Raw genomic sequence first — 144179 nt, forward strand, 5'->3', positions numbered from 1 at the left:
TACACACACACACAACACACACACACACACACACACATACACACACTCTCCAGATTTTTTAAAATATGAAATATGTGTCTTATTTACACCCCCTAAATTCATTCATGTTCATATATTTATTTAGTATATATATATAAACTCATATGTAATATATATATATATATATATATATATATATATATATATATATATACTCTCAATATTTTTCAAAATATGAAAAATGGGTCTTAGTATACACTCCCTAAATTCATTCATATTCATGTATGTGGATTTATTATCAACTTTTCGTAACATTATTCTCAGAAATATTCATCCAACTGAAATACATATTTGTTTCCTAGTACTGAAAACTAAATTCAATGAATTTTGCATACAAATCCTAATATTTCTACAGTACCTGACCCAGTTTAACATCAATGCAAGCAGATTACAATGGGACATGATGTGTATTTTGACATTCATTTTTATTCAACACTGGTATGTTACTATTTCTTCAGTTTATGCAAATCATATGATATATATTTCATCTACAAGTGAGCAAATATATAGGCATTTGTTTCACATTCAATCACTTCCTGCTTCAGAACACATGTATTCCTCCATGTTTCTTGACTGGTCTTTTCATGAGACTTCTTTCCAAACACATTATTTTCAATTTCCATAATCACTTTTGAAGCAAATCCCACACTACCCTTCATGATAAACCAAAATCCTAATATCCCCATTAGATGTATAACTGGTTGGAATGAGTGATTGTATATCAATATAAAATTTCTTATATATTTTCAGATATCAATTCAATCCATTATTTAAAGATGGAACCAGTTATATTTTTTATTCACAGTATAGTCTATTCATGCATTATCTCTATATTCATAGACATAGGGTACACCTCTTTGAACCCGCAATAGAAATTTATACGTCTTCAAAATATTGCACCCTGAAATGGTGAAAGAAATACTCATGATACCTGATCTACATATGCATTTTTTCAGAGTAATAATCTGGGCACCAAATGCGAATTTAACATGTATGATTGTACCAAAGCCTAAATGGAAAGTGAACATGGATTACTAAATTCATCCATATCCATGTTGCCTTATGGTCTCAAATGTCAATCCAATTGGTGACTACATATTTGTTTCTTCCTAAGATTATATATTCAACCTCAACCCTGTTGAAAATGTCTATTCCTATTACTCACTTTATACATTGCCTGATTTCTATATGTCTCTATTGATATCTGCTTTCCTACATTTATTCCCCAGTTCATTATTGTGACTGACCCTTCACATGTGCTGATATTGACATTCACTCTCTAACCAAAACCCTATTGCTAAAGAACTTTTTGTTCAAATCCTATACTCACTCTTCTTTCGAAGTCTACCAATTTTCTTGCTTATCCTACCCACCATCCCTTTTGGATTGGATGTTCTCTTAGACATTCCATCATCCTAAGTACAAGGTCCTATGCCATTGTATATCGATTTATCTGAGACAACTGTGCAGAATATAATTCAAAAGTAAGAATCCCAACTAAGGTCCCAATGCCCTTCTGGGCTTCAAATCTTACTTAGATTTCTGTTTCAATAGTTATATTTCACCTTTATATTTTTGTAAATATCCCAGGTTTTTAATACCATTATTCATCCTGCAGAATGATTCCTAACCTAAATTGAACCTGTTATTAACCCTAATCATACACTGTTACCTCAATCTAACTTTACAGAAGTACGGGGACAGAGTTGGTCTTACAATACAGGACCATAGAGGATCTTCAACCTGCTGAGAACCTCAAAGGTACATGCACAATAGATCTTGGAGAAGATGAAGGCAGCTATGAAGGACTTGAGAGAGCAAAAGTCAACTTCCATGGAAAAAAACCTGGTCAGGATGAAGGGATGTGTCTGAATCAGCCTCTCACTTCTTAATGTAGAAAAGATGGACCAAACCAGGCCTGTGTGGAGAGCTGATCCTGGTGCCAATGGTTGATATACCATTCTAACTTGTGAAAGTGTCAAAGAAAGTAGGGACAGCATCCATCTCATGGGACTTTTGGATGCAACTGTTAGGACGAAGTTGTTGCCAAGGCTGTGACCTCATTTAGTTCTTGAAGAAAGTGACCTACCTAATTTTTTTGGTGATGGAACTCTCTGAACTTTGGATCGAAGAAACCAGGCACCCAGAGCCAGTCCCAGTCCCACTCCAAGTGGGCTCACTTGTTTAGATTTATGAAGGACAGATTCAGTTTTTCTTGGTACTTACTGATGTAAGGATAGCCAAATGCCAGGAGAGGTCTTAAGAGGGGCCTTTCCTGAGAAAACAGGTAGTGGCTAACCGCTGGCTCCTGACAATTTCACAGATTTGGGCAATGAGTACAGATCTGAGACAGGACAGGCCTTTTCCTGGGAACATCCTATGGCCCACCAGTCAGAGGATACTCGGGATAGTCACAGACCTACTTGGGGGAAGGAGGTGCATTTGTGGGTGTGGGTTTGAGTTTTTGGTTTTGTCTCATGTTCTGAGAATAGGTAGGAATTGCGGTATGTTTGGTTTGGAGGGGACTGTTTTTAGAAAGTCGTTTGACAAGCCGTGTGTTTGTATTTCTGTGTATCCCACTGTGTCCGTGGTTGTAGACATTCGAATAGTGAATGCATCAGTGAATGTGTCCAGTCTAGTAGAAAGTTTCCTAGCATGCATCCTGCCCAATTGATGAATGGCAAATTGATGAGTAGCCTTATTGAAGGGCAACACCAGCTATCTTCCAAAGTTCCTGTTTTCTTCTTGAATTCTTGCAAAACTCCAAAATAAGCTCATGGTATTGTGTCCAAGATATGTACCACCTCCATGCTCTGTTACATAGCCATTACTGGATAGCTGAAGGGAATGGGAGCATCTCAGAAAACTCAGATATCAGTGTGACCAGTACAGTCTCAGTGGAGAAACCCTGCTTTGGGCCTTTTGCTTACCTATTGTTCAGTTGCCCTGAATATCAGGAAGGTCTTTGCCTCAGGCCACCTCTGTGTGAAGCCTGAAGAAAACAGTTTTAAAATGGAAATAAATGGGCATCACCTGTGGCTCTTTTTTTAATTGCTTTGGAAAGTGATGTGTCTGAATCAGCCTCCTGGCCCTGTGTGAGGCTATGGCTTAGATTCTCAGCACCTAATGGATCTAAAGAAATATCCCATTTGTGCATGCAAAACCAAAATAGCAATAAAATCAGTCATTGTGGAAGAAGTCTCTTGCCTTCCTCTGTTAGGTTCCTGACCTCCATAAGTGAGAATAGGGATCCTTTGGGTCAAATGAGTTTTTCAAAGCCCTTCAGAGGCTAGCCCATAGGAGCTTTTGTTTTTTCATGATTCCAAATCACATAAAGAATTTATCCCTGTCAGTCAGTAGGCCTCAAATTGGAGAAAAAGAGCAGTATTAAAGGCAGACCTATTTGATCATTCCAGGATAACAGTAAAGGTGTCCAGGCCACCCTGATTTTAGGCAAATGAGGGGCAAGGGAGCTTATTTTGGAGACTGTCTTGGGCTGTGGCCCTCATGTAAACCTCCAGGCAGAGGTAATGATGAGTGTCTATATGGAAGAAGATGAGGGCCATGTGGGAGTGTTTTGGTTTTAATTGTGGTAATTTGTGTGTTGCTTGGAAGTGAATACTGGCTCCACCTGGGCTTGAAGTCTGGTATGATTTCCCTTAGAGACTGGGTTCTGGAACTGACCTCAGTGAAGTATTGCCATGAATTCTGTTTGGATTTTAGGAGGCCATGAATGAGAGTCGCCCTTGAAAACTGAGATCTAGGCCAAGGGTGGCTTTCCACAGAGCACTGGGAATCTCAGCCAGGATATCACATGATTTTATTCTGAAAGACTTGGCAGCCACATTTGAGAGTCAAAACACACATGGACCTCACATTGTAGACCTCAATGGGCCTGGCTTCATGTGACCTTTTGTCCACTCTTTGGGGAGATTTGCCTGTGTGAGTTCTTTAGAGCTTTCATTGAAATGAGCTTCCTAACCATTTAATGGTTCCTGAATAAATTGAAATCCACAGTGTCTACAAATACAACCTTGATAAATGGCTAGATAAATACCATGAAATTTTTCACATTTCCATAACCAGGTGGCACTGGAGAACATTTTGGATCTCCTGTTGATGATCATGAGTGTATCAGACAGTGCCTTGATTGACTGGATTTCATAAAAATGGTGTATAACAGAGATGCCAGTATGTTGAAGCCTGCTGAGTAGTGACCCAGAGCTGTGGTGTGCAGGTGTGTGATAAAACATCTGTGGTGGGGCCATGTGGATCCGCCGTTGACTTCCAAATGGCTTGTGGCTTACATGGTGCAGCCAGGAATTTCTTATATGTCTGAAACCTCTCCATATAAAGGCATCTTGTTATATGGAGAAGTTTCAGGGCAAAAATGTTCAGAATCAGGTTGCTATCTTCAAAGGAGAAAGCTATGTGGGATAGAAGCCTGGTTGGTGAATTCTCATGCAGACCCTGACCATGACAGAACTCCCACCAGCACTGTGTCCCAGTTGAACTACTTGTATTTCATGAAGAAAATACGAAATTCCCAGTACAGCAGCAAGAAACACCATGAAATGTGGAGGATGACCATATGGCTTCACAGTCCACATGGGGAGACACTTAGCCTTCAATGGCCACAGTTTACCTACAAAGAGAGAATTCAGCACTGCTGCCTCATGTTCATTGGAAAATTAGAAACCATGTTCTCCAGGTCACATAGATGCAGACCCAGGATTGATGGTCTCACTACAAAAGAAGCTAAAGCTCCTGACAACAATATATATTTCAAGTGCTCAACCTCAGAGGCAGTTTCTCCAGAAGACTTTAGGCCGTCAGAGCTCCATGGTTGTGGAGTGTTTACCTGTTAGACCAGGATGCAAGAAAAGACAACTGACTCAAATTAAAATCAAATAAATTAAAGCTAATTATTTCCACTCCCTGGGCTACCTCTCTCTCACAGAACTATGGTAACAAGACAGCAAACCCACCTTTCCTACAGTCCAGCTTTATAGTCCAGAAAGTTACACAATTGGGGGGTTACAGATAACAGAACTTTGACAAGCATCACACTAATGGTAGTTTACATTTTTTTTCTGGCCCCAAAATCAGAATTTATGAGGACCATCAGAACCTCAAAGAGGGTCGTTGTCTGGCCGGGGAAGACAAATATTCATGAGGTGTCATTAAAGTTTCAGAGAGGGCTGCTATCTGGTCAGAGAGCCTGTCATGGGTGAGTTCAAGGCACAGGCAGGCATTCCAATCAGGTTCAGAATTTGCAGTAATTTATAGTTAATCCAAAATTATCTTTACATGGCTTTGAGGCAAGATGGCTCCCAATTTTAATGAGAGATCAGGTAGGGTCTATCATTCCTGCCTTTTCTAATGTGTGCCTTTCAAATCTTTTATAGGTTAGGGAAAGAGCACTGAGGGAATTATAATCCCTTAGGTAACAGTCTCCAAATTTTTAGAACTCTCCAAAAACAGGTCTCCCTGGTTTTACCTGACTTAATTAATTACTTATATTTATTGTCTATTTATTTTTGGATCCATTGTTGTAAGAAGAGAAGCGTCACTCATTTTGGCTTCTTCTAAGCTGGGAGAGGGTGATGTGAGGGGGCATTGCGTGAGGGACATGAGTTGCCTTTTAGAAGTCAGTTGAGGGACATAAGTTGCCTTTTAGAAGTCAGTTCGGTTTGAGTCTGGTTGGGGAAGAACAGGTTGTAAAGTCATCTGGGGATGGGTTCTTCTAGGAGAGAAACAAAAAGCATGAGTACTGAATAATGTCGCAGCAGCTGGAACATGTGACTGTATAGAAGTTTCCTCACCAGTCTTTAATATACCCAGTTATCTGGACTGTCAACTTAACATTTAAATTTTAGTGTTACAGTTGTCCCTCCCCATAAGATAGAGTTTAATAATTTAATGTCATCTGATCTTGCAAAATACTTTTAGTAGTATGACCTCTGGGTCTAATAGAAAAACCTTAATTCTGTTACTCAATGGCTGAATAATCTTACTAGAAAATACCAAGCCTACCTGTGTAGGTTAGGAATATCTGTAGGCCTTAAACTAAATACTTCTGCCTCTGGCAGCTCCTCTTGATAGTCTCTTTTTATAGTTATCAGGCATTCCTCTCTGAGAATTCTTCTTTGTAGCCTCCAGTCTTACTTATTTTGGGAGGCTAACATAAAGTGTATACCTTAAAATATTATTATTAGTAGTAGTAGTACTATAATTATTTTAAATACCCCAGAATGGCTGCATTTTGGTTTTAACTGTCTTTTCTAAGTGTTTAAGGTAAAGCAGTCAAACTATCTATTGTTAACAGTCAGCTGTTCTTTTATGGGAGACATTCCTGGGGAAACTTGAGAGCAGCTTCTCAGTTCTGCTCATGCCATTTGCGCTAGGTGGGTCCAGGTCTTGCTTGACCATGTGGGCTCCCTCGGAAGCATCAGGGATGTCTCCCTTCTCTGATGACTCTCCTCTTCGTAGCAAATGCACTAACTGGCTTTCTGTTCTCCAGTGGTCTCATTAATTTCTCTGATCTGGAGGTTATGTGGCCCAGAGTTGCAAAGCTCTTTAGAGAAGTCCCCTGTTCCCTGGATTCAGACTGACTCAGAGGGCAAGAGCCAAATATTGGTTTTCTTGGCCCTTTTCATTTAACTTTAATTTTAAATCCTAATCTTAAACATCCAGTAAATAAAATTTAACAGCCTTATATTAAGAGTACTGTTCTCTGCCCAAATCCACTCTCTGCCCAAATCCACTCTCTGCCCAAATCCACTACTCCTGGGCTTCTGTCTCCCAAATATACTGTCTTACCCTAAGAACTTAAGAGGAACTCAGAAGCAGGATACGCCCTATTCTAAAGGGGAACACCCTAATCTCTTATTATGCTAAACTGCCCTATTCTAAAGGGGGAACACCCTAATCTCCTATTATACTAAACTAGGAACACCCTAAACATGGATCCGCCCTGGTTCTTGAGCAAGGTCACGTTAAATGCAGTGTCCTGCAAAATGTCTTATTTCCATGAGTCCTTCCACTAAAGAAAAATGGGGGTACGCTGACAAGGAAATTGTCTTCTTCTAGTGTAGAGAAAGTATGTATGTCGTGTTTAGTTTTCTCTGCTAAATCATTGCCCAAACTAACGGCTCCAGGCAATTCTGTATGTGCTCTAATATGTCCTATAAAGAATGGTTCTTTTCTGTCCCAGATTAGACTTTGTATAGTGGAAAACAAAGAGAAAACAGTAGAAGAAGGATTCCTCCACTTTGAACTGCTTACAGAACTTGCCTAGACTATGTAACTATTGTTTGGTACAGCGAATTGTGGTAATGCTGGCATATCTTTGCTGATGGTGTCACCAGTGATTTTTGCTGATGGTGTCACCAATGATGCAATTTTTCCAAAGGAACTGTCAATTGGCTTGGTGTCGTGGCATTTCTGTATCCTCCTCCCTTCTGATAGTGATGGTCTAAATTTGGGGGCCAATGGCTATATGCTGGACCGGTAGTCAGTGACGGGTATGATCTAATTGCAGTGGTATCAACCTAAGACAGGAGGCTGATGCCTAAAGGTCAGTTGCCTAAAGGTCAGTTTTCCGATGATGGGTAAGAACCATATGTTGAATTGGACAACCCACCAGGCACGGTCCTTAAGCCACATTAACCTCACTCCCCCACTGGCACCAAGGCCAAATTTGGGGGCCAACAGAGGTGAGGCAAAGAACCTCACCCCCCACTGGTGCATAGACCTATCCACAAGTATGGCTGTATGCTGGACCGGTAGTCAGTGACGGGTATGATCCAGTTGCAGTGGTATCAACCTAAGACAGGAGGCTGACGCCTAAAGGTCAGTTTTCCAATGACGGGTAATAACCATATGTTGAACTGGACAACCTACCAGGCACGGTCCTTAAGCCACATTACTTGTTGTTTAATCAATCAGAAGGGGGGAGATTCTGGGAGCCATCAGCCAAGTAGGTATGACAATTTTCTTGCCAGCGTACCCTCATGTTTCTTTAGTAGAAGGACTCATAGAAATAGGACATTTTGCAGGACATTGCATGTAAGGAGACCTTGCTCAAGGACCAGGGCAGATCCATGTTTAGGGTGTCCCTGATTTAGCATAATAGGAGATTAGGGTGTTCCCCCTTTAGAATAGGGCAGTTTAGCATAATAAGAGATTAGGGTGTTCCCCTTTAGAATAGGGCGTATCCTGCTTCTGAGTTCCTCTTGAGTTCTTAGGGTCAGACAGTATATTTGGGAGACAGAAGCCCAGGAGTAGTGGATTTGGGCAGAGAGTGGATTTGGGCAGAGAGTGAATTTGGCTAGAGAACGTGGATTTCCCCAGAACGTGTTTGTAGACGGCTGGTGTGAGTTCGGGAATAAAGAATTGCTGTTTGAATCTAAAAGCTGTGTGGAGACTCGTGATTTGTGCCCAGCCAGAGACTGCGGCATCTGACCGCAATTAAAACCAAAACAGTCCCACATGACCCTCATCTTCTTCCATATAGACACTCATAATAACCTCTGACTAAAGTTTTCCAAGAGGGGTGCAGCCTTAGACATTGTCCAAAATAAGCACCATTGCCCCTTATTTGCCTAAAGTGAGGGTGGCCTGGACACCGTTCCTGTGAACCAAGAGTGATCAAATGTGCCGGCTATATAACTGCTCTGCTTCTCCTGAATGAGGCTTACTGACTGTCTGGTATAGATTCTTTATGTGAATTGGTGTCATGAGAAAACCTAAGCACATATTGGCTAGCCTCTGCAGGGTTTGAAGAACTGATTTGACCCAAAAGATCCATATTCTCACTTGATGGAGGTCAGGAAGCTAACAGAGGAAGGCGAGAACCTTCATCCACAATGACTGCACTTTTGGCCATTTGGTTTGGATGCACACTTGGAAACTTTCTTTAGATCCATCAGGTGCTGAGAATCTGAGCCACTGTCTCACACAGGGCCAAGAGGCTGATTCAGCCACATCCCTTTCCAAAGCAATTAAGCAAAGAGCCACAGGTGATGCCCATTCATTTCCATTTGAATACTGTTTTCTTCAGGCTTCACAAAGGGGTGGCCTGAGGCAAAGACCTTCCGTTCATTCAGGACAACAGAACAATAGGTAAGCAAAAGGCCCAAAGCAGTGTTTCTCCACTGAGACTTTACTGGTCACACTGATATCTGAGTTTTCTGAGATGCTCCCATTCCCTTCAGCTATCCATTACATGGCGATGTCACAGAGTTTGGAGGTGGTACATATCTTGGAACCAAAACCATGAGGCTATTCTGGAGAGTGGCCAGTATTCAGGAAGAAAAGAGGAACTTAGGAAGGTAGTAGGTGTTGCCCATCCATAAGGCAAGCCGCTCTCCATTCTTAAATTGGGTGGAATGAATGTTGGGTAGCTTTCTACTACACAGGACACAACCATTGATGCATTCGCTTTTAAAATGTCTACAACCATGGATACAGTGGGATACACAGACATAGAAACATTCGTGTTATCAAAAAACTTTCTAGAAACATTCCAGTTCAAACAAATAAACCGCCTTTCCTACCTATTCTCAGAACCTGAGACAAAATCACACACTAACACGGACACCCACAACGGCACCTCCTTCCCCCAAGTATGTCTGTGACTATCTTGAGTGTCCTCTGACTGGTGGGCCATACTATGTTCCCCCAAAATTGCGTGTCCTGTCTCAGATCTGGTCTTTTTGGCCAACTCTTTGAAGTTGTCAGGAGTCATGGTTTAGCCACTACCTGCTTTCCCAGAAAAGGCCCCTCTTCAAAGCTCTCCTGGCATTTGGCCATCATCACATAAGTAGGTACCAAGAAAGACTGACTCTGTCCTTGGTAAATCCAAACAATTGAGACCACAGGGACTGCGACTGGGCCTTGCTCTGGGTGCCTGGCTTCCCAGATCCCAAGTTCAGAGAGTTCCATCACCAAGAAAGTGTGGTAGGTCACTTCCTTCAGGAACTGAACGAGGTCACTGCCTTGGCAATCACTTTGTTCTAACAATTGCTTCCAAGGGTCCCATGAGATGGAGGCTGCACCTACTTCATGTGACACTTTCACAAGTTAGAATGGTATATCAACCATAGGCACCTGGGAACAGCTCTCCACACAGGCCTGGTTTGGTCCATTTAATCTACATTAAGAAGAGAGAGGCTGATTCAGACACATCCCTTCATTCTGACCAGGTTGTTTGATATGGAAGTTGACATGGAGTTGACTTTTGCTCTCTCAGGTCCTTGATAGGTGAAAAGGTCGGTCGAATGTTGGAGGAAAAGACCACCAAGAGACTGTCTTATGCTACAGCCAAGGGTTTTTTGGGGGTCCAGCATGCTGTGGCTCAGAGCTCACTTCAGAGGAGCAAAGAGCAAAGAGCTCCGAGAACAACTTGAGCAGTGTTTATATACATTCTTTAGAGAGGGCAGGGACTTTACATACATTCTAGCCTCCTTTTGCAAATCATCATATACCACAGGAAAATCAAATAACAACTCTAAAACATGATTAGCACATTCATTGGCGGTCACACGTCGGGCAAGGGTGATTGGTCAGCCCTGAGAATGGGTATACATTTAAACTGATTGGTTGAAGCCCTGAGATATATATGTGCTGAGCTTCACGGTTTCTGGGAAGGGGTTGTTAAGTAAATAGGTGGTCAGGGAAGATTTCGACACACATCTAATGGGCAGTTCCGGGAATTGTCTTAACTTCCACAGGAATTTCAGGTTCTGAGTGCAGCTTGTAAACTTTACAAAACCTGGTTCTTTACGTTTCAATTTCAATTTCTTTTATTATTTAATTTCCCACTACGTTTTCTGACATCTTTTAATCTTAAAAATAATGAATCATAATTATTGCGGGGTCTCACATTCTATTTCTGCCAGTGGAGAGTCAGTCACAATGATGAACTGGGGAAAAAAGTAGGAAAGCAGATGTGAATAGAGATTAGGAAATCAGGCAAATTATAAAATGAGTGATAGGTTTAGACAGTTTCAACAGAGTGAGATTGAAAATGTAGTCTTAGGAAGAAACACATATGTAATCACCAATAGGATTGACATTTGAGAGCATTAGGCAACCTGGACATGGATGTTTTTAGTAATCCATGTTCACTTTCCATTTAGGCTTTTGGACAGTCATAAGTGTGACCTTTGCATTTTGTGTCCAGAATATTACTGTGATAAAATGTATATGTAGATCAGTTGACATGCATATTTCTTCCACCATTTCTGGGAGCAATATTTTGAAGATATACAAATTATTATTGGGAGTACACAGAGGTGTACCATGTGTCTATCAATATATAGACAATGCATGAATAGACCATACTGTGAATAAATGATATAACTGGTTTCACTTTGAATAATGGATTGAATTGATATCTGAAAGTATACAAGACATCTTATATTAATGTACAATCATTCATTTCAACCAGTTTTACATCTAATGGTAATATTAGTGTTATGTTTTATCATGACGGGTGTGTCAGTTTTGCTTCAAAGGGATAATGGAAATCGAAAATAATGTGTTTGGAAAGAAGTCTCATAAAAAGAGAAGTCAAGAAACATGGAGAAATACATGTGTTCTGAAGCAAGAAGTGATTGAAAGCAAAACAAATGTGTATATATTTGCTAAATTGTGGATGAAATATACATCCTATGATGTGCATTAATTGGAGAAATAGTAATGTACCGGTGTTGAATAAAAATGAACGTCAAAATACACATTATATCACATAGGAATCTTCTTGCATTGATGTTAAACTGGGTAGGTTACTGAATAAATATTAGAATTTTATTTTGGTGTTATAATGCGATTTATTTTAGCACTAGCATGCCACAGAATGTAGAGGAAAGAGCAATGGATTTTTAGTTATAGCACTAATAATCTAACATTTAATGATTATTTGGGGGAGTCTAGAAGTTACATAAGGCTATGCAACATAATTTTTTTTATTTAACATTCATAAAATCTTGGAATTTTGGTAATATTTCTCCTTTTTTAATTTTTTCAGTTGTTGATAGACCTTCATTTTATTTATTTGTATGTGGTGCTGAGAATATAACCCACTGCCTCACACATGCTAGACAAGCAAGTTAACACTGAGCCACAAACCCAGCCCCTCCACTTTTATCTTTTCATCAAACACTCTTCTCCCTCTTCTTTACTCACTTTCTTCCTCATTTTTCCCCCTCTCTCTCTTCCTTTTTCATTTTCCCTCCATATGTATTTTTCTCTCATAGCATTAAAAACAGTTCTATGCTATGAAATTTACATTTAAAAGAGTTTTTTATAGTCATTCTTTTTTTTGAGAAAATTTAAAAATTATAACCACCTGATAAATATATTACAATACATTTATTATGCATATGTATCTATATTCATGCATATGTGTTACATATATTATATATATACATATATATTTAAAAGTACTTTGATTAGCCTGTTAGAAATAATATAGACCAAGTCTTTCTTAATTCTCAAGTGTTCCAGAATTAACATTTTACAGTGAAAATCAAATAAACATATTTAAGTAAACAGGTATCATTCTTATTTATCAATACTGATAATTTAATGTTTTATATCACATTTAGCTGTAATATGGCATATTAACTCTTTTGAATTAGAGAAATTTTTTTTGAACAACCTATTATTTAAGGACCATATGCACTGACATTTTAAATGTCTTTCTTGTGATTTCACTTTCTATCAATTGTGTATTAATTGCCAAATACTTATTTTAGTAATTTTCATATTCATAATTGATATAAAGTCAATTGTTTAATTCTTTTTGTAAGTAGTTACTAATTACAGTAGGGACAGTATTAATAATTCTAAATCTTTATAAAAATGCTACAAAAATATTTTCATGCAAAATTATGTATAATTGCATGCTCTGAATGTTTGATTGTTGATACATATAATAAAGAGCTTTTGATGAGTCTCTTCCCCAGTAAAACATAAAATGCAAAGATATAGTTGGGTATGTATGTCCAAACAAAGATAAGGAAAAATACATATTATCATCTAGAAACTATTAAATAAAAGATGAAAAGAACAATCCAACACATTGTACCAACTTGTCAGATGAGGTAGTATTCTGGAAGAATAGCCTAAGTCTAGACCTGGTCCATGTCAAAATATTCACAAAAAAATAAAATATGAAAAATATAGGAAATGGTATGAGTTTTTCATGAAGGTAAGTGGATTATTCTTTAATCTCAATTATGTGCATTTTTAAAAGCCAGTTTTCTGGTAAAATAAATTTGTGATAGTTACAACTACACAAAACAAAGTTTCTGCTTAGCAAAATGAATGCATCTCAACTCTTTTTTAGCTGATTTTTTCCCACTCAATTTTAAACCTTTATTTATTTATTTTTTATTGGTTGTTCAAAACATTACAAAGCTCATCATATATCATCTTTCATACATTTGACTCAATTGGTTTATGAACTCCCAATTTTCCCCAAATACGAGTTGCAGAATCACATCGGTTACACATTCACATTTTTACATAATGTCATATTAGTGACTGTTGTATTCTGCTACATTTCCTATCCCCTACTATCCCCTACTATCCCCCCTCCCATCCCCTCCCATCTTCTTTCTCTACCTCATCTGCTGTTGTTCACTTCTCTCCCTTGCCCCCCCTTTCCCCAATTTTACCTACCCCATTGTTTGAAGATGCTATCTTTCTTCCATTGAATGCTTTTAGCCCCTTTTCCAAATATAAGAAAGTTGTAATTTTGTGGATTGGTTTCTGTGTCCTCTATTCTGTACCATTGGTCCACCTGCCTATTTTGTTACCAGTACCACGCTGTTTTTGTTACTATTGCTTTTAGTACAGTTTGAACTCTGGTATCACTATACCTCCAGATTCATATTTTCTGCTTAGAGTTGCTTTTGCTATTCTGGGTCTTTTGTTTTTCCATCTTCTAAGATCTTCTTCTCTCTCTCTCTTTAGGGTTCTGTAGTTTTCAGTATATAAAACTTTCACCTCTTTTGTTAGGTTGATTCCCAATTATCTTATTTTATTTGAGGATATTGTGAATGGAGTGATTTTCCTCACTTCCATTTCAGAAGTTGTGTTCCTGACATACAGGAATGCCTTTCATTTATGCGTGTTGATTTTATATTCTGCCACTTTGCTGAATTCATTTATTAACTCTAGCCGTTTCATTGTAAACCCTTTGGGGTCTGTTAAATATATTATCATGACATCTGCAAATAGCAATATTTTAAATACTTCTTTTCCTATTTTAATGCCTTTAATTTCTTTTGTCTGTCTAATTGTTCTGGCTAGTATTTCAAGAACTAAATTGAATAGAAGTGGTGATAGAGGGCATCCCTGTCTTGTTCCAGATTTTAGAGTGAATGCCTTCAGTTTTTCCACATTTAGGACGATGCTAGCCTGAGGTTTAGCATATATACCTTTTACAATGTTGAGGTAAGTTCCTGTTATCCCTAGTTTTTCTAGTGTTTTGAACATAAAGTGATGCTGAACTTTGTCAAATGCATTTTCTGCATCTATTGAGATGATCATATGGTTCTTGTCTTTAAGTCTATTGATGTGGTGAATGGCATTTATTGATTTTCGTATATTGAACAAGCCTTGCATCCCAGGGATGAATCTTACTTGATCATGGTGCACAATTTTTTTGATATGCTTTTGTATTCAATTCGCCAGGATTTTATTGAGAAGTTTTGCATCGAAGTTCATTAGAGATATTGGTCTGTAGTTTTCTTTCTTTGAAGTGTCTTTGTCTGGTTTCGGGATCAGGGTGATTTATCCTCATAGAATAAATTTGGAAGAGCTCCTTCTTTTTGTTTTTCTTGAAATAGCTTGAAATATATTGGTATTAATTCTTCTTTAAAGGTTTTGTAGACCTCCGCTGTATACCCATCCGGTCCAGGGCTTCTTTTGGTTGGTAGTTTTTGATGGTTTCTTTCATTTCTTCCTTTGTTATTGATCTGTTTAAATTGTGTGTGTCTTCCTGACTCAATCTGGGCAGACCGTATGACTTAAAAAATTCATCAATATATTCACTATCTTCTATTTTATTGGAATATAGTGTTTAAAAATACTTTCTAATTATCTTCTGTATTTCTGTAGTGTCTGTTGTGATATTGCCTGTTTCATCCCGTATGTTAGTAATTTGAGTTCTCTCTCTTCTTCTCTTCATTAGCATGGCTGTGGGCCTGTCAATCTTATTTATTTTTTCAAAGAACCAACTTTTTGTTTTATCAAATTTTTAAATTATTTTTGTTTCAATTTTTTTGATTTCTGCTCTAAATTTAATTATTTCTTGTCTTCTACTACATTTGCTGTTCTTTTGCTCTTCCTTTTCTAGGTTTTTGAGGTGTAGTGTGAGTTCATTTATTTGTTGATTTTTTTTCTGTTTTTGAGGAAAGAATTCCAAGAAATGAACTTCCCTCTTAAAACTGCTTTCATTGTGTCCCATCGATTCTGGTATGTTGTGTCTGTATTGTCATTTGTCTCTAAGAATTTTTTTTATCTCCTCCTTATTGTCTTCTGTAACCCATTGATCATTCAGTAGCATGTTGTTCATTTTCCATGTGATGTAGGATTTTTTCTTCCTTCTTTTATCATTGATTTCCAGTTTCATTCCATTATTATCAGATATAGTGCATGGTATAATCTCCATGCTTTTATATTTACTAAGAATTGCCCTATGGCATAATATATGGTCTATCTTTGAGTAGGATCCATGTGAAACTGAGAAGAACGTGTATCCACTTGATGATGGCTGATATATTCTATATATGTCATTTAAGTCTAGGTTACTCATTGTGCTGTTGAGTTTGATAGTTTCTTTATTCAGTTCTTGTCTAGAGAATCTGTCTAATGCCGAGAGTGGTGTGCTGAAGTCACCCATAATTATTGTGTTGTAGTCTATTTGACTATTGAACTTGAGGAGAGTTTGTTTTATGAACATTGCAGCTCCATTGCTTGGTGCATACAAATTCATAATTGTTATGTCTTGTTGGTGGATGGTTTCTTTTAACAGAATATAGTGTCCTTCTTTATCCCTTTTGATTAACTTAGGTTTGAAGTTGATTTTATTCCACATGAGTATGGCCACTCCATCTTGCTTCCGAGGGCCATGTGAGTGGTATGATTTTTCCCAACCTTTTATCTTCAGACTGTGTATGTCTTTTCCTATCATATGAGTCTCCTGAAGGCAGCATATTGTTGGATTTGTTTTTTTGATCCAGGTAACTAGCCCATTCTCTTGATTGGTGTATTTAGGCCATTAACATTTAAGGTTAAAATTGAAATATGATTTGTACTTCCAATCATGTTTATTTATTTATTATGTTTTAGTTTGGCTAGTTTTTACTTTTTTGGTTATTTTTCTCCCCCTTTAAAGAGATACCTCCCGCTATTAGTTTTCGGCACTATTTATCAATTCCTCTTCTTGTAGTATTTTGCTCAAAATGCTTTGCAGTGCTGGTTTTCTGGCTGCGAATTCTTTTAGCTTTTGTTTATTGTGAAAGACTTTAATTTCGTTTTCAAATCTGAAGCTTAATTTTGCTGGATACAGTATTCTTGGTTGGAATCCATTATTTTTCAGCATTTGAAATACATTGTTCAAGGATCTTCTCGCTTTCAAAGTCTGTGATGAAAAATCAGTCATTAACCTAATTGGTGTTCCCCTGAATGTAATCTGCCTCCTTTCTCTTATAGTGTTTAATATTCTCTCCTTGTTCTGTATGTTGGCTATCTTCATAATTATATGTCTTGGAGTTGGTCTATTATGGTTTTGAATGTTTGGGGTCCTGTAGGCATCCAGGATTTGATAATCGGTTCCATCTTTCATCTCTGAGATGTTTTCTAGAATTATTTTATTTAATATGTTCTCCATTCCTTTGGTTTGAATCTCTATGCTTTCTTCTATCCCGATGACTCTCATTTTTTTATGACATCCAATAGCTCGTGAATAGATTGCTAGTGGGATTTAAGCCTCTTTTCTGTGTTGATTATATTCTTTTCAAGTTGATAAACTTTGTCTTCATTATCTGATATTCTGACTTCTACTTGATCTAGTCTATTTGTAATATTCTCGTTTGAGTTTTTAATTTGGTTAATACTTTCCTGCATTTCTAGTATTACTGTTTGATTTCTTTTAAGATCTCTATCTCCTGGTAAAGCTCGTTGTTTGCCATTTGAGTTTGTTTGTTTAATTCATTTTCAAAATATACTTTTATTGCTTGGACTTGCTGCCTCATGTCTTCTCTAATATTCCTTTCCATCTGAGTTAGGTATGCCTTAAGTTCTTTCCCTATCCCTGTTTCTGATGCTTCTAGGTCCTCCTGTAGAATTAAGTTTTCCTGCATTGTTTGTACTCCTTTCTTTCCCTTGTTTTTTCATGATGTTCACGTTACTTTCCAGCTCTATTTAATTGCTGTGTTTCTGCTTTATTCCATAGATTTGTTTTGGTGTTGTGTATCTCTGTTGTCTCTCCTTTGTGTTGGTAGACTATGCCTGCTAAAGTAGATTCCACTTTGAAGTAATTCCGAAGGCCGAGCTCCAGTGATGTCACCTCTCTGCTTTGGCGGGCCCAGGCTCCTTGCCGAAATGTTCGAATACAGGGATGGAACTGGACTGTCTCCAGTTGGTTTCAGCTCTAGGTCACTGGCGGGTGGGCTATCACTAGCCATCCAGTGGCGCGGTTGGTCTCCTGCGGGCCGGTGTTCTCCAGACGCCCAGTCACGCGGACAGCAGGTGGACTGTCACCTGCGGGTCTGCGTTCTCCAGCTTCCCAGTCACAAGGGCCTGGCCTCTAGTCCCCTGGTTTCTCCTGCTAGTCCTGGTTTCTCCTGCTAGACTAGATTTCCCCTGAGTGATGCTTCTCTGCAGTTCAATCTGTATTCTGGGCCTGTCATTTTTTGCGTGTGGAGGGTGTCTATTTTGAATCCAGACACTCTATTGTTTTGAGGATCAGTGAGACCGGATCTCCGGTTGCACATTTGGCTCGTTTTTCAGACCCAATTACCGGATCTCAGAGCTAAAAATCTTTCTTGTAGGTTTTGGTGCACCCCCATTTTGCTGTAAGTTCTTAACAAGATAGTTTTTTGTGGTTCTAACTCGTTATTCACCTGTGCAGTGGCGCGTTACACTGGGTGTGATGCACTCTATTCGTGGCCATCTTGCAATGATGATATATTATGATTTGTATGCAGCATTTACTGAAGTTAGTTTTCAGTATTAGGAAACAAATATGTATTTCAGGTGAATGAATAATCTGAATTTCTGAGAATAATCTTGTGAAAAGTTGATTATAAATCCACATACATGAATATGAATGATTTTAGGGAGTGTATAATAAGACACATATATTTCATATTTTGAAAAATCTGGAGAGTGATATATATATATATATATATATATATATATATATATATATATATATACACACACACACACACACACACAGACATTAAAAAGTAGCAATATATATGCCAATCGAAATTCAAAATGAAATATATATAATTCACATATCCAAAAAAATACATTTTACTGAAAATGGATTTATGTATAATGTTGTTCAACTAGGAGGCTCACCCATAGGTTGAAATTTCAGTTCCAAAAGTGCTTAGGAGGAGTGATCTCTTCTCACAATTTGTATCTTCCAAGTCAGCCACCTCAAAAGAAAGTCTGTGTGATACCAGGTAGTATTCTATATGAGCATATAAAAATACATGTGCTGAATAGGCGACAGAGAAAGGGGACAGGAATTCACATATTTGTTAATGTTAAAAACACATGAAGAAATATTTCAATAAACATTGACTATATTTATAACTCCAACCCCATATAATGCAAAAGGGAAGTCCAAGTATACACCATGCGTTCTCTGAACTGTTTGTATCTCCATTCTGTTAGGGTTACTATTCTCCATCATATTAGGATTAGTAGTCAGAGTCTAGTAGGTTATGGATTAGTGTCAGAGATTCAGTATTTCGAATAGAAAATAGGAAAATAAACCCATTGTGTTTGCAAATATGTGCGATACAAAAATCTTTCCACTCTCATTCAGAACAATGCCTTGACATTACCTTCTCTCCTAATAAGACACAATTAGAGGAGAAGAGTTAGAAAATCTGTGAACACATATCTGGAATGGAATATTCTTGGTGTTCACAAGCTTGGAGGTGGTAGAGGAGTTTCCAAAAGTAAGGGACAGGGTAAACACTCCACAAACATGGAGCTCTGCAGGCCTAAAGACTTCTTGAGAAACTGCCTCTGAGGTTGGGCACTTGAAATTTATGTTGTGGTCCGAAGCTTTAGCTTCCTCTAGAGTGAGAGCATCAAAACTGGTCTGCATCTATGTGACCTGGGGGACATGGTATCTTATTTTCCAATGAACATGAGGCAGCAGTGCTGAATTCTCACTTTGTAGGTAAACTGTGGCAACTGGAGGCTAAGGGTCTCTCTGTGTGGACTGTGAAGCTAATTGATCATCCTCTACTTTTCCTAGTGTTTCTTGCTGCTGCACTGGGAGTTTGGTATTTGCTTCACAAATACAAGGAGTTCAACTTGGTCAGAGTGCTGGAGGGAGTTCTGTCACATGTAGTGTCTCAGGGTGTGCAGGAGAATGTACCAGTCAGTCTTCTATTTAACATAGTTTGCCCCCTTGACCATAGCATCCTGATTCTGAACATTGCCCTGAAACCTCTCCATATAACAAGATGCCTTTAAATATAAGGGTCTGCTTGCTGCACCATGTCAGTTACAAGCCATTTGGAAGCCAATGGCAGATCTACATGGCCCCAACACAGATGTTTTATCACACACCTGCCCACCACTGCTCTAGGCCCGCTACTCAGCAGGCTCCAACTTACTGGCATCTCTGTTCTACACCATTTTCATAAAACGCAGTCAATCAAGGCACTGTCTGGTATACTCATGATCAGCAACTGGACATCAAAAGGTTCTCCAGTGCCACCTGGTCATGAAAATTTCAAAAATTCCATGGTATTTCTCTAGCCATTTTTCAAGGATGAAGTTGGAGGCACTATGATTTTCAATTCATTCAGGAACCATTAAATGTTGAGGAAGCTCATTTCAATGAAAGCTCTGGAGAACACTCACAGGCAAGGCTTCCCAAAGGGTGGCCAAAAGGTCACATGAAGCCAGGCCCATTGAGGTCTGCAATGTGAGATCATGTGTGTTTTGCCTCTCAACTATGGCTGCCAAGTCTTTCAGAATAAAATCATGTGATATCCTGGCTGAGATTCCTCATGCCTTGTGGAAAGCCTTTCTGGGCACAGATCTCAGTTTCAAAGGGCGACTGTCATTCATGGCCTCCTAAAATCCCAACACAACTCATGGCAATACTTCTTTGAGGTCAGTTCCAGAACTCAGTCTCTAAGGGGAATCACACCAGAGTTCAAGACCAGGTGGAGAGAGTCATCTTTTTCAACCGCCATACAAACGACCAAAATTACAACCCAAACACTCCCACAAGGCCCTCATCTTCTTCCATATAGATACTCATTATAAACTCTGGCTGGAGGTTTCCATGAGGCATGCAGAACAAGACAGTGTACAAAGTTTGCTCCCTTGCCCCTCATTTGCCTAAAGTCGGGGTGGCCTGAACACCTTCCTGTGAACCTGGAGTGATAAAATAGTGTGCCGTTAATACTGCTCTGCTTCTCCAATTTGAGGACGACTGACTGTGGGGTTTAGATTCTTTATGTGGATTGGAATCATGAGAAAATGCAAGCACTTTTGGGCTTGCCTCTCCTTGGCTTTGACGAATGCATTTGACCCAAAGAATCCCTCTTCTCACTTGATGGAGGTCAGGAACCTTACAGAGGAAGGCGAGAGACTTCATCCGCAATGACTGCTCTTTTGACCATTTTGGTTTTGGATGAACACATGGGATCCATCAGGTGCTGAAAATCTAACCACAGCCTCACACAGGGCCAAGAGGCTGTTTCAGAAAAATCCATTTCCAAAGCAATTAAGCAAAGAGCTACAGGTGATGCCCATTCATTTCCATTTGAAAACTTTTTTCTTCAGGCTTCACAAAGAAGTGGCCTGAGGTAAAGACCTTCCTGATATTCAGGGCAACAGAACAATATGTAAGCAAAAGGCCCAAAGCAGGGTTTCTCCACTGAGACTTTCCTGGTCACACTAGCTACCCTCTACATGGCCATATAACAGAGCTTTTAGGTGGTACATATCTTGGACACAAAACCATGAAGCTATTCTGCAGAGTGTCCAGAATTCAGGAAGAAAACAGAAACTTATGAAGATATCAGGTGTTGCCCTTTGATAACAAAAGCCACAGTCCATTTATAAATTGGGCAAGATGAATGCTGGGAAGCTTTCTACTAGACAGGACACATCCTTTGATGCATTCTTATTTCTAATGTCTACAACCACGGACAGAGTGGGATACACAGACATAGAAGCACTCGCCTTGCAAAACGACTAACTAGAAACAGTCCACGCCAATCCAAACAAACAGTCTTTCCTACATATTCTCAGAACATGAGACAAGACCATGAACATACACCCACACTCACAAAGGCACCACCTTTGCCCAAGTAGGTCTGTGACTACCCGGAGTGTCCTCTGAATGGTGGGCCATACTATATTCCCCCAAAATGGCCTGTCCTGTCTCAAATCTGGTGTCCTTGGCCAATTCTGTAAAGTTGTCAGTACCCATGGGTGAGCCACTACCTGCTTTCTAAGGAAAGGCCCCTCATCAGAGTTTTTCTGGCATTTGAACATCCTCACATCTGTAGGCAATAAGAAAGACTGACTCTGTCCTTGGTAAATTGTACCAAGTGAGACCACTGGGCCTGGGACTGTGACTGGCTCTGGGTGCCATTCTTCCTGGATCCCAAGTTCAGAGAGTTCCATCACCAAGGAAGTGAGGTGAGGTCACTTCCTTCATGAACTAAATGAGGTCACTGCCTTGGAAACAACTTTGTCCAAATAGTTACTTCTAAGGGCCCATGAGATGGAGGCTGTTCCTACTTCCTGTAACACTTTCAAAAGTTAGAATGGTATATCAACCATAGGCACCTGGGAACACCTCTCCACACAGGCCTGGTTTGGTCTATCTTCTCTACATTAAGTTGATAGAGGCTGATACAGACACATCCCTTCATCCTCACCATGTTGTTTGCCATGGAAGATGTCTTTTGCTCTCTCGGGAACTTCATAGCTGCCTACATCTTCTCCAGGGATTATTTCTACATGGACCTTTGATGTTCTCAGCAGGTGGAAGATTCCCTACATTCCTGTATTTAAAGAGAAACTCTGTCCCTCCTCTTCTCTAAAGTTAGATTGAGGGAACAGTGTATATTTAGGGTTAATAACATGTTCGATTTGGGTTAGGAATCTCTCTGCTGGATGAATAATGATATTGGGAACCTGTGATATTTACAAGAATATATAGGTGAAATATAAGTATGAAAACAGAAATGTAGGTAAGATATGAAGCCAGAAGGGCATTGGGCACTTGCGTGGGATACTTAGGTTTGAATTATGTTCTGCACATGTGTCTCAGATGAATTGATATAAAATGGCATAGGACCTTATACCTTGGATGATTGATTGTCGAAGAGAACATCGAGTCAAAAAGTGATAGTCAGTAGGATTAGTAAGATAGTCAGTAGGTTTATAAAGAAGAGTGAGTATAGGATTTGGACCAAAAGTTCTTTAGCAATAGAGTTTCGGGTAGAGAGTGAATGTAAATGTCAGCATATGTGAAGTGTGAGTCACAAAGATGAACTAGGGAAAATATGTAGGATAGCAGATATCAATAGAGATATTAGGAAATCAGGCAAAGTGTAAAGTGAGTGATAGAATTAGACATGTCCAACAGGCTTGAGGTTGAATATATAATCTTAGGAAGAAACAAATATGTAGTCATCAATAGCATTGACATTTGAGAGCATTAGGCAACCAGGACATGGCTGTTTTTGGTAATCCATGCTCACTTTCCATTTAGGCTTTCATACAATCATGAGTTTGACCTTTGCTTTTTGAGTCCAGAATATTACTGTGATAAAATGTATATATAGATAAGGTGACATCAGTATTTCTTCCACCATTTCTGGTAGCAATATTTTGAAGAGGTACAAATTAGTAGTGGAGGGAAAAATAGGTGTACAGTGTGTTTATGAATATAGAGATAATGCACTAATAGACCATACTGTGAATATATAACATAACCGGTTCCAACTTTAAATAATGGATTGAATTGAAATGTGAAAATATACAGGAAATTTTATATTGATATGCATACATTCATTCCAACCAGTTTTACATCTAATGGTAATATTAATGTTATAGTTTATCATGAAGAGTGTGTGAGTTTAGCTTCAAAATTGATTATGGAAATCGAAAATAATGTGTTTGGAAAGAAGTCTCATGAAAAGACCAGTCAAGTAACATGGAAGAATTCATGTGTTCTGAAGCAGGAAGTGAAACAAATTCATATAAATTTGCTAACTTGTGGATGAAATATATGTCCTATGATGTGCAAAAACTGAAGAAATAGTAATGTACCAGTGTTGAATTAAAATAAAGGTCAAAATAGACATCAAGTCCCATAGGAATCTACTTGCATTGATGTTAAACTGGGTCTGTTACTGTAGAAATATTAGGATTTGTAAGCACCATTGATTGAAGTTAGTTTTCATACTGGGAAACAAATATGTATTTCAGGTGGATGAATATTTCTGAGAATAATCTTGTGAAAAGTTGATTATAAATCCACATACATGAACATGAATGAATTGATGGAGTGTATATAAGAGACATATGTTTCATATTTTATAAAATCAGGAGAGTGTATATATATATATGTATGTATTTATATATATATATATATATATATATATATATATATATATATATATATACAGAAAAACTCAAAAATACATTAAAATGTATCAATATATATGCCAATCGTAATTTATCAGTAATATATATCATCCACAGATGAAAATATATTTATTTTACTGAACATGGATTTATGTATAATATTGTTCTACTGGGAAGCTCACCCATAGTTTGAATTTTCAGTTTCAACAGCGTTTACAAGGACTGATGTCTTCTCACAACTTATTTCTCCCCAGTCAGCCAACTCATAAAAATGTACGTGTGAGACCAGTTAGGATTCTATATTTGCATATAAAAACACATGTGCTGAGTAGGCTACATAGAAAGAAAGACAGGAATTCACATATGTGTTAACTTTAAAAACACATGGAGGAATATTTCAATTAAAAATTGAGTAGATTTATAATACCTACCCTCTATCATGCAAAAAGGAAGTCCAACAATACACCATGCCTGCTCTAAACTGCTTGTATTTTCATTCTGTTTGGGTATTTTTCTCCATCATAGTAGGATTAGTAGTCAGAGTCTAGTAGGGTATGAGTTAGTGTCAAGAACTCAGTATTTCAAATGTAAAATTGTAAAATGGATCAATGTGTATGCAAATGTGTGCTACACAAAAATTTTCCCACTCTCATTCAGAACAATGCCTTGACATTACCTTCACCCCAAGTAAGACACAATTAGAGGAGAAGAGTTAGAAAATCTTTGAATACATATCTGAAATGGAAAATGTTCAAGAGTTCCCAACCTTGGAGTTGGTAGAGGAGTTTCCAAAAGTAAGGGACAGTGTAAAATCTCCACAAATATGGAGATTTACCAGCCTAAAGACTTCTGGAGAAACTGCCTCTAGGTTGGGCACTTGAAATATATGTTGTTGTCAGGAGCTTTAGCTTCCTTTCTAGTGAGACCATCAAGGCTTGGTCTGCACATCTGTGACCTGGAGGACATGGTTTATAATTCTCCAATGCAGATGAAGCAGCAGTGTTGAATTCTCTCTTTGTAGGTAAACTATGGCCATTGGGGGCTAAGTGTCTCCCCATGTAGACTGCTAAGCCATTTGGTCATCCTCCACTTTTCAAAACGTTTCTTGATACTGCACTCGGAGTTTGGTATTTGCTTCATGAAATACAAGGAGTTCAACTGGGACAAAGGGCTGAAGGAAGTTCTGTCACGTGTGGTGGGTCAGGGTCTGAAGGAGAATGAACCAACAGGGCTTGTATACCACATAGGTTGCTCCCTTGACCATAGAAACCTGATTTTGAACATTGCCCTGAAACCTCTCTATATAACCAGATGTCTTTACATACAGGATCTGCTGGCTGCACCATGTCAGTCACAAGCCATTTGGAAGCCAATGGCAGATCCACATGACCCCACCACAGATGTTTTATCACACACTTGCTCACCATCGCTCTAGGTCCATTACTCAACAGGCTTCAAATGACTGGCATCTCTTTTCTACACCATTTTCATGAAAACCAGTCAATCAACGCACTGTCTGGTACACTCATGATTAGTAACTGGACATCCAAATGTTCTCCAGTGACACCTGGTCAAGGGAATTTCAAAAATTTCATGGTATTTATCTAGCCAATTTTCAAGGATGAAGTTGGAGACACTGTGGGTTTCAATTCATTCAGGAATCATTTAATGGTGAGGAAGCTCATTTCAATGAAAGCTCTGGAGAACTCTCACAGGCAAGGCTTCCCAAAGAGTGGCCAAAAGGTCACATGAAGCCAGGCCAATTGAGGTCTACTATTGAGTTCCATGTGTGTTTTGACTATCAAATATGTCTGCCAAGTTTTTCAGAATAAAATTATGTGATATCCTCCTGAGATTCCCAGTGCTCTGTGGAAAGCGACACTGGGCCTAGATCTCAGTTTCCAAGGGTGACTCTCATGCGTGGCCTCCTAAATCCCAACACAATTCATGGCAATATTTCTCTGAGGTAAGTTCCAGAACTCAGTCTCTAATGGGAATGACACCATAGTTCAAGCCCAGTTGGATCCAGTCATCTCTTCCAACCACCACACGAATGACCACAATTAAAACCAAAACACTCCCACATGGCCCTCATCTTGTTAAATATAGACACTCATCATAAACTCTGGCTGGAGGTTTCCATGCGGGACGCATCCCAAGACAGTGTCCGAAATATTCTCCCTTGCCCCTCATTTGCCTAAAGTCAGGGTGGCCTGGACACCCTTTCTGTGAACCAGAAGTGATCAAATAGGCCTGCCGTTAATACTGCTCTGCTTCTCCAATTTGAGGCCTATTGACTCTCAGGTATAGATTCTTTATGTGATTTGGAGTCATGAGAAAACACAAGCACCTCTGCAGGACTTTGAAAAACTCATTTGACCCAAAGGATCCCTGTCTCACTTGATAGAGGTCAGGTACCTAACAGAGGAAGGCAAGAGACTCATCCACAATGACTGATTTTTTGCCATTATGGTTTTGATTGCACACATGGTATCTATCTTTAGATCCATCATGTGCTGAAAATTTAAGCCACAACCTCATACAGGGCTAAGAGGCTGATTCAAACACATCCCTTTCCAAAGCAAAGAACCACAAGTTATGCCCATTTATTTCCATTTGAAAACTGTTTTCTTTAGGCTTCACAAAGGGGTGGCCTGAGGCAAAGACCTTCCTGACATTCAGGGCAACAGAACAATAAGTAAGCAAATGAACCAAAACATGGTTTCTTCACTGAGAGTTTACTGGTCACAATGATGTCTGAGTTTTCTAAGATGTTCCCATTCCCTATAGCTATCAAGTACATGGCCATGTCACAAAGCTTGGGTGTGGTATGTATCTTGGACACAAAACTATGAGGCTATTCTGGAGAGTGGCCAGAATTCAGGAAGAAAACAGAAACTTAGGAAGTTAGTACGTGTTGCCCATCCATAAGGAAAGCCACAGTCCATTCATCAACTAGGCCTGATGAATGCTGGAAAGTTTTCTACTAGACAGGACACATACATTGATACATTCTCTTTTTGAATATCTACAACCATGGACAGAGTGGGATACACAGACATAGAAGCACTCGCCTAGTCAAACGACTTACTAGAAACAGTCCACTCCAATCCAAACAAGCAGCCTTTCCTACCTATTCTCAGAACATGAGAAAAAACCACAAACTCACACCCACATCCACAAAGGCACCTCCTTAACTCAAGTAGGTCTGTGACTATCCGGAGTGTCCTCTGAATGATGGGCCATACTATGTTCCCCTAAAATGGCCTGTCCTGTCTCAGATCTGGTCTCCTTGGCCAACTCTGTGAAGTTGTCAACAGCCAGTGGTGAACCACTACCTGCTTTCTCAGGAAAGGCCCCTCTTCAGAGCTCTTCAGGAATTTGGCAATCCTCATATCAGTAGGTACCAAGGAAGAGTAACTCTGTCCTTGGTAAATCCAAACAAGAGAGAATACTGGGATTGGGACTTGGACTGGCTCTCGGTGCCTGGCTTCCTGGATCCCAAATTCAGAGATTTCCATCACCAGGAAAGTGAGGTGAGGTCACTTCCTTCAGGAAATGAATGAGGTCACTGCCGTTGCAACCACTTTGTCCTACCAGATTCATCCAAGGTTCCCATGAGATGGAGGCTGCCACCACTTCCTGTGACACTTTCACAAGTTAGAATGGTATATCAATCATAGGCACCTGGGAACAGCTCTCCACACAGGCATGGTTTGATAAATCTTCTCTACATTAAGAAAGGAGAGGCTGATTCAGACACATCCCTTAATACTGACCAGGTTGTTTGTCATGGAAGATGACTTTTGCTCTATTAGGTCCTTCATAGCTGCCTGCAACTTCTCCAGGGTATCATTTCTGCTTGTACCTTTGATGTTCTCAGCAGGTGGAAGAGCCCCTACATTACTGTATTGTAAGACAAACTCTGTCCTGGCTCTTCTGTACAGTTAGTTTGAGGGTACACTGTATGGTTAGGGTAATAACAGGTTCAATTTAGGTTAGGAATCATACTGAGGAATGAACAATGGTATTGGGAACTCACGATATTTACGAGAATATATAGGTGAAATATAAGTATGAAAACAGAAATCTAGATAAGATTTGAATCCAAGAAGGGCATTGGGCTGTTGATTGGGATACTTAGCTTTGAATTATATTTTGCACAGATGTTTCAGATAAATTGATATACAATGCCATAGGACCTTGTACCTTGGATGATTGATTGTCAAAGAGAATTTCCAGTCAAAAAGGGATAGTCAGTAGGATTAGGAAGATAGTTGGCAGGTATAGAAAAAAGAGTGAGTATAGGATATCGAACAAAAGTTCTGTAGTAATAGGGTTTGGGATAGAGAGTGAATGTAAATGTCAGCACATGTGAAGAGTCAGTCACAATGATGAACTCAGGAAAATATGTATGAAAGCAGATATCAATGGAGACATTAGGAAATCAGGAAAAGCATAAAGTGAGGGTTAGTATTAGTCATTTTCAACAGGGTTGAGGTTGAATATATAATCTTAGGAAGAAAAAAAACATGTAGTCCCCAATAGGATTCATTTGAGAGCATTAAGCAACCTGGACATGGATGTTTTTAGAAATCCATGCTCACTTTTCATTTAGGATTTGGTGAAAGGTTAATAAGATAGGTACTTGTCACTTCCTGTTTTTCTGTATGCTTAACAAAACACTGTTGAAACCTTGAGGACTGTTTGCTAATCTTTTTCCCAGAATGTGCTGTCCCTGACTGCCAAACTGCAGAATGTGCACTCTCACCTGTTTGCACGCAAACCGCCCACTCGCCCTGACCCATCAATAAACTTCCCTCCCTGCCCTCTTCAAGGAAAGTATATAAGCTCTGCTTAAGCTGTTCTCATTGCTCTCTGCTCTATTCAAGTGAGCTCTGAGCCCCAGAATGCTAGACTCCCAATAAACCCAGGGTAACTTTTGATTTGGAGGGGACCCCAGTAAACTTTGAAGTGGATACAGGGGCATTATTCTTAGTCCTTAAGGCCCCACTGGGCCCTCTATCAAATAAAAGCTCTCTAGTTCAAAGTGCTAACACCAGTAAATATGGGAATTAGACAACTAAGAATACCATGGACATGAGGAAAGGAAAAATCCATCACTCCTTCCTAGTAATCCCAGAATGCCTGGCCCCATTGATGGGCAGAGATCTGCTCACCAAGCTCCGGGCCAAAACGGCTTTCAACCCCGAAGGCCCCAAAATGATATTTCTAAATCCTTCAGTATAAACTCCTATATTCACGGCTTTAAATATGTCAGTAGAAGATGAACAGCAACTCTTCACACCCCCCAAGACTGATCAAACAGGCAAGCTACCCCAGAAATGGATAACAGATTACCCAGATGCCTGGAAAAAAAACTGCTGGGTTAGGCCCATCCATGAAACAACCTCCAAAAAGAGTGGAGTTAAAAACCTCAGCCTCCCCAAACAATGTCAAACAATATCCTCTGAGCAAAAAAGCTAAAGATGGGATAAGGCCCCATATTCAGAAATATCTGGCCTTAGGGTCCTAAGGCCTTGTCAATCATCCTAAAACACTCCCTTGCTACCAGTATAAAAAGCCAGGAACTGGGGACTATCCCCCACTCAAGACATAAGAGAGACCTACAACAGAGTGTAGGACATTCACCCCAGTGTACCTAATCCGTACAATCTGCTTATCACTCTGAACCCTGAGAGGAAATGGTATACTGTTCTGGACTTACAAGATGCTTTCTTTTGCTTGCCTCTGCATAAATATAGTCAGTTCCTGTTTGCTTACTAGTGGGTATACCCAGAAACCGGAAGGTCTGGTCAACTAACTTGGACTAGACTCCCCAAAAGGGTTGAAAAACTCCCCCACTCTCTTTGATGAAGCCCTCCACAGAGATTTCAACAGCTTCAGAACTACGCACCCCGAAGTCACCCAGCTTCAATACGTGGATGACCTGCTATTGGCAGCCAACACCAAGGATATCTGTGAGTCTGGGACCCAAGCAGTATTATATGAGCTTCCTCAACTCGGGTATAGAGCTTCTGCCTAAAAGGCCCAAATTTGACAGCAAGAAGTAATCTTCCTGGGCTATTCCTTTAGGGGCAGTAAACGATGGCTCACTGAGCCCAGAAATCAAACGGTTGTGCAGATACCACCCCCATCTAACAGCAGACAACTCAGAGAGTTTCTTGGGACTGCTGGGTTTTGCAGGTTAAGGATTCCTGTGTTTGGGTCCTTAACTTCTCATTTATACCCGCTGTTAAAGGAAGATGCCCAATTCCAATGGACCCCTGAGCACCAGCAAGCTTTTGATAACATCTAAGGACACTGACACTGTACTCCTCAACTTCACTGAGCAAAGCCTGAAATTTCAGAAAGCCCTACACTACGTTAAAAATGTACATCAGTTCACTCACCTTGGTTCAAAGAAATTGCAGGCATTCCGGAAGGATCAAGAACAGAGTTTTCCACTAACCGACTCACAGTGAAAGAAAATAACTTAACAGGTAAAAAAAGCCTGTCAGGTCTGTCAATAGGTTAATGCTTACACTTCCAAGCTTCCTGCAGGAAAGCACCTACGAGGAACCAGACCAGGACATTTCTGGGAAGTGGACTTTACTGAAATTAAGCAAGCATGGTATGGACTTAAATATCTCCTACTCTTTGTAGATATATTTCAGGATGGATTGAAGCCTCCCCCCCCCAAAAAAAAAAGCACAAATGGTCGTCAAGAAGATCCTGAAAGATATTTTTCCAAGGTACGGCCTGCCTAAGGTAATAGGGTCTGATAATGGACCAGCGTTCATGGCCCAGGTAACTCAGGTGTTAGCCAGGATCCTGGGGATTAATTGGAAGTTACATTGTGCTTATAGACCCCAGAGTTCAGGACAGGTAAAAAAAATTAAATAGAACCATTAAAGAGACCTAAACGAAATTAAGCTTAAAGAGAAACATAAAAGATTGGACTATGCTCCTGCCTTATGCACTGTTTCATGCAAGAAATACTCCCTCTGTTTCTTTGTGTAACCTCACCCCCTATGAAATTCTCTATGGGGCCCCATCTTCAGTAAGGGACCTAACCCTAACTCAAAGATCTAACGATCCCTTCCACACCACCTTGCTTGACAGACTTAAAGTTCTGGAAGGAACTCAGCAATACCTGTGGAAACAGCTGGCCACTGCCTACCAACCTGCTGAAGAGGGTACTCCACATCTATATCAATTAAGAGACTTTGTCTACATAAGACGACATCAGGTGTCATCCCTGGAAGCCGGCTGGACAGGACCATACCAGGTGCTACTTATAACACCTACAGTGCTAAAGTTAGAGGGAATCACTTCCTGGTTCCTAATTCTCATCTCAAGCCTGCACCCTGTCCAGAATCTGGCTGGAAAATGGAAAAGACTGGTAACATTTTCAAATTGCATATTCGCCATGTGAATAAGACTATAGACTCTCCACTTGGCCACCAGTAGTCCTAACCCTCATCAGCCCGTTCAGCAGTGATGGCTGATCACAAATCCCACTAGACAAGAAGTATGGTCTATCGCACATACAGCCCACTTAGGGACCTGGTGGCCATCTCTCCACCAAGAAATTTGTCAGCTGGCTATACGTCTTTCCTATTGGGAAATCCCTGTTTAAGAGGATCCCCAAAAATTAAATTAAATACTTTCCGTACAATAGATAATGGAAACAAACATTATGGATGTAGGGACACGCGAGCCAGATGCAGGTTGGCTAGCCTAGATTACTATGTTTTCCCAGCGGACTACCAAAGCCAAAAACAGCCACGACTGTGTGGGGGAAAAGCCAACTTCTTCTGTAAATAATGGGGATGTGAGGATACAGGGGCTACCTGGTGGAAGCCAAACTCCTCATCAAATTTAGTACACAGCATTGGCCATATTACCAGTTAGAAAACAAAAACCGATGGCCCCCAGAGGGGTCTCTAGATCCTCAAATTTTGCGTGACCTTTTCAACTTTGACAAGTGCTCAAGAGGGTGGAAGGAAATTCCCCTACGTGTAGGCCTTTTCTCTCCTATGCTCAAATCCTGAACTATGATTCTCTAATAGATCCTCACCCGCAGCCTTCTACCCCAGACTCTCTGCTGTCACTCCCACATCAGCAACCTGATTTCTCAGCTCCAGTTAATAGATCAAAAACCCAAATCTCCGTCGGTTCTCAGACCATTGCCCCCTTGCTGAGCTTGCAGGTACTCAGGTACCCTTCCACCCACTCACTCCTCTCTCCTCCTGTCAGTGCCCCCACCGGGTCCCACCAGGTCCTCTTACCAGCTAACCCAAAGCTCAAACCAGCTAAGGAGTGCCCTCAGACGCCTATCCAAGATGTAATTAAAATGGCCTTTAAAGTTGCTTTGTCATCACTGAAAACAGGTTACTAAGAATTTAAAGTCCCTCACAGGCTTTTTGGGATACTCACTCCCGTCTTCCCCTCTGCTCTACCTGTTCTACTGCTCAAGTTTTGTTGCCAGGAAAATCCCAAACCCCTTTCCCATAATTCTTTTATATCTCTTTTTCCTCATTCTCAGATCCACGGAGCTGCTTTTATCCCCTGCCTTCCCCGTCTTCCCCTCTGTACCAGGCCCACAGAAAAGTCTTAAATGACCTTCTCCAGAAGTCTTCACCATGGCTGACTTTAAGCCTTTCAGCAACACAGTTCCTATAAAAGAGTTCAATGTAGATAAACTTCCTCTATTCGTGTTGCTCTGTTCTACTTGGCCACTGGCTGGAAAAATCATCACTCCTAAGCTAGACACCCCCTTACTAGTTTTTAACAAAATATATGAAGAAGGCCTCTGGCCTAGAGCTGGGGCTTCATAGAGATGGCTACATTTCTAAGATAAAGAAGTTACCAACTGGGCTCCATGGTAACAGCTGGCAGGGAGGAAAAGAAAAAAAAGAAGAAAAAAGCTCTCCCCCTCCCAGGTGTCCTTAAGAAGTTAACTTGCCAAGAACAGAGGGAAAAAAAAGCAGAAACAAAAACTGCTTTTGGTGAACTTCTGCAGACTGTGAACTTCTGAGCCCCTTCCCTTGCATGCTGGGTACAAAATTCTGAAACAACCTAAACTTGGGGTTCAGGGATTAATTGATTACAACAGAAGCAATGCCCTCTAAATCCGGATGCAACCAAATAAGACTGTTTCCCTGTCTTCTGTGCTATCTTAGGTGCCTTGCCTTGTCCGTCTCTACAGCAGTACAATTCTATATACTTAAACATTGTTTATGTTTTCAAAAAATGGTCAACAGATGTGATTAATTATGTAATGGTGCAGATGTTTTCCAGAGTGCTCTATCATGATGCAGGTACATTTAAATATCAAATAGGGGGGCAATCAACCCGGTTCTGCAAGGAACCTGTATCCCTCACTTTAGTCATCCTATTATGAATAGGAGTTGCTGCAGGGGTGGGCACAAGGAACCACTTCCCTGGTCCATGGGACACAACAAATGACCCAATTAGAAGCAGTAATAGACCAAAACTTAAAGATATTAAAAACCTCCTTCACAGCTTTACAAGAATCTTTAACCTCTCTCTCTGAAGTTATTTTACAGAACAGTCGAGGGTTGGACCTCCTCTTCATGAGAGAAGGGGCCTTCGTTCTGCATTGAGGGAAGAATGTTGTTTTTATGCCGACCATACTGGAGTTGTAAAAGAATCTATGATTAAATTAAGAAGATGCCTTGAAGAGCATCAACAAGAGAGAGAGGCCCAAAAAAGATGGTTTGAGTCTTGGTTCACAAAGCCCCCTCGTTAACTACGTTTTTATCAGCCCTGGACGGTCCATTAATAATCCTCATATTATTGGTAACTGTAGGACCCTGTTTGATCAACCGTGTAGTTTCCTTTCTCCATGCTCAAATTGGACAAGTTAAACTTATGGTAATCAGAAAACAATATACCACACTAGCAAACATAAAATGTGACACCCCCAATGATCATTTTTATGATTAAAAGTAACCAAAAGACAAAGTGGGGAATGAAAGGTTAATTAAATAGGTACTTGTCACTTCCAGTTTTTCGGTATGCTTAACAAAACACTGTTGATATCTTGAGAACTGTTTGCTAATCTAGTTCCCTGAAAGTGCTGTACCCAACTGCAAAACTGCAGAATGCACTTCCTCACCCGTTTGGACGCAAACAGTCCACTCGCCCTGACCCATCAATAAACTTTCCTCTCTGCCCTCTCCAAGGAAAGTATATAAGCTCTGCTTAAGCTGTTCTCAGGGCTCTGTGCTCTATTCAAGGGAGCTCTGACCCCAGCATGCTGGACCCCCATAAATCCTTGGCTGTTGCATGAGACAGTCTCTGGTAGTCTCTTCCTCCGACGCTCGCCTGACCTTTACATTGGTAAAATAATAAGTGTCGCCTTTGCTTTTTGTGTCCCGAATATTACTGTGATAAAATGTATATGTAGATAAGGTGACGTGAGTATTTCTTCCACCATTTCTGGGAGCAATATTATGAAGATGTATAAATTAGTATTGGGTGTACAAATAGGTACATTCTGTTACTCTAAATATAGAGATAATGCATGAATAGACCATACTGTGAATAAATAATATAATGGGTTCCAAATTTAAATAATGGATTCCATTGATATCTGAAAATATACAGGAAATCTTATATTGATATACATACATTCATTCCAACCACTAATACATCTAATGGTAATATTAGGATTATGGTTTATCATGAAGAGTGTGTGAGTTTTGCTTCAAAAGTGATCATGGAAATTGAAAATAATGTGTTTGGAAAGAAGTCTCATGAAAAGCCCAGTCAAGAAACCTAGAGGAATTCATGTGTTCTGAAGCAGGAAGTGATGAAAGTGAAACAACTGCCTATAAGTTTGCTAACTTGTGGATGGAATACATATCCTATCATGTGCATAAATTGAAGAAATAGTAATGTACCAGTGCTGAATAAAAATGACTGTCAAAATACACATCATGTCCCACTGGAATCTACTTGCATTGATGTTAAACTGGGTCAGTTACTGTAGAAATAATAGTATTTTTATGCAACATAAACTGAAGTTAGTTTTCAGTACTGGAAACAAATACGTATTTCAGGTGGATGAATATTTCTGAGAAAAATCTTGTGAAAAGTTGATGATAAATCCATATACATGAAATGAATGAATTTAGAGAGTGTATATAAGACACATATATTTCTGGAGAGTATATATATATATATATATATATATATATATATATATATATATATACCCACACATACACACACACACACACAATACACACACACACACACACACACACACACAGACATTAAATTAGCAATATATATGCCAATCGAAATTTATCATCATATATATATCATCCACAGATGCAAAAATATTTCCTTTACTGAACATGGATTTATGTATAATGTTGTTCAACTAGGAAGCTCACCTATAGGTTGAATTTTCAGTTCCAACAGCGTTTAAGAGGAGTGATCACTTCTCACAAATTGTATTTGCCAAATCAGCCACCCCACAAGAATGTACATGTGATACCAGGTATGATTCTATATGTGCCTTTAAAAGTACATGTGCTAAATAGGATACAGAGAAAGGGAGACAGGAATTCACATATTTGTTAACCTTTAAAACACATGGAGAACTATTTAAATTAAATATTGACTAGATTTATAACACCTACCATTAATCATGCAAAAGATAAGTACAACTATACACTATGATTCCTCCTAACTGCTTGTATTCCTATTCTGTTTGTGTTATTTTTCTCCATCATATTAGGAGTAGTAGTCAGAGTCTAGTAGGGTATGGGTTCGTGTCAGAGATTCAGTATTTTGAATGGAAAATTGTAAAATGAATGCAATGTGTATGTAAATATGTGCTACAAAAAAATGTTCACACTCTCATCCAGAACATTGCCTTGACATTGCCTTCGTTCCAAGTAAGACGCAATTAGAGGAGAAAAGTTAGAAAATCTGTGAATATATATCAGGAATGAAAAATGCTCAGGAGTTCACAACCTCCGAGGTGGTAGAGGAGTTTTCAAAAGTAAGGGACAGGGTAAACATTTCTCAAACATGGAGCTCTGCTGGTATAAAGACTTCTTGAGAAACTTCCTCCGAGGTTGGGCACTTAAAATATATGTTGTTGTTAGGAGCTTTAGCTTCCTTTGTTGGGAGACCATCAAATCTGGGTGTGCAACAATGTGACCTGGAGGATATTGTTTCTAATTTTCCAATGAACATGAGAGAACAGTGCTGAATACTCTCTTTGTAGTTTAACTATGGTCACTGGGTTGTAAGTGTCTCCACGTGTGGACTGTGAAGCCATTTGGTCATTCTCCAATTTTCGTGGTGTTTCTCACAGGTGCACTGGGAGTTTGGTATTTGCTTCATGAAATACAAGGTGATAAACTGGGACACAGTGCTGGAGAGAGTTCTGTCCCGTGTGGAGGGTCACGGTCATCATGAGAATGCACCAACCAGGATTCAATTCCACATAAGTTGCCCCCATTTCCATAGCAACCTGATTCTGAACATTGCCCTGAAACCTCTCTATATAAAAAATGCCTTTGCATAGAAGGGCCTGCTGGCTGTACCATGTCAGTCACAAGCCTTTGGGAAGCCAATGGCAGATCCACATGTCACCACCACACATGTTTTATCACACACCTTCACACCACTGCTCTAGGCCCACTAATGAGCAGGATCCAACTTACTGGCATCACTGTTCTACACAAATTTCATGAAACCCAGTCAATCAAGGCACTTTCTGGTACACTCATCATCAGCATTAGGACATCTAAAAGTTCTCCAGTGCCACCTGGTTATGGGAATTTCAAAAATTTCATGGTATTTATCAAGCCATTTGTCAAGGATGAAGTTGGAGGCTCTGGGGGTTTCAATTCATTCAGGAACGATTAAATGTTGAGAAATGAAAGCTCTAGAGAACACTCACAGGCAAGGCTTCCCAAAGAGTGGCCAAAAGGTCACATGAAGCCAGGCCCATTGAGGTCTACAATGTGAGGTCCATGCGTGTTTTGACTCAACTGTGGCTGCAAAATCTTTCAGAATAAAATCATGTGATATCCTGGCTGAGATTTCCAGTGCTCTGTGGAAAGCCACTCTGGGCCTAGATCTCAGGTTCCAAGGGCAACTCTCATGCATGGCCTAGTAAAATTCAAACACAATTCATGACAATGCTTCTCTGAGGTCAGTTCCAGAACTCAGACTCTAAGGGGAATCACACCAGAGTTAAAGCCCAGGTAAACCCAGGCATCTCTTCCAACTGCCACACAACTTACCACAATTCAAAACAAAATTCTTTCACATGGCCCTTATCTTCTTCCATGTAGACACTCATCATAACCTCTGGATGGAGTTTTCCATGAGGGGCACAGTCCAAGACAATGTCCAAAATAACCTACCTTTCCCCTCATTTGCCTAAAATCAGTGTGGCCTGGAAACCCTGACTGTGAACGAGGAGTGATCAAATTTGTCTGCCATTAATACTGCTTGGCTTCTCCAATTAGAGGCCTACTGACTGTGGGGTTTAGATTCTTTATGTGAATTGGAGTAATGAGAACACCTAAGCGCATATGGGCTAGACTCTGAAGGGCTTTGAATAACTCACTTGACCCAAAGGATCCCTATTCTCACTTGATGGATGTCAGGAACCTTAGAAAGGAAGGCGAGAGTCTTCATCCACAATGACAGCTCTTTTGGCTATGTTGGTTCTGTATGCATCCATGGGATCTTTCTTTAGATCCATCAGGTGCTGAGAATCTAAGCCACAGCCTCACACAGGGCCAAGAGGCTGATTCAGACACATCCCTTTCCAAAGCAATTAAGCAAAGAGCCCTAGGTGATGCCCATTCATTTCCATTTGAAAACTGTTTTCTTCAGGCTTCACAAATTGGTGGCCTGAGGCAAAGAACATCGTGACATTCATAGCAACAGAATAATAGGTGAGCAAAAGGCCCAAAGCAGGGTTTCTCCACTGAGATTTAGTGGTCACACATATATCTATTTTTCTGAGATGCTCACAATTCACTTGAGCTATCCAGTACATGGCCATGTCACAGAGCTTGGAGGTGGTACACACCTTAGAGACAAAACCATGAGACTATTCTGGAGAGGGGCCAGAATTCCGGAAGAAAACTGGAACTTAGGAAGAATGCAGGTGTTACCCATTGATACGGCAATCTGAACTCCATTCATAAATTGGGCAGGATGAATGCTGGGAAGCTTTCTACTAGACAGGACACATCCATTGATGCATTCTTTTTTCTAATGAGTACAACCACGGACACAGTGAGGTAAACAGACATAGAAACACTCGCCTTGTCAAATGACTTACAATAAACAGTTCATTCCATACCAAATAAAGCGTCTTGCCTACCTATTCTCAGAACATGAGACAAAACCACAAACCAACACCCACAAAGGCAGCTCCTTCCCCCAAGAAGGTCTGTGACTATCCGGAGTGTCCTCTGACTGGTGGGCCATATCATGTTTCCCCGAAATGGCCTGAAATGTCTCAGATCTGGTCTCCTTGGCCAACTCTTTGAAGGTGTCAGGACCCAGAGGTGAGCCACTACCTGCTTTCTCAGGAAAGGCCTCTCTTGAGAGATTTCCTGGCATTTTGCAATCCTCACATCAGTAGGTACCAAGAAAAACTTACTCTGTCCTTGGTAAATCCAAACAAGTGAGACCACTGGGACTGGGACTGGGACTAGCTCTGGGTGCCTGGCTTCATGAATCTCAAGTTCTGAGATTTCCTTCACTAAGGAAGTGATGTGAGGTCACTTCCTTCAGGAACTGAATTAGGTTACTGCCTTGGCAACCACTGAGTCCTACCAGTGGCTTCCAAGTCTCACATGAGAAAAAGGCTGCCCGTACTTCCTGTGACACTTTCACAAGTTAGAATGGTATATCAACCATAGGCACCCAGGAATAGCTACCCACACAGGCCTGGTTTGGTCCATCTTCTCTACATTAAGAAGAGAGAGGCTGATTCAGACAGAACCCTTCATCCTGACCAGGTTGTTTGCCATTGAACATGACTTTTGCTCTCTCAGGTCCTTCATAGCTGTGTATATATTCTCCAGTGATCATTTCTGCATGGAACTTTGAGGGTCTCAGTAGGTGGAAGACCCCCTACATTTCTTTACTGTAAGACCAACTCTGTCCCTTCCCTCTGTAAATTTAGATTGAGGGAACAGTGTATGGTTAGGGTTAACAAGATGTTTTATTTTTGTTAGGAATCATTCTGCTTGATGAATAATGGTATTGGGAACCTGAAATATTTATAAGAATATGTATTTGAAATATAAGTATGAAAAGAGAAATCTAGGTAAGATTTGAAGCCAGGAATGGCATTGGGCCCTTGATTATGATATTTAGCTTTGAATTACACTCTGCTTTGTGGTCGCAGGTAAATCTACATACAATGGAATAAAACCTAGTACCTCAGATGCCTGAATGTCGAAGAGAACATCCAGTCAAAAAGGATTAGGATTAGGAAGATAGTAGGTTTAGGTTGAAGAGTGAGTCTTTGAGTTGGAACAATAGTCCTTTAGCAATAGGGTTTCGTTTAGAGAGTGAATGAAAATGTCAGCACATATGAAGAGTCAGTCACAATGATGAACTGGGGAAAATATGTAGGAAAGCAGATATAAAATAGAGACATTAGGAAATCAGGCAAAGTATAATGTTATTAACAGGATTAGACATTTTCAACAGGGTTGAGGTTGAATATATGATAATAGGAGAAACAAATATGTAGTCACCAATAGGATTGAAATTTGAGAGCATTAGGCGACCTGGACATGGATGTTTTTAGTAATATATATTCACTTTCACTTTAGGCTTTGGTACAATCATAAGTGTTACCTTTACATTTGTGTCCAGAATATTACTGTGATAAAATGTATATGTAGATCAGGTGACATGAGTATTTCTTCCACCATTATGGGGAGCAATATTTTTAAAACCTATTAATTAGTATTGGGGAAAAAAATAGGTGTACCCTGTTTTGATGAATATAGAGATGATGAATGAATAGACCATACTGTGAATAAATAATATAAATGGACGCAACATTAGAAATTGGAATTGGAATAAATTTATATCTAAAAATATACAGGAAATCTTATATTGATATTGGCATACATACATTCATTTCAACCAGTTGTACATCTAATGGTAATATTAGTGTTACGGTTGATCATGAAGAGTGTGTGAGTTTTGCTTCAAAATTGATTATGCAAATCGAAAATAATGTGTTTGAAAAGAAGTCTCATAAAAGACCAGTCAAGAAACATGGAGGAATACATGTGTTCTGAAGCAGGAAGTAATTGAAAGTGAATCAAATGTTTTAAATTTTGAAATTTTGGATGAAATATTTATCGTATGATGTGCATAAACTGAAGAAATAGTACTGTACCAGTGTTGAATAAAAATGAATGTCAAAATACACATCATGTCCCATAGGAATCTACTTGCATTGATATTAACCTGGGTAAGTTACTGCAGAAATATTAGGATTTGTATGCACCTTTCATTGACGTTAGTTTTCAGTACTAGGAAACAAATATGTGTTTCAGGGGGATGAATATTTCTGAGAATAATCTTGTGAAAATTTGATTATAAATCCACATACATGAATATGAATGTATTTAGGGAGTATATAATAAGACACATATATTTCATATTTTAAAAAATCTGGAGATTGTATATATATATATATATATATATATATATATATATATATATATATATATACACACACACACAAAACACACACAGACATTAAAGAGTAGCAGTATATATGCCAATCGAAAGTCATGGTGAAATATATACCGTCCACTGATCCAAAAATATTAATTTTACTGAACATGGATTAATGAATAATGTTGTTCAACTAGGAAGATCACCCATAGGTTGAATTTTAAGATCCAACAGCATTTAGGAGGAGTTATCTCTTCTCATAATTTTTATCTGCCACGTCAGCCGCCAAACAAGTATGTACATGTGATACCAGCTAGGATTCTATATGTGCATATAAAAATGCATTTGCTGAGTAGGCTACAGAGAAAGGGAGAGAGAAATTCACATATTTGTTAACTTTAAAAACACATGGAGAACTATTTCAATTAAAAAGTATCTAGATTTATAACACCTACCATACATAATGCAAAAGGCAAGTCCAACTATACACCATGCCTTCTCTGTACTGCTTGTATTTCTATTCCTTTTGGGTTATTTTTCTCCATCATATTAGGATTAGTAGTCAGAGTCTAGTAGGGTATGGGTTCGTGTCAGGGATTCAGTATTTTGAATGGGAAATTGGAAAATGAATCCAATGTGTATGCAAATATGTGCTACAAAAAAATCTTCCCACTCTCATCCACAACAATGCCTTGACATTATCTTCACCCCAGGTAAGACACAATTAGAGGAGAATCGTTAGAAAATTTGTGAATGCAAATCTGGAATGGAATATGCTCAGGAGTTCACAACCTTGGAGGTGGTAGAGCAGTTTCCAAAAGTAAGGGACATGTTAAACACTCCACAAACATGGAACTCTGCTGGCCTAAAGACTTCTTGAGAAACTGCCTCTGAAGCTGGGCACTTGAAATATATTTGTATTAAGGAGTTTTAGCTTCTTTTTTAGTGAGACCATCAAAGCTGGGTCTGCATCTATATGACCTGGAGAACATGGATTCTTATTTTCCAATGAACCTGAGGCTGCAGTGCTGAATTCTCTCTTTGTAGGTAAAGTGTGGCCACTGGAGGCTAAGTTTCACCCCGTGTGGACTGTGAAGCCATTTGGTCCTCCTCAAATTTTTGTGGTGGTTCTTGCTGCTGCACTGGGGCTTTGGTATTTGCTTCACAGAATACAACAAGTTCAACTGGGACACAATGCTAGAGGGAGTTCTGTCACGTGTGGTGGGTTAGGGTCTGCAGGAGAATGAAACAACCAGGCTTCTTTCCCACATAGCTTGCACCCTTGACCATATCAACCTGATTCTGATCATTACCCTGAAAGCTCTCCAAATAAAAAGATGCCTTTACAAATAAGGGTCTGCTGGCTGCACCATGTCAGTCACAAGCTATTTGGAAGCAAATGGGCGAATCACATGGACCCACCACAGATGTTTTATCACACACGTGGCCACCACTGCTCTAGGCCCACTACTCAGCAGGCTCCAACTTACTAGCATCTCTGTTCTACATTATTTTTATAAATTCCAGTCAATCAAAGCACTCTCTGGTATACTCATGATCAGCAACAGGACATCCAAAGATTCTCCAGTGCCACCTGGTCATGGGAATTTCAAAAATTTCATGGTATTTATCTAGCCATTTTTCAAGGATGTAGTTGGGAGGCACTGTGGCTTTCAAGAACCATTAAATATTGAGGAAGCTCATCTCAGTGAAACTCTGGAGAACTCTCATAGGCAACGCTTCCCAAAGAGTGGTCAAAAGGTTACATGAAGCCAGGCCTATTGAGGTCTACAATGTGAGTTCCATGTGTGTTTTGACTCTCAAGTATGGCTGCCAAGTCTTTAAGAATAAAATCATGGGTTAATTTGGCTGAGATTCCAAGTGCTCTGTGGAAAGCCACCCTGGACCTTGATCTAAGTTTATAAGCGCGACTCTCATGCATGGCTTCCTAAATCCCAACTCAATTCATGGCAATACTTCTCTGAGGACACTTCCAGAACTCAGTCTCTAAGGGGATTCACACCAGAGTTCAAACCCTGGTGCACCCAGTCATCTCTTCCAACTGCCACACAAATGACCACAATTAAAACCAAAATACTCCCACATGGCTCTCATCTTCTTCCATATAGACACTCATCATAACCTCTAGCTGGAGGTTTCTATGAGGAGCGCAGGACAAGACAGTGTCCAAAATACGCACTCTTGCTCATCATTTCCGGAAAGTCAGAGTGGCCTGGACACCCCTCCTGTGAACCAGAAGTGATCAAAAAGGCCTACCATTAATACTGCCCAGCTTCTCCAACTTTAGGCCTACTGACTGTGGGGTTTAAATTCTTTATGTGCATTGGGGTCATGAGAAAAACCAAGCACCTATTGGCTAGCCTCCGCAGGGCTTTGAAGAAGTCATTTGACCCAAAAGATTCCTATTCTCACTTGATGGAGGTCAGGAACCTTACAGAGGAAGGCAAGAGATTTTTTCCACAATGACTGCTCCTTTGGCCATTTTGGTTTTGGATGCACACATGGCATCTTTCTTTAGATCCATCAGGTGCTGAGAATGCAAGCCACAGCCTCAAATATAGCCAACAGGCTGGCTCAGACACATCCCTTTCAAAAGCAATTACTCAAAGAGAGACAGGTGATGCTCATTCATTTCCATTAGAAAACTGTTTTATTCAGGTTTCACAAAGTGGTGCCTTAGGCAAAGACCTTCCTGACATTCAGTGCTACAGAACAATAGGTAAGCAAAAGCCCAAAGCAGGGATTCTCCACTGAGACTTTCATGGTCACACAGATATCTGAGTTTTCTGAGATTCTCGCCATTCCCTTCAGCTATCCAGTACACGGCCATGTCACAGAGCTTGGAGGTGCTACATATCTTGGTCACAAAACCATGAGTCTATTCTGGAGAGTGGCCAGAATTCAGGAAGAAAACAGAAACTTAGGAAGACAGCAGGTCTTGCCCATCAATAAGGCAAGCCTCTGTCCTTTCATATATTGGGCAGGATAAATGTGGGGAAGCTTTCTCCTAGACAGGACACATCCATTGATGCATTTTCTTTTGTAATGTCTACAACCACGGACACAGTTGGATACACAGACATAGAAACACTCGCTTTGTCAAATGACTTACTAGAAACAGTCCACTCTAAACCAAAGAAACCGCCTTTCCTACCTATCCTCAGAGCATGAGACAAAACCACATACACACACTCATTCCCACAAAGGCACCTTTTTCCCCCAAGAGGGTCTGTGACTATCCAGAGTGTCCTCTGCCTTGTGGGCCATACTATGTTCCCCCGAAATGGCTTCTCTAGTCTCAAATCTGGACTCCTTGGCCCACTCTGTGAAGTTGTCAGGAGCCAGCGGTGAGCCAAAACCTGCTTTCTCAGGAAAGACCCCAATTCAGATCTTTCCTGGGATTTGGCCAACCTCACAACTGTAGGTACCAAGAAAGATTGACTCTCTCCTTGATAAATCCAAACAAGTGAGACCTCTGTGACTGTTATTGGGCCTGACTCTGGGTGCCTGTTTTCAGGGATCCTAAGTTCAGAGAGTTCCATCACCAAGAATGTGAGGTAGGTCACTTCCTTCATGAAGTGAATGAGCTCACAGCCTTGGGAACCACTTTGTCCTAAAAGTTGCTTCCAAGGGTCCCATGAGATGGAGGCTGCCCCTACTTCCTGTGACACTTTCACAAGTTAGAATGGTATATCAACCATTGGTACCGGGGAAAAGATCTCCACACAGGCCTGGTTTGGTCCATTTGCTCTATATTAAAAAGAGAGAGGCTTATTCAGACACATCCCTTCATACTGACCAGGTTGTTTGCCATGGAAGCTGACTTTTGCTCTCTCAGGTTCTTCATAGCAGTCTACATCTTCTTCGGGGATCATTTCTGCATGGATCTTTGATATTCTCAGCAGGCGGAAGATCCCCTACATTCCTCTTTTCTAAGACCAACTCTGTCCCTGCACTGCTATAAAGTTAGATTGAGGGAACAGTGTATGGTTAGGGTTAATAATATGTTCGATTTTGGTTAGCAATCATTCTGCTGGATGAATAATGGTATTGGGAACCTGTGATATTTACAAGAATATATAGGTGAAATATAAGTATGGAAACAGAAATCTAGGGAAGATTTGAAGCCAAGTAGGGCGTTGGGCCCTTCAGTGGGATACTTAGCTTTGAATTATATTCTGCACAGATGTCTCAGATAAGTCAATATACAATGAAATTGGATCTTGTAGCTCGGATGATTGAATAACAAACAGAACATCTAGTCAAAAAGGGATAGTCCATAGGATTACCAAGATACTCAGCAGGTTTATAAAGAAGAGTGAGTATAGGATTTGGACCAAAAGTTATTTACAAATAGGGTTTCGGGTAGAGACTGAATGTAAATGTCAGCACATGTGAAGAGTCAGTCACAATGATGAACAGAGGAAAATATGTAGGGAAGCACAGATAAATAGAGACAATTGGAAATCAGCAAAAGTATAAAGTGTGTAATTGGTTTAGGCATTTTCAACAGGGTTGAGTTTGAATATATAATCTTAGGAAGAAACAAATATGTTGTCACAAATAGGATTGAATTCGAGAGCATTAGGTAACCAGGACTTGGATGTTTTTTTGTAATCCATGTTCACTTTCCATTTAGGCTTTTTTAAAATTATAAGTGTGACCATTGCACTTTGTGTCCAGAATATTATTGTGATAAAATGTATGTGTAGATCAGGTGACATGAGTATTTCTTCCACCGTTTCTGGAGCAATGTTTTGTAGACGTATAATTTAGTATTTGGGGTACAAATAGGTGTACCCTGTGTCTATGAATATGCAGATTATGCATGAATAGACCATACTGTGTATAAAAAATATAACTGGTTCCACTTTAAATAATGGATTGAATTGATATCTGAAAATATAAAAGAAATCTCATATTGATATGCAATCATTCATTTCAACTACTTATACATCTAATGGTAATATTAGGGTTATATTTAATCCTGAAAAGTGGCCTGGGGAGGCTCACATACACTCCTGTCCAGGACAGTAATGAGAATCATGATGTCCTCTGTTCTGTTCTGTAGGGAATTCCTCTGGAAGGGTAGAGAGGTGCCGATGGGCACACACGTGCTCCTACCCTGGAGCTTTAGCAAGATGTTGCATTGCTCCTGTGTTTTTCTGTTTCGCCACCAGGATTCTGTTTTTCTGTGTTTTGTTCTGTGGTCTATATTTTTTTTTGTTGTTTGTTTTTGTGCCTTTTTTTGTTTGATTTCTGTGGTAAAATCTTAAGGATATTGGACGTGAAAAAGGGTAACAAAGCAAGTAAGCCTGACACCCTTTGGACTGTGTTTTAAGGAACTGTGATGAACTTTACCCACCTTTGTTAAGCAGGATGAAAGAAGCCCCTAGCTGGCTGCCTGGAGCACACCCACTGCACAGGGCAATGCCTGCTGGAGAACGAAGAACTGAGTATATCCCAGGTTAACAAGTGAAACTGTTTAAAATCCCTTGTCCCTCCAGATCATGAGAGTCACAACCTTTTGGGAGAGTCCCCTTGTTTTTCCTTTGTTAGAAAAGCAATAAACCTCCATTTTCTTTTTCTCAAAACCCTGTCCTCATTATTAAATTGGCATTAATTTGCTTCAGGGTCAGAAACCGAACTTTAAGTTACAAATTTTGATACCCGACCCCGTCCCAGAACTTTTTGAGAGCTGACGACTGAAATGTTAGGAGATGGAGCATGCTTGGCTTGGAGTGGACCCGAAACAGAAGAGCTAATCCTGTAAGTAAAAGGAGGGACTGAGGGACCCCAGCAACTGCCAAAGCCCTGTTGCTTCAGGGAATTCCCTCCTTCCTTCCCTGCACTGTAAGCATTATGCCACCTCTGTCTTCTTTTAAAAGAGAAAAATAAAAAGGGGACACTAAATGCAGTAAAGTCACCATGGAGACCCTTGATTTTACATTTCAGGTATCTCCTCTGTGAAAACATCTGGTCCCCTTGTGGGGACATCTGTGGTGCCACTGGTGTAGGAGATTTTTCTCTTATCTGCTCTGTTTTAAAGGCTTCTGTCTGTCAGCCATATTCTGGAGTTCCTTTCTGTCTGTCTTGTGCCTTTGTTTCTGGCCCTTTAAGACATGTGCAATAATGTGTTGATATTATAAATTCTTTCTTGAGAATGATCTTAGCTGAATGTGTGTCTAAATGATGATGTTTTATTGTAACAATCTGGTATCTGAATGCATTTTTTGAAGCATTGCACAATCTTGCAGTTAAAAGTCGGGTTTAGGTAATTGTTTAGTTTATGATTTCAGATAATTCATGCCAGAGAACTTAAATACTTAGGATGGAAATCTAAAGAACTCTACTTCCTAGTTGGCAAGTATCTTCCCAATCATGCAGTCTTTTTTTCACCAATTTTGAATTGGGTAGCCTGGGAAAATGTCACTGTGTTTACCCTTGCATTAATTTGGACAAGGATAGTAAATCATAGTATGGTATCTGTTGACAAAACAAGATGTAAAGATATAAAATTTTGTGAATCGTATCTTAAACTTGTATCATAATTTTCAACATCCTAACCACAAAATTATGGTTAAAATGCCTTAGGCCTGAGGTGTCTGCTCAGAATAGCAGTTTTTTCCTGCTCCTTTCACACCTCAGCCAGGACTTCTGTTGAAATGCAAATGAAAGTATCCTGTAAGCTCAGTAGGAAACTGATCTGAGGCCTAAGGAAAAAAAATGGTAAATTGTATGGTATTTACTAATTACTGGCCAGTCATTTGTTCTAGGACTCATAATTTTTTCTTAGATTCTTTTTTTTTTGAGTTCATGATTTTGATCCTACAGACCTAGGTTAATGTTTTTCTTATCAGTTTTATCTCTGACAAACTGTGGAGTTTTTAAAACATTGCAATAGTGATTTCACGTGTGAAAAGTTACAAGGCTTTCACTATTATTATGTGTGCACAATTTTGCTATGTGTTGTATGTCTATATATATATATATATATATATATATATATATATATATATATATATATATATGTCCATATATCATCATATATCATTCATATGATACACAAATTAACATATATAAGGAGCACTCATATAAAAAAGCGCTCATAAAAACAAATTTTAAAAAGTGGACCACAGATCTTTAATTCACATGGTTTAAATATTTCAATTTAAATTGGATAAACAGATAAATATAAATGTCTTCAAATTTATGCCTATGAGTTTTTTCTAGGTGTTCAAAAATCTAATAAAATATTATTGTCTACCAAAGGTCTATATGGCTTTGTTCTAGGACTTTTTCTTCAACCAAAAAAATGGTTTACACTGTTGAATACATTTGTCTAATATTTTGATTAAAAAGTAAAGTAAATTTGATGTGGATTTACTCATTCATGAGTGCTTTTGTTTGATATCTGATTGATACACTAAGGTCTTTCAATTTTTATTACAAAGTCTGTATAAAATTTTTACAGTCTTATACAGACTTTCTACTAAAGTCTGTGTAAGATTGTAAAAATTAGTCATGTGTTAAAGAGACAAAAATTTCTAAAAACATAAGTTTACTCATAACATTGTGTTCATTAAGTTTTATTTTTTTCAGAGCAAGAAACCATAAAAATTAAACAACTGTTTAAAACAGAACTGTTATTTTAGAGCACTGTACTGCCATTTCTTTAAAAGCTAAACTTGGTTAATGTAGAAACATCAATGTAATTGTGATGCTATTAATGTGCTCATATCTTCCAGTTATACAACTCTATAAGGTAGAAACTTTAAAAGAGCATTATATCAAGCTGGTGTCCTGAAATTGTATGGAAAATAAAATATATATTGGGGATTTATTTACCTGTTATCAATAAGATATGTAAAGTTTTATGTTACATTTTACATTGTGGAACAATTTAAATGTATTTTTAAATTAATGAGAGCCTAATCTATTTAAATGTTAAAAACATTCAGCCATTCTTTAATTCATGTTTTAAAAGTGATATTATATGGTGTTAGCTAATGTTCATGTGACCTCAAACAATTTATGTAAACTTTGTAAAAGGATATTTAAAAAACAAAGATGAGCTTTAGAACTAAAACACTTAAGATTTATAAAGAGCCCTGTCTTACCTGAGATAAGGCTCTGTGTCCCATCTTACTACATGTGAGAATGACTACGAAAGCAGTAGGTCAGATTTTATTTCATTCAAAGTTATGTTCAAAAGATTTGTTTTTTCTTTTTTTTCTCTCTCAAGTTTACTAGGATCTCAAACAGGGAATATAAAGTATAACTCACCCAAAAAATTCAGGGTAGCATTACATTAACTAAGAATTTTTACTCTTGTTAAAAAATTTTATTAATTTGCTTATAAGTGATCTAAAGTTTCCCTGTTGGTGTTTTCAGATGTGTTGCTTTAAGAACACAACATGGGTTAATTTAAGATAATAAGTCATCATCTACAAGACAGACAGAATAATACAGACCCCAATTAATAAAAAGATAAATAATTATTAAGTTATAGAAATTAAAGCCCAGTACTCTTAATATAAGGCTGTTAAAATTTATTTGCTGGATGTTTTAGATTAGGATTTAAAAATTAAAGTCAAATTAAAAGGGCCAAGAAAACCAATATTTGGCTCTTGCCCTCTGAGTCAGTCTGAATGCAGGGAACAGGGGACTTCTCTAAGAGCTTTGCAACTCTGGGCCACATAACCTCCCCATCAGGGATATTAATGAGATCATTGCAGAACAGAAAGCATATCAGTGCATTTGCTACTAAGAGGAGAGTCATCAGAGAAGGAAGACATCCCTGATGCTTCGAGGGAAGCCACATGTTCAAGCAAGACCTGGACCCACCTAGCGCAAATGGCACTAGCAGAACTGAGAAGCTGCTCTCAAGTTTCCCCAGGAATGACTCCCATGAAAGCTCAGCTGACTTTTAACAATAGACAGAAACAAAAGTCAGTTTGACTGCTTTATCTCAAAAACTTAGCAAAGACAGTTGAAAGCAAATTACAGCCATTCAAGGTCATTTAAAAAAAAAATAAATAATAATAATAATAATAATAATAATAATAATAATATTTTAATGTATACACTTTATGTTAGCCTCCCAAAATAAGTAAGACTGGAGGCTACAAGTATTCTCAGACAGGAATGCCTGATAACTATAAAAAGAGGCTATCAAGAGGAGCTGCCAGAGGCAGAAGTTTTTAGCTTAAGGCCTACAGATATTTCTAACCCACACAGGTAGATTTGGTGTTTGCTAGTACGATTATCCAGCCCTGAGTAACAGAATTAAAGATTTCTCTATTAGACACAGAGGTCATACTAGTAAAAGGATTTTGCAAGATCAGATGACATTAAATTATTACACTGTATCTTATGGGTGAGACAACTGTAACACTAAAATTTAAATATTAAGTTGACAGTCCTGATAACTGGGGATATTAAAGACTGGTGAGGAAACATCTGTACAGTGACATGTTCTAGCTGCTGCATCATTTATTCAGTACTCATGTTTTTTGTTTCTCTCATAGAAGAACCCATCCCCAGATGACTTTACAACCTGCTCTTCCCCAATCAGACTTCAAAACGAACTGACATGTAAAAGGCAATTCATATCCCTCAACTGACTTCAAAAAGGCAACTCATGTCTCTCATGCCGTGCCCCCTCACGTCACCCTCTCTCAGCTCAGAAGAAGCCAAAATGAGAGACGCCTCTCTACTTACAACAATGGAGCCAAAAATAAATAGACTTTCAATATAAGTAATTAATTAAGTCAGGTAATATCAGGGAAACCAGTTTTCGGTGAGTTCTAAAAATTTCGAGACTGTTACCTGAGGGATTAAAATTTCCTCAGTGCTCTTGCCCTACCCTATCAAACATTTGAAAGGGACACATAAGAAAATGGGGAAATGATAGACCCAACCTTATCTTTTATTAAAATTGGGAGCCATCTTGCAACAAAGCCATGAAAAGATTATTTTGGCTTTACTATAAATTACTGCAAATTCTGAACCTGCTTGGAATGCCTGCCCATGCCTTGAACTCATCCATGCGTGGCTCTATGACTAGGTAGCAGCCCTCTCTGAAACTTTAGTCACACCTCATTAATATTGGCCTTCCATGGCCAGACAATGATCCTCTCTGAGTCTCTAATGGTCCTCATAAATTTTGAAGTTGGGGCTAGCAAAAAAAAATGTAAACTACCATTAGTGTGATCCTTGTCAGAGTTCTGTTATCTGTTACCCCCCTTTGGTGTAACTTTCTGGGCTATAAATCTGGGCTGTAGGAAAGGTGGGGTTGCTCTCTTGTTTGTACCATTTTGGGAGGGAGAGGCAGCCCAGCCAATGGAAATAATGAGCTTGATTTAATTTGATTTTAATTGACGTCAGTGTTCTTTTCTTACATTCTAGTCTAACAGGTAAACACTCCACAAACATAGAGCTCTGCTGACCTAAAGACTTCTTGAGAAACTGCCTCTGAGGTTGGGCACTTGAAACATATGTTGTTGTCAGGAGCTTTAGCTTCTTTTCTGGGTCTGCATCTATGTGACTGGAGAGCATGGTTTCCTATTTTCCAATGAACATGAGGCAGCAGTGCTGAATTCTCTCTTTGTAGGTAAACTGTGGCCTCTGGGGGCTAAGTCTCTCCCCGTGTGGACTGTGAAGCCATTTGGTCATCCTTAGTTTTCGTGGTGTTTCTTGGAGCTGAACTGGGAGGTTGGTATTTGCATCACGATATACAAGGAGTTCAAGTGGGACACAGTGCTTGAGGGAATTCTGTCACGTGTGGTGGGTCAGGGTCTGCAGGAGAATTCACCAACCAGGCTTCTATCCCACATAGCTTTCCCCTTGAGCATAGCAACCTGATTCTGAACATTGCCTTGAAACCTCTCCATATAACAAGATGCCTTTATATATAAGGGTCTGCTGGCTGAACCATGTCAGCCACAAGACATTTGGAAGTGAATTGGAGATCCCCACCTCAGATATTTTATCACACACCTGCACACCACAGCTCTGGGCCCACTACTCAGCAGTCTCAACTTACTGGCATCTTTGTTCTTCTCCGTTTTCATGAAACCCAATCAATCAAGGCACTGTCTTGTACCCTCATGATCAGCAACAGAAGATATAAATGTTCTCCAGTGCCACCTGGTCATGGGAGTTTCAAAATTTTCAGGGTATATATCTAGCCACTTTTCAAGAATGAAGTTGGAGGCACTGTGGGTTTCAATTCATTCAGGAACCATTAAAAGTTGAGGAACTTAATTTCAATGAATGCTCTGGAGAACTCCAAAGCCAAGGCTTCCCAAAGAGTAGCCAAAAGGTCACATGAAGCCAATTCCATTGAGGATTACAATGTGAGGTCCCTGTGTGTTTTGACTCTCAACTATGGCTGCCAAATCTTTCAGAATGAAATCATGTGATATCCTGGCTGAGATTCCCAGTGCTCAATGGAAAGCCACCCTAGGCCTTGATCTCAGTTTCCAAGGGTGAGTCTCATGTGGGGCCTCCTAAAATCCCAAAACAATTCATGGCAATACTTCTCTGAGATCAGTTCCAGAATTCAGTCTCTAAGGGGAATAACACCAAAGTTCAAGCCTTGGGGGACCCAGTCATTTCTTCCAACCACCACACAAATGAACACAATTTAAAACAAAACACTCCCACAAGGCCCTCACCTTCTTCCATATAGACACTCATCATTACCATTGGCTGGAGGTTTCCATGAGGGGCACAGTACAAGACAGTGTCCAAAATAAGCTCCCTTGCCCCTCATTTGCCTAAAGTCAGGGTGGCCTGGACACCCTTCCTGTGCACCAGGAGTGAGCAAATAATCCTGGCCATAGTACTGCACTGCTTCTCCAATTAGAGGCCTATTCATTGTCAGGTATAGATTCTTTATGTGATTTGGAGTCATGAGAAAACCAAAGCACATATGGGCTAGCCTCTCCAGGGCTTTGGAGAACTCATTTGACCCAAATAATCACTATTCTCACTTGATGGAGGCCAGGAACCTATCAGAGTAAGGCAAGACACTTCATACACAATGACTGATATTTTTGCCTTTTTAGTTTTGGATGCACACATGTGATCTTTCTTTATATCCATCAGGTGCTGAGAATCTAAGCCACTGCCTCACACAGTGCCAAGAGGTTGATTCAGACACATCCCTTTCCAAATCAATTAAGCAAAGAGCCACAGGTGATGCCCATTCATGTCCGTTTGAAAACTTTTTTCTTCAGTCTTCCCAAAGTGGTGGCCTGAGGCAAAGACATCCTGACATTCAGGGCAACAGAACAATAGGTAAGCAAAAGGCCCAAAGCAGGGTATCTCCACGGAGACTTTCTAGGTCACACTGATATGTGAGTTCTCGGAGATGCTGTCCATTCCCTTCAGGGAACTAGTACATGGCCATGTCACGGAGCTTGGAGGTGGTTCATATCTTGGACACAATACCAAGAGCCTATTCTGGACAGTGGCCAGAATTCTGGAAGAAAACAGGGACTTAGGAAGATAGTAGGTGTTGCCCATCCATATGGCAAGCCACACTCCATTCATAAATTGCGCAGGATGAATGCTGGGAAGCTTTCTACTAGAGAGGACACATCCATTGATGCACTCTCTTTTCTAAAGTATAAAACCATGGAAACAGTGGAATACACAGACATAGAAACACTCACCTTGTCAAAGGACTTACTAGAAACAGTCCACTCCAAACCAAACAATTCTCCTTTCCTACCTATTCTCAGAACAGAGACAAAACCACACACCCACACTCACAAAGGCACCTCCTTCCCCCAAGTAGGTCTGTGACTATGCAGAGTGTCTTCTAACTGGTGGGCCATACTATGTTACCTGGTAATGGTCTGTCCTGTCTCAGATCTGGTCTCCATGGCCAACTCTGTGCAGCAATAAGGACCCAGCAGTGAGCCACTACCTGCTTTGTCAGGATAGGCCCCTCTTCAGATCTTTACTGGTATTTGGCCACCCTCACATCAGTCGCTACCAAGAAGACTGACTCTGTCCTTGTTGATTCCAAACAAATGAGACCACTGGGACTGGGACTGGGACTGACTCTGGGTGCCTGGCTACCTGGATCCCAAGTTCACAGAGTTCTAACAACAAGGAAGTGCGGTAGGTCACTTCCTTCAAGAAATGAATGAGGTCACTGCCTTGGCAACCACTTTGTCCTAACAGATGCTTCCAAGGGTCCCAAGAAATGGAGGCTGCCCCTACTTCCTTTGACAGTTTCACAAGTTAGAATTGTATATCAACCTTAGGCACCCGGGAACAGCTCTCCACACAAGCCTGGTTTGGTCAATCTTCTCTATATTAAGAAGAGAGAGGCTGATTCCGACACCACCCTTCATACTGACCAGGTAGTTTGCCATGGAAGATGACTTTTGCTCTCTCAGGTCCTACATTGCTGCCTACATCTTTTCCAGGGATCATTTCGGAATGGACCTTTGAAGTTCTCAAGAGGTGGAGGATCCCCTACATTTCTGTATTGTAAGAACAAATCTGTCCCTGCTCTTCTGAAAAGTTAGATTGAGTGAACAGTGTATTGTTAGGGTTAATATCATGTTATATTTGGGTTAGGAATCATTCTAGTGGATGAATAATGATATTGGGAGCCTGCAATATTTACAAGAATATAGAGGTTAAATATATGTATGAAAACAGAAATTAAAGTAAGATTTGAATCCCAGAAGGGCATTGGGACCTTGATTGGGATATTTAGCTTTGAAATAGTGTCTGCAAAGATGTCTCATATAAATCAATATACAATGGCAGAGGAACTTGAACGTTGGATGATTGAATGTGGAAGAGAATATCCAGTCAAAAGGGAGAGTCAGTAGGATTAGGAAGATAGTCGTTAGGTTTAGCAAGTAGAGTTAGTATAGGATATTTAACAAAAGTTCTTTAGCAATATTTTTTCGGGTAAAGAGTGAATGTAAATGTCAGCACATATGAAGAGTAAGACACAATGATGAACTGGGGAAAATATATAGGAAAGCAGATATCAATAAAGACATTAGGAAATCAGGCAAAGTATAAATTGAGTGATAGGATTAGACATTTTCAACAGGGTTGAGATTGAATATATAATCATAGGAAGAAACAAATATGTAGTCACCAATAGGATTGACATTTGAGAGCATTAGGCAACTTGGACATTGATGTTGTTTGTAATCCATGTTCACTTTCAATTTAGGCTTTGGTGCAATCCTAAGTGGGACATTTGCATATTGTTTCCAGTATATTACTGTGATAAAATGTATATGTAGATCAGGTGACATGATAATTACTTCCACCATTTCTGGGAGCAATATTTTGAAGACATATAAATTAGTATTGGGGGTACAAAGAGGTGTACCCTGTTTCTATGAATATAGAGATAATGCATGAATAGACATTACTGTGAATAAATAATATAACTGGTTCCACTTTAAATAATGGATTGAATTGATATCTGAAAATATATAAGTAATCTTATATTGATATACAATCATTGATTCCAACCACTTATACACCTAATGTTAATATTAGGGTTATGGTTTATCATGAAGTTTGTTTGAGTTTTGCTTCAAAAGTGATTATGGAAATCGAAAATAATGTGTTTGGAAAGAAGTCTCATGAAAAGACCAGTCAAGGAACACCAAGGAATTCATGAGTTCTGACACAGGAAGTGATTGAAATTGAAAAAAAAGGCGATCAATTTGCTAACTTGTGAATGAAATATATATCCTATGATGTGAATAAACTGAAGAAATAATAATGTACCAGTGTTGAATAAAAATGAACATCAAAATACAAATCTTGTCCTATAGAAATCTACTTGCATTGATGTTAAACTGGGACTGTTACTGTAGAAATATTATGATGCGTGTGCACGATTCACAGAAGTTATTTTTCTGTTTTTTCAAATTTTTATTGTTGGTTGTTCAAAACATTACCTAGTTCTTGATATATCATATTTCACAATTTGATTCAAGTGGGTTATGAATTCCCATTTTTACCCCGTATACAGATTGCAGAATCACATCAGCTACACATCCATTGATTTACATATTGCCATACTAGTGTCTGTTGTATTCTGCTGCCTTTCCTAACTTCTAGTATCCCCCCTCCCCTCCCTTCCCCTCCCATCTTCTCTCTCTACCCCTCTACTGTAATTCATTTCTCCCCCTTGTATTATTTTTCCCTTTCCCCTAACTTCCTCTTCCTGAGGGTCTCCTTTTAATTTCATGCAATTTCCTTTCGCTCTTCCTTTCCCTCCCACGTCTCATCCATATTTAATGTTAATCTTCTTCTCATGCTCTTCATCCCTACTGTATTCTTAGTTACTCTCCTTATATCAAAAAAGACATTTGGCTTTTGTTATTTAGGGATTGGCTAGCTTCACTTAGCATAATCTGCTCTAATGCCATGCATTTTCCTGCAAATTCTTTGATTTTTGTCATTTTTTAATGCAGAGTAATACTCCATAATGTATAAATGCCACATTTTTTACGCATTCATCTTTTGAAGGGCATCTAGGTTGGTTTCACAGTCTTGCTATTGTGAAATGTGCTGCTATGAACTTCGATGTAGCAGTATCCCTGTAGCATGCTCATTTTAGGTCTTTGGGGAATAGACCGAGAAGGGAATTAGCTGGGTCAAATGGTGGTTCCATTCCCAGCTTTCCACGAAATCTCAATACTGCTTTCCAAATTGGCTGCACCAATTTGCAGTCCCACTAGCAATGTACAAGTGTACCATTTTACCCACATCCTCGCCAGCACTTGTTGTTTGACGTCATAATGGCTGCCAACCTTACTGGAGTGAGATGGTATCATAGGGTGGTATTTATTTGCATTTCTCTGACTGCTAGAGATGGTGAGAATTTTTTCATGTACTTGTTGATCGATTGTATGTCCTCCTATAAGAAGTGTCTGTTCAGGTCCTTGGCCCATTGGTTGATTGGGTTATTTGTTATCTTATTCTCTAATTTTTTGAATTCTTTGTATACTCTGGATATTAGGGCTCTATCTTAAGTGTGAGGAGTAAAGATTAGTTCCCAGGATGTAGGCTCCCTCTTTACATCTTTTATCGTTTCTTTTGCTGAGAAAAAACTTTTTAGTTTGAGTAAGTCCCATTTGTTGATTGTAGTTACTAACTATTGTGCTATGGGTGTCCTATTGAGTTATTTGGAGACAGACACCACAGTATGTAGATCATAGCCAACTTTTTATTCTATCAGATTCCGTGTCTCTGATTTGATATCTAGCTCTTTGATGCATTTTGAGTTAACTTTTGTGCATGGCGAGAGAAAGGTATTCAGTTTCATTTTGTTGCATATGAATTTCCAGTTTTCCCAGCACCATTTGTTTAAGATGCTATCCTTCCTCCATTGCATTCTAGCCTCTTTATCAAATATAAGATAGTTGTAGTTTTGTGGATTGGTTTCTGTGTCCTCTATTCTGTACCATTGGTCCACCCACCTGTTTTGCTACCAGTACCATGCTGTTTTTGTTACTATTTCTCTGTAGTATAGTTTGAAGTCTGGTATCGCTATACCACCTGATTCACACTTCCTGCTTAGCATTGTTTTTGCTATTCTGGGTCTTTTATTTTTCCATATGAATTTCATGATTGCTTTCTCTATTTCTACAAGAAATGCCATTGGGATTTTGATTGGCATTGCATTAAACCTTTAGAGAACTTTTGGTAATATCGCCATTTTGATGATGTTAGTTCTGCCTATCCATGAACAGGGTATATTTTTCCATCTTTTAAGATCTTCTATTTCTCTCTTTAGGGTTCTGTAGTTTTCTTTGTATAAGTCTTTCACTTCTTTTGTTAGGTTGATTCCCATGTATATTATGAGGATATTGAGAATGGAGTGGTTGTCTTCATTTCCATTTCAGAGGATTTGTCACTGATATACAGGAATGCCTTTGATTTATGCATGTTGATTTTATATCCTGCCACTTTCTTGAATTCATTTATTAGCTCTAATAAATTCTTTGTAGACCGTTTGGGTCTGCTAGGTATAGAATCATGTCTCCTGCAAATAGTGATAATTTAAGTTCTTCTTTTCCTATTTTTATGTCTTTAATTTCTTTCATCTGTCTAATTGCTCTGACCAGTGTTTTCAGAAGTATGTTGAACAGAAGTGGTGAGAGAGGGCATCCCTGTCTTCTTCCAGATTTTAGAGGGAATGCCTTCAGTTTTTCTCCATTCAGAATAATGCTAGCCTGAGGCTTAGAATAGATTGCTTTTACAATATTGACGGATGTTCCTGTTATCCCTAGTTTTTCTAGAGTTTTGAACATAAAGGGATGCTGTACTTTGTCAAATGCTTTTTCCGCATCTATTGAGATGATCATATGGTTCTTATTTTTAAGTCTACTGATGTGATGAATAACATTTATTGATTTCTGTATATTGAACCAGTCTCGCATCCCAGGGATGAATCCTACTTGATCATGGTGCACAATTTTCTTGATATATTTTTGTAACCAATTTATCAAAATTTTATTGAGGATTTTTGCATTTTTCCTAAAATAGCTTGAAAAGAATTGGTATTAATTCCTTTTTAAAGGTTTTGTAAAACTCTTCTCTATATCCATCCGGTCTTGGGCTTTTCTTAGTTGGTAGTCTTTTGATGGTTTATTCTATTTCCTCAGTTGATATTGGTCTGTTTAGGTTTTCTATATCCTCCTGACTCAATCTGGGAAGATCATATGACTTAAGAAATGTATTGATGCTTTCACTATTTTCTATTTTATTGGAGTATAAGAATTCAAGAAATGTATAATTATCTTCTGTATTTCTGAATTGTCTCTTGTGATATTGCCTTTTTCATCCCGTATGCTAGTAATTTGAGTTCTCTCTCTTCTTCTCTTTATTAGCATGGGTAAGGGTCTGTCGATTTTATTTATTTTTTCAAAGAACCAACTTTTAGTTTTATCAATTTTTTCAATTGGTTCTTTTGTTTCGATTTCTTTAATTTCAGCTCTGATTTCAATTATTTCTTGCCTTCTACTTCTTTTGCTGTTGTTTTTCTCTTCTTTTTCTAGGATTTTGAGATGAATTATGAGATCATTTATTTGTTTTTTTTTTTTTTTTTAAGGAATGAACTCCAAGTAATGAATTTTCCTCTTAGAACTGCTTACAATGTGTCCCATAGATTCCAATATGTTGTGTCTGTGTTTTCATTTATCTCTAAGAATTTTTTAATTTCCTTTTTGATGTCTTCTATAACCCATTGATCATTCAGTTACCTATTGTTCATTCTCCAAGTGATGAATGATTTTTCCTTCCTTCTTTATCGTTGATTTTTAGTTTCATTCCATTATGATCAGATAAGATGCATGGTATTATCTATACTCCTTTATATTGTCTAAGAGTTGCCCTGTGACATAATATATGATCTATTTTTTAAGAAGGATCCATGTGGTTCTGAGAAAAAAGTTTAACTGCTTGATGTTGGGTGGTATATTCTATATATGTCAATTAAGTCTAGGTTCTTATTTGTTCCCTTGAGCAGTATGTAGTGTCCCTCTTTATCCCTTTTGATTAACTTTGGCTTGAAATCTGTTTTATCTGATTTGAGAATGAACACTCCTGCTTGTTTCCGAAGTCCATATGAGTGATATGATATTTCCAACCTTTCACCATCAGTCTATGTATGTCTTTTCCTATAAAATGAGTCTCCTTTAGGCAGGATATTGTTGGTTCTTTTTTTGTGATCCATTCTACTAGCCTGTGTCTTTTAATTGGTGAGTTTAAGCCATTAACATTTAGGGTTATTATTGAGATATGTGTTGTTCTTACAGCCATATTTGTTTATTTATGTTACTAAATATGGTTCGTTTTCGTCATTGATTATTTTCCCCCCTTTACTGTCCTACCTCCTACTGTTGGTTTTCATTGATATTTTCCATTTCCTCTTCCTGTAATGTTTTTCTGAGGATGTTTAGAAGAGATGGTTTTCTAGCTGCAAATTCTTTTAACTTTTTTTTATCGTGGAAGTTTTTAATTTCATCTTCCATCCTGAAGCTTAATTTTGCTGGATACATGCTTCTTGATTGGAATTTCTTTTCAGTGTTTGAAATATGTTGTTCCAGGATCGTCTAGCCTTCAGAGTCTGTGTTGAATGATCAGCTGTTATCCTGATTGGTTTTCCCCTTAAGTGTATTCTACTTCCTTTCTCTTGTGGCTTTTAAAATTCTCTCCTTATTCTATATGTTGGGCATCTTCATTATAATGTGTCTAGGTGTGGATCTCTTATGATTTTGCACATTTGGCGTTCTGTTGGCTTCTAGGATTTGGGATTTTGTCTCATTCTTCAAGTCTTGGATGCTTTCTCATATTAATACATTGAATAGATTGCTCATTCCTTTGGTTTGGACCTCTATACCTTCCTGTATCCCAATGACTGTTAAGTTTGGTGTCTTTATGTTATCCCATATTTCTTGGATGTTCTGCTCATGGATTCTTAACAGTCTTGCTGAGCTGTCTATGTTCTTTATGAGTTGAAATACTTTGTCTTCATTGTCTGATGTTCTATCTTCTAAGTATTCTACTCTTCTGGTAGTATTCTCAATTGAGTTTTTAAGTTGGCTCATTGCTTCCTGCATTTCTAGGATTTCTGTTTGCTTTTATTAACCTCTATCTCCCTGTATAGTTGATCTTTTGCTACTTGGATTTTTATGTAATTCATTGTCGAAGTGATCATCCATTGTCTGATTTTGCTGTCTAATGTCTTCCTTGAGACTCCAGAAAATCTGAAGCATGTATATCCTGAATTCTTTATCTGACATTCCATCTGCTGCAGCTATTACCTCTCCTAAAGTTGAGTTGACCTGCATTGCTTGTGGTCCTTTCTTTCCTTGTCTTTTCATACTGCTCACGTTACTTTCTACTTGGTGAAACTTTTGGCTTTTTAAAATTTTCCCCCTATATATTTATATTGCTCTTGTATAGTGGAAAAGTCTCCATTGCAGGGGCGATCGGCGGCTGTACTGCTCCTCCAATTGGGGTTATCTGTCTACCATGCTGACCGTCCACTGGGCCTGTTGTGCCGGTCGGTCGCAGGTCTGCCTACCTTGCAGTCATGGTTGGCAGTGTGCTCTCCCCCTCCTCCAATTGGTGAGACGTATTTACCACACCCTCGAAACCCTGGGCTTCTTCTGCCAGTCTGTTGCAAGTCTGCCTACCTTGCAGTCATGGTCTGCGTCTCTTCTCTGCACTTACTAAAATTGGGGTGACGTGTCTACCACACCAGTGGGTCACTCTACCTGTCCTGGGCGCGTGTGGCAGCTCTGCTCTTCCCCTACTCCAATTGGGGTGATTTGACTACCATGCCGGTGGGCCTCTGAGCCTGTTCCGGACGTGGGCGGAAGCTCTGCTCTGCCCCTATTCCAATTGGGATGACGTGTCTACCATGCTGGCAGGCGGTTGGCCTTGTTCCCTCAGTCGGTCGCAGGTCTGCCTACCTTGCGGGCTCGGGCGGCAGCTCTGCTCTGCCCCTACTCCAAATGGGGTGACATGTCTGCCGTGCCAGCAGGCCGCTGGGCCTGTTCTGCCGGTTGGTCCCAGGTCTGCCTAACTTGCGGGCGTGGGTGGCAGCTCTGCTCTGCCCCTACTCCAATTGGGGTGTTATGACTACCACGGCGGCAGGTCTCAGGGCCTGTTCCGGGAGCAGGCAGTGGCTCTGCTCCGACCCTACTCCAATTAGGGTAATGCATCTACCATGCCGGCAGGCCGCTGGGCCTGATCCACCAGTCATTTGCAGGTCTGCCTACCTTGCAAGCACGGGTGGTGGAGCTGCTCTGCCTTTCCTCCAATTGATGTGACGTGGTTACCACGCCTGCGGACCACTGGGCCTCTTCTGTAGGTCGGTCGCAGGTCTGCCTACCTTGCGGGCTCGGGAGGCAGATCTGCACTGCCTCTACTCCAATTGGGGTGACGTGACTACCATGCCAGTGGGTCGTTGGGCTTATTCCAGATGCGGGCGGTGGCTCTGATTGGGCCCTACTCTAATTAGGGTGATGTGACTACAACGCCTGCAGTTTGCTTGTCCTGTTCCGGGCACAGGCAGCAGTTCTGCTCTGCCCTTAGTCCAATTGGGGTGATGTGACTACCACACCGCTGGGTCACTGGGCCTGTTCCAGGCACGGGCGGCGGCTTTGCTCTGCCCTTCTGGCTTGATGACAAAGTGAGAGAGACTCGGGTGTTTGTGACTCACTTTCTTTACCAGGAGACCAACTGTTTCTGTTGCCACTGGTATCGATGAAGTTACCTCCCCCGCCGCTTTCTGACATGAGATCTCTGCCATGTTGGTATCCCATGTGAATGGCAGCATTTCATTCCCATTGCCGGGTTACCAGAGCAACGGGTGAGTCCTGACCGGCCCTACAAGCCCTGTCTCAATCCTGTTGCCACTGCTTATGAAGGCTCGGTTGTTATTTAACTCCACAGTATTCAGCAGGACCCAGACTGAGAAGCAGTTTCTGCAGGTTCTTTAGCCCAGGGCCGGAGCAGTTCCAGGACCCGGAAATCAGCCGCTCCAGGTTAGGTGTATGTTCTTATAGCGGCAGGCTCCAAGAAGTAATTTCCTCGGGTTCTTTAGCACTGAGCCTTAGTAATTTGTCTGCAAGATGCAGGCGAATGGCAGCCAGAAATTACCTATTCTATATCTGAATGAGCTGCAATCAGTCGAAAACAGGGATGGTGATGTCAGCTCTCCAAGATGGTGGCCGCTGGCTTCCTCTGTGGTCTGACCGGTGTGCAGAACTGAATTGGACAGCTTCTTTCCCCCGTCTCAAACCCAGAATTCAGCACTGAGCACAGTGACTGCCCAGCTGGCAGGAGCCTGGAGAATCCACAGCACTGTATATTTGCGTTGCTATCTCGTCGTTTCCCAGTGTGCACTGCAGACTCTAGCCTCGGGGCAATTTGTTGAATTAGCAGCGTGACCCTCCGTGCAGAAAAATCGCTCGCATTTGATCCCCTGTAGCTGGTCCTCGTGCGATAGAAATCCTTCCTCTAGGTTCTGGAGGACCCCAATTTTGCTGGAAATTCCTAACAAGATAGCTTTTAACCGTTGTAACTCGTCATTCTTCCACAAAGTGACGCAGTACACGGGGGTGATGAATTCCCTTCGCCGCCATCATATGATCCCCTGAAGTTAGTTTTCTATACTAGGAAACAAATAGGTATTTCAGGTGGATGAATATTTCTGAGAATAATCTTGTGAAAATTGGATTATAAATCCACATACATGAATATTAATGAATTTATTGAGTGTATAATAAGACACATATATTTCATATTTTGAAAAATCAGGAGAGTGAATATATATATATATTTATATACATATATACACACACACACACACACACACAAACACACACACACAGACATTAAAAATTAGCATTATGTATGCCAATAAAATTCACCATGAAATAAATATTATCCACAGATCCAAAAATATTCCTTTTACTGAACATGGATTTATTTTGTTCAACTAGGAAGCTCACCCATAGGTTGAATTTTCAGTTCCAACAGAGTTTAGGAGTAGTGATCTCTTCTTACAAGTTGTATCTGCAAAATCAGGTACCTAACAAATATGTACGAGTGATACCATGTAGGATTCTATATGTGCATATAAAAATACATGTGCTGAATAGACTACAGAGAAAGGGAGACAGGAATTCACATTTTTGTTAACTTTAAAAACACATTGAGAACCATTTAAATTAAAAAAATGACTAAATTTATAACACCAACACTTTATCATGCAAAAGGCAAGTCCAACTATACACCATGCCTCCTCTGAACTGCTTGTATTTCTATTCTGTTTCAGTTATTTTTCTCCATTATATTAGGATTAGTAGTCAGAGATAAGTAGGGTATGGGTTATTATCAGGGATAAAGTATTTTGAATCAAAAATAGGAAAATGAATTCAATGTATATGAAAATATGTGCTACACAAAAATCTTCCAACTCTCATCCACAACAATGCCTTGACATTATTTCGTGAAAATGTAAGACACAATTAAAGGAGAAGAGTTAGAAAATCTGGAAAATACATATGTGGAATGGAAAATGCTCAGGAGTTCACAACCTTGGAGATGGTAGAGGAGTTTTCAAAAGTAAGGGACACGGTAAACACTCCACAAACATGGAGCTCTGCTGGCCTAAAGACTTTGGGAAACTGCCTCTGCAGTTGAAATATATGTTGTTTTCAGGGGATTTTGCTTCGTTTCTAGTAAGACCATCAAAGGTGGGTCTGCATCTATGTGACCTGGATGACATGGTTTCTTATTTCCCAATGAACATGAGGCAGCAGTGTGGAAATTTCTCTTTGTAGGTAAACTGTGGCCACTGGGGGCTAAGTGTCTCCTCGTGTGGACTGTAAAGCCATTTGGTTCTAATCCACTTTTCGTGGTGTTTTTTTATGCTGCACTGGGAGTTTGGTATTTGCTTCATGAAATACAAGGAGTTCCACAGGAACAAAGTGCTGGAGGGAGTTCTGTCACTTGTGGTGGGTCAGGTTCTGCAGGAGAATGCACCAACCAGGCTTCTAACCCACAGAGCTTGCACCATTCACCATAGCAACCTGATTCTGAACATTGCCCTAAAACCTCTCTGTATAACAAGATGCTTTTAAATACAAGGATCTGCTAGATGGAAAATGTCAGTCACAAGTCATTTGAAAGCCAATGGCAGATCCACATGAGCCCCACCACAGATGTTTTATCTCACACCTGCCCACCACTGCTGTAGGCCAACTACTCAGCAGGCTCCAACTTACTGGCATCTCTCTTCTACACCATTTTCATGAAACCAAGTAAGTCAAGGCACTGTCTGGAATACTCATGATCAGCAACAGGAATCCAATGTTTCTCCAGTGCCACCTAGTCATGGGAATTTCAAAAATTTCATGGTATTTATCTAGCCATTTTTCAAGGATGAATTTGGAGGCACTGTGCGTTTCAAATCATTCAGGAACCATTAAATGGAGAGGAAGCTCATTTCAGTGAATGATCTGGAGAACTATCACAGGCAAGGCTTCCCAAAGAGTGGCCAAAAGGTCACATGAGGCCAGGCCAATTGAGGTCTACAATGTGAGGTCCATGTGTGTTTTGACTCTCAACTATTGTTGCCAAGTCTTTCAGAATAAAATCTTGTGATATCCTGGCTGAGATTCCCTGTGCTCTGTGGAAAGCCACACTGGGCCTAGATCTCAGTTTCCAAGGGTGACTCTCATGCGTGGCCTCCTAAAATCCCAACACAATTCAGGGCAATACTTCTCTGAGGTCAGTTCCGGAACTCAGTCTCTAAGGGGAATCACACCAGAGTTCAAGCCCAGGTAGAACCAGAAATCTCTTCCAACCGCCACACAAATGACCACAATTAAAAACAAAACACTCCCACATGGCCCTCATCTTCTTCCATATAGACACTAATAATAACCTCTGGCTGGAGGTTTCCATGAGGGGCACAGTCCAACACAGTGTCTAAAATCAGCACCCTTGCACCTCATTTTTCACAACTCAGGGTTGCCTGGAAACCCTTCCTTTTAACCGGGAATGATCAAATACCCTGTCATTAATACTGCTCCACTTCTTCAATTTGAAGACTATTGACAATGGGATTTAGATTCTTTATGTGAACTGGAGTCATGAGAAATCCCAAGCACCTATGGGCTAGCCTTTGCGGGGTTTTGAAGAACTCATTTGATGCAAAGGATCCCTATCCTCACTTGATGGAGGTCAGGAACCTTAAAGAGAATGTCGAGAAACTTCATCCACAATGAATGCTTTTTGGAAATTTTGGATTTGGGTGCACACATGGAATCTTACATCAGGTGCTGAGAATCTAAGCCACAGTCTCACACAGGGTCAAAAAGCTGATTCATACACATCCCTTTCCAAAGCAATTAAGCAAAGAGCCACAGGTGATGCCCATTTATTTCCATTTGAAACCTGCTTTCTTCAGCCTTCACAAGGGGTGGCCTGAGGCAAAGACCTTCCTGACATTCAGGGCAGTAGAAGAATAGGTAAGCAAATGGCCCAAACACTGTTTCTCCACTGAGAATTTCCTGGTCACACTGATATCTGAGTATTAGGAGATGCTAGAAACTCCCATCAGCTATCCAGTACATGGCCATGTCACAGAGCTTGGAGGTGGTACATTGTTTGGACACAAAATTATGAGCCTATTCTGGAGAGTGGCCATAACTCAGGAAGAAAACAGAAACTTAGGAAGATAGTAGGTGTTGCCCATTGATAAGGGAAGTCACAGTCCATTCATCAATTGGGCTGGATGAATGATGGGAAGCTTTTTACTAGACAGGACACATCTATTGATGCATTCTCATTTCTAATGTTTACAGCCATGGACACAGTGGGATACACAGACAGAGAATCAATTGCCTTGTCATACTACTTACTAGAAACATTTTATTTCAAACCAAACAAACCGCCTTTCCTACCTATTCTCAAAACATCAGACAAAACCACAAACCCACACCCACACCCACAAAATCACCTTCTTCCCCCAAAAAGGTCTGTGACTATCCCGAGTGTCCTCTGACTGGTGGGCCATACTGTGTTCCCCCGAAATAGCCTGTCCTGTCTCAGATCTGGTCTCCTTGGTCAACATTGTTAAGTTGTCAGGAGCCAATGGTAAGCCACTTACCTGCTTTCTCAAGAAAGGCCACTCTTCAGAGCTTTCCTGGCATTTGGCCATCCTCACATCAGCAGGTACCAAGAAAGACTTACTCTGTCTTTGGTAAATCCAAACATTTGAGAGCACTAGGACTGGGTCTGGGACAGGATTTCGGTGCCTTGCCTCCTGGATCCCAAGTTCAGGGAGTTCCATCACCAAGGATGTGAGGTGAGGTCACTTCCTTCAGGAACTGAATGAGGTCACTGCCTTGGCAACCACGTTGTCCTAACAGTTGCTTCCAAGGGTCCCATGAAATGGAGGCTGCCCCTACTTACTGTGACACTTTCACATGTTAGAATGGTATATCAACCATAGGCACCCAGGAACAGCTCTCCACACAGGCCTGGTTTGGTCCTTCTTCTCTACATTAAGAAGAGAGTGGCTGATTCAGACGCATCCCTTCATCCTGACCAGGTTTTTTGCAATGGAAGATGACTTTTGCTCTCTAAGTTCTTTCATAGCTGCCTACAACTTCTCCAGGTATCTTTTCTGCATGGAACTTTGATGTTCTCAGCAGTTGGAATATTCCCTACATTCCTGTATTGTAAGACCAACTCTGTCCCTGCTCTTCTGTAAAGTTAGATTGAGGGAACAGTGTATGTTTAGTGTTAATAACAGGTTCGATATGGTTTAGGAATCATTCTGCTGCATGAATAATGGTATTGGGAACCTGTGATATTTACAAGAATATATAGGTGAAATATAAGTATGAAAACATAAATCTAGGTAAGATTAGAAGCCCAGAAGGGCATTGGGCCCTTGATTGCGATACTTAGCTTTGATTTATTTTGTACACAGATGTCTCAGATAAATCGATATACAATTGCAAAAGACCTTGTACCTTGGATGATTGATTGTCAAAGAGAACTTCCAGTCAAAAAGCGACAGTCGATAGGATTAGGAAGATATTTGGTAGGTTTAGAAAGGAGAGTGAGTATAGGATTTGGACCAAAATTTCTTTAGCTCTAGGGTTTCAGGTAGAGTGAATGTAAATGTCTGCACATGTGAAGAGTCAGTCACAATGATGAACTCTGGAAAATATGTAGGAAAGCACATATCAATAGAGACATTAGGAATTCTGCCAAATTATAGTCGGTAGTGAAAGGTTAATAAAATTAGTACTTGTCACTTCCTGTTTTTCTGTATGCTTAACAAAACACTGTTGAAATCTTGAGAACTGTTTGCTAATCTTATTTCCAGAATGTGCTGCCCCCAACTGCCAAACTGCAGAATGTACTCCCTCACCCTGTTGCACGCAAACTGCTCACGCGCCCGGACCCATCAATAAACTTCCCCCCCTGCCCTCTCCAAGGAAAGTATATAAGCTCTGCTTAAGCTGTTCTCAGGGCTCTCTGCTATATTCAAGTGAGCTCTGAGCCCCAGCATGCTGGACACCCAATAAACCCTTTGCTTTGGCATCAGAGAGTCTCTTGGTGGTCTCTTTTTCTGATTGTCACTGGACCTTTACATATGGAGGTTTCACTGAGATCCAGCAGCGGCGGATGAGAGACCCCAACAGACTCCTCTCGGGATAAGAAAGGCGCCTCTTTCTGGTTTCAGGTTTCAGGTCAGGGCTTGGCAAAATGGATGTCGATGAAGAGCGTGCACTCTCTCTGACGGTGGCTGACAGTCATGTCACAGAGCCACAGGCCACGTCCCTGGGGGACGCCACAGAGGACTTGGGAAATCGAGGAACAATAGTCTCCATGACTCTGTGATATTTTGTTTCAGATTCGGTATTGCCAGCCCATCGGGTATTTCCTACTACTCAGTCCTGGTCTCAGTGTTGGACGTCCATATCCTTTCTTTATTGTCTTGTCTTGTCTGTGTCATGTGTTGTTGCTTTTACTGTTTGTGTATCTTTCACTATGGGACAGAGCACTTGAATGCCTCTGTCCCTGACCATTGATCACTGCACCAAAGTTCGCTTAAGGGCTCAGAATCTTTCTTTTTCAGTAAAACTCTGGACATGGCAGACTCTCTGTTCCTCAGAATGGCTCACCATTGGATTTGGATTGCCCCTAGAAGGATCTTTCTACTTCCCACTAATTTAAAAAGTCAGAGATATTGTCTTTCATCCAGGGCCACATAGATACCTGTGAAGATGGCCACTGCCTAACAACCTGGGGACGAGGGGAATCAACATCGATATCAAGAAAGAGACTTTGTCTACATAAGAAGACATCAGGTGTCATCCCTGAAACCCCGCTGGAAAAGACCATAGCAGGTGCTAATTATAACACCTACAGCAGTAAGTTAGACAGAATCTCTTCCTGGATCCATACCTCTCATCTCAACCATGCGCCCTGTCCAGACTCTGGCTGGAAACTGTAAAAGACTGGTAACCCTTTCAAATTGTGTATTTGCCATGTGGATAAGGCTATAGACTCTACCCTTGACCACCAGTAGTCCTAACCCTCATCAGCCCGTTCAGCAGCGATGGCTAATCAAAAATCATACTGGACAAGAAGTATGGTCTATCTCGCATACAGCCTACTTAGGGACCTGGTGGCCATCTCTCCACACAGATATTTGTCAGGTGGCTATACGTCTTTCCTATTGGGATATCCCTGATGAAGGGGATCCCACTAAATTCCATTAAATCCCTTCCATACCATAGATAAAGGAAACAACATTATGGATGTAGGGACATGGGAGCCAGATGCAGGTTGGCTAGCCTAGATTACTATGCTTGCCCGGAGGACTATCAAAGCCACAAACAGTCATGGCTGTGTTGGGGGAAAGCCGACTTCTTCTGTAAGTCATAGGGATGTGAGCATACACGGACTGCCTGATGGAACCCAAACTCCTCATCAACTTCTGTACAGAGCAATGGCCATAATACCAATTAGATAACCAAAATCGAATGCCCCCAGAGGGGTCTCTAGATCCTCAAATTCTGTGTGACCTTTTAAACTTCTGCAAGTGCTCAAAAGTGTGAAAGGAGATTCCCCTACATGGAGGCCTTTTCTCTCCTTTGCTCACATCCTGAACTATGCTTCTCCAATAGATCCTCACCCTCAGCCTTCTTCTCCAGACTCTCTGCTCTCACTCTCACCTTAGCAACCTGATTTCTCCCCTCCAATTACTAGATCAAAAGCCCAAACCTCTGCCGGTTCCCAGACCATTGCCCCCTTGTTGAGGTAGTAGGTAATGAGGTACACCTCAACCCACTCACTCCTCTCTTCTCCTGTAATTGCCCTCACCTGGTTGCACCAGGTCCTCTTACCAGCTAACACAAAGCTCAAATCAGCTGAGGAGCGCCCTCAGACCCTTATCAAAGATGTAATGTAAATGGCCTTTAAAGTTGCTTTGTCATCACTGAATACAGGTTACTAAGTATTTAAGGTCCCTCTAAGGCTTTTTGGGATACTAACACCCATCTTCCCCTCTGCTCTACCTGTTCTACTTCTCAAGATTTAGTTGCTAGGAAAATCCCGAACCCCTTTCCCATTATTCTTTTACATCTCTCCTACCTCATTCTCAGATCCCTAGAGCTGCTCACAGCCACGCATTCCCCGTCTTCCTTCTCTGTACCAGGCCCACAGAAAAGTCTTAACTGACCTTCTCCAGAAATCTTCAACATAGCTGAATTTAGGACTTTCAGCAAAAGAGTCTCTATAAAAGATTTCTAAGTAGATAAACTTCCTCTTTTTGTGTTTCCTTGTTCTACTTGGCCACTGGCTAAAAATATCAGCACTCCTAAGCTAGACACTCCCTTACTAGTTTTTCACAAAATATGTGAACAAGGCCTCTGGCATTGAGCTGGGGCTTCACAGAGATGGGTACAATTGTAAGATAAAGAAGTTACCAACTGGGATCCATGGTAACAGTTGGCAGGGGGAAAAAATAAAGGGAATTAAAAGCTCTCCCTGACCCAGGTGTCCTTGAAAAGTTAACTTGCCCAGAACAGAGGAAAAAAACAGAAGAAAAACTGCTTTTTGTGAACTTCTGCAAACTGTGAACTTCTGAGCCCCTTCCCTTACATGTTGGGTACAAAATTCTGAAACTATCTTAACTTGCGGTTCCCGGGATTTAATTGATTAAAACAGAAGTAATGCCCTCTGAATCTGGTTGCAAACAAATTGGACTGTTTTCCTGTCTTTGGTACTATCTTAGGTGCCTTGCCTTGTCTGTCCCTACAACAGTATAATTCTATATACTTAAACATTGTTTATGTTTTCATGAAATGGTCAACAGATGTGATTAATTGTGTAATTGAGCAAATGTTTCCCAGAGTGCTCTATCATGACGCAGGTTCATTTGAAGATCAAATAGGGGGGCATAAAACCTGGTTCCAATGGGAACATATATCCCTCACTTTTGCCATCCTATTAGGAATACGTGTTGCTGCAGGTGTGGGCTGAAGAACCACTGCCTTGGTTCATGGTACACAACAAATGACCCAAATAGAAGCAGCAATAGATCAAAACTTAAAGATATTAGAAACCTCCATCACAGCATTTCAGGAATCTTTATCCTCTCTCTCTGAAGTTGTTTTACAGAACAGTCTAGGATTGGACCTCCTCTTCATGAGACAAGAGGGCCTTTGTTTTGCATTGATGGAAGAATGTTGTTTTTATGCCTACCATACTGGAGTTGTAAAAAAAAATCTATGAGTAAATTAAAAAGATGACTTGAAGAGCGTCAACGAGAGAAAAAGGCCCAAAAATGGTGGTTTGAATCTTGGTTCACAAAGTCCCCCTGGTTAACTACGCATTTATCAAACCTGGCCGGTCCAATAATAATCCTCATATTATTGCTAACTATAAAACCCTGTTTGCTCAACCATGTAATTTATTTTCTCCAAGCTCAAATTGGACAAGTTAAACTTATGGTAATACCCCACTAGCAGACATATAATGTGACACCCCCCAATAATCACTTTTATGATTAAAAGTAGCCAGAAGAAGAAGTGGGGAATGAAAGGTTAATAAAATATATACTTGTCACTTGCTGGTTTTCTGTACGCTTAACAAAACACTGTTGAAATCTTGAGAAATGTTTGCCAATCTTGTTCCCAGAATGTGCTGTCCCCAACTGAAAAACTGTACTCCCTCACCGGGTTGCATGCAAACTGCCCACTCGCCTTGACACATCAATAAACTTGCCTCCCTGCACTCGCAAAAACAAGTATATAAGCTCTGCTTAAGCTGTTCTCAGGGCTCTCTACTCGATTCAAGTGAGCTCTGAGCCCCAGCATGCTGGACACCCAATAAACCTTTTGCTGTTACATGAGATAGACTCTTGGTGGTATCTTCTTCCAACGCTCGCCCGACCGTTACTTGGATGATGGAATGTAGAAGAGAACATCCAGTCAAAAAGGGATAGTTGGTAGAATTAGCAATATAGTATGTAGGTTTAGGAAGAAGAGTAAGAATTGGATTTGGACCAAAAGTTCTTTAGCAATAGGGTTTCGGTTAGAGAGTGAATGTAAATGTCAGCACATGTGAAGAATGAGTCACAATGATGAACTGGGGAAAATATGTAGGAAAGCAGATATCAATTGAGACATTAGGAAATCAGGCAAAGTATAAAGTGAGTGATAGGATTAGACATTATCAACAGGGTTGTGTTTCAATATATAATCTTAGGAAGAAACAAATATGTAATCACCAATTAGATTGACATTTGAGAGCATTAGGCAACCTGGACTTGGATGTTTTTAGTAATCCAGGTTCACTTTCTATTTATCCTTTGGTACAGTCATAAGTGTGACTTTTGCATTTTGTGTTCAGAATATTACTGTGATAAAATGTATATGTAGATCAGGTGACATGAGTATTTCTTCCACCATTTCTGGGAGCAATATTTTGAAGACGTATAAATTAGTATTGGGGGTACAAAGAGGTGTACACTGTGTCTATGAATATAGAAGTAATGCATGAATTAACAATACTGTGAATAAATAATTTAACTGATTCCACTTTAAATAATGGATTGATAGAATTGATATCTGAAAATATATAAGAAATCTTATATTGATATAGAATCATTCATTACAACGCGTTATACATCTAATGGTAATATTAGGGTTATATTTTATCATGAAAGGTATGTGAGTTCTGCTTCAAAATTGAGTATGGAAATGGAAAATAATGTGTTTGGAAAGAAGTCTCATGAAAAGACCAGTCAAGAAACATAGAGGAATGCATGTGTTCTGAAGTAGGAAGTGACTGAAAGTGACACAAATGCAAATAATTTTGCTAACTTGTGGATGAAATACATATCCTATGATTTGCATAAACTGAAGAAATAGTAAAGTACCAGTGTTTAATGAAAATGAACGTCAAAATATACAACATGTCCCATAGTAATCTACTTGCATTGATGTTAAACTGGGTTAGTTACTGTAGAAATATTAGGATTTGTGTGCACCATTTACTGATGTTAGTTGTCCGTACTGGAAAACAAATATGTATTTCAGGTGGATGAATATTTCTGAGAATAATCTTGTGAAAAGTTGATTATAAATCCACATACATAAATATGAATGAATTTAGGATGTGTAAAAGAAGACACATGTATTTCGTATTTTGAAAAATCTGGAGAGTGTGTGTGTGTGTGTGTGTGTGTGTGTGTGTGTGTACACACACACACACACACACACACAAACAAACACACACACATAGACACACAGAGACATTAAAAAGTAGCAATATATATGCCAATCGAAATTCATGTTGAAATACATATCATCCACAGATCCAAAAATATTTAATATACTGAACATGGATTTGTGTATAATGTTGTTCAACTAGGAAGCTGCCCCATAGGTTAAATTTTCAGTTCCAACAGCATTTAGGAGGAGTGATCTTTTCTCAAAATTTGTATCTGCCAAGTCAGCCACATCACAAGAATGTACATGTGATACCAGCTAGGATTCTATATGTGAATATAAAAATACATGTGCTGAATAGGCTACAGACAAACGGAGACAGGAATTCACATATTTGTTAAATGTAAAAACACATGGAGATCTATGTCAACTAAAAATTGACTAGATTAATAACTCCTACCCTATATAATGCAAAAGGCAAATCCAACTATACACCATGCCTCCTCTGAACTGCTTGGATTTCTATTATGTTTGGGTTATTGTTCTCCATCATATTAGGATTAGTAGTCAGAGTCTAGTAGGGAATGGGTTAGTGTCAGGGATTCAGTATTTCAAATGGAAAATTGGAAAATGAATCCAATGTGTATGCAAATATGTGCTACAAAAAAATCGTCCAACTCTCATCCACAACAATGCCTTGACATTACCTTCACCCCAATTAAGACACAATTAGAGGAGAAGAGTTAGAAAATCTGTGAATATATATCAGTAGTGGAATATGCTCAGGAGTTCACAACTTTGGAGGTGGTAGAGAAGTTTCCAAAAGTAAGGGACAGGGTAAACACTCCACAAACATGGAGCTCTGTTGGCCTAAAGGCTTCTTGAGAAACTGCCTCTGAGGTTGGGCACTTGAAATATATGTTGTTGTCAGGAGCTTTAGCTTCCTTTGTAGTGAGACCATCAAAGCTGGGTCTGCATCAATATGACATAAAGGACTTGGTTTCTTATTTTCCAATGAAACTGAGGCAGCAGTGCTGATTTCTCTCTTTGTATGTAAACTGTGGCCACTGGGGGCTAAGTGTCACCCCATGTGTTTGGTTAGGGTTAATAACAGATTCGATTTGGATTAGGAATCATTCTGAGAGATGAATAATGGTATTGGGAAAGTGCGATATTTAAAAGAATATATAGGTGAAATATAAGTATAAAAACAGAAATCTAGGTAAGATTTGAAGCCCAGAAGGGCATTGGGCCCTTGATTTGGATACTTAGCTTTGACTTACTTTCTGCACGAATGTCTTAAATAAATCCATATACAATGTCATAGGAACTTGTAAATTGGATGATTGAATGTCATGAGAATATCCAGTCAAAAAGCTATAGTTGGTAAGATTAGGAAGCGTGTGGGTAGGTTTAGAAAGAATAGTGATTATAGGTTTTGGAGGAAATGTTTTTAGCAATAGGGTTTCTGTTAGAGAGTGAATTTAAATGTCAGCACATGTGAAGAGTCAGTCACAATGATAAACTGGAAAAATATTTAGGAAAGCAGATATCAATATTGACATTAGGAAATCAGGCAAAGTATAAAGTGAGTGATAGGATTAGACATTTTCAACAGGCTTGAGGTTGAATATATAATCTTAGGAGGAAACAAATATATAGTCACCAATAGGATTGACATTTGACAGCGGTAGCAACCTGGACAGGAATGTTTTTAGTAATCCATGCTCACTTTTCATTTAGGCTTTGGTACAATCATAAGTGTGACCTTTGCATTTTCTTTCCAGAATATTACTGTGATAACATGTATATGTAGATCAGGTCACATGAGTATTTATACCACCATTTCTGGGAGCAATATTGTGAAGACGTATAAGTTAGTACTGGGGGTACAAATACGTGTACCCTGTGTCAATGAATATAGAGATAATGCATGAATAGACCATACTGTGAATAAATAGTATAACTGGTTCCAAATTTAAATAATGGATTGAATTGATATCTGAAAATATACAGGAAATCTTATATTGATATATATATATATATATATATATATATATATATATATATATATATATATATATATATACACATTCATTAAAACCAAATATACATCTAATGGTAATAATAGGGTTATGGTTCATCATGAATGATGTGAGAGTTTTGCTTCAAAAGTGATTAGGGAAATCGAAAATAATGTGTTTGGAAAGAAATCTCATGAAAAGACCAGGCATGAAACATGGAGTTATACATGTGTTCTGAAGCAGGAAGTGATTGAAACTGAAAAAAAATGCCTATAAATTTTCGAATTTGTGGATGAAATATATATCCTATGATGTGCATAAACTGAAGAAATCGCAATGTACCAGTGTTGAATAAAAATGAATTTCAAAATACACATCATGTCCCATAGGAATCTATTTCTGTTGATGTTAAACTGGGTAAGTTCCTGTAGAAATACAAGAATTTGTATGCTCCATTCACTGAAGATAGTTCTCAGTACTAGGAAACAATGATGTATTTAAGGTGTGTGAATATTCCTGAGAATAATCTCGTGAAATTTGATTAAAAATACACATACATGAATATGAACTAATTTAGGGAGTGTATAATAAGACAAATATTTTATATTTTGAAAAATCAGGAGAGTATGTATACACACACACACAAACACACACAGACAGACTTTAAAAAGTAGAAATATATATGCCAAACGAAATTCACCATGAAATATTTATCATTCATCACAGATGAGAATAATTTATTTTACTGAACATGGATTTTTGTGTAAAGTTGTTCAACTAGGAAGCTCACCCATTGGTTGAATTTTCAGTTCCAGCAGCATTTAGGAAGAGTGAACTTTTCTAACAATTTGTATTTGCCAAGTGAGCCACCACACAAGAATGTACATGTGATTCCAGGTAGGATTCTATATGTGCATATAAAATTACATGTGCTGAATAGGCTGCAGAGAAAGGGAGTCAGGTATTCAAACATTTGTTAACTTTAGAAATACATGGAGAACTATTTCAACAGAAAATTGACTAGATTTATAACTCCTACTCTATAAAATGCAAAAGGCAAGTCCAACTATACAACATGCCTCCTCTAAACTGCTTATATTTCTATTCTGTTTTGGTTTTTATTCTCCATAATATTAGGATTAGTTGTCAGAGTCTAGTAATGTAGTGATTAGTGTCACGGATACAGTATTTCGAATAAAAATTTGGAAAATGAATCCAATGTGTATGTAAATATATGCTACACAAAAATCTTCCAACTCTCATCCAGAAAAATGCCTTGACATTACCTTCACCCTAAGCTAGACACAATTAGAGGAGAAGAATTAGAAAATCTGTGAATACATACATTCAATGGAAAATGCTCAGGAGTTCACAATCTTGGAGGTGGTAGAGGAGTTTCCAAAATAAGAGACAGGGTAAACACTCCACAAACATGGAGCTCCGCTGGCCTAAAAACTTCTTGAGAAACTGCCTCTGAGTTCGGGCACTTGAAATATATGTTGTTTCAGGAGCTTTAGCTTCTTTCTAGTGAGACCATCAAAGCTGGGTCTGCATCTATGTGACCTGGAGGACATGGCATCTTATTTTTCAATGAATATGAGACAGCAGTGCTGGTTTCTCTCTTTGCAGGTAAACTGTGGCCACTGGGGGCTAAGTGTCTCCCCGTGTGGACTGTGAAGCAATTTGGTCATGATCCACTTTTTGTGGTGTTTCTTGCTGCTGCACTGAGATTTTGGTATTTGCTTCATGAAATACAAGGAGTTCAACTGGGACACAGTGCTGGAAGGAGTTCTGTCACGTGTGGTGGGTCAGTGTCTGCAGGAGAATGCACCAACCAGGCTTCTATCCACATAGCTTGCCCCCTTGACCATAGCAAGCTGATTCTGAACATTGCCCTGAAACCTCTTCATCTAATAAGATGCCTTTATATAGAAGGGTCTGCTGGCTGCACCATGTCAGTCACAAGGCATTTGGAATCCAATGGTAGATTCTCATGGCCGTACCACTGATGTTTTATCACACACCTGCCCACCACTGCTCTATGACCACTACTCAACAGACTCCAACTTACTGGCATCTGTGTTCTACACCATGTTCAGGAAACCCAGTAAATCAAGGCACTGTCTGGTATACTCATGATAAGCTACAGGACATCCAAAGGTTCTCCAGTGCCACCTGGTCATGGTAATTTTAAAAATTTCATGATATTTATGTAACCATTCTCAAAGATGAAGTTGGAGGCATTGTGGGTTTCAATTGTTCAGAAATCATTAAATGGTGAGGAAGCTGTTTTCAATGAAAGCTCTGGAGAACTCTCACATGCAGGGCTTCCCAAATAGTTGCCAAAAGGTCACTTGAAGCCAGGCCCCATGAGGTCTACAATGGGAGGTACATGTGTGTTTTGACTCTCAATTGTGGCTGCCAAGTCTTTCAGAATAAAATCATGTGATTCTCTGACTGAGATTCCCAATGAACTGTGGAAAGCCACCCTGGGACTAGATCTCAGTTTCCAATGGTGACTCTCATGCATGGCCTCCTAAAATCTTAACACAATTCATGGCAATACTTCTCTGAGGTCAGTTCAAGAACTGAGCCTTTATGGGGAATCACACCAGAATTCAACCCAGGTGGCACCAGTCATCTCTCACAATTAAAACCTAAACACTCCCACATGACCCTGATCTTCTTCCATATAGACACTCATCATAACCTCTGGCAGGAGGTCTCCATGAGGGGCGCAGCCAAAGACAATGTCCAAAATAAGCTGCCTTGCCCCTCATTTGCCTAAAGTCATGTTGGCCTGGACAGCCTTCCTATGAACCAGGAGTGATCAAATAGGCCTGCCATTAATACTGCTCTGCTTCTAAAATTTGAGGCCTACTGACTGTGGGGTTAGATTCTTTTAGGGAATTGGAGGCATGAGAAAACACAAGCACTATGGGCAAGCCACGGCAGAGCTTTGAAGAAACCATTTGACTAAAAGAATCCCTATTCTTCCTTGAAAAAAGTCAATACCCTAACAGAGGAAGGCAAGAGAGTTCATCCAAAATGACTGCTCTTTTTGCCATTTTGGTTTTGGATGCACATATGGGATTTTTCTTCAGATCCATCAGGTGCTTAGAATCTAAGCCACAGCCTCACACAGGGCCAAGAGGCTGATTCAGACACATCCCTTTCCAAAGCAATTAAGCAAAGAGCCACAAGAGATGCACATTTATTTCCATTTGAAAACTCTTTTGTTCAGGCTTCCAAAAGTGTTGGCCTGAGGCAAACACCTTCCTGACATTCAGGGCAACAGAACAATATGTAAGCATAAGGCCCAAATCAGGGTTTCTCCACTGAGATATTCCTGGTCACAATGCTGTCTGAGTTTTCTGAGATGCTCGCTATTCCCTTCAGCTCTCCAGTACATGGCCATGTCACAGACCTTGGAGGTGGTACATATCTTTGACACAAAACGATGAGCCTATTCTTGAGAGTGACCAGAATTGAGGAAGAAATCAGGAATGTAGGAAGATTGCAGGTGTTGCCCATGGATAAGGCAAGCAGCACTCCATTCATAAATTGGGCAGGACGAATCCTGGGAAGCTTTCTACTAGACAGGATACATCCATTGATGCATTCTCTTTTCTAATGTCTACAACCACTAACACAGTGGGATACACAGACATAGAAACACTCGCCTTGTCCAATGACTTACTAGAAACAGTCCACTCCAAACCAAACAAACCACCTTTTTTATCTATTCTCAGAACATGAGAAAATACCACAAACCCCACCCTAACCCACAAATTCAACTCATTCCCCCAAGTAGGTCTGTTACTATCCGGAGTGTCCTCTGACTTGTGGACCATACTGTGTTCCCCCAAAATGGCCTGTCCTGCCTCAGATTTTGTCGCCTTGGCCAACTCTGTGAAGTTGTCAGGAGCCAGCGTTGAGCCACTACTTGCTTTCTCAGGAAAGGCCCCTCTTCAGAGCACTCCTGGAATTTGGCCATCCTCACATCAGTAGGTACCAAGAATGACAGACTCTGTCCTTGGTAAATCCAACAAGTGAGCCCACTGGAACTTTGACTGGGACTGGCTCTGGGTGCCTGGCTTCGTGGATCACAAGTTCAGAGAGTTCCATAACCAAGGAAGTTAGGAAGGTCATTCTTTCAGGAACTGAATGAGGTCACTGCCTTGGCAACCACTTTGTCCTAACAGTTGAGATGGAGGCTGCTCCTAATTCCTGAGACACTTTCTCAAGTTAGAAGGGTATACCAACCATTGGCACCTGGGAACAGCTCTCCACACAGGCCTGGTTTGGTCCATCTCCTCTACGTTAAGGAGAGAGAGTCTGATTCAGACTCAACCCTTCATCCTGACCAGGTTGTTTGCCATGGAAGATGTCTTTTGCTCTCTCCAGTCCTTCATAGCTGCCTACATCTTCTCCAGGGATTATTTCTGCATTGACCTTTGAGGTTTTCAGCAGGTTGAAGATCCCCTACATTCCTGTAGTGTAAGAACAAATCTGTCTCTGCTCTTCTGAATACTTAGATTGATGGAACAGTGTATGGTTAGGGTTAGTAACATGTTCAATTAAAACCAAAACACTCTCACATGGCCCTCATATTTTTCCATATAGACACTCATCAGTACCTCTGGCTAGAGGTTTCCAGAAGGGGTGGAGCCCAAGAGAGTGTCCACAATAAGCTCCCTTGCCCCTCATTTGCCTAATGTCAGGGTTTCCTGGACACCCTTCCTGTGAACCAAGATTGATCAAATAGGCCTGCAATTAATAATGCTCTGTTTCTCCATTTTGAGGCCTACTGACTGTGAGGAATAGATTCGTTATGTGATTTGGAGTCATGTAAAACCCAGGCACCTCGTCCGGTCTTTGAAGAACTCATTTGACCCTAAAAATCCCTATTCTTACATGATTGAGGTCAGGAACCTAATACAGGAAGCAAGTGACTTCATCCACAATTACTGATTTTTTTGCCATTTTGGTTTTGGATGCACACATGGGATCTTTCTCTAGATCCATCAGGTGCTGAAAATCTAAGCCACAGACTCACACAGAGCCAAGAGGATGATTCAGACACATCCCTTTCTAAAGCAGTTAAGCAAAGAGCCACAGGTGATGCTCATTCATTTCCATTTGAAAGTAGTTTTCTTCAGGCTTCACAAACTGGTGGTCTGAGGCAAAGACCTTCCTGACATGCAGGTCAACAAAACAGTAGGTAAGCAAAAGGCACAAAGCAGCATTTCTCTACTGAGACTTTACTGGTCACACTGATATCTGAGTTTTCTGAGATGCTCCCCATTCCCTTCAGCTATCCAGTACATGGCCATGTCACAAAGCTCGGAGGTGGTACATATCTTGGACAAAAAAATATGAGCCTATTCTGGAAAGTGGCCAGAATTCAGGAAGAATACAGGAACTAAGGAAAATAGTAGGTGTTGCCCATCGATAAGGCAAGCCACTGTCCATTCATAAATTGGGCAGGATGTGTGCTGGGATGCTTTCTTCTTGTCTGGACACATGCATTGATGCATTCACTTTTCTAATATCTACAACCACGGACAAAGTGGGATACACAGACATAGAAACACTCACCATGTCAAATGACTTATTAAAAACAGTCCACTCCAAACCAAACAAACTGCCTTTCCTACCTATTCTCAGAACATGAGCCAAAACCACAAACTCACATCCACACCCACAAAGGCACATCCTTTACCCAAGTAGGTCTGTGACTATCCAGAGTGTCCTCAGACTGATGGGCCATACTATGTTCCCCTGAAATGGCCTGTCTGTCTTAGATCTGGTCCCCTTTACCAACTCTGTAAAGTTATCAGGAGCCATCGGTGAGTCACTACCTGCTTTCTCAGGAAAGGCCCCTCTTCAGAGTTTTCCTGGCATTTAATCATCCACACATCAGTATGTACCAAGAAAGACTGACTCTGTCCTTGGTAAATCCAAACAAGTGAACCCACTGGGAAAGGGACTGGGACTCGCTCTGGGTGCCTGGCTTCCTGAATCCCAAGTTCAGAGAGTTCCATCACCAAGGAAGTGAGGTAGGTCACTTCCTTCAGGAACTGAATGAGGTCACTGCCTTGGAAACAACTTTGTCTTAACATTTGCTTCCAAGGATTCCGTGAGAGAGGCTGCCTCTACTTCCTGTGTCACATTCACAAGTTAGAATGGTATACCAACCATAGGCACTTGTGAACTGTCAGGGTCTAGTAGGGTATGGGTTAGTGTCAGAGATTCAGTATTTCAAATATAAAATAGGAAAATGAATCTAATGTGTATACAAATATTTGCTAGACAAAAATCTTCCCACTGTCCTCCAGAACAATGCCTTGATATTTCCTTCGCCCCAAGTAAGACACAATTAGTGGAGAAGAGTTTGAAAATCTGTGAATATATATCTGGAAAGGAAAATGCTAAGGAGTTCACAACCTTAGAGGTGGTAGAGTAATTTTCAAAAGTAAAGGACAGGGTAAACATTCCACAAATATTGAGCTCTGGTGGCCTAATGAATTTTTGAGAAACTGCCTCTTAGCTTGGGACCTTGAAATATTTGTTGTTGTCAGAAGATTTAGCTTCTTTTGTAGTGAGACCATCAAAACTGGGTCAGCATCTATGTTACCTGGAGGACATGGTTCCTAATTTTCTATTGAACATGAGGCAGCAGTTCTGAATTCTCTCTTTGTAGGTAAACTGAGGCCACTGGGGTCTAAGTGTCTAACCGTGTGCTGTGTGAAGCCATTTGGTCATACTCGAATTTTTCTGGTGTTATTTACTGCTGTACTCTGAGATTGGTATTGGCTTCACGAAGTACAAGGAGATAAACTGGGACACAGTGCTAGAGGGAGTACTCTCACGTGTGGTGAGTGAGGGTCTGCAGGAGAATGCACCAACCAAGCTTTTATCCCAAAAAGCTTGCACCCATGTGCATAGCAACCTGATTCTGAATATTGCCCTGAAACCTCTCCATATAACAAGATCTCTTTAATTGTAAGTGTCTTCTGGCTGCACCATGTCAGTCACAAGTCATTTGGAAGCCAATGGAAGATCCATGTGGCCCCACGACAGATGTTTTATCATACACCTGCCAACCACTGCTCTAGGCCCACTACTAAGCAGGCTCCAACTTTCTGGAATCTGTGTTCTACAACATTTTCATTAAACCCAGTCAATCAGGGCACTATCTGGTATACTCGTGATCAGTAACAGACATAAAAAGGTTCTCCAGTGCCACCTGTTCATAGGAATTTCAAAAATTTCATGGTATTTATCTAGCCAATTTTTAAGGACGAAGTTGGAGGCACTGTGGGTTTCAATTCATTCAGGAACCATTAAATAGTGAGGAAGCTAATTTCAGTGAAAGCTCGCGAGAACTCTCACAGGCAAGGCTTTCCAAAGAGTGGCCAAAAGGTCAAATGAAGCCAGGCCAATTGAGGTCTACAATTGAGGTCCATGTGTGTTTTGACTCTCAATTATGGCTGCCAAGTTTTTCTGAATAAAGTCATGTGATATCCTGGCTGAGATACCCAGTGCTCTTTGGAAAGCCATCCTGGGCCTAGATCTCAGTCTCCAAGGGAAACTCTCACGTGTGGCCTCCTAAATTCCCAACACAATTCATGCCAATACTTCTCTGAGATCTGTTCCAGAACTCAGTCTCTAAGGAGAATCACACAAGAGTTCAAGCCCTGGTTGACCCAAGAATCTTTTCCAACCATAACACAGATGACCACAATTAAACCAAAACACTCCAACATGGCCCTCATCTTCTTCCATAGAGACAGTCAGAATAACCTCAGGCTGGAGGTTTCCATGAGGGGCACAGCCTAAGACATTATCAAAAATAAGCTCCCTTGCCCCTCATTTGCCTAAATTCAGTGTGGCTTGGAAACCTTTCCTGTGAACTAGGAGTGATCAAATAGGCCTGTCATTAATACTGCTCTACTTCTCCAATTTGAGGCCTACTCTCTGTAGGTTATAGATTCTTTATGTGAAGTGGGGTCATGAGAAAACCCAAGCACCTATGGGCTTTGAAGGGCTTTGAAGAACCCATTTGAGTGAATCGAGGAGTTGGATTAAAAGTACTTTATATATAGGGTTTTGGTTAGAGAGTGAATGTAAATGTCAGCATATGTGAAGAGTCAGCAATAGTGATGAACTGGGGAAAATGTGTAGGAAATCAGATATCAATAGAGACATTAGGAAATCAGGCAAAGTACAAAGTGAGTGATAGAATGAGACATTTTTAACAGGGTTGAGTTTGAATATACAATCTTAGGAAGAAACAAATATGTAGTCACGAATAGGAATGATATTTGAGATCATTAGTGAATCAGGACATGGATGTTGTTAGTAATACATGCTAACTTTCAATATAGACTTTGGTACAATCATAAGTGTGACACTTGCATTTTGTGTCAGGAATATTACTGTGATGAAATGTATATGTATATCAGGTGACTAGAGTATTTCTTCCAAGATTTTCGAAAGCAATATTTTAAAGACTTATAAATTAGTATTGGGGATACAAATAGGAATACCCTGGGTCTATGAATATAGAGATGATTCCTTAATAGACCAAACTGTGAATAAATAATATAACTGGTTCAAACTTTAAATAATGGATTGAATTGATATCTGAAAATATACAAGAAATCTTATATTGATACACATACATCCATTCCAACCAGTTATACATCTAATGATAATATTAGCGTTACTGTTTATCATGAAGAGTGTGTGAGTTTTGCTTCATAAATTGATTATGGAAATCGAAAATAATGTGTTTGGAAAGAATCTCACAAAAAAAAAAAACAGTCAAGAAACATGGAGGAATACATGTGTTCTGAAGTAGGAAGTGATTGAAAGTGAACCAAATGCCTATAAATTTGTGAAATTGTGCATGAAATGATATTTCCTATAATGTCCATAAACTGAAGAAATAGTAATGTACCAGTGTTGAATAAAAATGAACTTCAAAACACACATCATGTCCCATAGGTGTCTACTTGCATTGATGTTAAACTGGGTCAGTTACTTTAGAAATATTAGGATTTGTAAGCACCATTCACTGAATTTAGTTTTCAGTACTATGAAATAAATATGTATTTCAGGTGGATGAATATTTTTGAGAATAATCTTGTGTAAAGTTGATTATAAATCCACATAAACACACATGAGTGAATTTAGGGAGTGTATAATAAGACACATATAATTCATATTTTGGAAAATCTTGAGAGTAGATATCTATATCTATATAGATAGATAGATAGATTGATAGATAATTACATAGATACACACATACATAGACATTAAAATGTAGCCATATATGTGCCATTCGAAATTCATCATGAAATATATATCATCCACATATCCAAAAATATTCATTTTACTGAATATTCATTTATGCATAATATTGTTCATCTAGGAAATTCACCCATAGGTTGAATTTCTAGTTCCATCAGGATTTAGAGGGAGTGATCTCTTCTCACAATTTGTATCTTCCAAAATAAACGAGCTCACAAGAATGTACGTGTGATACCAGGGAGAATTCTAAATATGCATAAAAAAATACATGTGATGAATAGGCTACAGAGAAAGGGAGACAGAAATTTGAATATGTGTTAACTTTAAAAACTAATGGAGAAGTATTACAATGAAAAGTTGACTAGATTTATAACACATATCCTTGATAAAGCAGAAGGTAAGTCCAAGTATACACCATGCCTCCTATGAAAGGCCTGTATTTTTTTCTGTTAGGATTCTTTTTCTCCATCATATTAGGATTAGTAGTCAGATTCTAGTATGGTATGGGTTAGTGTCAGGGATTCAGTATTTCAAATGGAAAATAGGAAAAAGAATCTAATGTGTATGCAAATATGTGCTACTCAAAAATCTCCCCACTCTCATCCAGAACAATGCTTTGACATTACCTTCGCCCCAAATAAGACACAATTAGTGGAGAAGAGTTAGAAAATTTGTGAATACATATGTGGAAAGGAAAATGCTCAGGAGTTCACAACCTTGTAGGAGGTAGAACAGTTTCCAAAAGTAAGGGAGAGGGTAAACACTCCACAAACATGGAGCTCTGCTGGACTAATGAGTTTTTTAGAAACTCCCTGTGAGGTTGTGAACTTGAAATATATGTTGTTGTCAGGAGCTTTAGCTTCCTTTGTAGTGAGACCATCAATGCTGTGTCTCCACCTATGTAACCTGGGTGACATGGTTCTTTATTTTCTAGTGAACATGAGGCAGCAGTGCTGAATTCTCTCTTTGTAGGTAAACTTTGGCCACTGTGGTCTAAGTATCTAACAGTGTGGTCTGTAAAGCCATTTGGTCATCCTCCACTTTTGTGGTGTTTCTTACTGCTGCACTGTGAGTTTGCTATTCACTTCATGAAATACAAAGAGTTCAACTGGGACACAGGGCTGGAGGGAGTACTCTCACGTGTGGTGGGTGAGGGTCTGCAAGAAAATGCACCAATGTGGCTTCAATCCTTCATAGCTTTTCAACTTGACAATAGCAAACTGATTCTGAACATTGGCAGGAATCCTCTCAATATAAAAAGTTGCTTTTACATAGAAGGGTCTGCTGGCTGTACCATGTCAGTCACAAGTCATTTGGAAGCCAAAAGCAGATCCCCGTGGCCCCACCACAGATGTTTTTTTTTTTTCCCACACCTACACTCCACTGCTCTAGGCCCACTAGTCCGCAGGCTCCAACTTTCTGGCATCTCTGTTCTACACCATTTTCATGAAACCCAGTCAATCAAGGCATGGTCCGGTAAAATCATGATCAGCAACAGGACATCCAAAGGTTCTCCAGTGCCACCTGGTCATGGGAATTTCAAAAAATTCATGGTATTTATCTAGATATTTTTCCATAATGAAGTTGGAGGAACTATGGGATTCAATTTATACAAGAACCATTAAATGGTGAGGAATCTCATTTCAATGAAAGCTCGGGAGAACTCTCACAGGCAAGGCTTCCCAAAGAGTGGCCAAAAGGTCACATGAAGCCAGGTGCAATGAGGTCTACAATGTGAGGTCCATGTGTGTGTTGACTCTCAACTATGCCTGCCAATCTTTCAGAATAAAATCATGTGATACCCTGGCTGAGATTCCCAGTGCTGTGTGGAAAGCCACGCTGGGCCTAGATCTCAGTTTAAAATGGTGAATCTCATGCATGGCCTCCTAAAATCCCAACACAATTCATGGCAATACTTCTCGAAGGTCAGTTCCACAACTCAGTCTCTAAGGGAAATCACAACAGTGTTCAAGTCCAGGTGGACCCAGGCATCTCTTCCAACTGCCACACAAATGACGACAACTAAAACCAAAACACTCCCACACGGCCTTCTTCATGTTTTATATAGACATTAATCAAAATCTCTAGCTGGAGGTTTCCATGAAGGGCGCAGCCCAAGACAGTGTCAGAAATAATCTCCTTTGAACCTCATTTGCCTAAAGTCAGGGTGGCCTGGACAACCTTTCTGTGAACCAGAAGTGATCAAAAAGTCCTGCTGCTAATACTGCTCCACTTCTCAAATTTGAGGCCTCCTGACGGTCGGGTATAGATTCTTTGTGTGAATTGGAGTCATGGGAAAACCCAAGCACCTATTGTCTAGCCTCTGCAGGGCTTTGGAGAACTCATTTGACACAAATGATCCCTATTCTTACTTAATGGAGATCAGGAATCTTACAGAGGAAGGAGAGAGATTTCATCCACAATGATTGATCTTTTTTCCATTTTGGTTTTGAATGCACACATGGGATAATTCTTTAGATCCATCAGGTTCTGAAAATCTAAGCCACAGCCTCACAAAAGACCAAGAGGCTGATTCAGACACATCCTTTTCCAAAACAATAAAGCAAAGAGCCACAGGTGATGCCCATTCATTTCTCTTTGAAAACTGTTTTTTTCATGCTTCACAAAGGGGTGGCCTGAGGCAAAGACTTTCCTGACATTCATGGCAACACAACAATAGGTAATCAAAAGGCTCAAAGCAGGGTTTTTCCAATGAGATATTAGTGGTCACACTGATATCTGAGTTTTCTGAGATGATCGCCATTCCCTTAAGCTATCCAGTACATGACCATGTCACAGAGCTTGGAGGTGGTACATATTTTGGACAAAAAACCATGAGTCTATTCTGGAGAATAGCCAGAATTCAGGAAGAATCCAGGAACTTAGGAAGATAGTAGGTGTTGCCCATTGATAAGGCAAGCCGCAGTCCATTCATAAATTGAGCAGGATGAATGCTGTGAAGCTTTCCACTAGACAGGACACGCCCATTGAGGCATTCTGATTTCTAAAGTCTACAACCACTGAGACAGTGGAATACACAGACATAGAAACACTCACCTTGTCAAATGACTTACTAGAAACAGTCCACTCCAAACCAAACAAACCACCTTTTTTACCTATTCTCAGAACATGAGAAAATACCACAAACCCACACCCATACCCAAAAATGCACCTCCTTTCCCCAAGTAGGTCTGTGACTATCTGAAGTGTCCTCTGACTGGTAGGCCATACGATGTTCCCCAGAAATGGCCTTTTCTGTCTCAGATCTGCTCTCCTTGGTCAACTCTGTGAAGTTGTCAGGAGGCAGTTGTGAGTCAATTCCTGTCCTCTCAGGAAAGACCGCGCTTCAGAGATTTCTTGGTATTTGGCCACACTTACATCAGTAGGTACCAAGAAAGACTGACTTTGTCCTTGGTAAATCCAAAGAAGTGAGCCCTCTGGTACTGGGAATGGCTCTGGGTGCCTGGCTTCCTGGATCCCAAATTAAGAGAGTTCCATTACAGAGGAAATAGGTCAGGTCACTTCCTTCAGGAACTGAATGAGGTCACTGCCTTGGCCACCAGTTTGTCCTAACAGTTGGTTCCTACAGTCTCCTGACATGGAGGCTGCCTCTACTTCCTGTGATACTTTCACAAGTTAGAATGGTATAGAAACCATAGTCACCTGGGAACAGCTCTCCACACAGGTCTGGTTTGGTCCATCTTCCCTACATTAAGAAGAGAGAGGCTGACTCAGACACATCCTTTCATCCTGACCGTTTTGTTTGCCATGGAATATGACTTTTTCTCTCTCAGGTCCTTCATAGCTGCCTACATCTTCTTCAGAGGTCATTTCTGCAAGGACTTTTGAAATTCTCAGCAGGTGGAAGATCCCCTACCTTCCTTTATTGTTAGACAAACTCTGTCCCTGCTTTCTGTAAAGTGAGATTGAGGGAACAGTGTATGGTTAGGGTTAAAAGCATGTTCGATTAGGCTTAGGAATCATTCTGCTGGATGAATAATTGTATTGGGAACCTGCGATATTTATAAGAATATAGACATAAAATATAAGTATGAAAACAGAAATCTAGAAAAGATTTGAAGCCCAGAAGGGCATTGCACCCTCAATTGGGATACTTAGCTTGAATAATGTTCTGCACCGAGGACTCAGATAAATCGATATACAATGGCATAGGACCCAAAACCTCAGATGATTGAATGTAGAAGAGAACATCCAGTCAAAAATGGATAGTCCATAGGATTATGAAGATAATCAGTATGTTTAGGAAGAATAGTGAGTCTATAGTTGGACCAAAAGTTGCTTAGCTATAGGGTTTCAGTTAGAGAATGAATGTAAATGTCAGCACATGTGAAGAGTCAGTCACAACGATGAACTGGCGAAAATATAGGGAAGCAGATATCAATAGAGACATTACAAAATCAGGCAAAGAATATAGTGAGTGATAGGATTAGACATTTTCAACAGGGTTCAGTTTGAATATATAATATTAGGAAGAAACAAATATGTAGTCACCATTAGGATTAATATTTGAGAGCATTAGGCAATCTGGCGATGATATTTTTAGTATTCCATGCTCAAGTTCCATTTAGGCTTTGGTAAAACCATAAGTGTGACCTTTGCAATTTGTTTCCAGATTATTACTGTGATAAAATGTATGTGTATATCAGGTGACATGAGTATTTCTTCCACCATTACGGGGAGCAATATTTTGAAAACTTATAAATTAGTACTGGAGATATAAATAGGTTTACCCTGTGTTGATGAATATAGAGATGATGCATGAATAGACCATATTGTGAATAAATTATATAACTAGTTCCAACTTTAAATAATGGATCGAATTGATATCTGTAAATATACAGGAAATATTATATTGATATACATACATTCATTGCAACCAGTTATATATCTAATGGGAATATTAGGGTTATGGTTTATCATAAAGAGTGTGTGAGTTTTGCTTCAAACATGATTATGGAATAAAAAATAACGTGTTTTGAAAGAAGTCTAGTGAAAAGACCAGTAAAGAAACATGGAGGAATACTTGTGTTCTGCAAGGAGGAGGTGATTGAAAGTGAACCAAATGCATATATATATGAAAACTTGTTGATGAAATGATATATCCTATGATGTCCATAACCTGAAGAAATAGTAATGTACCATTGTTGAGTAAAAATGAATTTCAAAATACACATGATGTCCAATAGAAATCTACTTGCATTTATGTTAAACTGGGTCAGTTACTGTAGAAATATTAGGATTTGTAAGCACCATTCACTGAATTTAGTTTTCAGTACTCGGAAACAAATATGTATTTCAGGTGGTTGGATATTTCTGAGAATAATGTTGTGAAATGTTGATTATAATGCCACACACAGGAACATGAATGAATTTAGGGAGTGAATAATAAGACACATATATTTCATATTTTGGAAAATCTGGATATATATATATATATATATATATATATATATATATAGAGAGAGAGAGAGAGAGAGAGAGAGAGAGAGGAAGAGAGAGAGACAAACACGCACACACACACACATTAAAATGTAGCAATATATATTCCAATTGAAATTCATCATTTAAAATAATTCCTCCACATATCCAAGAATATTCATTTTACTGAACATGGATTAATGTATAATAATTTTTATTAGGAAGCTCACCCATTGGTTGAATTTTCAGTTCCATCAGTATTTAGGGGGAGTGATCTCTTCTCACAATTTCTATATTTGAATATCAGTGAGCTCACAAGAATGTACGTGTGATACCAGGTAGGATTCATTATATGCATAAAAAAACTACATGTGCTGATAGGCTACAGAGAAAGGAAGACAGGAATTAACATATGAGTTAACTTTAAAAACTCATGGAGAAGCATTACAATGAAAAGTTGACTAGATTTATAACACATACCCTTGATAAAGCATAAGGCATGTCCTGGTTTACACCATGCCTCCTATGAATGGCCTGAATTTCTATTCTCTTATGTTTCTATTTCTCCATCATATTAGGATAGGTAGTGAGAGTTTAGTAGTGTATGGATTAGTGTCAGGGATTCAGTATTTCAAATGGAAAATAGGAAAATCAATCAAATGTGAATGCAAATATGTGCTAGAAAAAAATCTTCTTACTCTCCTCCAGAACAATGCCTTGACATTAGCTTCGTCCCTATTAAGACACAATTAGAGAAGAAGAGTAAGAAAATCTGTGAATACATATCTGGAATGGAATATGCTCAGGAGTTCACAACCTGGGAGGAGGTACAGAAGTTTCCAAAAGTAAGGGACAAGGTAAAGACTCCAAAAACATGGAGCTGTGCCAGCCTAAATATTTGTTGAGAAACTGCCTCTGAGGTGGGGCACTTGAAATATATGTTGTTGTCAGAAGATTTAGCTTCCTTTGTAGTGAGACCATCAAAGCTGGGTCTGCATCTATGTGACCTGGAGAATATGGTTTCTGATTTTCCAATGAACTTGAGGCAGCAGTGCTAAATTCTCTCTTTGTAGGTAAACTGGGGCAACTGGTGTGTCTAGGATTTGGACCAAAAGTTCTTTAGCAATAGGGTTTCGGTTAGAGAGTGAATATAAATGAAACCACATGTGAAGAGTCAGGCACAATGATGAACTGGGAAAAATATGTAGAAAAGCAGACATCAATAGAGACATTAGGAAATCAGGCAAAGTATAAAGTGAGTGATTGGATTAGACATTTTCAACAGGCTTGAGGTTGAATATATAATCTTAAGAAGAAACAAATATGTAGTCACCAATAGGGTTGACATTTGAGAGCATTAGGCAACCTGGACATGGATGTTTTTAGTAATCCATGTTCAATTTCCATTGATGCTTTGGTACAATCATAAGTGTCACCTTTTCATTTTGTATCCAGAATATTACTTTGATAATATGTATATGTATATCAGGTGACATGAGTATTTCTTCCACCATTTCTGGGAGCAATATTTTGAAAGTTTATAAATTAGTACTAAGGATACTAATAGGTTTACCCTCTGTTGATGAATATAGAGATGATGCATTAATAGACCATACTGTGAATAAATTATATGACTGGTTCCATATTTAAATAATGGATTGTACTGATATCTGAAAATATATAGGAAATCTTATATTGCTATACATACATTCATTTCAACCAGTTATATATCTAATGGTAATATTAGGGTTTCCGTTTATCATGAATAGTGTGTGAATTTTGCGTCAAAAATGATTATGGAATCGAAAAAAATATGTTTAGAAAGAAGTCTAGTGAAAAGACCAGTCAAGAAATTTGGAGGAATATATGTGTTCCGAAGGAGGAAGTGATTGAAAGTGAACCAAATGTTTATAAATTTGTGAACTTGTGAATGAAAAGATATACCTTATGATGTCCATTAACTGAAGAAATAATAACGTACTAGGTTTCAATAAAAATGAACTTTAACAAAAACATCATATCCCATTGGAATCTACTTGCATTGATGGCAAACTGGGTGAGTTACTGTAGAAATATTAGGATTTGTTAGCACCATTCCCTGAAGTTAGTTTTCAGTACTAGGAAACAAATATGTATTTTAGTGGATGTATATTTCTGAGAATAATCTTGTGAAAAATTGATTATAAATCCCCATACAGGAACATGAATGAATTTAGGCAGTGTATAGAAAGACACATATATTTCATATTTTGAAAATCTGGAGTCTCTCTCTCTCTCTCTCTCTCTCTCTCTATATATATATATATATATATATATATATATATATATATACACACAAACACACACACATTATAATGTAGCAATATATATGCCAGTCGAAATTCATCATGAAAAATAACTCATCCGCATATCCAAAAATATTCATTTTACTGAACATGGATGTATGTATAATGTTGTTCATCTAAGAAGCTCACTCATGGGTTGAATTTTCAGTTCCAACAGCGTTTAGGAGGAGTGATCTCTTCTCACAATTTGTATCTGCCAAGTCAGCCACCTCAGAAGAATGTACGTGTGAAACCAGGTAGGATTCTATTTGTGCATATAAAAAGACGTGTGCTTAAAAGACTACAGATAAAGAAAGGCAGGAATTCACATATTTCTTAACTTTAAAAACACATGGAGAATTATTTCAACAAAAAATTGACTAGATTTATAACTCCTACCTTATATCATGCAAAAGGCAAGTACAACTATACACCATGACTCTTCTGAACTGCTTGTATTTCTATTCTGTTTGGGTTATTTTTCTCATCCTATTAGTATTAGTAGTAAGAGTCTAGTAGAGTATGGGTTAGTGTCAGGGATTCAGTATTTCAAATGAAAAATTGGAAAATGAATCCAATGTGTATGCAAATATGTGCTACAAAAAAATCTTCCCCCTCTCATCTAGAACAATGACTTGACATTACCTTTGCCCCAAGTAAGTCACAATTAGTGGAGAAGAGTTAGAAAATCTGTGAACACATATCTGGAATGGAAAATGCTCATGAGTTCACAACCTTGGAGTTGGTAGAGGAGTTTCCAAAAATAAGTGACATGGTAAACACTCCACAGACATGGAGCTCTGGTGGCCTAAACACTTCTTGAGAAACTGCCTTTGAGGTTGGGCACTTGAAATATACGTTGTTTTCAGGAGCTTTAGCTTCGTTTATAGTGAGACCATCAAAGCTGGGTCTGCAGCTATTTGACCTGGAGGACATGGTTTCTGATTTTCCAATGAACATGAGGCAGCAGTGCTGAATTTTCTCTTTGTAGGTAAACTGTTGCCACTGGGGGAGAAGTTTCTCCCCGTGTGGACTGTGAAGCCATTTGGTCATTTTCCAATTTTTGTTGTGTTTCTTGCTGCTGCACTGGTAGTTTGGTATTGGCTTCACGAAATACATGGAGTTCAACTGGGACACAGTGCTGGAGGGAGTTCTGTCACGTCTGGTAGGCCAGGGTCTGCAGTAGAATGTACCAACCAGGATTCTTTCCCACATAGATTGCCCCCTTGACAATAGCAACCTGATTTTAAACATTACCTTGAAACTTCTCCATATAACAAGATGCCTTTATATAGAATGGTCTGCTGGCTGCACCATGTCTGTCTCAAGCCATTTGAAAGACAATGGCAGATCCACATGGCGCCGCCACAGATATTTTATCACACACCTGCCCACCACTGTTCTAGGCCCACTACTCAGCAGGCTCCAAATTACTGGCATCTCTGTTCTACACATTTTCATGAAACCCGGTCAATCAAGGCACTGTCTGGTATACTCATGATCAGCAAAAGGACATCCAAAGGTTCTCCACTGCCATCTGGTCATGGGAATTTCTAAACATTCATGGTATTTATCTAGCCATTTTTCACAGATGAAGTTGTTGGCACTGTGGGTTTCAATTCATGCAGGAACCATTAAATGTTGAGGAAGCTCATTTCAATAAAAGATCTGGAGAATTCTCACAGGCAAGGCTTCCCAAAGAGTGGCCAAGAGGTCACAAGAAGCCAGGCCAATTGAGGTATACAATGTGAGGTCCATGTGTGTTTTGACTCTCAACTATGGCTGTCAAGTATTTCAGAATAAAATCACGTGATATCCTGGCTGAGATTCTCAGTACTCTTGAGAAAGCGACCCTGGGCCTAAATCTCAGTTTCCAAGGGTGAATCTCATGTGTGGCCTCCTGAAATCGCAACACAATTCATGGCAATACTTCTCTGAGGTCAGTTCCAGAACGCATTCTCCAAGGGGAATCACACCAGTGTTAAAGCCCAGTTGGACCCAGTCATCTCTTCCAACTGTCACACAAATGACCACAATTAAATCCAAAGCACTTTCACATGGCCCTCATCTTCTTCCACATAGACACTCCTCATAACCTCTGGCTAGAGTTTTCCATGAGGGGCGCAGCCCAAGACAGTGCCCAAAATAAGCTCCCTTGCCCCTCATTTGCCTAAATTCAGGGTGGCCTGGACACCCTTCCTGTGAACCAGGAGCGATTAAATCGGCCTGCCATTAATACTGCTCCACTTCTCCACTTTGAGGCCTTCTTACTGTGGGGTTTAGATCCTTCTTTTTTAAAAAAATATTTGAAATTTAATTGGAAAGTTAAAAAAAATGTATTGGAGAATATTAAATTTCTTATGGAAAAGCCTTCATCTTGTTTGTGAAGGAAACCTTGATGCCTTGCCAATCTGGTTATATGGAGACACTCAAAAAATTCTGTTACATACTACATGGATGAATGGCTACAGCACATAGTTTTTTCAAACTGAAAGGCAGATAACAGCAAGTAAGATAACAAATAAAAGACAATTTTATTTAAAAATACAGTTCTAAAATGTCTCAAATATTGGAAATTAAATTCCTTTTTTTTTCTTTTTTTTTGGATGTTCAAAACATTATAAAGCTCATGCTGTATCATCTTTCATACATTTGACTCAATTGGGTTATGAACTCCCCTTTTTACCCCAATACAAATCGCAGAATCACATAAGTTACACACTCACTCATTTTTACATAATGGCATATTAATGATTGTTGTATTCTGCTACCTTTCCTATCCCCTACTATCCCCTTTCCCTCTCCTTCCTTCTACCCTCTCTACCTCATCTGCTGTTGTTCAATTCTCTTCCTTGTTTTCCCCCCTTTCCCCTCACAACCTCTTATATGTAATTTTGTGTAACATTTAGTGTCTCCTACCATTTCCATATTCTTTCACTTCTCTCTCCCTTTCTCTCCCCCCTCTCATCTCCGTTTAGTGTTAATGTTTTCCTCATTCTCTTCTTCCCTGTTCTGTTCTTATTTGCTCTCTTTATATCAAAGAAAACATTTGGCATTTGTTTTTGAAGGATTGGCTAGCTTCGCTTAGCATAATCTGTTCTAATGCCATCCATTTCACTTCAAATTCTATGATTTTGTCATTTTTTAGTGCTGCATAATACTCCACTGTATATAGATGCCCCTTTTTTATCCATTCGTCTATTAAAGGTCATCTAGCTTGGTTCCACAGTGTAGCTATTGTGAATTGTGCCTCTATGATCATTTATGTGGCACTATCCCTATAGTACGCTCTTTTAAGATCATCAGGGAATAGTCCGAGAAGGGCAATAACTGGGTCAAATGGTGGATCCATTCCCAGATTTCCCAGGAATCTCCATACTGCTTTCCAAATTGGCCTCAACAATTTGCAGTCCCACCAGCAGTGTACAAGTGTACCCTTTTCCCCACATCCTTGCCAAAACTTATTGTTGTTTGATTTCATAATGGCTGCCAATCTTACTGAAGTGAGATGATATCTTAGGGGGGTTTTGACTTGCATTTCCCTGACTGCTAGAGGTGGTGGGCATTTTTTCATGTACTTGTTGATGGATTGTATGTCCTCCTCTGTGAAGTGTCTTTTCAGGTCCTTGGCCCATTTGTGGATTGGGTTATTTGTTATCTTATTGTTTAATTTTGTGAAATCTTTGTATATTCTAGACATTAGGGCTCTATCTGAAGTGTGAAGGGTAAAAATTTGTTCCCAGGATGTAGGCTGTCTATTTACCTCTCTTATTGTTTCTCTTGCTGAGAAAAAAACTTTTTAGTTTGAGTAAGTCCCATTTGTTGATTCTTGTTATTAACTCTTGTGCGATGGGTGTCCTATTTAGGAATTTGGAGCCCAACCCCATGGTATGTACATCGTAGCCAACATTTTCTTCTATCAGACGCAGTGTCTCTGATTTTATATCTAGCTCCTTGATCCATTTTGAGTTAACTTTTGTGCATGGCGAGAGAAAGGGATTCAGTTTCATTTTGTTGCATGTGGATTTCCAGTTTTCCCTGCGTCATTTGTTGAAGATGCTATCCTTCCTCCATTGCATGCTTTTAGCCCCTTTATCAAATATAAGAAAGTTGTAATTTTGTTGATTGGATTCTGTGTCCTCTATTCTGTACCATTGGTCCACCTGCCTGTTTTGGTACCAGTACCACGCTGCTTTTATTACTATTGCTTTGTAGTACAGTTTGAACCCTGGTATCTCTATAATTCCAGATTCACACTTCCTGCTTAGAGTTGCTTTTGCTATTCTGGGTCTTTTGTTTTCCCATTAGAATTTCATGATTGCTTTATCTTTTTCTACAAGAAATGCTGTTGGGATTTTGATTGGCATCGCTTTAAACCCGTAGAGAACTTTGGGTAATATCGCCATTTTGATGATGTTAGTTCTGCCTATCCATGAACAGGGTTCATTTTTACATCTTCTAAGATCTTCTTTTATCTCTCTCTTCAGGGTTCTGTAGTTTTCGTTATATAAATCTTTCACCTCTTTTGTTAGGTTGATTCCCAAATATCTTATTTTATTTGAGTATATTGTGAATGGAGAGGTCCCTCATTTATATTTCAGAAGTTTTGTTGCTGATATACAGGAATGACTTTGATTTATGCGTGTTGATTTTATATCCTGCCACTTTGCTGAATTCATTTTTTAACTCTAGCCGTTTCTTTGTAGACCCTTTTGGGTCTGTTAAATATATTATCATGTCATCTGCAAATAGCAATAATTTAAATTCTTCTTTTCCTATTTTTATGCCATTAATTTCTTGTGTCTGTCTAATTGCTCTGGCTAGTATTTCAAGAACTAAATTGAATAGAAGTGGTGATAGAGGGCATCCCTATCTTGTTCCAGATTTTAGAGGGAATGCCTTCAGTTTTTCTCCATTTAGGATGATGGTAGCCTGAGTTTTAGCATATATACCTTTTACAATGTTGAGATAAGTTTCTGTTATCCCTAGTTTTTTTAGTGTTTTGAGCATAAAGGGATGCTGAACGTTGTCAAATGCTTTTTCTGCATCTATCGAGATGATCATATCTTTCTTGTCTTTAAATCTATTGATGTGGTGAATGGCATTTATTGATTTCCGTATATTGAACTATCCTTGCATCCCAGGGATGAATCCTACTTGATCATGTTGCACAATTTTTTTGATATGCTTTTGTATTCGATTCGCCAGGATTTAATTGAGAAGTTTTGCATCGAAGTTCATTAGAGATATTGGTCTGTAGTTTTCTTTCTTTAAAGTGTCTTTGTCTGGTTTCAGGATCAGGGTGATGTTGGCCTCATAGAATGAATTTGAAAGAGCTCTTTCTTTTTGTATTTCTTGAAATAGCATGAAAAATATTGGTATTAATTCTTCTTTGAAGGTTTTGTAGAACTCTGCTGTATACCCATCCGGTCCAGGGCTTTTTTGGTTGGTAGTCCTTTGATGGCTTCTTCTATTTCTTCCTTTGTTATTGGTCTCTTTAAATTGTGTGTGTCTTCCTGACTCAATCTGGGCAGATCGTATGACTCAAGAAATTTATCGATATCTTCACTATCTTCTATTTTATTGGAATATAGCGTTTCAAAATACTTTCTAATTATCTTTTGTATTTCTGTAGTGTCTGTTGTGATATTGCCTTTTTCATCCCGTATGTTAGTAATTTGAGTTCTCTCTCTTCTTCTCTTCATTAGCATGGCTAAGGGCCTATCGATCTTATTTATTTTTTCAAAGAACCAACTTTTAGTTTTATCAATTTTTTCAATTTTTTTTGTTTCAATTTTGTTGATTTCTGCTCTAAATTTAATTATTTCTTGTCTTCTACTACATTTGCTGTTGTTTTGCTCTTCCTTTTCTAGGTTTTTGAGGTGTACTGTGAGTTCATTTATTTGTCGGTTTTTCTTTTTTTGAGGAAAGAACTCCAAGAAATGAATTTCCCTCTTAAAACTGCTTTCAATGTGTCCCATAGATTCTGGTACATTGTGTCTGTATTGTCATTTGTCTCCAAGAATTTTTTTTAACTTCTCCTTTATGTCTTCTGTCACCCATTGATCATTCAGTAACATGTTGTTCATTTTCCATGTGATGTAGGATTTTTCCTTCCTTCTTTTATCATTGATTTCCAGTTTCATTCCATTATGATCAGATATTGTTCATGGAATTATTTCCATACCTTTATATTTACTCAGAATTGCCCTATGGCATAATATATCTTTGAGTAGGATCCATGTGCTCCTACGGAGAAGAACGTGTATCCACTTGATGATGGTTGATATATTCTATATATGTCGGTTAAGTCTAGGTTATTGATTGTGCTTTTGAGTTCTATAGTTTCTTTATTCAGTTTCTGTCTAGAGGATCTGTCTAATGCCGAGAGTGGTGCGTTGAAGTCACCCATAATTATTGTGTTGTAGTCTATTTGACTCTTGAACTTGAGGAGAGTTTGTTTAATGAACGTTGCAGCTTTATTGCTTGGTGCACACAAATTGATAATTGTTATGTCTTTTTGGTGGATGGTACCTTTTAACAGAATATAGTGTCCTTCTTTATCCCTTTTGATTAACTTAGGTTTGAAGTTGATTTTATTCCATATGAGTATGGCCACTCCTTCTTGCTTCTGAGGGCCACGTGAGTAATATGATTTTTCCCAACCTTTTACCTTCACCCTGTGTATGTCTTTTCCTGTCATATGAGTCTCCTGAAGGCAACATATTGTTGGATTTGTTTTTCTGATCCACGTTACTAGCCCATGTATCTTGATTGGTGAGTTTAGGCCATTAACATTTAAGGTTACAATTGAAATATGATTTGTATTTACCGTCATGTTTATTTATTTATTATATTTTAGTTTGGCTAGTTTTTACTTTTATGGTTATTTTTCTGCCCCTTTAGTGAGGTACCTCCCACTGTTAGTTTTGAGCACTATTTTTCAATTCTTCTTCTTGTAGTATTTTGCTCAAAATGCTTTGCAGTGCTGGTTTTCTGGCTGGGAATTCTTTTAGCTTTGGTTTCTTGTGAAAGACTTTAATTTCATTTTCAAATCTGAAGCTTAATTTTGCTGGTTACAGTATTCTTGGTTGGAATCCATTATTTTTCAGCATTTGAAATACATTGTTCTAGGATCTTCTCGCTTTCAATGTCTGTGATGAAAAATCAGTCGTTAACCTAATTGGTTTACCCCTGAATGTAATCTGCCTCCTTTCTCTTATAGCGCTTAATATTCTCTCCTTGTTTTGTATGTTGGGTATCTTCATAATTATATGTCTTGGAGTTGGTCTATTATGGTTTTGAATGTTTGGGATCCTGTAGGCTTCCAGGATTTGGCAATCCAATCTATCTTTCATCTCTCGGATGTTTTCTAGAATTATTTCATATAATATGTTGTCCATTCCTTTGGTTTGAATCTCTATGCCTTCTTCTATCCTGGTGAAGTTTTTATTTATTAATTTTTTTAATGACATCCCATATCTCTTGAATAGATTGCTTGAGGGATTTAAGCATCTTTTCTGTGTTGACTATATTCTTTTCAAGTTGATAAACTTTGTCTTCATTTTCTGATGTTCTCACTTCTACTTGATCTAGTCTATTTGTAATATTCTCATTTGAGTTTTTAATTTGATTTATAGTTTCCTGCATTTCTAGAATTACTGTTTGAATTTTTTTAAGATCTCTATCTCCTGGTAAAGCTCGTTGTTTGCCATTTGAATTTGTTTGTTTAATTCATTTTCAAAATATACTTTTATTCCTTGGACTTTCTGCCTCATGTCTTCTCTAATATTCCTTTCCATCTGAGTTAGGTATGCCTTGAGTTCTTTTCCTATCCCTGTTTCTGATGCTTCTAGGTCCTCCTGTAGAATTAAGTTGTCCTGCATTGTTTGTACTCCTTTTTTTCGCTTGTTTTTTCATGATGTTCACGTTACTTTCCAGCTCTATTTGATTGCTGTGTTTCTGCTTTAATCTATAGATTTGTTTTGGTGTTGTGTATCTCTGTTGTCTATATTTTGTGTTGGTAGACTCTGCCTGCTAAAGTGGATTCCACTTTGAAGTAATTCTGAAGGCCGAGCTCCAGTGACGTCACCTCTCTGTTTTGGCGGGCCCCAGGCTCCTTTTCAAGGTGTGCAAATACGGGGGTGTGACTCGACTGTCTCTGGTTGGTTTCAGCTCTGGGTCTCTGGCGGGCAGGCGGTCTCCAGCTGCCCAGTCACGCGGGCAGCAGGTGGGCTGTCACTGGTGGGCGGGCGATCTCTAGCAACCCAGTGGTGCGGTCGGTCACTGGAGGGGGACGTTCGCCAGCCGCCTAGTCATGCGGACAGCCGGTGGACTGTCACCTGCGGGCCTGCAGTCTCCAGCCGCCCAGTCACATGGGCCTGGCCTTTAGTCCACTGGTTTCTCCTGCTAGTCCTTGTTTCTCCTGCTAGACCAGATTTCCCCTGAGTGATGCCTCTCAGCAGTTCAAACTATACTCTGGGCCTGCCGATTGTTGGGTGTGGAGGGTGTCTATTGGGAACTCAGACACTCTATTGTTTTGATTTTTTCCGCTTGCCCCTCCCCCAGCACTGGCTAGACACGTTTCGATTTTGCCACTGATGCGAGGGGAATTGAAAGTTAGGTGTCTCTAGTTTTACCCGCGTCTTTATGCAGGCTCGCTCTAATAATCCCTCCCCCAAAAAGCCTAGGAGAGATTTTATGCGAATCCCCCGCTGTATGGGAGATGAGCTGAGTATCATACACCTGTTTTATTGTTGCAATCTGTTGGAGAGTGGCGGTGGTTACTTCAGCTCTTCAAGATGGTGGCTGCTGGTTTTCTTGGTGGAGTTTCCTTTGTGGGGGATAGAACTTTACCACTTTCTTCCTCATCTGAAATCCTGAACTCAGCCCGGGACTCAGTGGGGGCTCTACCGGTATGATTCCACAGAATCTGCAGCAACATTTCTCCCTACTTCCAGGTCGCTTCTCAGTGGTGCCCCGCCATCTGTAACAGCGGGCCTGGCTGCACGATTCAATCAGCCCGGTTCTCCGGTCGCACAGTTGGCTATTAGGAACCCCGGCATTCTATTGTTTTGATTTTTTCCTCTTGCCCCTCCCCCAGCACTGGCTAGACAGGTTTCATTTTCACCGCTGATGGGAGGGGGAGTTAAAGGTCAGTTGCCTCTAGTTTTCCCCCATTTTTATGCAGGCTCGCTCTCATCATCTCTCCCCCGGAAAGCCTATAAGAGATTTTATGTGAAATCAACGATGTATGGGAGATGAGCTGAGTAACACACACCTGTTTTATTGTTGCAATCTGTAGGAGAGTGGCTGTGGTTACTTCAGCTCTCCAAGATGGTGGTCGTTGGTTTCCTTGGAGGAGTTTCCATTTTGGGAATTATAACTGTATCGCTTTCTTCCCCATCTGAAATCCTGAACTCAGCTAAGGCCTCAGTGGGGTCTCTACCGGCAGGATTCCACAGAATCCGCATCAACGTTTCTCCCTGCTTATTGGTCGCATCTCGGTGGTGCTGCGCCGTCTGTAGCCACTGGGCGAGCCGTGCGGATCAGTCAGATCGGATCTTGGATCGCATATTTGGCTCGTGTTTGAGACTCAATTACCGAACCATGGTGCTAGAAATCCTTCTTATAGGTTTTGGTGCACCCCCATTTTGCTGTAATTTTCTAACAAGATAGTTTTTTGTCGTTCTAACTCGTTATTCACTGGTGCAGTGGTGCGATACACTGGGTGTGATGCACTCTATTCACGGCCACCTTGCAATGACGAAATATTATGATTTGTATGCACCATTTACTGAAGTTTGTTTTCAGTATTAGAAAACAAATATGAATTTCAGGTGGATGAATATTTCTGAGAATAATCTTGTGAAAAGTTGATTATAAATCCACACACATGAATATGAATGATTTTAGGGAGTGTATTATAAGACGCATACATTTCATATTTTGAAAAATCTGGAGAGTATATATATATATACAAAAACACATTAAAAATTAGCAATATATGTGCCAATCGAAATTCATCATGAAATATATATCATCCACATATCCAAAAAAAATACATTTTACTAAAAATGGATTTATGTATAATGTTGTTCAACTAGGAAGCTCACCCATCGGTTGAATATTCAGTTCCAACAGCGTTTAGGAGGAGTGATCTCTTCTCACAGTTTGTATCTGCCAAGTCACCCACCTCAGAAGAAGGTACGCATGATACCAGGTAGGATTCTATATGTGCATATAAAAATACATGTGCTGAATAGGCTACAGAGAGACAGGAATTCACATATTTCTTAACTTCAAAACACATGGTGAACTATTTTAATAAACATTGACTATATTTATAACTTCTACTCTATATAATGCAAAAGGGAAGTCCAACTATACACCATGCCTCCTCTGAACTGCTTGTATTTCTATTCTGTTTGGGTTACTATTCTCCATCATATTAGGATTAGTAGTCAGAGTCTAGTAGGGAATGGGTTAGTGTCAGCGATTCAGTATTTCGAATGGAAAATAGAAAAACAAACCCAATGTGTTTTCAAATATGTGCTACACAAAAATCTTCCCACTCTCATCCAGAAAAATGCCTTGATATTACCCTCGCCTGAAGTAATGCACAATTAGAGGAGAAGAGTTAGAAAATCTGTGAACACATATCTGGAATAGAATATGCACAGGAGTTCACAAGCTTGGAGGTGGTAGAGGAGTTTCCAAAAGTAAGTGACATGGTCAACATTCCACAAATATGGAGCTCTGCAGGCCTAAAGACTTCTTGAGAAACTTCCTCTAAATTTGGGCATTTGAAATATATGTTTTTGTCAGGATCCTTTGCTTCCTATGTAGTGAGAGCATCAAAACTGGGTCTGCATCTATGTGACCTGGAGGACATGGTATCTTATTTTTCAATGAACATGAGGCAGCAGTGCTGAATTCTCACTTTGAAGGTAAACTGTGGCAACTGGGTTCTAAGTGTCTCTCCGTGTTGACTGTGAAGCCATTTGGTCATCCTCTAGTTTTCCTGGTGTGTCTTGCTGCTGCACTGGGAGTTTGGTATATGCTTCACGAAATACAAGGAGTTCAACTGGGACATAGTGCTGGATGGAGTTCTGTCACATGCGGTGGGTCAGGATCTGTAGGAGAATGCACGAATGAGGCTTCTATCCCACATAGCTTGCCCCCTTGACCATAGCAACCCGATTCTGAACATTGCCCTGAAACCTCTCCATATAACAAGATGCCTTAACATATAAGGGTCTGCTGGCTGAGCCATGTCAGTCACAAGCCATTTGGAAGCCAATGGCAGATTCACATGACCCCAGCACAGATGTTTTATCACACACCTGCCCACCACTGCTCTAGGCCTGCTACTAAGCAGGCTCCAGCTTACTGGCATCTCTGTTCAACATCATTTTCATGAAACCCAGTCAATCACGCATTGTCTGGTATACTCATAATCAGCAAACGGACATCAAAAGGTTCTCCAGTGCCACCTGGTCATGAAAATTTTAAAAATCCCATGGTATTTATCTAGCCATTTTTCCAGGATGAAGTTGGAGCACTATGATTTTCAATTCATCCAGGAACCATTAAATGTTCAGGAAACTCATTTCAATGAAAGCTCTGGAGAACACACACAGGCAAGTCTTCTAAAAAAGTGGCCAAAAGGTCACATGAAGCCAGGCCCATTGAGGTCTACAATGTGAGATCGACGTGTATTTTGATTCTCAACTATGGCTGCCAAGTCTGTCAGAATAAAATCATGTGATATCCTGGCTGAGATTCATCGTGCCTTGTGGAAAGCCTTCCTGGGCATACATCTCAATTCCAAGTGTTACTCTCAAGCATGGCCTCTTAAAATCCCAACACAACTCATGTCAATACTTCTTTGAGGTCAGTTCCAGAACTCAGTCTCTAAGGAGAATCACACCAGAGTTCAAGCCCAGGTGGAGCTTGTCATCATTTTCAACTGTCCAACTAATAACCACAATTAAAACCAAAACACTTCCACATGGCCCTCATCTTCTTCCATATAGACACTCAGTATAACCTCTGGCTGGAAGTTTCCATGAGGGGCGCAGCCCAAGAAAGTGTCCAAAATATGCTCCCTTGTACCCTCATTTGCTTAAAGTCGGGGTGGCCTGAACACCTTCCTGTGAACCAGGAGTGATCAAGTAGGCTTGCCATTAATACTGCTCTCTTTCTCCAATTTGAGGACTACTGACTGTGGTGTTTAGATTCTTCATGATAATTGGAAACATGAGTAAACCCAAGAACCTTTGAGCTTCCCTCTTCAGGGCTTTGAAGAAATCATTTGACCCAAAGGATCCCTATTCTCACTTGATGGAGGTAAGGAACCTTACAGAGGGAGGCGAGAGACTTCATCCACAATGACTGCTCTTTTGGCCATTTTGGGTTTGGATGAAAACATTGGATCCATCAGGTACTGAGAATCTAACTACAGCCTCACACAGGGCCAAGAGGCTAATTCAGACACATCCATTTCCAAAGCAAATAAGCAAAAAGCCACAGGTGATGCCCATTTATTTCCATTTGAAACTGTTTTCTTCAGGCTTCACAAAGGAGTGGCCTGAGGCAAGGACCTTCCTGAAATTCAGGGCAACAAACAATAGGTAAACAAATGGCAGAAAGCAGGGTTTCTCCACTGAGACTTTCCTGGTCACACTGATATCTGAGTTTTCTGAGATGCTCGCCATTCCCGTCAGCTATCCAGTACATGGCCATATCACAGAGCTTGTAGGTGGTACATATCTTGGACACAAAACCATGAGGCTATTCTGGAGAGTGGCCAGAATTCAGGAAAAAAAGAGAAACTTCGGAAGATAGCAGGTGTTGCCCTTCAAAAAGGCAAGCCGCAGTCCAATTATAATTTGGGCAGGATGAATGCTGGGAAACTTTCTACTAAACAGGACACATCCATTGATGCATTCTATTTTCTAATGTCTACAGTCACGGACAGAGTGGGATACACAGATATAGAAGCACTCGCCTTGTCAAACGACTTACTAGAAACAGTCAATGCCAATCCAAAAAAAACAGCCTTTCCTACCTATTCTCAGAACATGAGAGAAAACCAAAAACACACACCCACACCCACAAAGGCACCCTCTTTGCCCAAGTAGGTCTGTGACTATCCAGAGTGTCCTCTGAATGATGGGCCACATTATATTCCCCCAAAATGGCCTCTCCTGTCTCAAATCTGGTCTCCTTGGCCAACTCTGTGAAGTTGTCAGGAGTCATAGGTGAGCCACTACCTGCTTTCTCAGGTAAGGCCCCTCTTCAGAGTTTTCCTGGCATTTGGACATCCTCACATTTGTAGGCACTAAGAAAGACTGACTCTGTTCTTGGTAAATTGAAACAAGTGAATCCACTGGGACTGGGACTGCGACTGACTCTGGGTGCCTCTATTCCTGGATCACAAGTTCAGAGAGTTCCATCGCCAAGGAGGTGAGGTGAGGTCACTTCCTTCAGGAACTGAATGAGGTCACTGCCTTTGCAACCTCTTTGTCCTGACAGTTACTTCAAAGGGTCCCATGAGATGGAGGCTCTCCCTAACTCCTGTGACACTTTCACAAGTTAGAATGATATATCAAGGCTCTCCCTACCTCCTGTGACACTTTCAAAAGTTAGAATGATATATCAACCATAGGCACTTGGGAGCAGCTCTTCACACAGGCCTTGTTTGGTCCATCTTCTCTACATTTAGAAGATAGAGGTTGTTGGTTGATTCAGACACATCCCTTCATCCTGACTAGGTTGTTTGCCATGGAATTTGACTTTTGCTCTCTCAGGTCCTTCATAGCTGCCTACATCTTCTCCAGGGATGATTTGTGCATGGACCTTTGATGTTCTCAGCAGGTGGAAGATCCCCTACATTCCTGTATTGTAAGACCAACTCTGTCCCTCCTCTTCTGTAAAGTTAGATTGAGGGAACAGTGTATGTTTAGGGTTAATATCATGTTTGATTTGGGTTAGGAATCTCTCTGCCTGATAAATAATTGTATTTGGAACCTGTGATATTTACAAGAATATATAGGTGAAATACAAGTATGAAAACACAAATATAGGTAAGATTTGAAACCAGAAGGGCATTGGGCCATTGAGTGGGATACTTAGGTTTGAATTATGTTCTGCATACATGTCTCAGATAAATTGAAATACAATGGCTTAGGACCTTATACCTTGGATGATTGATTGTCGAAGAGTACATCGAGTCAAAAAGCGAGAGTCAGTAGGATTAGGAAGATAGTCAGTAGGTTTAGAAATAAGAGTGAATATAGGATTTGGACCAAAATTTCTTTAGCAATAGCGTCTAGGGTAGACAGTGAATGTATATGTCAGCATATGTAGTGTCAGACACAATGATGAACTGTGGAAAATATGTAGAAAAGCAGATATCAACAGAGATATTAGGAAATCAGGCAAAGTATAAAGTGAGTGTTAGGATTAGACATTTTCAACAGGCTTGAGGTTTAATATATAATCTGAGGAAGAAACAAATATGTAGTCACCAATAGGATTTACATTTGAGAGCATTAGGCAACCTGGACACTGTTGTTCTAGTAATCCATGCTCACTTTCCATTTAAGCTTTGATACAATCATGAGTGTGACCTTTGCTTTTTGTGTCCAGAATATTACTGTGAAAAAATCTATTAATTGATAAGGTGAAATTAATATTTCTTCCACCATTTCTGGTAGCAATATTTTGAAGAGGTATTAATTAGTATTGGGGGAACAAATAGGTGTACACTGTGTCTAAGAATATAGAGATAATGCATTAATAGACCATACTGTGAATAAATAGCATAACTGATTCCAACTTTAAATAATGGATTGAATTGAAATGTGAAAATATACAGGAGATCTTATAGTGATATACATACATTCATTCCAACCAGTTATACATCAAATGGTAATATTAATGTTATGGTTTATCTTGAAGAGTGTGTGAGTTTAGTTTCAAAATTGATTATGGAAATCAAAAATAATGTGTTTGGAAAGAAGTCTCATGAAAAGACGAGTCAAGTATCATGGAGGAATACATGTGTTCTGAAGAAGGAAGTGATTGAAAGTGAAACAAATTCCTATAAATTTCTGAACTTTTAGATGAAATATATATCCTATGATGTGCAAAAACTGAAGAAATAGTAATGTACCTGTGTTGAATTAAAATGAACGTCAAAATACAAATCATGTCCATAGGAATCTACTTGCATTGATGTTAAACTGGATCATTTACTGTAGAAATATTAGGATATGTAAGCACCGTTTATTGAAGTTAGTTTTCAGTATGGGAAACAAATATGTATTTCAGGTAGATGAGTATTTCTGAGAATAATCTTGTGAAAAGTTGATTATAAATCCACATACATGAATATGAATGAATTTACGGAGTGTATATAAGACACATATATTTCATATTTTATAAAATGTGGAGAGTGTATATATATATATATATATATATATATATATATATATATATATACAAAAAACCACAAAAATACATTAAAAATATCAATATGTATATGCCAATTGTAATTCTTCCTGTAATATAAATCATCCACAGATGCAAAAATATTTATTTTGCTAAACATGGATTTATGTATAATATTGTTTTACTAGGGAGCTCACGCATAGTTTGAATTTTCAGTTCCAACAACGTTTAGGACAAGTGATCTCTTTTCACAATTTGTTTCTGCCAAGTCAGCCAACTCATAAAAAAGTACGTGTGATACCAGGTAGAATTCTATATGTGCATTTAAAAAATACATGTGCTGAGGAGGCCACAGAGAAAGGGAGACAAGAATTCACATATTTGTTAACTTTAAAAACACATGGAGGACTATTTCAATTAAAAATTGAGTTGATTTATAAAACCTACCCTTTTTCATGCAAAGGGAAGTCCAACTATACACCATGCCTTCTCTGAAATCCTTGTATTTTCATTCTGTTTGGGTATCTTTCTCCATCATATTAGGATTAGTAGTCAGAGTCTAGTAAGATATGAGTTCGTGTCAGGGATACAGTATTTCAAATGAAAAATTGTAAAATGGATCAATGTGTATGCAAATGTGTGCTACAAAAAAAAATTTCCCACTCTCATTCAGAACAATGCCTTGAATTACCTTCCCTATAAGTAAGACACAATTAGAGGAGAAGAGTTAGAAAATCTTTGAATACATATCTGAAATGGAAAATTCTCAGGAATTTACAAACTTGGAGATGGTAGAGGAGTTTCCAAAAGTAAGGGACAGTGTAAAAACTACACAAACATGGAGAATTCCCTGCCTAAAGACGTCTGGAGAAATTGCCTGTAGGTTGGGCACTTGAAATACATGTTGTTGTCAGGAACTTTGAAATACATGTTGTTGTCAGGAGCTTTAGCTTCCTTTCTAATGAGACCATCAAAGTTGGGTCTGCATCTCTGTGATCTGGAGGACATGGTTTATAATTTTCCAATGAACATGAAGCAGCAGTGCTGAATTCTCTTTGTAGTGAGAGCATCAAACCTGGGTCTGCATCTATGTGACCTGGAGGAAATGGATTCTTATTTTACAATGAACATGAGGCAGCAGTGCTGAATTCTATCTTTGTAGGTAAACTGTGGCCACTGGGGGCTAAGTGTCTCCCCATGTGGACTGTGAAGTTATTTTATCATCCTCCACTTTTCATAGTGTTTTTTGCTGCTGCACTCGGAGTTTGGTACTTGCTTCACGAAATACAAGGAGTTCAACTGGGACACCATGCTGAAGGAAGTTCTGTCACGTGTGGTGAGTCAGGGTCTGCAGGAAAATGCACCTACAGGGCTTGTATACCACATAGGTTGCCCCCTTGACCATAGCAACCTAATTCTGAACATTGCCCTGAAACCTCTCTATATAACAAGATGCCTTTACATATAAGGGTCTGCTGACTGCACCATGTCAGACACAAGCCTTTTGGAAGCCAATGGCAGATCCACATGACCCCACAACAGATGTTATATCACACACTTGCTCACCACTGCTCTAGGCTCACTACTTAGCAGGCACCAACTTAATGGCATCTCTGTTCTCCAGCATTTTCATTAAACCCAGTAAATCAAGGCACTGTCTGGTACAGTCATGATCAGCAACAGGACATCCAAAGGTTCTTCAGTGCCACCTGGTTATTGGAATTTCAAAAATTTCATGGTATTTATCTAGCCAATTTTCAAGGATGAAGTTGGAGTCACTGTGGGTTTCAATTCATTCAGGAATCATTCAAAGCTGAGGAAGCTCATTTCAATTAAAGTTTTGGAGAACTCGCACAGCAAAGGCCTCCCAAAGAGTGGCCAAAAGGTCACATGAATCCAGGCCCATTGAGGTCTACAATTGAGGTCCATGTGTGTTTTGACTAGCAAATATGGCTTCCAAGTCATTCAGAATAAAATTATGTGATATCCTGGCTGAGATTCCCAGTGCTCTGTGAAAAGCCACCCTGGGCCTAGATCACCGATTCCAAGGGCGAATCTCATGCGTGGCCTCCTAAAATCCAAAAACAATTCATGGCAATACTTCTTTGATGTCTGATCCAGAACTCAGTCTTTAAGGGGAATGACACCAGAGTTCAAGCCCAGGTGGATCCAGTTATCTCTTCCAACTTCCACACAAATGACCACAATTAAAGCCAAAACACTCCCACATGGCCCTCATCTTCTTAAATATAGACACTCATCATAACCTCTGGCTGGAGGTTTCAATGTGGGACGCAACCCAAAAGAGTGTCCAAAATATTCTCCCTTACCCCTCATTTGCCTAAAGTCAGGGTGGCATGGACACCCTTCCTGTGAACCTAAAGTGATCCAATAGGCTTGCCGTTAATACTGCTCTGCTTCTCCAAATCGAGGCCTACTGACTCTCAGGGATACATTCTTTATGTTATTTGGAGTCATAAGAAAACACAAGCACCTCTGCAGGGCTTCGAAGAACTCATTTGACCCAAAGGATCCCTATTCTCACTTGATAGAGGTCAGGAACCTAACAGGGGAAGACAAGAGACTCTTAAACAATGAAAGATTTTTGGCCATTTTGCTTTTGATTGCACACATGGAATCTATCTTTAGATCTATCATCTGCTGAGAATCTAAGACACAACCTCATACAGAGCCAAGAGGCTGATTCAGACACATCCCTTTCCAAAGCAATTAAGCAAAGAGTCACAGATTATGCCCATTTATTTCCATTTGAAAACTGTTTTATTCAGGCTTCACAAAGGGGTGGCCTGAGGCAAAGACCTTCCTGACATTCAGGGCAACAGAACCATAGGTAAGCAAATGAACCAAAGCAGGGTTTCTACACTGAGAGTTTACTGGTAACACTAATATCTGAGTTTTCTAAGATGTTCCCATTCTCTACAGCTCTCAAGTATATGGACATGTCACAGACCTTGGAGGTGTTACATATCTTGGACACAAGACCATGAGCCTATTCTGGAGAGTGGCCAGAATTCAGGAAGAAAATAGGACCTTAGGAATTTACTAGGTGTTGCCCATCCATTAGGCACGCCACAGTCCATTCATAAATTAGACAGGATGAATTCTGGGAAGTTTTTTACTAGACAAGACAAATCCAATGATGCATTCTCTTTTCTAATATTTACAACCACGGACAGTGGGATACACAGACATAGAAACACTAGCATTGTCAAACGACTTACTAGAAACAGTCCACTCCAATCCAAACAAAGAGCCTTTTCTTCCTATTCTCAGAACTTGAGAGAAAACCACAAACTCACACCCAAACCCAAAAAGGCACCTCCTTAACCCAAGTAGGTCTGTGACTATCCAGAGTTTCCTCTAACTGGTGGGCCATAATATGTTCCCCTAAAATGGCCTGTCCGGTCCCAGATCTGGTCTCCTTGGCAAACGATGTGAAGTTGTCAGGAGCTGGCGGTGAACCAATAGCTGCTTTCTCAGGAAAGGTCCCTCTTCAGAGCTCTTCTGGCATTTGGCCATCCTCATATCAGTAGGTACCAAAAAAGACTGACTCTGTCCTTGGTAAATCCAAACAAGTGAGACCACTGGGACTGGGACTCGGACTGGCTCTGGGTGCCTGGCTTCCTGGATCTCAAGTTCAGAGATTTCCATCACCAAGGAAGTGAGGTGAGGTCACTTACTTCAGGAAATGAATGAGGTCACTGCCTTGGCCACCACTTTGTCCTAACAGTTGCTTCCAAGGGTCCCATGAGATGGAGGCTGCTCCTTCTTCCTGTGACACTTTCACAAGTTAGAATGGTATATCAACCATAGGTACCTGGGAACAGCTTTCCACACAGGCATGGTTTGATCAGTCTTCTCTACATTAGGAAAGGAGAGGCTGATTCAGACACATCCCTTCATACTGACCAGGTTGTTTGCCATGGAATGTGACTTTTGCTCTCTTAGTTCCTTAATAGCTGCCTGCAACTTCTCCAGGGTATCATTTCTGCATGCACCTTTGATGTTCTCAGCAGGTGGAAGATACCCTACATTATTGTATTGTAAGACAAACTCTTTCCTGGCTAATCTGTAAACTTAGTTTGAGGGAACAGTGTATGGTTAGGGTAGTACAGGTTCGAATTTGATTAGGAATCATACTGAGAAATGAACAATGGTATTGGGAACTTGCGATATTTACAAGAATATATTGGTGAAATATAAGTATAAAAACAGAAATTTAGATAAGATTTGAATCCAAGAAGGCCATTGGGCTCTTGATTGGGATACTTAGCTTTGAATTATATTCTGCACAGATGTCTCAGATAAATAAATATACAATGGCATAGGACCTTGTACCTTGGATGATTGATTGTCGAAGAGATCATCCAGTCAAAAAGGTATAGTCGGTAGGATTAGGAAGATAGTTGGTAGGTTTAGAAAAAAGAGTGAGTATAGAATTTGGACCAAAAGTTCTTTAGCAATAGGGTTTCAGATAGAGAGTGAATGTAAATGTCAGCACATGTGAAGAGTCAGTCACAATGATGAACTCTGGAAAATATGTAGGAAATCAGATATCAATAGAGACATTAGGAAATCAGGCAAAATACAAAGTGAGTGATAGGATTAGACATTTTCAACAGGGTTGAGTTTGAATATATAATCTTAGGAAGAAACAAATATGTAGTCACCAATAGGATTGATTTGAGAGCATTAGGCAGCCTGGACATGGATGTTTTTTGTAATCCATGCTCACTTTCCATTTAGACTTTGGTGAAAGGTTAATAAAATAGGTAATTGTCACTTCCTGGTTTTCTGTATGCTGAACAAAACACTTATGAAATCTTTAGGACTGTTTGCTAATCTTGTTTCCAGAATGTGCTGTCCCCAACTTCCAAACTGCAGAATGTACACCTTCACCCATTTGTACGCAAACCGCCCCCTTGCCCTCAACTATCAATAAACTTCCCTCCGTGCCGTCTCCAAGGAAAGTATATAAGCTCTGCTTAAGCTGTTCTCATTGCTCTCTGCTCTATTCAAGTGATCTGTGAGCTTCAGAAAGCTGGACTTCCAATAAATCCTTTACTGTTGCATGAGACATTCTCTTGGTCGTCTCTTCCTCCGACGCTCGCCCGAACTTTACATCTGGAGGCACCAGCGAGATCCAGCAGCGGTGGACGAAAGACCCCCAAGTGTCTCCTTTCAGGGTAAGTAAGGCGACTCTTTCTGGTTTCAGGTTTCAGGTTAGGGTTTGCCAAAATCGCTATCGGTGATGAGCGTGAGCTCTCTCTGACGGTGGCTGACAGATGTGTCACAGAGCCACAGGCCATGTCCCTGGGACACGCCCCAGAGGACTCAGGAAATCAAGGAACAATAGTCTCCTCAACTCAGTGATATTTTGTTTCAAATTTGGTATTGCCAGTCCATCAGGTTTTGCCGGGTACTCAGTCCTGGTCTCAGTATTGGATGTCCATTGCCTGTCTTTATTGTCTTGTCTTCTCTCTGTAGTGTGCCGTTGCTTTCACTGTTTGTGTATCTCTCATTTTGGGACAGAGCACTTCAATACCTCTCTCCCTGACCCTTGATCACTGGACCAAAGTTCGCTTAAGGGCCCAGAATCTTTCTTTTTCAGTAAAATGCTGGACCTGGCAGACTCTCTGTGCCTCAGAATGACACACCTTTAGAGTTGGATGGCCCCCAGAAGGATGTTTCTACTTCCCACAAATTTCAAAAATCAGAGATATTGTCTTTCAGCTGGGGCCACATAGCCATTCAGATCAACAGTCATATATCTTAAGTTGGCAGGACCTCTGCAAATCTCCTCCTCCATGGGAGAAGCCTTTTCTTGTCCCTGCCCCCGCTCCTACTCCTTCCACCATGATTCTATCTCTCAAACCCTCTGCTCCTCCTCCCCCACCCTCTGTTCTCCCTGAGTCTCAAGACTCTACTGGACTCTCCTCCCCCTTCTTATCCCCTGCCCTCGTCCCCAAAACCCAACAACCTCTAAGTGATTCCAATGCTGCTGACTCAGCCTCTCCGCCATTGGAGGAAGTTAGGCCAGCCCAGAGCCCTCCAGATGACTCCCCCTCGTCACACACAGCCCCTTCTTTCCTGGAGGAAGCTGGCCGGCTAAAAGAACTCAAAGAACTCCCTGGTGTTTTCACACCTGCCTACTTGGGATGACTGCCAACAAATCCTAGGGACTCTTTTCATGACAGAGGAATGAGAGAGAAACCTCCTGGAAGCTAGAAAAAAATATCCTCGGACCAGATGGGTGACCAACACAACTTCCCAACATAATCAAAGCCGGCTTCCCCTTGAACTGACCCAAGTGGGACCCTGACACCTTTGAAGGTAGGGAGCATCTGTCCACTTATTGCCGGGCCCTAATAGTTGGTTTCCAACCGGTCGGTAGGCATCCAAGTAATTTGGCCAGGTTAAGAGAGAATATTCAAGGGCCTGATGAATATCCCTCTATGTTTCTAGAGAGAATTATGGAGGCATATAGGAGATTTACTCCTTTTGTTCCTCAGGCAGAGGATCAAAATGCATCTGTCATGATGGCCTTCACTGGGCAAGCTGCCCTGGATATTAAAAAAAAGTTACAATACTTAGATGGATTACAAGATAAGACTTTGAGAGATTTAGTCTGAGAAGCTGAGAAAGTATAGTATAAGTGAGAAACAGAGAGAAAGAGAGGGAGCAAAGGGAAGATGAGAGATGCAAGAGACAGACTAAGGCATTGACTAAGGTCCTGGTGACAACAATAAATAGGCCAGAAATTAAGAAACAGGGAGACAGGAAGGAATACCTTGGTGCACGCCAGAGGCCACCCCTGGCCTCAGATCAATGTGCCTACTGTAAAGAAAAAGAACACTGCGCCAAAGAGTGCCCTAGAAAGAGACAGCCACGCCAGCCAGCCATTCTGACTCTGGAGGATGACTAAGAAAGTCGGGGCTCAGATCCCTTCCCTGAGCTCAGGGTAACTTTTGAAGTGGAGAGGATCCCAGTAAACTTTGAAGTGCATACAGGGGCAGTATACTCAGCCCTTAAGGCCCCACTGGGCCCACTATCAAATAAAAGGTCTCTAGTTCAAAGGGCTAACGGCAGTAAATATCAGACTTAGACAACTAAGAAGACCATGGACATGGGGAAAGGAAAAATCCATCACTCCTTCCTAGTAATCCCAGAATTTCTGTCCCCATTGATGGGCAGAGATCTACTCAGTAAGCTCTGGGCCAAAACAACTTTTAACCCCGAAGGCCCCAAAATAAAATTTCTAAATCCTTCAGTAAAAACTCCTATAGTCTTGGCTTTATAAATGTCAGTAGAAGATGAACAGCAACTCTTCACACCCCCCAAGACTGATCATACAGGCAAGCTACCACAGAAATGGATAACGGATTTCCCAGATGCTTGGGCAAAAACTGCGGGGTTAGGCCTAGCTGTGAAATAACCTCCAAGAACAGTGGAGTTAAAAACCTCAGCCTCCCCAATCAATGTCAAAAAATATCCTCTGACCAAAAATGGTAAAGATGGGATAAGGCCACATATTCAGAAATATCTGGCCTTAGGGTCCTAAGGCCCTGTCAATCGGCCTGGAACACTCCCCTGCTACCAGTAAAAAAAGCCAGGAACCGGGGACTATGCCCAGTTCAAGACCTAAGAGAGATCAACAACAGAGTGCAGGACATTCACCCTACAGTAGCTAATCCGTACAATCTGCTTATCACTCTGAACCCTGAGCAGAAATGGTATACTGTTCTGGACTTAAAAGGTGCTATCTTTTGCTTGCCTCTGCATAAAGTTAGTCAGTTGCTGTTTGCCTGCTAGTGGGTAGACCCAGAAACCGGAACGTCTGGTCAACTAACTTGGATTAGACTCCCACAGGGGTTCAAAAACTCTCCCACTTTCTTTGATGAAGCCCTCCACAGAGATCTCAACAACTTCAGAACTACTCACCCCGAAGTCACCCAGCTTCAATACGTGGATGACCTGCTACTGGCAGCCAACACCAAGGAAAACTGTGAGTCTGGGACCAAAGCACTATTATATGAGCTTCCTCAACTCCGGTATAGAGCTTCTGCGCAAAAGGCCCAAATTTGCCAGCAAGAAGTAATCTTCCTGGGCTATTCCCTTAGGGGCGGTAAACGATGGCTCACTGAGCCCAGAAATCAAACGGTTGTGCAGATACCACCCCCATCTAGCAGCAGACAACACAAGAGAGTTTCTTGGGACTACTGGGTTTTGCAGGTTATGGATTCCTGTGTTTGCGTCCTTAACTTCTCCATTATACCCGCTGTTAAAGGGAGATTTCCAATTCCAATGGACCCCGGAGAACCAGCAAGCTTTTGATAACATCTAACGACACTGGCACTGAACTACTCAACTTGACTGAGCCAAGCCTGCAATTTCAGAAAGCCCTACACTACGTTAAAAATGTACATCAAGTTACACATCTTGGTTCAAAGAAACTGCAGGCATTCCTGAAGGATCAAGAACAGAGTTTTCCACTAACCGACTCACAGCGAAAGGAAATAACTGAATGGGTAACAAAAGCCTGTCCGGTCTGTCAATAGGTTAATGCTTATTCTTCCAAGCTTCCTGCAGGAAAGCACCTATGAGGAACCAGACCAGGACAATTCTGGGAAGTGGACTTTACTGAAATTAAGCCAGCAACTTATGGACTTAAATATCTCCTAGTCTTTGTAGATACATTTTCAGGATGTATTGAAGCCGTCCCCACAAAAAAATGCACAAATGGTGGTCAAGAAGATCCTGAAAAATATTTTTCCAAGATACGGCCTGCCTAAGGTAATAGTGTCTGATTATGGCCCAGCATTCATGGCCCAAGTAAGTCAGGGGTTATCCAGGACCCTGGGGATAAATTGGAAGTTACATTGTGCTTATAGACCCCCAGCTCAGGACAGGTAAAAAAAATAAATAGAACCATTAAAGAGACCTTAACAAAATTAAGCTTAGAGAGCGGCATAAAAGATTGGACTATGCTCCTGCCTTATGCACTGTTTCATGCAAGAAATACTCCCTCTCTTTCTTTGTGTAACCTCACCCACTATGAAATTCTCTATGGGGCCCCTCCTCCACTAAGGGACCTAACCCCAACTCTAAGACCTAATGATCCATTCAACACTCTCTTGTTTGACAGACTTAAAACTCTTGAAAGAACTCAGCAATACCTCTTGAAACAGCTCTCCACTGCCTACCAACATGGTGAAGAGGGGACTCCACATCGATATCAAATAAGAGACTTCCTCTACATAAGGCAACATCAGGTGTCATCCCTGGAACCCCGCTGGACAGGACCATACCAGGTGCTACTTATAAAACCTACAGTGGTAAAGGTAGACGGAATCACTTCCTGTATCCTAATTCTCATCTCAAGCCTGAGCCCTGTCCAGAATCTGGCTGGTAACTGGAAAAGCCTGGTAACCGTTTTAAATTGCATACTCGCCATGTGGATAAGGCCATAGACTCTCCCCTTGGCCACCAGTAGTCCTAACCCTCATCAGCCTGTTCAGCAGCGATGGCTATTCAAAAATTCTACCTGACAAGAAGTATGGTCTATCTCGCATACAGCCCCCTTAGGGACCTGGTGGCCATCTCTCCACCAAGACATTTGTCAGCTGGCTATACGTCTTTCCTATTGGGATATCTCTGATGAAGAGGATCCCACTAAAATTCCATTAAATCCCTTCCGTACCATAGATAATGGAAACAAACATTATGGATGTAGGGACATGCGAGCCAGATGCAGGTTGGCTAGCCTAGACTACTATGTTTGCCCAGCAGACTATCAAAGCCACAAACAGCCATGGCTGTATGGGGGAAAAGCCGACTTCTTCAGTAAATAATGTGAGCATACCGGGACTGCCTGGTGGAACCCAAACTCCTCATCAAATTTAGTACACAGCATTGGCCATATTACCAATTAGACAACCAAACCGATGGCCCCCAGAGGGGTCTCTAGATCCACAAATTCTGTGTGACCGTTTCAACTTCGGCAAGTGTTCTAAAGAATCCATCCTTTTGGAATTTCCTTCCAAGGAAATTCCCCTATGTGTAGGCCTTTTCCCTACTATGCTCACATCCAGAACTATGCTTCTCCAATAGATCCTCACCCTCTGCCTTCTGCTCCAGAGTCTCTGCTGTCACTCCCACATTAGCAACCTGATTTCTCCATTCCAATTACTAGATCAAAACCCCAAACCTCCCCTGGTTCTCAGACAATTGCCCCCTTTCTGAGCTTGCAGGTACTGAGGTACCCTTCCACCCACTCACTCCACTCTTCTCCTGTCAGTGCCTGCACCAGGTCCCACCAGGTCCTCTTACCAGCTAACCCAAAGCTCAAACCAGCTGAGGAGTGCCCTCAGACGCCTATCCAAGATGTAATAAAAATGGCCTTTAAAGTTGCTTTGTCATCACTGAAAACAGGTTACAAAGAATTTAAAGTCCCTCACAGGCTTTATGGGATACTCACTCCCGTCTTCCCCTCTGCTCTACTGTTCTACTGATCAAGTTTTGTTGCCAGGAAAATCCCAAACCCCTTTCCCGTTATTCTTTTGTATCTCTTTTTCCTCATTCTCAGAATCACGGTGCTGCTCTCACCCCCCCCCCCCCGCCGCCTTCCCCATCTTCCCCCTCTGTACCAGGCCCACAGAAAAATCTTAAATGGCCTTCTCCAGAAGTCTTCATGATGGCTGACTTTAGTACATTCAGAAACAGAGTCCCTATAGAGGAGTTCAGTGTAGATAAACTTTCTCATTTTGTGTTGCTCTGTTCTACTTGGACACTGGCTGGAAAAATTAGCACTCCTAAGCTAGACACCCCCTTACTAGCTTTTAACAAAATATGTGAACATGGCCTGTGGCCTTGAGCTGGGGCTTCCAAAGATGGCTACATTTCTAAGATAAAGAAGTTTACAACTGGGCTCCATGGTACCAGCTGGCAGGAAGAAAAAAAAAAAAGAGAAGAAAAAAGCTCTCCGCCTCTCAGGTGTCCTTTAAAAGTTAACTTGCCCAGAGCAGAGGAAAAGAAAAAAGAAACAGAAACAAAAACTGTGTTTTGTGAACTTCTGCAGACTGTGAATTTCTGAGCCACTTACGTTACATGTTGGGTACAAAATTCTGAAACTACCTAAACTTGGGGTTCAGGGGATTAATTGATTACAACAGAAGCAATGCCCTCTAAATTCGGTTGCAAACAAATAGGACTGTTTCTCTGTCTTCTGTGCTATCTTAGGTGCCTTGCCTTGTCCGTCCCTACAACAGTATAATTCTACATACTTAAGCATTGTTTATGTTTTCATAAAATGATCAACAGATGGGATTAAGTATGTAATGGTGCATATGTTTCCCAGAGTGCTCTATCATGACGCAGGATCATTTAAAGTTTCAATAGGGGGGGCATACAAACTGGTTCCACCGGAAACCTGTATCCCTCACTTTCTCCATCCTATTAGGAATAGGAGTTGCTGCAGGGGTGGGCACAGGAACCACTGCCCTAGTCCATGGGACACAGCAAATGACCCAAATAGAAGCAGCAATAGACCAAAACTTAAAGGTATTAAAAACCTCCATCACAGCTTTACAGGAATCTTTAACCTCTCTCTCTGAAGTTGTTTTACAGAACAGTCGAGGGTTCGACCTCCTCTTCATGAGAGAAGCAGCCTTTGTCCTGCATTGAGGGAAGAATGTTGTTATTATGCCGACCACACTGGAGTTGCAAAAGAATCTATGATTAAATTAAGAAGACGCCTTGTAGAGCATCAACAAGAGAGAGAGGCCCAAAAAGGGTGGTTTGAGTCTTGGTTCACAGAGTCCCCCTGGTTAACTATGCTCTTATCAGCCCTGGCCGGTCCATTAATAATCCTCATATTATTGCTAACTGTTGGACCTTGTTTGCTCAACCATGTAGTTTCCTTTCTCCAAGCTCAATTGGACAAGTTAAACTTATGGTAATAAGAAAACAATATACCACACTAGCAGACATAAAATGTGACACCCCCAATGATCACTTTTATGATTAAAAGTAACCAAATGAAGAAGTGGGGAATGAAAGGTTAACAAAATAGGTATTTGTCACTTCCAGTTTTTCGGTATGTTTAACAAAACACTGTTGATATCTTGAGAATGGTTTGCTTATCTTGTTCCCTGAATGTGCTGTACGAACTGCAAAACTGTAGAATGTACTCCCTCACCTGTTTGCATGCAAACTGCCCACTCGCACTGAGCCATCAATAATCTTCCCTCCCTGCCCTCTCCAAGGAAAGTATATAAGCTCTACTTAAGCTGTTCTCAGGGCTCTCTGCTCTATTCAAGGGAGCTCTGAGCCCCAGCATGCTGGACGCCCATAAACCCTTGGCTGTTGCATGAGAAAGTCTCTTGTGGTCTCTTCCTCCGACGCTCGCCTGACCTTTACATTGGTAAAATAATAAGTGTGACCTTTGCTTTTTGTGTCCAGAATATTACTGTGATAAAATGTATATGTAGATAAGGTGACTTGAGTATATCTTCCGAAATTTCTGGGAGCAATATTTTGACGATGTACAAATTAGTATTGGGTGTACAAATAGGTGTACCCTATGACTATGAATATAGAGATAATGCATGAATAGACCATACTGTGAATAAATAATATAATGGGTTCCAAATTTAAATAATGCATTCAATTCATATCTGAAAATATACAGGAAATCTTATATTGATACACATACATTCATTCCAACCACTTATACATCTAAAGGTAATATTAGGTTTATGGTTTATCATGAAGAGTGTGTGAGTTTTGCTTCAAAAGTGGTCATGGAAAGTCTCAAAAGGGAATCACACCAGTGTTCAAGCCCAGGTGGATCCATTCACCTCTTCCAAGTGCCACACAAATTACCACAATTCAAAACAAAACACTCCCACATGGTCCTTATCTTCTTCCTTGTAGACACTCATCATAAACTCTGGATGGAGGTTTCCATGAGGGGCGAGGCCAAGACAGTTTCCAAAATAACCTCCCTTGCCCCTAATTTGCCTAAAGTCTGTGTGGCCTTCAAATCCAGACTGTGAATCAGGAGTGATCAAATAGGCCTGCAGTTAATACTGCTCGGCTTCTCCAATTTGAGGCCTACTGTCTGTGGGGTATAGATTCTTTATGTGAATTGGAGTCATGAGAAAACCCAAGAGCATATGGGCTAGCCTCTGCAGGGCTTTGAAGAACTCATTTGACCCAAAGGATCCCTATTCTCAATTGATGGATGTCAGGAACCCTAGAGAAGAAGGTGGCAGTCTTCATCCACAATGACTAATTTTTGGCCATTTTAGTTTTGGATGCACCCATGGGATCATTTTTTAGATCCATCAGGTTCTGAGAATCTAAGACACAGCCTCACACACGGCCAAGAGGCTGACTCAGACACATCCCTTTCCAAAGCAATTAAGCAAAGAGCCCCAGGTGATGCCCATTCATTTCCATTTTAAAACTGTTTTCTTCAGGCTTCACAAAGGGGTGGCCTGAGGCAAAGAACTTCCTGACATTCAGGGCAAGAGAACAATAGGTAAGCAAAAGGTGCAAACCAGGGTTTCTCCACTGAGATTTAATGGTCATTCTGATGTCTGATTTTTCTGAGATGCTCGCCATTCCCTTGAGCTATCCAGTACATGGCCATGCCACAGAGCTTGGAGGTGGTACATACCTTAGACACAAAACCATACGCCTATTCTGGAGAGGTGCCAGAATTCTGGAAGAAAACTGAAACTTAGGAAGATTCCAGTTGTTACCCACCGATAAGGCAATCTGAAGTCCATTCAAAAATTGGGCAGTGTGAATGCTGGGAAGCTTTCTACTAGACAGGACACATCCATTGATGCATTCTCTTTTCTAATGTCTACCACCACTGACACAGTGTGATAAACAGAAATAGAAACACTCGCTTTGTCAAATGACTTACTAGAAACAGTTCATTCCACACCAAAAAAAGCGCCTTGCCTACCTATTCTCCGAACATGAGACAAAACCACAAACCCACCCCCACATTCACAAAGGCACCTCCTTCCCCAAGAAGGTCTGTGACTATTTTTATTGTCCTCTGATTGGTGGGCAATACTATGTTCCCCTGAAATGGCCTTACCTGTCTCAGTTCTGGTCTCCTTGGCCAACTCTGTGAATGTGTGAGGACCCAGAGGTGAGCCACTACCTGCTTTCTCAGGAAAGGCCCCTCTTCAGAGCTTTGCTGGAATCTTGCCATTCTCACATCAGTAGGTACCAGGAAAGACTGACTCTGTCATTGGTAAACCCAAACAAGTGAGACCACTGGGACTGGGACTCAGACTGCCTCTGGGTGCCTGGCTTCATGAATCCCAAGTTCAGAGATTTCCATCACCAAAGAAATGAGGTGAGGTCACTTCCTTCAGGAACTGAATGAGGTCACTGCCTTGGCAACCACTTTGTCCTAACAGTTGCTTCCAAGGGTCCCATGAGACAGAATCTGCCCCTAATACCTGTGACAATTTCACAAGTTAGAATGGTATATCAACCATAGGCACCCAGGAAAATCTCTCCAGACAGGCCAGGTTTGGCTTCCAAGTGTCAGATGAGAAACAGGCTGGCCCTACTTCCTGTAACACTTTCACAAGTTAGAATGGTATATCAACCATAGGCACCCAGGAACTGCTACCCACACAGCCCTGGTTTGGTCCATCTTCTCTGTATTAAGAAGAGAGAGGCTGATTCAGACAGAACCCTTCATTCTGACCAGGTTGTTTGCCATTGAAAATGACTTTTGCTCTCTCAGGTCCTTCATAGCTGCGTATATATTCTCCAGTGATCATTTCTGCAAGGAACTTTGAGGTTCTCATTAGGGGGAAGTTCCCCTACATTCCTGTATTGTAAGACCAACTCTGTCCCTCCTCTCTGTAAGTTTGGATTTAGGGAACAGTGTATGCTTAGGGTTAATAACATGTTTTATTTGTGTTAGGAATCATTTTGCTGGATGAATAATGGTATTGGGCACCTGCAATATTTATAAGAATATATATTTGAAATGTAAGTATGAAAACAGAAATCTAGGTAAGATTTGAAGCCAGGAAGGGCATTAGGCCCTTGATTGGAATATTAAGCTTTTAATTACATTTTGCCCTGTGGTATCAGATAAACCTATACACAGTGGAATAAAAACTTGTACCTCAGATGCCTGAATGTCGAAGAGAACATCCAGTCAAAAAGGGATAGTCAGTAGGTTTAGAAAGATCCTAGGTTTCGGAAGAAGAGTGAGTCTTTGAGTTGGACCAATAGTTCTTTAGCAATAGGGTTTCCTTTAGAGAGTGAATGTAAATGTCAGCACATATGAAGAGTCAGTCACAATGATAAACTGGGAAACTTCTGTAGGAAAGCAGATATCAATAGAGACATTAGGAAATCAGGCAAAGTTTAAATTGAGTCATAGATTAGACATTTTCAACAGGCTTGAGGTTGAATATATAATCTTAGGAAGAAACAAATATGTAGTCACCAATAGTATTGACATTTGAGAGCATTAGGCAACCTGGAAATTGATGTTATTAGTAATATATACTCACTTTCAATTTAGGCTTTGGTACATTCATAAGTGTGACCTTTGCATTTGTGTCCAGAATATTACTGTGATAAAATGTACATGTAGATCAGGTGACATGAGTATTTCTTCCACCATTATGCGGAGCAAGATTTTTAAAACCTCTAAATTAGTATTGGGTATACAAATAGGTGTACCCTGTTTTGATGAATATAGAGATGATGCATGAATAGAGCATACTGTGAATAAATAATATAACTGTATCCAACTTTAGAAATTGGAATTGAAATAAATTGATATCTGAAAATATACAGGATATCTTATATTGATAATGGTATACATACATTCATTACAACCAGTTATACATCTAATCGTAATATTAGGTTTATGTTTTATTATGAAGAGTGTGTGAGGTTTGCTTCAAAAGTGATTATGGAAATCGAAAATAATGTGTTTGGAAAGAAGTCTCATGAAAGACCAGTCAAGAAACCTGGAGGAATACATGTGTTCTGGAGCAGGAAGTGATTGAAAGTGAAACAGATGTTTTAAATTTTGAAATTTTGGATGAAATATTTATCCAATGATGTGCATAAACTGAAGAAATAGTAGTGTACCATTGTTGAATAAAAATGAACGTCAAAATACACATCATGTCCCATAGTAATCTACTAGCCTTGATGTTAAACTGGGTAAGTGACTGTAGAAATATTAGAATTTGTATGCACCTTTCACTGAAGGTAGTTCTCAGTTCTAGGAAACAAATATGTATTTCAGTTGAGTGAATATTTCTGAGAATAATCTTGTGAAAAGTTGACTATAAATCCACATATATGAATATGAATGTATTTACGGAGTGTATAATAAGACATATATTTCATCTTTTGAAAAATCTGGAATATGTATATATATATATATATATATATATATATATATATATATATATATATATATACACACACACACACAAAACACACACAGACATTAAAAATTAGGAGTATATATGCCAATCGAAATTCATGGTGAAATATAAATCGTCCACAGGTCCAAAATTTTTAATTTTACTGAACATGGATTTATGAATAATGTTGTTCAACTACGAAGGTCACCCATAGGTTGAATTTTAATATCCAACAGGGTTTATGAGGAGTGATCTCTTCTTATAATTTGTATCTGCAAAGTCAGCCACCTCACAAGAATGTACATATGATACCAGGTAGGATTCTACATGTGCATATAAAAATACATGTTCTCAATAGGCAACAGAGAAAGGCAGACAGGAATTCACATATTTATTAACTTTAAAAACACATGGAGATCTATTTCAATTAAAAATTAACTAGATTATTAACACCTACCCTACATAATGCAAATAGCAACTACAACTATACACCATGCCTCCACTGAACTGCTTGAAATTTTATTCTGTTTGGTTTATTTTTCTCCATCATATTAGGATTAGTAGTCAGAGTCTAGTAGTTTATGAGTTAGTTTCAGGGATTCAGTATTTCGAATGGAAATTTGGAAAATGAATCCAATGTGTATGCAAACATGTGCTACACAAATATGTTCCCACTCTCATCCACAACAATGCCTTGACATTACCTTCGCCCCAAGTAAGACACAATTAGAGAAGAAGAGTTAGAAAATCTGTGAATGCATATCTGGAATGGAATACGCTCAGGAGTTCACAATCTTGGAGGTGGTAGAGCAGTTTCCAAAAGTAAGGGACATGGTAACCACTCCACAAACATGGAGCTCTGCTGGCCTAAAGACTTTTGAGAAACTGCCTCTGAGGTTGGGCACTTGAAATATATTTGTTGTCAGGAGCTTTAGCTTCCTTTCTAGTGAGATCATCAAAGCTGGGTCTGCATCTATGTGACCTGGAGGACATGGATTCTTATTTTACAATGAACATGAGGCAGCAGTGCTGAATTCTCTCTTTGTAGGTAAACTGTGGCCACTCGGGGCTAAGTGTTTCCCCGTGTGGACTGTGAAGCCATTTGGTCCTCCTCCACTTTTCGTGGTGGTTTTGGCTGCTGAACTGGAACTTTGGTATTTGCTTCACAAAATACAACAATTTCAACTGGGAAACAGTGCTGGAGAGAGTTCTGCCTCATGTGGTGGGTCAGGGTCTGCAGGAGAATGCACCATCCAGGCTTCTTTCCCACATTGCTTGCACCCTTGACAATATCAACCTGATTCTGATCATTGCCCTGAAACCTCTCCATATAACAAGATGTCTTTACAAATAAGGGTCTACTGGCTGCACCATGTCAGTCACAAGCTATTTGGAAACCAATGGCTGAACCACATGGTCCCACCACAGATATTTTATCACACACCTGCCCAACACTGCTCTAGGCCCACTACTCAGCAGGCTCCAACTTACTGACATCTCTGTTATACATTATTTTCATAAAACCCAGTCAATCAAGGCACTCTCTGGTATACTCATAATCAGCAACAGGACATCCAAAAATTCTCCAGTGCTGCCTGGTAATGGTAATTTCAAAAATTTCATGGTGTTTATCTTGCCATTTTCAAGGATGAAGTTGGAGGCACTCTGGGTTTCAAAGACCATTAAATGTTGAGGAAGCTCATTTGAGTGAAACTCTGGAGAAGTCTCATAAACAAGGCTTCGCAGGGAGTGGACAAAAAGCCTCATGAAGCCAGGCCAATTGAGGTCTACAATGTGAGCTCCATGTGTGTTTTGACTCTCAACTATGGCTGCCAAGTCTTTAAGAAAAAAATCATGGGATATCTTGGCTGAGATTCCAAGTGCTCTGTGGAAAGCCACCCTGGGCCTTGACCTCAGTTTATAAGGGCGACTCTCATGCGTGGCCTCCTAAAATCCCAACTCAACTCATGGCAATACTTGTCTGAAGTCAGCTCCAGAACTCAGTCTCTAAGGGGATTCACACCAGAGTTCAAGCCCAGGTGGACCCAGTCATCTCTTCCAGTCGCCACACAAATGAACACAATTTAAACCAAAACACTCCCACATGGCCCTCATCTTCTTCCATATAGACACTCATCATAACCTCTAGCTGGAGGTTTCTATGAGGGGCGATGGACAAGACAGTGTCCAAAATAAGTTCCCTTGCCTGTCATTTGCCTAAAGTCAGGGTGGCCTGGACACCCTTCCTATGACGAGGAGTGATCAAATAGGCCTACCATTAATACTGTTCTGCTTCTCCAACTTGAGGCCTACTGACTGTGGGGTTTAGATTCTTTATGTGTATTGGGGTCATGAGAAAACCAAAGCACCAATGGGCTGGACTCTACAGGGCTTTGAAGAACTAATTTGACCCAAAGGATTCCTATTCTCACTTGATGGAGTTCAGGAACTTTACAGAGGATGGCGAGAGACTTCATCAATAATGAATGCTCTTTTGGCCATTTTGGTTTTGGATGCCCACATGGCATCTTTCTTTAGAACCATCAGCTGCTGAGAATTTAAGCCACCACCTCACACAGGGCCAACAGGCTGATTCAGACACATCCCTTTCGAAATCAATTACTCAAAGAGGGACAGGTGATGCCCATTCATTTCCATTAGAGAACTGTTTTATTCAGGCTTCACAAAGGGGTGGCCTTAGGCAAAGACCTTCCTGACATTCAGTGCTATAGGACAACAGGTAAGCAAAAAGCCCAAAGCAGGGTTTCTCCACTGCAACTTTTCTGGTCACACTGATGTCTGAGTTTCCTGAGATTCTCGCCATTCCCTTCAGCTATCCAGTACATGGCCATGTCACAGAGCTTGGAGGGGGTACATATCTTGGTCACAAAACCATGAGACTATTCTGGAGAGTGGCCAGAATTCAGAAAGAAAACAGAAACTTAGGAAGGTAGCAGGTCTTGCCCATCAATAAGGCAAGCCTCCGTCCTTTCATAAATTGGGCAGGATGAGTGTTGGTAAGCTTTTTCCTAGACAGGACACATCCATTGATGCATTTTCTATTGTAATGTCTACAACCACGGACACAGTGGGATACACAGACATAGAAACACTCGCCTTGTCAAATGACTTACTAGAAACAGACCATTCCAAACAAAAGAAACCGCTTTTCCTACCTATTCTCAGAACATGAGACAAAACCACAAACCCACACTCATTTCCATAAAGGCACCTCCTTCCCTCAAGTAGGTCTGTGACTATCTGGAGTCTCCTCTGCCTGGTTGGCAATACTTTGTTCCCACGAAATGGCCTGTTTGTTCTCAAATCTGGACTCCTTGGCCCACTCTGTGAAGTTATCAGGAGCCAGTGGTAAGCCACTACCTGCTTTCTCAGGAAAGACCCCTCTTCAGAATTTTCCTGGCATTTGGCCATCCTCACATCTGTAGGTACCAAGAAAGACTGACTCTCTCCATGATAAATCCAAAACAAGTGAGACCTCTGTGACTGTTACTGCCCTGGCTCTGGGTGCCTGGTTTCTGGGATCCCAAGTTCAGAGAGTTCCATCATCAAAGAAGTGAAGTAGGTCACTTCCCTCATGAACTGAATGAGCTCACAGCCTTGGCAACCACTTTGTCCTAACAATTTCTTCCTTAGGTCCCATGAGATGGAGGCTGCCCCTACTTCCTCTGACACTTTCAAAAGTTTGAATGGTATATCAACCATAGGTACCAGGGGAAAGATCTCCACACAGGCCTGGTTTGGTCCATTTGCTCTACATTAAAAAGAGAGAGGCTGATTCAGACACATTCCTTCATTCTGACCAGGTTGTTTGCCATGGAAAATGACTTTTGCTCTCTCGGGTCCTTCATTGCAGTCTACATCTTCTTCAGGGATTATTTCTACATGCATCTTTGAGAATCTCAGCAAGTGGAAGATCTCCTATATTCCTGTATTGTAAGACCAAGTCTGTCCCTGCACTGCTGTAAAGTTAGATTGAGGGAACAGTGAATGGTTAATAACATGTTCGATTTGGGTTAGGAATCATTCTGCAAGATGAATAATGGTATAGGGAAACTGTGATATATAAAATATATAGGTGAAATATAAGTATGGAAACAGAAATATAGGGAAGATTTGAAGCCAAGTAGGGCATTGGGGCCTTGAGTGGGATACTTAGCTTTTAATTATATTCTGCACAGATGTCTCCGATAAATTGATATACAATGAAATAGGATCTTGTACCTTGGATGATGGAATAACAAGCAGAACATCCAGTCAAAATGGGATAGTCTGTAGGATTAGCAAGATAATCATTAGGTTTAGAAAGAAGAGTGAGTATAAAATTTATACCAAAAGTTCTTTTTTTTTTAAATTAATTTTTATTGTAGGTTGTTCAAAACATTACATAGTTTTTGATATATCATATTTCACACTTTGATTCAAGTGGGATATGAGCTCCCATTTTTACCCCATATACAGATTGCAGAATCACATCAGTTGCACAACCATTGATTTACATATTGCCATTCTGGTGTCTGTTGTATTCTGCTGCCTTTCCTATCCTCTACTATTCCCCCTCCCCCCTCCCCTCCCCTCTTCTCTCTCTACCCATCTCTACTGTAATTCATTTCTCCCCCTTATATTTTTCCTCCTTTCCCCTCACTTCCTCTTGTATGTAATTTTGTATACCCCTGAGGGTCTCCTTCCATTTACATGCAATTTCCCTTCTCTCTCCCTTTCCCTCCCACCTCTCATCCCTGTTTAAAGTTAATCTTCTTATCATGCTCTTCATCCCTACTCTGTTCTTAGTTACTCTCCTTATATCAAAGAAGACATTTGCCATTTGTTTTTAAAGGATTGGCTAGCTTCACTTAGCATAATCTGCTCTATTGCCATCCATTTCCCTCCAAATTCTATGATTTTGTCATTTCTTAATGCAGAGTAAAACTCCATTGTGTATAAATGCCACATTTTTTTTATCCATTCGTCTATTGAAGGGCATATAGGTTGGTTCCACAGTCTTGTTATTGTTAATTGTGCTGCAATTAACCTTGGTGTAGCAGTGTCCCTATAGTGTGCTATTTTTAGTCTTTAGGGAATAGACCGAGTAGGGGAATAGCTGGATCAAACGGTGGTTCCACTCCGAGCTTTCCAAGAAATCTCCATAATGCTTTCCAAATTGGCCGCAACAATTTGCAGTCCCACCAGCAGTGTACAAGAGTACCCTTTTCCCCAAATCCTCGCCAGCACTTGTTGTTGTTTGACTTCCTAATGGCTGCCAATCTTACTGGAGTGAGATGGTATCTTAGGGTGGTTTTGATTTGCATTTCTCTGACTGCTAGAGATGGTGAGCATTTTTTCATATACTTGTTCATTGATTGTATGTCCTCCTCTGAGAAATTTCTGTTCAGGTCTTGGCCCATTTGTTCATTGGGTTATTTGTTATCTCATTGTCTAATTTTTTTAGTTCTTTGTATATTCTGGATATTAGGGCTCTGTCTGAAGTGTGAGGAGCAAAGATTTGTTCCCAGGATGTAGGCTCCCTATTTACCTCTCTTACTGTTTCTCTTGCTGAGAAAAAAACTTTTTAGTTTGAGTAAGTCCCATTTGTTGATTCTAGTTATTAACTGTTGTGCTGTGGGTGTCCTATTGAGGAACTTGGAGCCCGACCCCAAAGTATGTAGATCATAGCCAACTTTTTCTTCTATCAGACGCCATGTCTCTGATTTGATATCAAGTTCCTTGATCCATTTTGAGTTAACTTTTGTGCATGGCGAGAGAAAGGGATTCAGTTTCATTTTGTTGCATATGGATTTCCAGTTTTCCCAACACCATTTGTTGAAGATGCTATCCTTCCTCCAATGCATGCTTTAGCCCCTTTATCGAATATAAGATAGTTGTAGTTTTGTGGATTGGTTTCTGTGTCCTCTATTCTGTACCATTGGTCCACCCGCCTGTTTTGGTACCAGTACCATGCTGTTTTTGTTACTATTGCTCTGTAGTATAGTTTGAAGTCTGGTGTAGCTATACCGCCTGATTCACACTTCCTGCTTAGCATTTTTTTTGCTATTCTGGGTATTTTATTTTTCCATATGAATTTCATGATTGCTTTCTCTATTTCTACAAGAAATGCCTTTGGGATTTTGATTGGCATTGCATTAAACCTTTAGAGAACTTTTGGTAATATCGCCATTTTGATGATGTTAGTTCTACCTATCCATGAACAGGGTATATTTTTCCATCTTCTAAGATCTTCTTCTATTTCTCTCTTTAGGGTTCTGTAGTTTTCATTGTATAAGTCTTTCACCTCTTTTGTTAGGTTGATTCCCAAGCATTTTATTTTTTTTGAGAATATTGTGAATGGGGTGGTTGTTCTCATTTCCATTTCAGAGGATTTGTCGCTGATATACAGGAATGCCTTTGATTTATGCGTGTTGATTTTATATCCTGCCACTTTGCTGAATTCATTTATTAGCTCTAATAGATTCTTTGTAGACCCTTTTGGGACTGCTAGGTATAGAATCATGTCATCTGCAAATAGTGAGATTTTGAGTTCTTCTTTTCCTATTTTTATGCCTTTAATTTCTTTCTTCTGTCTAATTGCTCTGGCCAGTGATTCGAGAACTATGTTGAACAGAAGTGGTGAGAGAGGGCATCCCTGTCTTGTTCCAGATTTTAGAGGGAATGCCTTCAGTTTTTCTCCATTCAGAATGATGCTAGCCTGAGGCTTAGCATAGATTGCTTTTACAATATTGAGGTATGTTCCTGTTATCCCTAGTTTTTCTAGAGTTTTGAACATAAAGGGATGCTGTACTTTGTCGAATGCTTTTTCTGCATCTATCGAGATGATCATATGGTTCTTATTTTAAGCCTATTGATGTGGTGAATAACATTTGTTGATTTCCGTATATTGAACCAACCTTGCATTCCAGGGATAAATCCTACCTGATCATGGTGCACAATTTTTTTGATATGTTTTTGTTTCCGGTTCGCCAGAAGTTTATTGAGGATTTTTGCATCTAGGTTCATTAGAGATATTGGTCTGTAGTTTCCTTTCTTTGAAGTGTCTTTGTCTGTTTTAGGAATCAGGGTGATTTTGGCCTCATTGAATGAATTTGGAAGTTCTCCGTCTTTTTCTATTTTCTGAAATAGCTTGAAAAGTATTGGTATTAGTTCCTCTTTAAAGGTTTTGTAAAACTCTGCTGTATACCCATCCGGTCCTGGGCTTTTCTTAGTTGGTAGTCTTTTGATCGTTTCTTCTATTTCCTCAATTGATATTGGTCTGTTTAGGTTGTCAATATCCTCCTGACTCAATCTGGGCAAATCATATGACTTAAGAAATTTATTGATGCCTTCACTATCTTCTATTTTATTGGAGTATAAGGATTCAAAATAATTTCTGATAATCTTCTGTATTTCTGAATTGTCTGTTGTGATATTGCATTTTTCATCCCGTATGCTAGTAATTTGAGTTCTCTCTCTTCTTCTCTTTGTTAGCGTGGCTAAGGGTCTGTCGATTTTATTTATTTTTTTGAAGAACCAACTTCTAGTTTTGTCAATTTTTTCAATTGTTTCTTTTGTTTCTATTTCATTAATTTCAGCTCTGATTTTAATTATTTCTTGTCTTCTACTTCTTTTGCTGTTGTTTTGCTCTTCTTTTTCTAGGATTTTGAGTTGAATATTAGATCATTTATTTGTTGGTTTTTTCTTTTTTTAAGGAATGAACTCCAAGCAATAAATTTTCCTCTTAGAACTGCTTTCAATGTGTCCCATAGATTCCGAAATGTTGTGTCTGTGTTTTCATTTATCTCTATGAATTTTTTAATTTACTCCTTGATGTATTCTATAACCTATTGATCATTCAGTAACCTATTGTTCATTCTTCAAGTGATGCATGATTTTTCCTTCCTTCTTTTATCGTTGATTTTCAATTTCATTCCATTATAATCAGATAAGATGCATGGTATTATCTCTACTCCTTTATATTGTCTAAGAGTTGCCCTGTGACATAATATATGATCTATTTTTGAGAAGGATCCATGTGCTTCTGAGAAAAAAGTGTAACTGCTTGATCTTGGGTGGTATATTCTATATATGTCAATTAACTCTAGGTTATTAATTATGTTATTGAGTTCTATAGTTTCCTTATTCAACTTTTGTTTGGAAGATCTGTCCAGTGGTGAGAAAGGTGTGTAGAAATATGCCTTTAACTTGTTTCTTTTTTAAATAAGACTTTTTTTTGGGGGGAAAAATCCAGTTTGAATTATAGCAACACTTTTTTGGCAAGGCAATAACCAAAATCTAAAACAGCATAAGCTACATGTCCAAATGTAAATGACATTGAATAAACCTCAATATTTTTTTTTCTTTTTTTGGGGGGTGCATGACATACTGAACACAAGATAGAATGTCTCAACATTTTGAAATTATAATTTAAACCTTAAGGGTAAAAGCTGAAAAACTACTGAGTTCTTGTTAGATATTAAATGCACCTTTCCCTGTTTCCCCCAAATAAAATCAGAATTTATTATTTAATCACACCTCAAAGTTTGAGTTTTCTCTTGGTACAAAACAACCACTACATACACACTAAAATACTTATTTGTTAATTTAATAATTTTTCCCTGGCTTATCCAACGTGCAATGCACATGACTCCAAAGACTAAAATTTGGGGCTAGTGTACATGAACTGAAAAATCACAACTCCAAACTTCAAAACTAGTTCTTAAAATTATTTATAGGACACTCGGATTATTTTTATTTCTCAACAAGATGTTGCACTGTCATTTGATTATCAGTCTACCTCAGCACAAAAAAATTACAGATGCCAATTTGAGGGACTAAAAAAATTCAAAAGTACTAGATTTAACAGCTCAGTAAGATCATTAGAAACAAGTTTGTTTACATTCTGCTGAAAACCCCTGAATGGTCTCAGCACCTAACAAAATCTACCAGGCTCCAAGGACCATATCAGGTTAAATGATGGCACCACTTTTTAAAAGGAGCCAATTACTTTAGCTAAGTCATTCAGAGCCAAAAATCTGAAGAATGACCAAACTCAAATCTTTATTTTTATAACTGTATAAATGTGATCCAAATGTGTCCACCACTAGTTTTTCCAAAAGAAACATGCTATAAATAAGCAAACTACATTTGCTCACTGATGTGTGTATGGACTTCCTAGATGTCTCATTGGGCTAATTACAGACCACTCACAGTAATATATTTTTAGTATTAAAGTGTAGCATGATGTTAAGCCATTTTAGCTTTTACACATACATGTTGCACTTATGGCTGATAATGGAGAAAAATTTGCAGCATTACACTGTTAAGCTAGATTGCATCCATTCTTTTAAATGGCGTCAATATCAATGTCATCATCCTTGTTTTCAGACTTCACAGTTTCAACTTTCGGTACACTGGCAGTCTTTGAGTACACCACCTCAATGTTCTCATCTTCATCTTCTTCTTCACCACCAGAAGATTCTTCCTCTGCTTCCTTCAACCACTTTATAAATGGTTCTGCTTTGACACGAATCTCTTTGGCAAGTTCTGTTGAAACATATTTCTTAGAGGACTTTTCCAACCAGCTGATGATGACCTCCTCTTCTAAAATGTCTGCGTCATACATTTCCTTCAAGATATGTGGAATCTTAGAGAGGAGCTGAGCTTGATGCATTGCCACCACACACTCCAAACCATGAAGAAGGTATCGTTGAGCTTTTTTGTTATTGTGACAAAATCATAAGAAATGGCACCTGTATTTCTTAATCTGTTCTCTAATTTTCTCATTAAAAAGAACTTCAGTTAGAACAAGAGGGCCCATGGCTTTTACATCCAGCCTTTCTGCTTCTGCGACAATTTCTTTGTCTGATGAGTCAATGATACCCTCTTCTTTTTTTTCTTAACAAAATCAAACAGAATCTTGACACGCTCTTCTACAGTTCTTTCCAAATCATCACTGAGTGTCAGAACTTTTGCGTGGTCACTAATTTCATCCATTCTACGCCTCTGAGCTTCTTCAGTTGAATCCTCTCCCCAATCATCATCCTCCTCTTCTTCCACAGCATGTGGAGGAGGACTGATTTTATTTGGTGATGGTTGTGGTGGTGTCTCACTGCTGGATACAGAACCATTTTCCTTGTCTTTGCCCTTTCTATTTTTCTTTTCCTTTTCTTTCTTTCCTGGACCACTGTCACTATTCTCAGGTGGGTTTTTGAGAATAAATGTGCAGAGATTATGATGTGTGTCAAGCATGCCTCGGTAGCCACAGGCTTTACAAGAATTACCTATTGTTTGCTTCTTTGGATTGACATGCAGTTCTGTTTCAGGTTTCTCACACTCAGGACAGAGAACAAATTTTTTAATGAATCCATCCAACATGTCTTGCAGCTTATTCGCCTCATGAGATCCATTGACAATGTAACGGACATTCTTAACATCAAACTGGGTCTGTGCTCCCAGCTCACAACCAAAATATTTGGTGGGATACGTTGGAGGCCGATTAAGCGCCTTTGCAACGTCAACCGTGTTGACTATAACTGTCTTGATTCCATTTTCTTTGCCCTCAACCTTGGCAATCAGATGGGGCATCTTGTAGCGATTGAACTAGTCTGACACGCTGCGGTTGACGTTGACAGACATTTTGGCTTATTAGTGGCTTTATCAATAAGATGAAGAGATCTGTGATTGCAACTTCTTGGTATCTTCTGTCTGGACAAGTAGGGATGACATAAACGACTGCAAGAGTTCTCGGTCTCTGACATGAAAAAATTTTCGCCTCTGAGGCTGTAAGCTCCTTGCTTGTACGCTATGTTTCCCCAATACAGGTACCAATGGCTGTGCAACAGCTCGTTTTCGTCAAATAAAGACATAAACCCAATGCGGCTCACCCGGGACTGGGAGGAAGAGGCGCTGGAAACCGGGTCCGGAGCGGCGGGGCGGGCGAGCGGAGGGCGGCCAGGCAGGTGCCGCCGCCGAGCAGCAGGAAGGGCTGTCCCAGCGACGTCCGTGTCCACACCGGCAGCACCGAGCCTGGCGACCTCTGGAATGTTCTCGCTCTGACTACCAAAAGTTCTTTACAAATAGGGTTTCGGGTAGAGACTGAATGTAAATGTCAGCACATGTGAAGAGTCAGTCACAATGATGAATTTTGGAAAATATGTAGGAAAGCAGATATAAATAGAGACATTGGAAAATCAGCAAAAGTATAAAGGGTGTAATTTGTTTGATATTTTCAAACGGGTTGAGTTTGAATGTATAATCTTAGGAAGAAACAAATATGTTGTCACAAATTGGATTGATCTTTGAGAGCATTAGGTAACCAGGACATGGATGTTTTCATTAATCCATGCTCACTTTCCATTTAGGCTTTGGTAAAATCATAAGTGTGACCTTTGCATTTTGTGTCCAGAATATTATTGTGAAAAAAATGTATATGTAGATAAGGTGACATGAGTATTTCTTTCACCATTTTTGTAGCAATATTTTGTAGACGTATAAATTAGTATTCAGGGTACAAATAGGTGTACCCTGTGTCTATGAATATGCAGATAATGCATGAATAGATCATACTTTGTGTAAATAATATAACTGATTCCACTTAAAATAATGCATTGAATTGATATCTGAAAACATAAAAGAAATCTCATATTGATATACAATCATTCATACCAACCAGTAATACATGTAATGGTAATATTAGGGTTATGTTTTATCCTGAAAGGTGTGTGTGTTTTGCTTCAAAAGTGATTATGCAAAGCAAAAATAATTTGTTTGGAAAGAAGTCTCAGGAAAAGAATAGTCAAGAAACCTGGAGGAATACATGTGTTCTGAAGCAGGAAGTGATTGAACGTGAAACACATGCCTATAAATTTGCGAAATATTGGATGAAATATATATTGTATGATGTGCATTAACTGCAGTAATAGTAATGTACCAGTGTTGAATAAAAATGAACATCAAAATACACATCATGTCCCATAGAAATCTACTTGCATTGATGTTAATCTGGGTCAGTTGCTTTAGAATTTTTAGGATATTTATGCACCATTCACTGAAGTTAGTTTTCAGTACTAGGAAAAAAAAATATGTATTTCAGGTGGATGAATATTTCTGAGAATAATCTTGTGAAAATTTGATTATAAATCCACATAAATCACAAAACATTTTAAACACAAAACACACACGGACATTAAATATAGCAATATATATGAAAATTTAAATTCATCTTGAAATATATATCATCCACTGATCCAAAACTATTTATTTAATGAACTTGGATTTATGTATAATGTTGTTCAGCTAGGAAGCTCCCCAAATAGATTGAATTTACTTTTCCAACAGTGTTTAGGAGGAGTGATCTTCTAAATGTGTATGCAAATATGTGCTACACAAAAATCTTCCCACTCTCATCCAGGACAATGCCTTGATATTACCTTCACCCCAAGTAAGACGCAATTGGAAGAGAAGAGTTCGAAAATCTGTGAATATATATCTGGAATATAAAATGCTCAGGAGTTCACAACCTTGCAGGTTGCAGAGGAGTTTCCAAAAGTAAGGGACAGGCTTGATAGACCCAACTTGATCTTTTATTAAAATTGGGAGCCATCTTGCCAGAAAGCCATGAAAATATAATTTTGGCTTTACTATAAATTACTGCAAATTCTGAACCTGCTTGGAATGCCTGCCCGTGCCTTGAACTCATCCATGCCTGGCTCTCTGACCAGATAACAGCGCTCTCTGAAACATTAGTGACACCTCATAAATATTTTCCTTCCCAGGCCAGACAACGACCCTCTCTGAGACTCTAATGGTCCTCATAATTTCTGATGTTGGGGCCAGCAAAAAAAAATGTAAACTACCATTAGTGTGATGTTTTCAAAGTTCTGTTATCTATAAGCCCCTTTTGTGTAACTTTCTGGGATATATAGCTGGGCTGCAGGAAAGGTGGTGTTGCTGTCTTGTTCCCGCCATTTTGGGATGGAGAGGCAGCCTAGCGGGTTTTAATAATAAGCTTGTCTTAATTTGATTTTAATTGGAGTCAGTGGTCTTTTCTTGTGTCCTGGCCTAACATTTTGGAGTTCCCCTGTGAGATGAGGCTGCCCGACCCGATCACAAGACCAGACTACTGAATATTCTGAAGGTGGCCTTCCCTCCAGGGCACCGGGCTGGAGAGCCACTCTAGGGGGTTCACAACTTGAGATGTTACAAGGCCTTGGGGTGAGCCTTCAGTCTGGGGAGCACTGCAGTGAACCACCGCACTAAAACTATTAGCACGCACCTGGTAGAGGAGGCCTCCATGGGTAAGTGACGCCTTTATAACATCTGATATCTGGTTAAGGGAGATCTTTTCTGATGACAGAGAGGTGGCCTGGGGAGGCTCACATTCACTCCTGTCCAGGACAGTAATGACAATCGTTCTGTCCTCTGTTCTGTTCTGTAGGGAATTCCTCTGGAAGGGTAGAGAGGTGCCGAGGGGCACGCACAAGCTCCTACCCCGGAGCTTTAGCAAGACGTTGCATTGCTCCTCTGTTTTTCTGTTTCTTCACCGGGTTTCTGTTTCTTTGTGTTTTGTTCTGTGTTCTATATGTTTTTTGTTTGTTTGTTTTTGTGCGTTTTATTGTGTGATTTCTGTGGTAAAATCTAAAGGATATTGGACTTGCAAACGGGTAACAAAGCAAGTATGCTTGACACCCCTTTGGACTGTGTTTTAAGGAACTGCGATGAACTTTACCACCCTTTGTTAAGCAAGATGAGAGAAGCCCCTAGCTGGCTGCCTGGAGCACACCCACTCCAGATGGCAATGCCTGCTGGGGAATGAAGAACTGAGTATATCCCAGGTTAACAAGTGAAACTCCTTAGAAACCCCTGGTCCCTCCAGATCAAGAGAGTCACAACCTTTGGGCAGAGTCCCCTTGTTTTTTTTTTTTTTGTTGTTGTTAGCAAAGCAATAAACCTCCCATTTTATTTTTCTTAAAACATTGTCCTCATTATTAAATTGGCTTTAATTGGCTTCAAGTTCAGGAACTGAACTTTATGTTAAAAATTTTGATACACCCCCCCGTCCCAGAACTTTTTGAGAGCTGACGACTGAAATGTTAGGAGATGGAGCATGCTTGGGGTGGAACCGAACCAGAAGAGCTAATCCTGTAAGTAAAAGGAGGGACTGAGGAACTCCCAGCATCTGCCAAAGCCCTGTTGCTTCAGGGAATTCCCTCCTTCGTCCCCTGCACTGTAAGGATTATGCCACCTCTGTTCTCTTAAAAAAGAGAAAAAGAAAAAGGGGACACTAAATGCAGTAAAGTCACCATGGAGAGCCTTGGTTTTACATTTCAGGTTGCTCCTCTGTGAAAACATCTGGGCCCCTTGTGGGGACATCTGTGGTGCCACTGGTGTAGGAGATTTTTCTCTTATCTGGTCTGTTGTAAAGGCTTCTGTCTGTCATACATAGTCTGGAGTTCCTTTGTTTCTTTCTTGTGCCTTTTTTCTGGCCCTTTAAGACATGTGAAATAATGTGTTGATATTATAAATTGATTTTTGAGAATGATCTTAGCTGAATGTGTGTCTAAATGATGATGTTTCATTGTAACAATCTGGTATCTGAATGGGTTTTTGAAGCATTGCACAATCTTGCAGTTAAAAGTCGGGTTTAGGTAATTGTTTAGTTTATGATTTTAGATAATTTATGCCAAAGAACTTAAATACTTAGGATGGAAAACTAAAGAACTCTACTTCCAAGTTGGCAAGTAATTTCCCAATCATTCAGTCTTTTTTTCACGAATTTTGAATTGGGTAGCCTGGGAAAATGTCACTGTGTGTGCCAGTGCATTAATTTGGACAAGGATACTGAATCATAGTATGGTATCTGTTGACAAAACAACTTGTAATTATATAAAATTTTGTGAATTGTATTTTAAACTTGTATCATAATTTTCAACATCCTAACCAGAAAATTATGGTTAAAATGCCTTAGGCCTGAGGTGTCTGCTCAGAATAGCCATTTTTTCCTGTTCCTTCCAGACCTCAGCCATGACTTATTTTCAAATGCAAATGAAAGAAGCCTGTAAACTCAAAAGAAGACTGATATGAGGCCTAAGGGGAAAAAAGGTATATTGTGTCGTATTTACTAATTACTGGCCAGTCATTTTATCTAGGACTCATTATTTTTTCCATAGATTCTTTATTTATTTTTTGAGCTCATGATTTTGATCCTACAGACCTAGGTTAATGTTTTTCTGATCAGTTCTATTTTTGACCAACTGTGGAATTTTTAAAACATTGCAATGGAGATTTCACCTGTTAAAAGCTACAAGGCCTTCACTATTATTATGTGTGCACACTTTTGTTATGTGTTGCATGACTATATATATACATATGTCCATATATCATATATATGATACACAAATTAACAAATATAATGAACACTTATATTAAAAAATCACTCATAAAAACAATTTTAAAAAGTGTATCCAAAGATCTTTAATTCACGTGATTTAAATGTTTCAATTATAAATTGGATAACAGATAAATATAAGTGTCTTTAAATTTAAGCTTACAAGTTTTTCTAGGTGTTCAAAAATCTAATAAAATATTAATGTCTACAAATGGTCTGATATGCCTTTGTTCTAGGACTTTTCCTTCAACCAATAAATATGGTTTACACTGTTCAGTACATTTTTCTAATATTTTGATAAATAAGTAAAGTAAATTTGATATGGGATTACTCATTCATGAGTACTTTTGTTTGATATCTGATTGATATACAAAGGTCTGTATAAGTACGCATTATATCAAGCTGGTGTTCTGAAGTTGTATGGTAAATAAAATATATATTGGGGATTTATTTACCTGTTATCAATAAGATATGTAAAGTTTTATGTTACTTTTTACATTGTGGAACAATTTAAATATATTTTTAAGTTAATGATACCCTAATCTATGTAAAGGTTAAAAACTTCCGCCGTTCTTTAATTCATTTTAAAATCATTTTAAAAGTGATATCATATGGTGTTAGCTAATGTTCATGTTACCTCAAACAATTTATGTAAACTTTGTAAAATGATATTTAAAAAACAAAGATCAGCTTTAGCACTAAAACACTTAAGATTTATAAAGAGCCCTGCCTTACCTGAGATAAGGCTCTGTGTCCCATCTTACTACATGTGAGAATGACTACGAAAGCAGTAGGTCAGATTTTATTTCATTTAAAGTTATGTTCAAAAGGTTATTTTTTTTCTGTCAAGATTAATAGGATCTCAAAAAGGGGATATAATGTATATATCTGAAAATTTAGTCACACCTCATAAATATTGGCTTTCAGTGACCAGACAATGACCCTCTCTGAGGCTCTAACGGTCCTCATAAATTTTGATGTTGGGGCTAGCAAAAAAAAAAAAATGTAAACTACCATTAATGTGATGCTTGTCAGAGTTCTGTTATCTGTAACCCCACATTTGTGTAACTTTCTGGGCTATAAAGCTGGGCTGTAGGAAAGATGTGGTTGCTCTCTTGTTTCTGCCATTTTGGGAGGGAGAGGCAGCCCAGGTGGTGGACATAATAAGCTTGCTTTAATTTGATTTTAATTCGAGTCAGTGTTTGTATCTTACATCCTGGTCAACAGGTAAACACTCCAGAAACATAGAGCTCTGCCGGCCTAAAGACTTCTTGAGAAACTGCCTCTGAGGTTGGGTACTTGAAATATATGCTGTTGTCAGGAGCTTTAGCTTCTTTTCTAGTGAGACCATTAAAGCTGGGTCTGCATCTATGTTACTGGAGGGCATGGTTTCTTATTTTCCAATGAACATGAGTCAGCAGTGCTTAATTCTCTGTTTGTAGGTAAACTGTGACCACTGGGGGCTAAGTGTCTCCCCGTGTGGACTGTGAAGCCATTTGGTCATCCTCCATTTAGGTGGTGTTTCTTGGTGCTGCACTGGAAGTTTGGTATTTACATCATGAAATACAAGGAGTTCAACTGGGACACAGTGCTGGAGGGAGTTCTGTCACATGTGGTGGGTCAGGGACTGCAGGAGAATGCACTAACCAGGCTTCTATCCCACATAGCTTTCCCCTTGACCATATCAACCTGATTCTGATCATTGCCTTGAAACCTCTCCATATAACAAGATGCCTTTACATATAAGGGTCTCCTGGCTGCACCATGTCAGCCACAAGGCATTTGGATGTCAACTGGTGATCCACATGGCCCCACCTCAGATATTTAATCACACACCTGCACACCACAGCTCTGGGCCCACCACTCAGCAGTCTCAACTTACTGGCATCTCTGTTCTTCACCATTTTCATGAAACCCAGTCAATCAAGGCACTGTCTGGTACACTCATTATCAGCAACAGGAGATTCAAAGGTTCTCCAGTGCCAACTGGTCATGGGAGTTTCAAAAATTTCAGTGTATTTATGTAGCCACTTTTCAAGGATGAAGTTGGAGGCACTGTGTGTTTCAATTCATTCAGGAACCATTAAATGTTGAGGAACCTCATTTCAATGAATGCTCTGGAGAACTCTCAAAGGCAAGGCTTCCCAAAGAGTAGCTGAAAGGTCACATGAAGCAAGGCCCATTGAGGTCTACAATGTGAGGTCCATGTGTGTTTTGAATCTCAACTATGGCTGCCAAGTCTTTCAGAATAAAATCATGTGATATCCTGCCTGAGATTCCCAGTGATCAGTCGAAAGCCAGCCTTGGCCTTGATCTCAGTTGTCAAGGGGGACTCTCACTCTCAAAACATTCCCACATGGCCCTCATCTTCTTCCACATAGACCCTCATTATACCCTCTGGCTGGAGATTTCCATGAGGGGTGCAGTGCAAGAGAGTGTCCAAAATAAGCTCCCTTGGCGCTCATTTGCCTAAAGTCAGGGTGGCCTGGACACCATTTCTATGAACCAGGAGTGATCAAATAGGCCTGCCATTACTACTGCTCTTCATCTCCAATTTAAGGCCTACTGACTGTGGGGTTTAGATTCTTTATGGGAATTGGAATCATGAGAAAACCCAAGCACCTCTGCATGGTTTTGAAGAATTTATTTGACCCAAAGGATCCCTATACTCACTTGATGGATGGCTGCAACCTAATATAGAAAGGAGAGAGACATCATCCACAATGACTGAATTTTGCTATTTTGGTTTTGGATGCACACATGGGATCTTTCTTTAGATTTATCCGGTGCTGAGAATCTAAGCCACAGCCTCACACAGGGCAAAGAGTCTGATTCAGACACATCCCTTTCAAAGCAATTAAGCAAAGAGCCACAGGTGATACCCATTCATTTCCATATGAAAACTGTTTTCTTCATGCTTCACAAAGGGGTGGCCTGAGGCAAAGACCTTCCTGTCATTCAGTGAAACAGAAAAATAGGTAAGAAAAAGGCACAAAGCACGGTTTCTCCACTGAGACTTACCTGGTCACACTGATATCTGAGTTTTCTAAGATGCTCGCCATTACCTTCAGCTATTCAGTACATAGCCATGTGACAGAGCTTGAGGTGGTACCTATCTTGGACACAAAACCATGAGACTATTCTGCAGATTGGCCAGAATTCAGGAAGAAAACAGGAACTTAGGAAGATAGCAGGTGTAGCCCATCGATAAGGCAACCTGCAGTCCAGTCATAAATTGGGCAGGATGAATGCTGGGAAGCTTTCTACTAGACAGGACACATACATTGATGCATTCTCTTTTCTAATGTCTACAACCACGGACACAGTGGGATACACAGACATAGAAACACTCGCCTTGTCAAACGACTATCTAGAAACAGTCCGCTGCAAACCAGACATACCACCTTTCCTACCTATTCTCAGAAAATGAGACAATACCACAAACTCACACCCACAAACACAAAGGCACCTCCTTCCCCCAAGTAAGTCTGTGAATATCCAGAGTGTCCTCTGACTGGCGGGCCATACTATGTTCCCACGAAATGGCCTGTACTGTGTCAGATCTGGTTTCCTTGGCCAACTCTGTGAAGTTGTTAGGAGCCAGCCGTGAGCCACTACCTACTTACTCTGGAAAGGCCCATCTTCAGAGCTCTCCTGGCATTTGGCCATCCTCACATCAGTAGGTACCAAGAAAGACAGAATCTGTCATTGGTAAAACCAAACCTAAACAAGTAAGCCCACTGGGACTGGGACTGGGACTGGCTCTGGGTGCCTGGCTTCCTGGATCCCAAGTTCAGAGAGTTCCATCACAAAAGAAGTAAGGTAGGTCACTTCCTTCAGGAACTGAATGAGGTCAATGCCTTGGCAAACACTTTGTTCTAACAGTTGCTTCCAAGGGTCCCATGAGTTGGAGGCTGCCCCTAATTCCTGTGACACTGTCACAAGTTAGAATGGTATATCAATCATAAGCACATGGGAACAGCTCTCCACACAGGCCTGGTTTGGTCCTCTTCTCTACATTGAGAAGAAAGTGGCTGTCAGACACACCCCTTCATCCTGACAAGGTTGTTTGCCATGGAAGATGACTTTTGCTCTCTCAGGTCCTTCAAGCTGCCTACCTCTTTTCCAGTGATCATGTCTGCATGGACCTTTGAGGTTCTCAGCAGTTGGAAGATCCCCTACATTCCTGTATTGTAAGACCAATTCTGTCCCTGCTCTTCTGTAAAGTTAGATTGAGGGAACAGTGTATGTTTATGGTCAATAACATGTTGGATTTGGTTTAGGAATCATTCTGCAGAATGAATAATGGTATTTGAAACTGCGATATTTACAAGAATATATATGTGAAATATAAGTATGAAACCATAAATCTAGGTAACATTTGAAGCCCAGAAGGGCATTGGACCCATGATTGTGATACTTAGGATTGAATTACATTCTGCAAAGAGGTCACAGATAAATCAATATACAATGGCATAAGAACTTGTACCTTGCATGATTGAACGTAGAAGAGAACATCCAGTCCAAAAAAGGATAGTCGGTAGGATTAGGAAGATAGTCGGTAGGTTTACAAAGAAGAGTGAGTATAGGATTAGGAACAAAAGTTTATTTGCAACAGGTTATCGATTAGAGTGTGAATGTAAATGTCAGCACATGTGAAGAGACAGTCACAATGATGAACTGGGAAAAATATGTAGGAAACAGATAGCAATAGAGCCATTATGAAATCAGGCAATGTATAAAGTGAGGGATAGGATTAGACATTTTCAGTAGGGTTGAGTTTGAAT

At 39.8% G+C, this 144179-nt stretch overlaps 1 pseudogene; it reads right to left on the reverse strand.

Annotated features, from left to right (window-relative positions):
- Window positions 1–133350: 133350 nt before the first annotated feature.
- On the reverse strand, window positions 133351–134642 carry LOC143389873 (eukaryotic translation initiation factor 5 pseudogene; annotated as a pseudogene).
- Between the last annotated feature and the right edge of the window lie 9537 nt (window positions 134643–144179).

The sequence above is a fragment of the Callospermophilus lateralis genome, unplaced genomic scaffold (assembly GCF_048772815.1).
Source record: "Callospermophilus lateralis isolate mCalLat2 unplaced genomic scaffold, mCalLat2.hap1 Scaffold_136, whole genome shotgun sequence".
In the NCBI taxonomy this organism is placed as follows: Eukaryota; Metazoa; Chordata; class Mammalia; order Rodentia; family Sciuridae; genus Callospermophilus; species Callospermophilus lateralis.